Source organism: Phodopus roborovskii, unplaced genomic scaffold, assembly GCF_943737965.1.
Source record: "Phodopus roborovskii unplaced genomic scaffold, PHOROB, whole genome shotgun sequence".
Taxonomy (NCBI): domain Eukaryota; kingdom Metazoa; phylum Chordata; class Mammalia; order Rodentia; family Cricetidae; genus Phodopus; species Phodopus roborovskii.
In genome coordinates this window covers 6,861,539-7,005,717 of record NW_026125397.1, presented here as the reverse complement: position 1 = coordinate 7,005,717, position 144,179 = coordinate 6,861,539, and the positions used below count along the sequence as shown (strand labels likewise).

General features: G+C 40.9%; 2 protein-coding genes across 3 annotated transcripts; one reads left to right on the top strand and one right to left on the bottom strand.

Annotated features, from left to right (window-relative positions):
- The first annotated feature begins 82,771 nt into the window (after positions 1 to 82,771).
- Arg1 (arginase 1) lies at positions 82,772 to 94,850 on the top strand. Its single transcript, XM_051175401.1, has 8 exons — positions 82,772 to 82,847; positions 87,944 to 88,016; positions 89,881 to 90,055; positions 91,539 to 91,698; positions 93,204 to 93,298; positions 93,602 to 93,706; positions 93,897 to 94,033; positions 94,272 to 94,850. The coding sequence occupies exons 1-8, from the start codon at positions 82,791 to 82,793 to the stop codon at positions 94,439 to 94,441; spliced, it is 972 nt and encodes a 323-aa protein (XP_051031358.1). The 5' UTR covers positions 82,772 to 82,790; the 3' UTR covers positions 94,442 to 94,850.
- Positions 94,851 to 96,950: 2,100 nt separating this feature from the next.
- Med23 (mediator complex subunit 23) lies at positions 96,951 to 142,425 on the bottom strand. 2 transcript variants are annotated; one of them, XM_051175396.1, is made up of 30 exons: positions 142,304 to 142,425; positions 141,963 to 141,994; positions 141,722 to 141,809; positions 139,944 to 140,068; positions 138,719 to 138,830; positions 137,621 to 137,719; positions 136,229 to 136,330; positions 134,684 to 134,753; positions 133,196 to 133,308; positions 130,825 to 130,920; positions 130,222 to 130,239; positions 125,061 to 125,261; positions 121,606 to 121,749; positions 119,498 to 119,643; positions 118,355 to 118,600; positions 116,467 to 116,609; positions 114,816 to 114,990; positions 114,042 to 114,205; positions 111,911 to 112,035; positions 110,781 to 110,986; positions 110,513 to 110,693; positions 109,112 to 109,282; positions 108,383 to 108,599; positions 105,936 to 106,172; positions 104,099 to 104,264; positions 103,382 to 103,454; positions 102,056 to 102,270; positions 101,073 to 101,193; positions 100,082 to 100,213; positions 96,951 to 97,772 (listed from the first exon to the last, which is right to left on the bottom strand). In XM_051175396.1, the coding sequence occupies exons 1-30, from the start codon at positions 142,349 to 142,351 to the stop codon at positions 97,608 to 97,610; spliced, it is 4,131 nt and encodes a 1,376-aa protein (XP_051031353.1). In that variant the 5' UTR covers positions 142,352 to 142,425; the 3' UTR covers positions 96,951 to 97,607. The 2 variants fall into 2 exon arrangements, with proteins under 2 accessions (XP_051031353.1, XP_051031354.1); XM_051175397.1 differs by lacking the exon at positions 130,222 to 130,239 and having other exon boundaries at positions 142,304 to 142,416.
- Between the last annotated feature and the right edge of the window lie 1,754 nt (positions 142,426 to 144,179).

Here is a 144,179-nt window from a genome sequence, read left to right as displayed (position 1 = left end):
TGACACAGAGAGGAGTTGCTTTGGGAAATCCTCAGACCTACAATTTAAATTAGCCTTGGCTAATAAGTTAAAGAAATTACATGAGAGAAAATTTCAGTAGGCTAAAAGCCTGAAAGTCTGAAACTGAAAAGTTTAATAGCGGAAGTTAAGGAATCGATATATAGACTCAACAGTATATCAGCTTCTCTAAATCTTTGGGCTTTGTCAAAACATCATTTATCTCCTACTATTCCTTCAAATGTCATATCTTTGAGTCTTCCTTTCTCATTTAGAGTGAGTTCTATGACTTCTCTGATCAAATCCAGATGATGAAGACAGTATCAAAATTCAGTAACAGAATGGTACCCTTGCTTGAACTTCAAGGTTCAGTTGCTCCCTTTGCTGAGCCTGGGGGCTGACTGTGAACGGAGCTGTCTTCTGCTGCCTTCATTCTGACTGATTCTTCGAGAATGAGAACTTCAAGGATGTCTATGTTACTGTTCTATTGCTATAAAAAAAAAAAAAAAAAAAAAAGCCACCACGGCTAAGGCAAATTATAAAAGACAGTATTTAGTGGAGGCTGGCTTACAGGTTTAGATGGTCAGTCCGTGATCATCATGTCAGGGGGCATGGAAACAGACGGGCAGACACTGCAGCACTGGATGAGAGCTTACATCTCATTCACCAGCAGCAAGCAGAGAGAAAGAGATAGAGACAGACAGACAGAGAGGTAGATAGATATATGAGAAAGAGAACGAGCATACTAACTGGAAATGGTGTGAGCTCGCTCTTAGTGATACACCTCTAACGAGGCCATCCTCCAATAAGGCCGTGACAACTTCTATTCCTTCCCAAACAATCACCAACTAGAAGCCAAAGATTAAAATATATCAGCTTATAGAGTCCATTCTCATTCCACCCCTCACATGAAGGAAGAGAAAGAGAAAGGGGAAAGAGAAATCCTCCACTCCAGAGATTTTCTCTGGGCTTGAAAGGCATTTGAAGTTGTCTGTCTCTAAAGACCAAGTGCAGAATTTAGCTTTTTTTTTCCTCTTTACACCACTGTTCATCACTGGAGGTGTGCTGGCTACAATTCTTACAGGGACGTTGTATTTCCTCTCATTGTGCATTTAGCCTCTGTACATATGGTGGCCCACTACCTTGTTAGGGTCACTTTAGCTTGCATGTTCTGTACCTGATCATATCTGTGACTGCAAGTTACCCAGTGTAACAGTCTCTCTATTCCAGTGTCAGAGCAGGTGTCCAGCCCTCTTCTGCCCCTTAGATTCATCTGTCACTCCCAGACACTAGTGCTTAGCTGACTCATTGAGCCTTCCAACACGTCTCTGTTGTCAAATAATTCTCACCCCTCAAGTAGGTTCAAGTAGGGTTTCTTTGGTTTTTGTTGGCTGGACTAAGAATAGAATCCTACACAACTCACTGGCTTGTACCTGACCAGTGTAGACATTCTTACTAAATATTTATTGAATTAGGAGTAATTGTGCTCAAACCGACTCTGTTGGTAGATGATATGTGGAAATGGTTATGATGGGAGAGGAGAGCTTTTCTCTCTGAGGCCTTTCAAATTGGGTTAAATTACTGTGTTAGAAAGGTCTGGCCATCTTGATGGAAACTGGCGGTGGGAGGAAGGAGCCCAGTGTTGGCATTTTAATACTGCACCATTGGAGCAGCTAAAATGTGGAAAGAACCAGAAGTCACTTTGAGAAAGCACCTCTCTATCTTGTTTTCCAAAAAGGAATCAGCCATTTGTTCAGGGAGTTTTAGGCTTTGAGAAAATGGATGTGAAACTCCAGTCTCCATTTGGACCTGCCTCCTGGCTGCTAAATAACTCTCTAATCAGTATATGGAAGAGAAATTTCACTCTACCATCAGACTTCAGACCCCCGCTGGAAGAAACCGGGCCCTTGCCTGTGTTTTAGTGGATCCAGAGAGTGACTCAGGCCAGCCCAACCTCATAGCTGAAGTTTCTTCTACAGTCAGAGGGAAAGACAGCTACCGGTAAAATGAGGTGGTGGGGTGGGAGTTGGGGTGATGAATCCAGGAGAACCCTTCCTGAGACGGCTAGAACGACTCAGCTGACTGCTCTGTGGGATGGATTGTTCCTTCATCTCTCCCCATGTGTCGTGTGAGATGTTTGAGATGTTACCCTGCTCTGGCAGCCTCCAATCCGCTACCAGGACTCAAACCATGAAGGGGACAGAAAGTTGTAAGTTCATAATGGAAAGCAAGGGAGGAGGGGCCAGCTTCGAGCTTTATTTATATTTCTGGAGAAAAGGACACATGAGTTAGAGCTGGGTGTCACCAGTGGGTGGTTAAATTAAGACCCTATTAATACCAAAGGCTCCAATGTGGAGTGTCCTTCATATTAAGTACATCTTTCATATTTAGTGTCCTATGTGGTAAGTGTGCAGGAACGTCATACATATTAGAGACTCTTGATGTTTCCATCTGTCTTTATGTCTAATGTATACACAGTCCAGTTTTACTCTGTAACTAATTCATCTGTTTCAGGCCTCTTATAATTATCTTCCAAGTCTTATCAGGAATACAGGATGGCTATAGCCTGATCCATCACAGCTAACCAAGTTAGGACTCTACCCTTGCTACTTGACCAGAGAATCCTTCTTCAATGGACCCCAAACTACTCCCTCTTACAAAGATCCCCCCTGCAGAAAACAGCTATAATACCCCTGACCAACATGTTTATATCTTCTTAGAGTCAGGAATGGTAGTTTCCTGTTGGAGGGAGGACTACACTTCCCAGGTTCCCTTGTGCACTACAGAAGTCAGTGCTGCCCATTTCTTCCACTGTAAGGGGGTCACAGCCTATCATCTCCATAGGCATGTTGAACATCCTTACATGTAGATGAGGATGATGTTTGCTCATTATGAATAGACATGGTCCTGGCTGAGGTCAGACCAAGTTCTTTTTCTGCCTCTTCCTTTCTCTCTATTCCTTTCTCTCTATAACGCTTTAAACAAAACAAAAACAAACAAAGAAACAATGATCTAAGCCAGGCATTGGTGGCGCACACCTTTAATCCCAGCACTCTGGAGGCAGAGGCAGGCAGATCTCTGTGAGTTAGAGTCCAGCCTAGTCTACAGAGCTAGTTCCAGGACAGGCTCCAAAGCAAAACAGAGAAATCTTGTGTCAACGCCCCCCCCAACAAATGATTTAACATATGATACCAAACTTGCTATTTTATATAACACATCTCATCAATTCTTCTAATTCCCATCTTATCTTAAAATATTAAAAAAAAATACTGCTTACTTTACAAACAACAAACTTACTTGTCAAACAAAACTAGTCTCAAGAATATATTATGACTTTAGTATCTTTAATAATGATTTTCACATCTTTAATTATGAAAAATGGGTAATTTTGTGTATGTCTAGTACCAACATATCATACTCAATATATGATACTTTAAGTAAAAAAAGGAACGTGATGGGAGATGTCATTCTGTAAATATGTTTCTCATTGGTTAAGGAATAAAGCACTGTTGGCCAATAGGAAAGCAAAATAGGCAGGGCTAGGAGACAAGGGGGGAGGAGAGGGAAGTAGTAAGGAGGAGTCAGCACGTAGAGAAGAGACAGGAGAGAGCAGACGTCAGCCCCTCTTTTTGGTAAGATGAGACCAAGTGGAAATACTTAGATTAATAGAAATGGGTTAATAATTAAGACTGAGCTAGCCGATAAGAAATTAGTACCTGGCCAACAGAATTATATCTAATACATGGTCTCTGTGTGTTAATTGGGGCTGGTGCCATGGTGGGACCAGACCCGTGGGAAAACCTTACTTCTTACATATGGCGTCACAACGTGGCTAATAAAAACTTCCACTTAAAATTTAACAAAAGCTTAAAAAAAAAAAGGGCAGCTCACAGCTGTTGGTGGTAACTCTAGTTCAAGGATTCGACATCCTTATACAGGTATTCATTCAGGCAAAATATCAATGCATGTAAAAAAATAAAATGAAAAAAAGAGAGAGACTCCCTCTCCTTATATAGTGTGTGTTAGTGAGCTATCTAGTGATATAGAACAGCATCTACTAGAACTTTCCATGATCCTGTGAGTATGCTTTGTGGGTTTGCTCCCTTACTCCTGTTGTATCTTGTCCTGCAGTCAGCTGGCTGGTCAATAGGACTGTGGATGCTTTAGGAAGGGAACCCAGGGAGAGAAAAGATGTAAATCTTGGAGCTAGGCATTAGTGGTGCTTACCTGTAATCCCAGCACTGGTGAGGCTAAGGAAGGAGAATCATGAGTTTGAGGAGAGTCTGGGGTACATAACAAGACCCTGTGAAGAAATAAAGATGAGGTAGGCAATGGAGGGGTGTGGAAAGAGGGGAGGGAGGGAAAGGAGGAGGGAAGGAGGGGAGGAGAGAGGGAGGGTGAGGGGTGACTGTGCCAGTCTTGGGCTACTTTTTTTCCATGGAAATGCACAGTCAAATCATGTTATCTGAAGGTACGTTATGTAGTGAAAGAGGTTTTCAGAAGTGTTTTGTTTTTGTAGTAGTTGGGGCTAGAATTTTGATCTATATACTTGGCACTTTTTTACTCTGTTTTCAGTCAGAGTCTCTAAAGCTGCTTACAGTCCCTGAAGAAGTTTGATCATCTTGTCTCAACCTCATGAGGAGCTGAGATTCCAGGCTTGGGCCTGGCAAAAAAAAAAAAAAAAAAAAAACAAATTATGCTGATAAATTATACTTAATTTCAATTTCAAATGCTTTTGGAGAGGAGCAGCCCGTGCCAAGGGTGGAAACAGCGCTCATACTATCTTTGTATCTTTCCTATTTGTGGGAGAGATTTTACTGCTTACCTCCGGAAGCGCCACATGAACAGATGAACAGAATGAAACCAGGTCATGCCTCCTCTCTTTGGAGCCAGCTGACACTGAGCTCTGGAGAAAATCATTGATGTCTAATCTTCCCTGGGGTTGTGGGAAGTGCAGAGTAAAAGAAGCTTCAGGAGATAAGGGTGACCTCATTTCACTGCAGGGAGTTTTGTCACAAATTTGCTTAGTGAACTCCCTTCTTACATTTAAAGAATATGTTTCAGTTTCCCCAGTAGTGGCCTGAAACTACACACAGCATCAAATTGTTTTTTTTTGTTTTGTTTTGTTTTGTGTGTGTGTGTGTGTGTGTGTGTGTGTGTGTGTGTGTGCGTGCGTGCGCGCGTGCGTGTGCAAACATGGCCATGATAAATCTTGATTAATAAATTAGGTATAGTAAGAGATTAACAAAATCTAATAATAACATAGAGCAATCATAACAATATGCTGTAATATGTTTTATTTTCAATTATTAAACAACCAATTTAATTACAAAATAATTATGGGTAACAACAAACCTCTGAAAGAGAAACTGAACAAGGGGCACTAGCTCTATTATCTGCCTCAGCATCTGGTTGTAGGCTTGACCTAATTTGTTTGATACCCTGTGGTAGCTGGTCACATCTGGCCCAGTTAAAATGTGTCTGCGTGGCTATTTGTAATATAGCTCATTTGTGCCTCATCCTACTAACTAAAACCCATCACAACTCAGCAACTAGTCTCAGTGTCATCATGAGAGCCATGAAAATAAGTTTCTTCCATCTTTTCTTGGAGGAAGACAGTCTAACACCTAAGGGGTAACATACACCTTGTTAAAAAGATGGTCCCCATTTCAATTTTCATGTATTGGCTACTCTTCCTCCATATTTCTGGTCATCTCTCCATCGGCATCACTGATCTCTCAGGGAACAGTAAGTAATAAGATTCTTCTGTTCCATGCCTTTTGGCCTCATCTTTTGAGTCCTTGCATGACCACATCCAAACCTGGCCCCCCATCCCTTGTCACCCTCTTCTATGGAGCTAAGTTGCTTGGTGGCCTCTCCTGAGACTCTCATGACCACATTAGGAAAACCCATAGGACTGGAGAAGTGACCTAGTGGGTAAGAGCATTAACAGTGCAGACAGACACCTGAATTTGTTGTGGGAACCCATGTACGAAAGCCAGAGGAAACGGCCCATGTCTGTAATTCCGGCATTTCTATGATTTGACGAGAGACAGAAGGAGACAAACTCGTGGGTCAGGTAGACTGCAGTACACTGTGCAGTAGCAGACTCAACAAGAATGATTCTGTCTCAGTAGATGGAGGCAAAGAAATGATTCCCTAGAGTTGTCCTTTGACCCCTCCATAAGCTCTGTCACACATATGCACACACACACACACACACACACACTCCACCCCTCCATACAAAATTTATAAAGAACACAAACAAAAGCCCATAATGGAAGTCACAGCAAATGATAACTGGTTTTAGGTCAAGTGTCCTTCATCATCCTAAGGAAGAGCAAACTGGCTGTAATTTGTGTTTTTAGTATACATAGGTCTTAAATTTAATCATTGCTTTTTGAATTCACCAAATAATTTACTGATTATTTACTCCCTTTACCCTGCTATTTTGTTAAATAACTTTTAATAGATTTTTTTTTCTCTAATGCTAAATGCTCAGTGTTTCCTTGGGGTCTGCCATACTCGTTCACGATTTATTATTTTCTAAAGAACAGGGACAATTAGCTTTCTATTTCATTGGGGTTTTTAGATCTATGTCAGCCAGGAAAATTAAACTATCGTTCTTTAAGAAAAAGACATATAAGAGAAGTGGAAGACAGGAGTGGGGGAAGAGGCAGAGAAGGAGAAGGGGAAATTACAAAGAACATGTCACAGTGGGCAGTGCCAGCATGGGAGGTTCAACAGCGTGTCCTCAGATGCATGTGGTCTGCTGCCTGGCCCTCTACATGGCTTCTGAAGCTACCTGAGAAGGTTGCGTAGTTTGCTAGGATGCATCTGCATGGCTGAGCACTGCCCACTGTGTTTGTGCCAAAGCTCCTATCCCTAAACTGGGTGCATCCCAGAAAGTCCAAGTGAGACCCATCAGCTGCCAACTACAGTAGGGCAATAGGGCAAACAAGCACAGCAGTCAAGGCTGCCTGCCTGTCACTCTCCTAATGAGGGTCTACTACTGACCATATGCCAAATGACTTATGAGGCCAAATGACTTTTTCCTGAAAGGCAGAGGCTGGAAGCCTACTAGAGTGGGCTGTCATGGAGATGCAAGGCTGGTCCAGGCTTAGCAGGTGAACAGAAGCTGGTATCCTCCCATTGAGTGTGTGCTGCAGTGCCTATGGGAGGTCCCTAGATGCCCTGCCTGACAAGAAAAGGGCTTCTTTGTTGCAGATAATGATGCTCTGTAGAAAGATGTGGCCAAGGCTCTGAGCCTTACATTGCTGCTTTCCCTTGATCCTGTCCCACTTTGTTCCTGTCCCTAATGAGAATGACTGGGGCATCTCAGAGATGGAGGTAGCTGCAGACTAGGGACCGCAGAGGAGGACCTCAGGAAATATTCAGGATGGGGAGGGGAAAATGTAGCTTTCTAAAGTCTTCCTACAGATTGTACTTTAAAAAGTGGAAGAGTTTGGGAAGAAGGCCATCATCTTATGGAAGGAGAGGATATCAGAGAATAGCTGACTTTTACTTCCCCTCTTGTGGGTGAAAGATGGAAACCAAAGCAAAGGGAACCAGCAGAGCAAACAAACAGAAAAGGAAAACACTCCCAACATGGCCACCAAGTAACTTCAAGTCCAAGAAAATACAGCATAAAGAACTTTTATCCTTCACTACTCTGCAAATGTCTGGCCTCACAAACTATGCTAGTTTTTGATTACTCACTAATTTAAAATATGTTTCTCTTATTGGTTAATGAATAAAACACCGTTGGCCAATAGGAAAGCAAGATAGGCGGGACTAGGAGACAAGGAGGAGAGAGGAAGTAGGAGGGAGGAGTCAGCATGTAGAGATGGGAAAGAGCAGAACCAACAGCCCCCTCTCTCCGGTAAGATGAGACCACGTGGAAGTACTTAGATTAATAGAAATGGGTTAATATTTAAGACAGAGCTAGCAGATAAGAAACAACAGACCAACAGAATTACATCAAATACAAAGTCTCTGTGTATTATTTTGGGCTGGTGCGGCTCCTAACCTTACTCCTAACATAAATCCCTGGACTATGGGGAGGGATATAATTAAATAAATTATATACACTTTATCTTAGATTTAATTATTAATTTGATATAGTCTCTTGAGTCATCTGAGAGGAAATCCTCAACTGATGAATTAGCTAGATCACATTGGCTTGTGAGAATGTCTGTAGAGGACTGTCTCAATTATTAATTGATATGGGAGGTTCCATTCAACTGTGGGTGGTACCATTTCTAAGCAGAAGGTCATAGGTTGTATAACATGGCTAACTAAGCCTGAACCTGTGAGGAAGCCAGCAAGCAGTGTCTCTCCATAGTTTCTGCTTGAGTTCCTTCTCTGACTTCCCTCAATAACAGACTGTAATTTGTCAGCTGAAATGAACTCCTTCTTCCTCTAAGTCCAGTTGCTTTTGGACAGAATATTTTATCACAGCAATTGAAAGGAAACTAGGACATATTTACTTGGATATTGTTTCAATATAAGTGTGAAATAAGTAGATCATTTGAGTATGCACATATAACACATAACTAAATAAAAATGGATTTCTGTAACTTGATCCAAAATAAGAAATACAAAATGTATATAGTACAGAGCTTGAGTGCAGTCCCAGCTACTCAGGTGGCTGCCACAGGAAGGTCTCTTAAGCTCTGCAATTCAAGAACTGGATAGGCTACATAGCAAACTTTCATCTATCTCAAGGACAGAGAGATGGAGGAAAGAGGAGAGAGGACAGAAGGGAGCAGAGAGTAGAAGAATAGAGACATTGGTTGCTTCTGTGTCTCTACAACACGGATGGTATCTTAAATTTAACAATTACTGATATGTGCCAACTGACAAATGTTCACGGACCTAGTCACTGATGATGTTTGAATTGTTACACTTGGAGACCCTACTAAGTTTGAATATGGCTTACCAGAAGCTAATATTCCAGGTACTTTTCCAATTTCTTTGTATATTTATATACTTACAAAGACTCTGCATCTTCACAGGACTCTAACTTCATTATAATATTGACATCGTGGCTTTAAATCTCCTTTCTGTGGCCTTTCTAGAGGATCATGGGTACAAGGTGAAAGGAGATCCTGTCTACCAAGCTTTGGGTCTCGGGGAGGGAAACTTATCCCACAATTATGCTTATTTACTTAGCGCTTATGTACGCCATAAGCAATTGTAAAAATGTATTTAAAATCCACAATGCAGAAGCCACTGGGCTTCTCTTTCTGGACCTACTCCAGTCTCTATGCTTTGCTTTGTTAAATAAACATTTGGTTAAACAGTCTGTGTCTCTCAACTGATTTATTTCCTTTGAAATGGCAAGAACTGGGAGGTCCTGGCCTGCAAGTCTCAATACTAGATGCCATTATCTTTCTACACTGGAGCCTCTATTATCCTAGACATGACTGTAGGCCTGCATCTAATGTTACCATGACTAACTCTTCCTATGATGCAAAATAGACAGGTTACATGCTTGCTTCTCTTCTTGAACTCACTCTCTGCTGGGCCTGTGGTCCTGGTCTAGCCTTTGCCCTGCATTCAAATGTGCAACTCTACACTTTTATACAAAATAGTTACTCTGTGGTTAAAAACTCAAATAAGAGGAGATCGTTGCTCTCAGGTAGGTATCTGACCCATGTCACTTAACCCCTTGATTCCCTGAAAATGTTAGGGACCTTGGCTTTTGAAGTTTGTTACTAAGCAACATTGAAGAGTTTGAGGATGCTTGCAACCCAGAAGGAGGTAGACATTTTATCCCAACTCTCCTCTCTTTCTTCTTTGAGGAAGTAGCAGATATTTGTGTGAGGACCAGATTAGATGGTACATGTGGAACTGAATCAGTCTGGCACTGACTGCAATTGGCCAACTTCTTGTGATGGCATTCTCTTACCTCAAGGGAAAGATGCCCCTGCTTTGTATCACTCTTGTGATCAGCAGTTGTTATCTGGGTCATCTCAGAAGCAAAGGGGAGACCAGAAGAATGTGAGGAGGAAGGCACTGTCTGTGAATAAGGAAAGGAACAGAAGTAGGTCAAAAACTTTGCCAGAGAGCAGTTTTAACCCGTGTGGTGGCTTGAATCAGAGGTGTCATCTATGGTGAAGCTAGTGAGAGACAATAATGAATTGTTCATCTACATGACCTCCTACATCTGTGACTTTTAGAGTCAACTAAAGATAAGTTAAACTACAGGATTTACTGGGGTAAACCAAGGGCTGCATTAGAGGCCAACACTTCCAACTGAACTGAATCCTCAGCCTTAATATTCTTATACCCAAAGTTAGAAAATCAGAATTGATGTTACAAGGACAGAGCCTCTGCCTGCCGCCTCAGTGATACAGAAGGAAATGGCCCTGTGCTGATTCCTTAATCGTGTCTCAGCAAAATACCAGGCACTGTGTATGTCTCGAAGCATCAGCAACTTACTCTCTCTGCATTTGGGGGCTTTACTTCCTCTGGAGCTGCATTGAGAGAAAGAGAGAGAGAGAGAGAGAGAGAGAGAGAGAGAGAGAGAGAGAGAGAGAGAGGTTCATGTTGCTTCTTCCAGCTTCTGGAGGTTGTTGACATTCTATGAGTGGGATCTCTGCCTCCATCCTTGTATTGTTTTTTACTTCTGGGCCAGAGTCTCTTCCCCCATGGGGTTACTTGATGTTGGATTTACGGCCCATATGGATGGTATAGATGATTATCTTGGTTTGAGATACTAAATGTAATTACATCTGTTAACACATAGCCCCACTCACCAAAATAAGGCAACATTGACAGGTTCTAGGAACTAAAGCACAAACACAGCTTTTTTTGGGGGGGGGGACATGACAGCCTTCTGTAGCCTGCTGCACACAATAAAGCTAAAATTCGATCTCTCTGTCCGATTTACAGTTAACTTCATGAAGCTTGTGACTTTCATTTATCTACAACTTGCTTTTGGAAGGAACTACAAAGTGGCTTTATTTAAAGCACATGCCACACATATAATTTGACATTTGTCCAATCGAGGATAAATTTAAACTGACTTTTCACTACATATAGTAAAAACCATCCCAACCTTCCCTGTGTGGAGAACTGAGGTAAATAAGCATGTTCTGTTTCCTGCCTTCTCTTTTATTATCCTCTTTGTCTTTTTGAACGAGACCTCCTCTAATCTACACTAGTCTATCTGCCTTAGTGTGCTCATGTCCTTCCTTTAGGGACAGCCAAGCTGTGCTTGATCAAGATTACCATCTGGTAATGAGGGCTGCAAACTCCTTCCCAAAGGGTGTTCACCACTCCCTTGTTCACATTGGACAACAAAACTGACCCCACAACAAGCTCTTTCTCCTTGTGGCATCCATGATAAAGGGGGAAAATCCTAACTATTCCTTCTCTAATGGTCAGTGACTTCAGTTTCTTATAAATATACAAAAATTTGTGTAGTGATACTTTGTGTGTGATCTAACAAATAAAGCTTGCCTGAAGATCAGAGTGAAGAGCTAGACACACCAGTTAGCCATAGACACCAGGCAGTAGTGACTTACACCGCACTTGGGAAGCAGAGGCAGATGGATCTCTGTGAGTTCAAGGCCACCCTGGGCTACATGAGATTGATCCAATGTAAAAGAGAAACAGAGCCGGGGGTGGTGGCTCACACCTTTAATCTCAGTACTTGGGAGTCACAGCCCTTTAATCCCAGGAGGTGGAGACAGGAGTGATATGGCTGGGGGGAGAAAGGAATATAAGGAGGGAGGAGATAAAAGCTCATGCATTCAGTCTGAGTATTCTTAGAGACAGCATTGCCCCTTTGATCTGAGGATTCAGTAGCGGTAAAAGGTCTCTCTTGTGTCTGGATCCTTTATTTGTCTGACTTTTCAGCATTGACCCCGATATCTGACTCTGGGTTTTTATTATTAAGACCTATTAGAACTCGTGCTACAAATTTGATTAGATGAAATATTGGAAAGCTAGCCTTAATATCATTCTCTGTAATTTACTTAGCTCCAAATCATTGAATTATTTTTAGAATCTTATATCTTCAGCCTTCTGGTAACATAGCATCATACACACATACATGAGCACACACATATTTGTTTTGTGAATAAGGTTGAAAGCTATACTGTTTCTGATCCACCTTGCTGTAAGCTAATTTAGTCTCCTTCATTATCTCCTCTTCCCCCCAGTTCTCTGTGGTTATCCAAATATTTGGGGAGTCTCCTAGAAAGGGTGCTGGGCATTTGGTCATTGTGGTTATTATCAACTGTAGTGGCTGCATGGGAAAGGCAGGTGTCTCTAGCATGGAGGACTTGCCATCTGTGTCCTTCCTAGTGTCTAGCCAATAGAGGAGCACAGACATTCCTTTCTGGGGATGCTGCCATCCCCCACAACACCAAGGCAAGCATGTGCCCCTTAACCCCCTCCTGCCTAAATAGCACCTGCCAGTAATGAGGGTCACTGTTCTGCCCACAGGCCACCGTCTGACTCCCGGTCAGACCTCACTCTCTCAGGTCAGTAGCTCTGATGCTACTCTTATTCACACAGATCCTCATTTCTCAGCCCTCATCCCAAGTGAGACAGATTGTTTTCAAAATCTTTTCTCTGTTCTCAGTGCCACAGGTCATTAAGATTCAATTCTTGGTTGTCACCAAGGTTGGATTGTGGGACAACTTATCATTACTTCTTGTTTTTCATACCAACCAAAAACAATTGGAGGAGAATAACCAACAATGAATAATAGTTTAAAAAAATAACATCTTAATCAATTTTCCTCCATTATCTGCATATTTCTAAATCTTGCATTTCACAACTGATGAAGTTTTGTTGCTGAATCTTTGAATAATAAAAAAGTACTGCATTTTGTATAACTCTTAAGTTATACAAAGGTGTGTGCATGTCTGTGTGTGTACTCACGTGCACCTTCATAGCACTAGGATTAGCATAGGTTCTTGTGTGTGCAAGGTGACATGTGAAGGCAGGTTAAAAAAGTCTACGAACATCTGAATAAAGAACAACAGATATTTATTTGGGGATCACTCACACAGTGATGGTAAATAGCCACTATGGTCTTCTGCCTCTGGAGGCACAGGACCTGAAATGTAGGGCGCTCAGAACACAACCCAAGAGAAAGCCCTTATTTATAAGGGGCCACACCCTAAGGCCATCATCACATCTATTGGCAGAGCAAGATGCTACTACAGACAGGTTCTTGTGTGAGCTGGGGACAGGTTTTGTGTGTGCTCTATTACAACAACACCAGGCTCAAGATTTTGACTTTTAATTGTGAAGTGCACTTCATGTGAAAACATTTAAAGGGATATTTCAGATCAGGAGGGAAAGTTTAGGGACAGTGGCAGTGCTCACCTTGTGGATCCAGTAGGAAGGGAGAGGGTCACTGACATTTCTTCTTTGCTGGGTCTTCCCAATGCCCCAAGCATGACCTGAAGATCCAAAGCCCACCCAGGACTGAACCTATTACATTTCTTCCGTCAAGAAAAATTATTTTGGAAAAAGATATGAGAACAAGAAAGCATATTTAAGAACTCATTGGGATTTTTGAGTTCCCTTTCCTCTTTAAAAGGCACTTGAGTTTTCTCAGGAAAATGTAGAATCCCCACAGAGCTGGTGATGAAATCAGCCAATAGCCACATTCGCCTGTGTTGGATTTGGCAATGCAGTTTCCTCTTCTATTTTATTTTTTTTAAGCTATTTTAGGGAACTGAGGATCTAGGAGTGGAGTTGAGAGCTCATTTCAATCTCACCCTTTATAAAGATCCAGCCCCAAATAGTGTTGCTTTGTGTCGGTTGAATAATTCACAAATGGACAGATGGAAGCGTGCTTAGGGAAACTGAAATCCGTCCCCCACCCATTTGTCGAGCATTCCTTATTCATTTCCAGTGTGGCTAAAGCGGTGCAGGGGAAGATTTAACAAAATCAGTTTACCAATAGACCTTTTCCATGTGGCTTTATTAAAACCCTTTTTAGTGAAGTATTAAGACTCTAGGATTGTATGGAACAAGCAAAGAGTAAATTAGAATCCAGGCGTTGTGGTAATATAAAATAAGCATCCTGTCAACAGTTTGTGGTCCTAGTTCTGTTTCTTTCTTCTTTTTTTAAAAATTATAAAAATGCACTGATTGTTTTGCTCATTCAAAACCACAAACCAGAGAATAGAACTAAAGCCACCAGCTAGTGTTCCTGGGTCTGTCAGCAACCCTCCCGAGGAGCAGCAGGAGCTGTGTGACTCAGGAAATTAAACATGATGCTAGCTCCCTGGGTCTCCATCTAATTTTCAGTGACCTTGTGAAAATGTCTTCAAGTTTTGAGGTTGTGCTTGCTTTTAAGGTGTGGAAAATAATATCAGCCTCCTACCAAGAAGGGTCGGGAGTGAACAGCAAATTAGTATAATTGAAAATGCATTGCTCCCAATGTGTGAAGGCCTGACTCGGTGTAGCGTGACTGGAAGGTGAGAAATGTAACACACACATGCGCGCGCGCACACACACACACACACACACACACACACACACACAGAGAGAGAGAGAGAGAGAGAGAGAGAGAGAGAGAGAGAGAGAGATGAGGACTGTTCTATTATCAGACTTATCAGGTCTACGGTTGGCTTATCAGTCTGGGAGGCACTGATAGCTCTGCTGTGGCCTAACAACATAAGTAACTCACATTAGCCAGACATTTTGCCAAGATTCTGGAAGGAATACAGCAACGTTTAGTTTAGCTTAAGCTATTCTGTGCACCCCTCCCCCCACCCTCAGCTGCCGTAACGGTGTTGGACACATCCCTGAGCTGGGTCATTTCCCCGTGGGGGCTACTCCGCTTCCAGGTGAGCATGCCGGGCAGTCCTCCCTGGCTCTGAGCTGAAATCTCAACCCTTGTCCAGTCTGCACATGGCTTGTCCTTCCCTCTGCTTCTGCAGGCCAATCTGTTCATTTTTCTGTGAGACAGACTTTGCAAATCTGAAGCCAGAACTCAAGAAACATTTCCACTGTCAATCATAATATGGCCCGGTACAGGCTTATAGTGTCTCACTACCAATGTCATCTTCTCGTAATTCAATTTTTCTTGTTATTGTTTCTCTTAAGATGCCATTTTCAAAATGAGTCACTGCCCAGAGAGACGGGTCAAATAATTCAAAGTACAATGAAGTCTCTTCTATTTAAATTTTCATAAAGCAAAGTTTTGAGTGTCTCCGAAGATACTTACACTATGGCTACAAGGATGAACAAATAGATGCAATTGTTAGTCATATGAAGTGAATGCTTGGAGGTGGCACAACACTGGTGCGATAAAACACTTCCAACAAAAGCCATTGCAGGCATAGAGATGGGTTGTGGTGAGTTTGGCTAGGCCACACTCTCTGTTTATTCTGGAGCTAAAACTACATTTCCCAGACTGCTTTGCTGTGGATAAGATTCTGGGTAGGAATTATATTCTGTCACATAAATACAACTCAAAAAAGTCCTAGCTACAGAATTTTTATTTAAATTCAATAAAAACGCCTTTAGAGGATTTTCAGCAGCTTTCTGGCTATAAAGACAGGGTTTCAACAGCCGATAAGGCTAACTTCTTTTACCTGTTTTAATTTTTCCCTTTAAAGCTGTTTCTACTCAGTTTTCAATGAGGTGAATCTTAGAATCATTTTGTCATTAAAAAAGCCTTCTATGGCAAATGGGCTGGGTCAACTAAAAAAATAAGAAATACTACTTTTAACCTTTCATCTTGGATATTCATATGTGTTTTATATTTTTCAATAGATTGAATGATACAGAAAATGTGGTGGCTAATCTTAATCCTTAACCCGATTGGGCTGATCAATGCTCAAGAAATCAGTAAGGCACTTGTCATGTCTATGAGGGCATTTCTGGAGAGGATCGGTATGCGGGACAATGTCTGGAGGAGAAAGAGACACCCTGAATGTGGGCAGCGTTCCCCAAAGGGTAGGAGCCCACGTGGAATGTAAGTACAGGGGGTAGGAACCTTCTGGTGTGCCTGACCTTTCTCTCCTCTCTTAGCTTCTAGGATGCCACAGTCTGCTCTCTCACTAGGCCCTTTCTCTCTGTCAGACCCCTCTCAGCCCGAACTTCCTTATAGTTTGTTGGTTTTACAAATTCACCATACAGCACAGGCTAGCCTAGAACTCTCAGCAGCTCTACTGACTGAAATCTCCAAATGCTGGGATTGTAGGCATGAGCCACAACCCCTAGCTTGCCCTAGTCTTCAAATCAAGGGCACTTATGTGGATCTCTGATTTCCATGCTCTATTGGTTCAGGCTCAGGCTACAAAGTTCCCTGTGCCCATGGGTTCCATATCTATGTATTCAAACAAGTACACATGGGAAGTGTATCAAAAACGTCCCAATTTTTCCAAAATAAAATCTTGAAAAGTCTTGAATTTCACACACACACACACACACACACACACACACTTCTTCAGAAAAAAAAGTGAGACTCAAGATCATCTTAGGTATTATGGGCAATCTAGAGGTGACTTAGGGTATCTAGGACATGTGCAGAAGTTACATGCAAATACTACGCCCTTTTTATAATAGACTTATATGTCCACAGATTTTGGTACCTGCAGGGGGCAATGGATAAATCCCCTGCAGACACTCAGGAATGGCTGTGTTTCTTTTACAACTTTGTACAGGTAGCAATGCCTTAAAGTGAACACTGACCCAGACCCTTAGAGAGTGTAGGGTTGCAGAGGGAGAAGCCATTGGATCCTCTGTTCAAAAAGAAAGCTTGAGACAGCTGAAGCCTCACCTTCAAAGTCACGTGAAAACAGCAAGAGAGACTACAAGCCTCATGCTAAATTCTTCTTACAGTTGGTTCGGCAACAACTTTTCAACTTTATGTACAATTAACAATTGTACATAAAGGCATAAGGCTAAGTGAGTAAAGTTTCTTACTGACCCTGACCACCTGAGTTTAATCCCCAGAAGCCAGATAGTGGAAGAGGAGAACCAAATTGTCATTTGATTCCACGGGTAAGCTTGTGCACACGCGAGTGCGCGCACACATGCACGCGCGCGTGCACACACACACACACACACACACACACACACACACACACACCACACACACAAACAAAATAGTTTTAAAAATTAATCCTAGAAATCCTATATATTCAAGATATGCAATGTGATATTTAGGTGTGTGTGTGTGTGTGTGTGTGTGTGTGATGTCACAATCAAATTAACTAACACAAATCTATCACCTTCTACAGCTAACTTTTGGTATGTATACATGTTAACATAGTCAAACTCTACTCTTTATACACATTTCAAGTATTGGCATACATTATTATCACCATAGTACACATTAGTTTTTCAGAACTCATTTTTTAATGGAAAGTCCTCTTTGACCCACAGCTGCCTTTTCAGAAGAGAGGAGACAGAAAGTCAACTTGCAATATCAATAGAAAATGACTCCCACTTATAAAACCCTGATGGGGTCAGCAAAGCACAAATTAGCAACAGCACAATGAATGAAACCGGGCCAGGGGTCTGTTATTTCAGGCCACTTGAGTGTGCTTCCCTTAGGCAAATGGGCAAGCTGTCGGGATGCTTCCAAACATGCCCGAAAAGGAGGGCTGTCCTGTGATTTTGTGTGAAGATGCTGTGCAAGGAAGCTTCCACTTCCCTCAATACTGAGTCCGCTAAATCTGTGCTCTGCACATCCTCGTCTCTCGGGGAATTGGGCTGATGCCAGAGGGTTAGCTCTTCTCCAGATCATCAAAGGACATTTACTCCATGCTTTGTTCCTTCTAGTTAAGTGACATTTTCCTGCCTCAGAACTCAAAGTAGCAAGATACTATTTTTGGATGTCCTTTCCTCTTTAAAACATATGTTTTTGTTGTGGTGGGGATCCAACGCAGGGCTTGCTGCATGCTAGGAAAATGCTAAACCACTCGTCTGCTCTCCCAGCCACTCTTTAGGAACGTTCTTAGCCCATGTTACCTTGTTTATATAATTTTGTAATTTCTTCATTGAAACAGCTAAAATGTCTGGTCCTCTTTTTTGCTGGAGGCAAAAAGGCAGGATTAACTTGGAAATGTTAGTCTTTGCTTTCGAAATTAAGAACCCTAAATTGAGGAGAAAATGTCGGTTCCAGGTAAGGTGACTATTACAACCCTGGTAGGCAAAGGACGGCACATGCTAAGAAATAGTCTCCAGGATTCAGGGCTGCAGAGCTTCAAGCTCTCATGTCTCGCTGCCTGGTAGAGACAATAGAAAGACTAATAGGAGGGACTAAGGCTTGGCCTCCATAGCACCATGTGGACACTCTAGCCAGGAGGGAGGACATGTCATTTTATGTGCCAGGGCTCTTGGCACATAAAACAATGTGAGAATCAGGTTTGGAGCAGCATAAAGGAGATTAGAAGTGTGGGTGTGCAGCTTTAATGTACATGCTCTGCCTTAAAATAATCTAATTAAGCATTGAAAATTGAAGAGCTGGGTATGGTTGTGTAGGCCTGGAATCCCAACACTTGGGAGGTGGAGTGGGAGTTCAAGGTCAGTTTAGCTAACATAGTATGTTTAATGCCAGCCTGGATGGCATAAGACCCCCATCTCAACACAATTAATAAAACAATCAAAAGCTCATTTGAGAAACCTATCAGATTTTTGACTTAGGCTTTAGAACTGGCCAATACTATCATAATAGTATTTAGTGTGAACATATTCCTAAGGTTCAGAGACAACCCCCCCCCACACACACACACACACAAATTCTGGAAGCTGCCAAATATTGTTAGTCCAAAGATGAAAAGAAATAGTAAAAAGAAAATCTTGGACGATTCAGCATAGATTTTTAAAACTAGAGAATAAGTTGAGTTCTAAACATCTTTGAAAGTCCTTCAGACAACTCACCCTATGGGTACTAAGGCCATGTCTAGAAGGTTCTTCAGGGTCATAGGCTGGTGCTACTATAACTTAGGGGTCCTTCCTGAAACTACTCAACGTCTCATGCTCAGTATTTCCTCTACTAAAGGGGACCAACCAGCCCTCTCTTGAATGCTAGTGGCTTACTTGAGTCTACTTAAGGCATAAGGCAGTTTGAACTCTTGTCAAAGTAGTACTGATTCCACATGTTCATAAAGAATGTGTGAAAGAAGAATGGGTAATCTTTGTGTGGGTATCCAAGCTGTCATGTGTAGATGCTTCAGTGCCTTAAGATGAAACTGTTTTTCCGTCTATGTGATTCCCTAATGCTGATGGGAAAAGCATACCTAGATTCTGCCCCTCCAGACCTACTCAGAGCCAACCATATCTTAGAAATCTTATGTTTGACACAGCTCGGCTTCTATACAAACTGCTATGTGGTTGAGTTTCAGTCTTAAACTGGAAATGACTGAAGACATAACTACAGGAGGCTGAGTGTCTAATGTCACATGTAGTACTTTTTAAACCCTAAATGGATTAAACTAGATGTTAGACAATTCACTGGTGTGGAAGAATACTCTCCATATCCTAATATTTATCTGTCACTTGTCTTGGGTGGTTTGGAGTTGCTAAGAACACTTACTTCAGAAATGCTGAGCTTAGCTTTCTATTTACACCTTTTTCATTTACAGAGAAAATCTCATGGCTTGCTGAGCCTTGGTCTCTTATTCTGAATTTCTCCTTCCAGTTGTCTTTTGTAGCATCTGCAGAGGCCATTAAAACCACAGATTTGATGCCCTACCTCACACCTAATAGATTATCTTAGTTTCTTTCTCTGGATTCTTCTCTGTGCCCCCCACAGTAGCCACCCTCCTCCCCTAAGCCCTCAGCCCCTCCCTTTCATGGCCCCTCCTCCTGTAAGCAGGGACACAGAACAAAAGTCAATCAGTTAGTAGACCTCAGTTTGTTCCAATCCACCTCTGTGTCCTACTATTTCCTTTCATCTTGGCCATTTGCCCCTCCACAGGAGTATACTATGGGAGGCCTCTTGCATCCCCAGAGAAATTGTTCCTCCCTACAAATCCAGTGGTAAAATTGAGTAGTCATCTCCATTCAGAAGTATCTTTGATGCTGCTGATCTTTGGCTCCCCTCTTACCCTCCTGGCTGCTCTTTTTTAATCTCTTCTGAGATTCCTTCTTGTCCAGCTGGTGTCCTTCAACTTTCCATTGAGAGCCTATGCTCTCAATCTTTATTCTCTTGAGTAGCCAGTCTTAAACCTGCGGTTAACGTTTCAACCTAGTACGGCTGGAATTACTGTCCTTCTACATTCTTAGCTAATATCCAGCCTCCAAGTCACCCCTTGGTCTTTAAAACTTATGTGTCTTCTTCATTGCCATTGCCCTAGCCATATTCAGGGTTTTGACATTTCTCACTAAGACTTGAATCAGCTTTGGTGGGATTTCCTGACTCTAACCTTGGCTCCTTCTATTCATTCAGACTGATCCTTCTAAAACAGATGTGGGCCAACTTTTTTTCTGTAAAGGGTCAGTGATGGGAGATGTCATTCTGTAAATATGTTTCTCTTATTTGTTAATGAATAAAGCACTGTTGGCCAATAGGAAAGCAAGATAGGCGGGACTAGGAGACAAGGAGGAGAGAGGAAGTAGTAGGGAGGAGTCAACATTATAAGATTGGAGAGAGCAGAACCGCTGGCCCCCACTCTCTAGTAAGATAAGACCACGTGGAAGTACTTAGATTAATAGAAATGGGTTAATAATTAAGACAGAGATAGCTGATAAGAAACAAGTAACAGGCCAACAGAATTATATCAAATATAGAGTCTCTGTGTGTTAATTGGGGCTGGCATGGCAGTGGGACCAGACTGGCAGGAAAAACCTTACTGGTAACAGGTCAGATAGCAGTTATTTATGCAAGCCCTACTAACTCAGTTGCAAGTCCTGGTGTAGCACAAGATTGGCCACAGGCAACATTAAGTAAATGAGCATAAGATTAAACAAACAGACACAGGTGTGATCCAATAAAGCAAGGTAAAAGACACAAACTTGATCATATCCTTTCCATTGCCTTTAGGATAAACTTCATAATCTTGGAGATAATTTATAATTTCACTCACCACAATTCATCTAGCATGGCAGCCATACTGGAAGGCTCGCACTACTGCTTTGCGTTTTGATGTGCAGCTTAGTAGACCTGTTTGAGGCTGACCAGGATAAACAGTATTTTGGAGGACTATGATGTAGTGTTGAGTTATAGCTCTACCCTTAAGAAAGCTGGGGGTGGAGGGAGGAAATGGGGAAGTGGGAGGAGAGGAGGGAGGAGGAATTGGGATTGGAGTGTAAACAATAAATTGATAAATTAAAAAAAATGTTCAAAAAAAGCTGTGGTCTTAGGCAGGCCTCAATTTCTTCACTTATGAAAATACATGGGAATAATAACATTGTGAAAAGAAATGCTATCAATCCCTTGAACAATTCAGTTGCATGAAAGAATAAATACACAAAGAGGAAGGAAGAACAAATGTTCATTTTGTCTATGTAGACTTGGCTGGTCCCTATTTCTCTCTTCCCTTCTGGGCTATGATCTCGACTGGTGTACACTCTGTTCTTGCTCTCCATGTCTGTCTTTTATTGACAGGATATCAGGAACAGCTCAGAGGAGCACTAGAGAATTCAGGTCACCCGTGTCCTCTTCAATCTGGCCCACACATCCTTTTGTGATGGAAGTCAAGTCTTGAGTGGGAACTTTGTCTCTTAACCCATTTCTGGAGCAATTCATTCCTCTCACAAACGTAGCTAGAGATGACATCAGGGTGTGTAAGAACATGAGTGATTGGATGCAAAAATGTGACTTTGAGTATGTAGGTGTATGGGTGTGAAAGTGTGGAGTGTGTCATTGTGAGTATACAAGTGTGTGCATATCCGGCTTAACCTTGGATTCCTTGTTCTTCCAAGGATGGTATAGTGCAATATCCCATGTAAGAATGTTGGAGCGGATGTAGTAAGTAAGAGCAATCCATAGTTTATAGATCGTATATTCTCTTTGTGACCACAGGCCTTATTCCTACCTATGCACAGTACCATAATATGGGTCTGGGCTTAAACATCAGGTAGGGCATCTTATTCATATATTTGCTCATTTCTTTTTTGTTTGCATTTGCTAATTGTGAAGTGCTTCTTCAGCAGCTTTGGTTGTCTCACGACTTGAAGAATGTGATTCATTTAGGTTGTTATAATACACTTTAATGAAATTTTCTGATAAGCACCAAACACACTAGGAAGTAATCATCCATGTTCTTACAGGGACAGTGCCTCTAACATCCACTATACAGAAGGACCCTAGAAAGTGAGTGCAAAGGCTCAGAGCATGGTTGGGTTTTTTTTTTTCCCCTTTGCTGTCTGGAACTAGACAAAAGAAAAGAAAAGAAAAGAAAAGAAAAGAAAAGAAAAAAGGCATTGTTTTTAATGAGAGATACTTAGAGAATGCATTAAAACACTTTATCCAAAATTCATCTTTTGGGTTACAAAATTAAATTCAATTACTGTGAGTGGCACCTCTTACAAAGCGTCCTTTGTGTATGCATAAACTGCACACTGCATCACTTCCACAGAGGAGGACGTTCTGCAAGGTGTCCTTTAAATGTCTGCCATCTCAGCTTAGAAATCCATCTCAGTTTCTTAATTACGCTTTTTCTCCTGTTTAAATTTTTCTGTTGTTTTTATGCAAATTAATTAACTACACTGGAGCTTTTAGACTATAATATAAATCATGACAACTATAATATAAATGTCAAATGCTATGTTAAATATTAATGTGTAAAACATGTCCAATCTATTCAAAGATTTTCTGGGCATTTCAGATAAAAGCCTCATGGTTCGTCTCCCAGTTTGCCTCAGCTTGTATTTGAGTGTCCAGAATTTTCCGAGAACATGCATGCTGGGGTATTATTGTCTCAATAAGATTAACCTATGGGCAGGTCTGTGCCAGATTTTCTTGATTGCTAATCAATGCAGTGGGGTATAGTCCACTATCGGTGTTACCATCCCTAAGTGGTAAGTGGTTTTGAGCTGTATAAGGTTAGCTGAGCAGAAGCCAGGGAACAAGGCAGTGAACAGCATTCCACTGTGGTTTCTGCTCTAGCTCTTGCCTTGATTTCCTGCCCCAACTTCCATCAAGATGAAAGTGTAAGATGACATTAACCATTTCCTTCCCAAGCTTTTTTTTTGGGGGGGGGGCTTTATGGTGTTTGTCATAGCAACTCTCTGAATAAAATCAGTCTTCCTTATTAAGTAGGTAAGATGAATCTATACTCAATTACCAGAAAGACCCCCAAATATTTGTGACAAAATATGATAGAACTGAAGGAATAAATAAATCCCAGTGATAGCTTGGATACATCCCCATCTCATTTTCTACAGTTGACAGAAATTATACAGAACAGGAAGGAAATTGAAGATTAGAGTGCTATGAATAAACAAAACCTTAAAAAAAAGCTATTTTAAAAATCTACCCTAAATAAACAAACAAAAAATACACATTTTCCTCAAGTACACATAGGACATACTCATGGGATATGAGACAGATGGAAGGGAACATATGCTAAAGCATAAAACAACCTTCAATAAATTTGACAAGTTTGCAATCACCAGCAAAAATCAATAATGGAGAAAAATTGGAAAATCTACAAATTGGAAAAAACTAAAGAACACATTCTAAAAACAATTCAGTCCACGACAGGAAGAAGTGTTGGTCTTTCTCAGTACATGGGGAGTGACTGTTGTGGCCTGACTGGGATGTCTTCAAGGCCAGTCAACTTCAGTAAGTCAGTATCTCTATAAGATGGCAAATCCTGTTCCTATTACACACGGGGTCTGGGCAATTTCCCAAAATAGGAGGCAAATCTGATCAAGAAATACAGATATACCGCATAAACAGTGCTTCAAACAAAGCCATAAAAATTCTGACGAAATGGAAGATGAACTAGAAAAAAAATGAGGGAGAGGAATCACCCAGTTGTCAAGATGCTTGCCATACAAACATGCAAACCTAAGTTAGGTCACAAAAAGCAAAGCACAACAGTCCTTGCCTGCCATCCCAGTGCTAGGGAGGGAGGGTGTCTGGGGCTTGACCAGTTTAGGTGAGAGACCCTGTCAAAAATCATAGGGTAGATAGTGCTTGAAAACAAAAAATGGCTGGTGTCAACCTCTGGTCTCTGTATACACCTGTGCAAGAAACCCCACACATAAAGGGAGACCAAATGAATAAGATTCTCATGGAGAAAAAGTAAATGGTAAGGAGTGGGTGATTTAGCAAGAGATTTTGTCAGCAGAAGCGATTGCTCTGTCCTCTTCTGAGAGTGAAAAAACCTGCCCAAATGTATCGAGAGTCACATGGCCTGACCTAAGTAGTGCACCGAAACATGGATCAAAATGAGTTGGTTTGTGGGAAGAGGAAAGAGTCATTTTAAAATATAAATAACAGAGACTGGGTTGGTGCTCACAGCAGAACATGTGTAAGTTTATAGAGGCATATGGGGAGAATGGGCTAAGTCCAATAAAAGACCTAAAATAGGAGTGAACACCAGGGAAGGAATGAGAAAGAGTATCATCCTAAAAGTCCAGGGAACCAAGAGTCTCAATGGAACGTGGTATCCAATGATAGGAGAAAGACCAAATCCTATGGCAGTGGAGGCTACTGTTAGCACTTTTAAATAAGAGGGAGTTAGAGTGGCAGAAAAAGAGCCAAGAAATAAATTGAAGAAGATTGGAGAAAAATGGACAGAGAGGTAGCCAGCGTGGGGGATTCTGTTAAGATGTTTGACAGGGACTTGAAGCGACAGGAGCAAACTTCACTCTGTGTTTCTCCCTCTATAAAAAGAGAACAAGCAAAGCCTCCTTCCCATGGCTGTGGAGATGAAAGAGAACTAGATTTGTGGAATGCTTATCATGGTGCCTGGAACAAAGTTAGAACCCATTAGAAAGAAACCCCATTACTATTGTTGCGCTGTCATTTCCTAGTAACAGACCCGAGGACGTCAACGGTAACCCGAAGGTGACCTAAGTGCTCATTCAGCAAAGTCCCCAGCAGGCTAAAGATCAAGCAAGACAAGATGGCGTATCTCTGAAGAAGTCCCTGCACTTACCAAACAAAAGGAATCCTATAAGTGAGAAATGTCCTGCGGTCACAACCTTATTCAAAGAAATATGGGTAACTGAGGAATGGGGAGAGCAGAGGAATTGTCTTCCCCAGGGGTGAACCCCTTAACTGGTTATCAATACAAAGTTATGAATACAAATTACAACCCTGAAATCATATGCATACAAGCAACTTTGAGCTGACTCAAAAGGTTCTCTCTGTCTCTCTGCCTCTGTTTCTCTCTCTCTCTCTCTCTCTCTCTCTCTCTCTCTCTCTCTCTCTCTCTGTGTGTATGTGTGTGTGTGTGTGTTTGAGTGTGTGTAGCAATAACAAAGAAAAGGAGGCAATGAATTTGAGAAGGACCAATGGGAGTGGATGTAGGAGGAATTGCATGGAGGAAACAGAAGGGGGTGATGATGCAGTTATATTTTAATTTAAGAAAAGAAACAATATAAAAAGAAAAAAGTGAAAACATCTTAGGAAGTGATACATCTAGGTTTTCCTTGTGCCAGGCTTTGGTTTCCCATGCTCTGATCATGACAACAGCATCTTTATTTCCCAGTGCCCCCTCTTGCTTTTTTCTCCCTTCTTTCTTGTCTTCCTTTAGGAGGCATCCCTTCCAGGGTCACATGCTCATAGCCCCAGAAACAAGACATTGAAGGCATGAATGCAAGGACATGTGGGCAACAGCCTCACCACCCAGCCCAGCGCTGACAGGTGCTCCATGGCCTTTCAGGTAGAATGCACCTCCACCTGGAAACTGCTGAGTTTGCTTCTGCTTTTGGCAATTTGCAGACTTGTGCTCACCTTTCTTCAGGGGGGAATCATTGCCCACCCCATTTTTTCATGCCCCTGGCTGTGACCAGTCATAGCTCTTAAAGATAGCTCAGTTAAATTCCCTGGAGAGAAAGCATAAGAATAGTTCATAGTCAATTAAGGCAAGAGAAACTCTTGTAAGGAATTTAAATTATGACACATAATAGGTTTAAATGGTGTTTAGGCTCATTTTGGAAACACAGTGGAATGTTATTAAATATTTTCAATTCATACTTACATGTATATGTGTATATATATGTAACTATTTATGTACATAAGAAATTTCTTTTAAGTATATAAGCTTTTTGGTTTAACTAAGAAAACTTGATACTTGGACAATATATGAACTGACAATTATATCATTGGAGAAAAGAATTTTGTTAACTATACTGGAAGTATTAACTTAGATTTGACTTTGAAATCATGTTTAAATTAATTGAAAACTTAAAATTAGAATGGCAAGGCTTCTCCAGTCCAGCCAATTTCTTAGAAATTTAACAAGTTACATAATTTTAAAAAACCGTAGTAGTAATACAAATATCAATACTGTGGTTAATATTTAGCTTCCTATGGCCATAGCTTTGTTCAGTTCCAAATCTTTAGAATGGGAGATACTTAAATGTCAAGGAAATAGACACACCTTCCTGCTGTCATAGCACAAGCAGACAACAAATGCTGAAGAGGATGTGGGTAAAAGGAACTTCCTCTACAATGCTGGTAGCAATGTCAACAAGTCTAGCAATGAAAATCAATATACAGCATCCTCAAAAACATATATTTACATATATGTGTGTGTGTGTCTGTCTGTCTGTCTGTCTGTCTACCATACAACTCAGCTGTACACCTCCAGGAATTCTGAAAGACTCCAGGTCAACATATCACAGAGATAACTGCTCACCCATGTTTACTGCAACAGTGTTCATGACAGTTAAATTATGGAACCAACCTAAGTTTCCAGCAACAGAAGCTAAAGAAAATATACCCATCCCCCTTCTGCCATAAAGAATAAGTTATGTTGTTGGAAGCCAAATAGAAATGAATCAGACCCGTTTCAGGAAGACAAATCCTGTGTTTCTTCTCATTGCTGGTTCTTTGTAGATTTTATGTAGATCCATGAAACTAGAAGAACAAGGGAACCAGTGGTGGAGGGGCGAGAAAGAGGACTGTGAGCCAATGGAGGGGATATCCTCAGCAGATTTTACAGGCTTGCACGAAAACAGCTTTTATTGTTAGGTCCAAAGCAGGCCCCAGAGCGGCATCGCTACTGACAATGCCCTAAATGTCAGCTTGCGCTTAGCTCAGGCTGGACCCTGGTGGGGGAAACAGAAGGACTGCTGTCAGGTGAACAAAAACCTAAACTCAGGCTCCTCATAATTCTCATGAAGCTGCCTTTGTTTGTCAGGATTAAACCTCTGAAACTGTAAGCCAGCCCCAATTAAATGCTTTCCTTATGAGCAGTGCACTGATTGTGGTGTCTCTTCCCAGAAACAGAACAGACTAAGATACTCGCCAAGGATGATCTTGAGTTTCTATTTCTCCTGCTTTCATTTCCTGACTGTCCAAAATGTCACTATGCCTATTTTTATGTGGTACTGGTGCTTGAACCCTCAGCTTTGTAAATACCAGACAAGCAGTATACCAACTGAGCTATACCTTTAGATCCCAGATTGGATTCCTATTGACAGCTGCCTGAAATATATATTGTCTTATTGGTTTGTATTCTTAAAATAAGATGCTGTGGTGGGTTTTCTTTTTGTATTAATGTTACATGCTACTAATTTTTCTATCTCCTTAATGAATGTAACCTCAAAAGTACATGGGTAGAAGGTTCAATTCCGTTGGCATTGTTGACCCACAAAACTGTGAAATATAATATAATAGATGGAAAGACCTAAGCATGCTACTGCCACTTCTTGTCTCTTTAGAGCTTCTATAGAAGGCTGGGCTTAACTGCTAGAGTGACCACGCATGGCCTCTCTTACAATGGGGCCTCAAGGTCATCATATTTCTTCCCTGGCTGCTCAGGCCACTGAGAGAACATATTTCTCCAAACCCATGTCCTGTGAGGATGTTTTTACCTAACCTCACAAGGCCCTCCTAGACTTTGACATTGACCTAAAGGATCATTTGACATAAATCATAAACCTAGCCTTTCTATACCAGCAACACTGATGACTATAAGATCATGTTTTAAGATTGTCTTAGTCAGTATTCTATCACTGTGAACATAACCAAGGCAACTCTTACAAAGAACTGTAATTGGGACTCATAGTTTCAGAGGCTTAGTTTTTTTTTTTTTTTTTTTTTTTTTTTTTTTTTTTATCGTCATGGCAGGAAGTATGATGGCATGCAGGCAGGCATGGTTCTGGGGGAGCTCAGAATTCTACATCCGGACCTGAGGGAGCAGCAGAAGAAAGACAAGGGGCTTGGCTTGCACATTTGAAATCCCAAAGTGTACTCCCAGAGGCACCCTTTATCCAACAAGAGCACACCTCCTAATCAAGTAGTACCTACTTCCTAAAAGTCAAGCATTCAATTACATGAGCCTACGGGGGCCACTCCTATCCAAGCCACCACAAAGATTATTGTGTATGTCTTAAGATACTGAATTTAATTTAGAAGACCTTTTTAAATTTGATGTGGCTTCCTTTCTATTGTAAGGAAATGGAGAAGAATACGCTGAGGAGTAAAGTCTTGCTTGGTTTCAGTAAAATGCATTGAGGAAGCTGCCATGTTTGCTGTGAATAAAGGAGAGATAACACCACGGAATTGTAGCATTCAGAATCTGACCACTCTTGTGCTTACTCAGCCAGATTCTGTAGCATGGATCTCCACAGGGATTTTCATGAGTGGCCAATGATCCTATGAAGTCACTAGCTTATCCTATCTTTCATATTTCCTTCCAAGCACTGTGTTCTAGTGCTATGCTGGAATTTCTTGTGTCATTAAGGAGACCCCAGAGGCAAACTATACTCATGATTTACAGTGATGATGTCTATTCTCAAATGGCCTCTAAATATAGCACCTACTTGCTTGAAAAGAACAAGGCAGGTTTCTAGCTTTCAAGAATGTGAAGGGAGGGCTGAATGGAGGAAATGTAAGTCAAGCTGGCTGTACCTGGTGACAACAATGCAGGGGTAGAGTCATGGAGGTGGATGCTTGCTATCTTGAGTGGCCAGAGCATTCCTCTATTGTTTACAAGCAAGTGTTGCCTGTTGGAGGGTCTCTAGCCTTCCCCTCCTCCCTCTAGTTTTCAGACACTAAATTTAACAAAAAGATGAAGTAGGAAGGGGCAGGGGCAGACATCTTTTTAGAACAAAGGAAGTCCAGGTTTCCTGTATGAGAAACATCAAACTCGTTGGTATCTTCTAGCTCCTGAATCTCATTACTGTCCAGTTCAATTGCCCAGTCATCTAAGATATTGTCCAAGGATGGTGGGAGATGTGTAGATAGCTCGTTTAAAAAAGTGCTTTGCTCCATAAGTTTGAGTATTTGAACTGAATCCCTAGAATTTGCTTAAAAAGCTGGGTGCCAGACCTGGTGCTTGCTGGATAGATAGTCTAGCCTGATTGGTTGGCCCAGTGAGAGAGCTTGTCTCAAAAATAAATAAGTAAAAAAATAAAATTTTAATTAAAAAAAGAGTGCATTTGTTAGGTCCCAAACTCCAATGTCCAAAAATGAGTCTAGGCTCAGCTCCAGGTGGACTATAGAAGGATTTCTGGTGTTCAGACAAAAGCTTGCGATCAGCATTGCTCAGGAGCCTGTGAAACATGTTTCCATCTTCCAAAATGATGCACTCATAATCTTCCCTCAACTCTGACAAAGGGGGCATTTGGCTCTCCATGGACATCTGCCCATGGGTACAGATGAAACCCCACAGGTAGGCCTCCATCATTATTAATTGATACAGGGACCATTTGGTTTATACTCACTTATCCTTCTCAGATCTCTATGATGGCGTTGATGGTGGGCCCCTCCTGGTCCCAGGCCCCAGCTTTAACAGCCTAGCGGTCTAACTGCTGCAGCTGCTTGATCATAGCCAGGAAGTCTTTCACCTTCGAAACACTCAGGCTTTCCAGTAACTTTGGGTACAGAAGATGGACCTGCTGCTTGCTGAAGACTCAGATTTAAAGACTTTAAACTTGAAATTGCCCCTGTCTCTCCAGTGAAAGAAGGCTTCTAAAATGAGGCAGTAAATTGGTTTCACGTGTAGAAATTAGGCTTTGCTTTGGGTGGAGCTACTAGGTATCCCACCAAGAGAGGCAATCCAAACAGGTTTTGCCTTGATGACAGGCTTTGGGTTGACAAAGGCAAACTCACAAAACCGGTTTCAGTGAAAAAACAGAGCAGAACAAAACAAAACAAAAGCAAAAAACAAACCAACCAACAAACAAACAAAGAAAAAACCCCTCAAATTACTATGATGTTGTTACTAATTTTTTTTTTTTGTTTTGCTTTTACTATCCCTTCATTTAAAAACAAAACAAATAAATGTGCTTTTTGATGACTGCTCTTGTCATCAAGCACTGATATCTAATGGTAAATGACCAGATGTTTCCAGAAGTAAGGAAAAGAAACCTTTCAAGTTCATGTAAGTTGCAAAAGTCTAAGGAAGTGATTTGAGGTATGTGAAAAAGCTGAGAGAGGTAATTCATGATGTTAAGACTTCAAAAGTTCAAAGTTTTAACATATAAATAATGGAGTTCTGCTAAGTTCTTAGTCTAGCCTTGGTAAAGCACTGGCTGGATCCTGGGGTTGCCCAAATAATGAAGCAAACTTTATACCTAACATCAAGGGGTTCCAAAACTTCTAGCTGTGGCTAGGGCCACAGACAGAGTCAGGATTCTGACACTGTGACATTGAGAAGGTCAACCAGCCTGTTGTTACAGCAAAAAACCTTATGCCAGGTGGTGAGCCAAAGAAATTTACAACCCTGAGATTAGGCCTTAGGGAGAGTCAGAGGAATTTTTATAATCTTGAGTTTAGGCCTTAAGTCACCACAATACACTCCAAGATTTACAATTTTTGATTACAGGGTGTTAGTTCAAGATGTTTGCCAAAGTCTAAAGCTGTCCCACACCCCAAGCTGAATGTTAAACGTTTATCCTTGTCCACAGTAGCTGTCAGCTTCAACTTTCCTAGAATAAGTATATAGATAGACTATGAACATACAATTTTTAATATTGCTGGGCTTTTCAGCTTCTAAACCCGTTTTTTAAAATTATCATAGTCACACACTAAAAATTTTACATTTCTTTGGTCATGTTCTAAATATTGACTTAAAACTAATCCTCATTGTGCTAAAAACATCTCTATGCAATCTATCTAATATTCTGGTCAGAAGAAAACATGTTCCTACCTTCGTCCCAGAGTCATCCTTTGGGTCCTCAAGACTTTCCTTTTTTTTTTCTTTTTCCTGGCAGGGAATTTGTCTTACTACTGATGAATGTTCATACTTCCACCTGTTAATAACTCTCCAGGCTTTATTTTTGCTATGGCTCAAAGATGCAGCTACTCAAGTTGCTTACAGACACTTGTTAACTGATTTTTCTATCCTGAGAATTCCAGTGCAGATTATAGACAGTGGTTACTCCAACACACCTAAAACATTTATCTCTTTTGTCAGCTTTAAAGATTTACACAAGCTTTAGGGAGCTTGTGACTTGGATCCATCAAATGGTCTACTTCATCAATGGTCAATGAACTCCTTCCTCCCTGACTGCTGGATGTGTATTCTTTTTGTCTTTCAGACCTCCCAGTTAAAAAGAGATACCTGCAGTAGCATGTGAAGATTCTCCTAACTCCTTAACTTCACCTTCTATTCCCAGTCTGTATCTGTCCCAGCAGATTTCCACTTAGCTCGAAAACACCATCAAGCTGCACCCTGCAACTGCCCTAAAATGAGCTCATCTCTCTGGTCTCATTTTGATGGCCCCTCAAAACCAGAGAGCCCTGGACTTGCTGAAAACTGATTCAAATGCAATTGCTCCCTGGTCTCTTCAGTTTCTTTCAGGCAAAATTACTTGATTCTCTCTCAAAAAAAAAAAAAAAGAAAAGAAAGAATCGGGGAACGAAACTCTAGGTGGGTAGTTCCAGAAGAACAATGTCCCAGTTTGGCCCTCACCTTCCTTCGGTTATTTCCTGTATTTGAGTCTGAATGCAGACCTCAGGAACAGGACATGGACATGGGGGAGACTTTGCCTTGTAATTTGCTGTCTCCACAGCTGTTTATTTGCCTCAGAATTCACAGGGATGCCTTTCTGCCCACAGCTTCACAAACTGGCCATGGGAATTTAGGAAAACCACCTTACCTGAAGAGATTATATTTGGAAACCGAGGATGCCTGATGCCTGAAATGCTTTAAAAAATAGTAACCAGGGCTCTAGTTTCCAGGGTTCCCATGCTGACATGGCCTGCTTGGTCACTTAATATGACTGAATCTGATTCAGCTCACTTTGTCACACAGGCTCTACTCTGGGACACGGCAAACTTATTTTACTATACCTCACTGGCTAATGTCCCTCTCTGTCTGTTACAATGCTGTGACCTGCTACTGCTCCCCTCTGGTCTCGTTTCTGATTTCGTTGGAAATTGATTTTAGCATCCTTCCATTTGAATTGTTACTTTATTTAGGGAAAGTGGATTAGATTAGATAATCACCTAGGTTTCCTCTCCTGCACCTCACTCTTGCTATGAAGTTACACCTGCTTCTGTTGTCATAGAGGGTGAAATATACTGCTCTGATTGGCTGACATTTTTGATTGATTTTGTAATATTGTGTGGTCATTGGAATGTCAATATATATGATTTTTAAAAAGTTCTTAGCTTTTAATTATCACAAAAAGAGCACACTGCAGGTGCCTGGAACTCTTTCATAAAGGACTGGAGAAGAAAATATGTGTAAAGAAAATGAATCCGACCAGAAATAGATTTTACTTAGCAAAGCCAAGCCAACTCTAAATCAGCCAAACCTCAGAAACATACAGACCTGTGAAGATGAAAAGAAATGTTTACTGCAAGCTCTTCAAATCTTGATTTTTATAACATAACAACAGTAGACTTACTCAGACAGTGAAACTAGATGTTGTATACCACTTACGTGTGTGTACAAATGCACACATATACATAATCCACAATACTACTAATAAAACAAAATGGAAATTAGCCTATTATCAAGTGGTATATTCTAGGAGACAGAGAGAACATCAGATGAACTTGTGTCATCATAAGATGTCAAAGCAGGATTTTGGTAACAATGAGCATGTTTTAAGAAAGAAATGGGCTCAGAAAAGGTCAGGACAGTTTGAAACAGAAAGGAAATGATGACAGCTAAGACCATACAGTACTGAAGAGTGAAATTGCCTCTTGCTAAATCACAGCTGTGGCAATGTAGAAGTAGGAAAACAGCCACATCAAAGCTCACATGTATAGCATCAAGACCTATAGCATCATGAAAAAAAAAGAAAGAAAGAAAAGAAAAACCATGAAAAACTATGGCTGTCAGGATTGTTCAGTGGGCAACCCACCATTAAGGCCAATGATTTCAGAGATCCACATGGTGGAAAGAGATAAGTGGTCCCCATTAGTTTTCCCCTGACCTCTACATATTCTACATGGCATGCATGTGTATACAGGCACATGTGAGTGCACACACACAATGTATTTCCTCGATAATTCTCTCATTTTTAGTATAAAAGACTGTTTTCTTTTGGAAAAATTACTTCTAGGTATTTTCTGGTTTTAAATTGTTGTAATGGAGTATTTTAAGTTTGATATATGCATATAAATGAAAATGTCATTTACATTTTTTATTGATTTATATTTGGTGACTTTGCTAAATTCATGTACAGGAACTAAGAGCATGTAAATTAGTTTGGATATCTTCTGTATACAATCAAATCATCCACAAGTGATGTAGACATATTTGTATCTTCGCAATATTTATAAATTATATGGCTTTATCATATTTTCTGTGAGTTATGAGTGCAGATCCTTGCCTTTCTCTTGATCTTATTATACAGTACATTAGTTGCAGGTGTTTTTTGGTAGATGTGTTTTATCAGCTGGAGAAAGCTTTATTCTTGACCTAGATTGTTGAGGGCTTCTGTATTCACTGTGGAGGTGTTGATTTTTTAGTTCTGATTTGATGGTTATTATTGTGGTAAATTACAGACTGTGATGTTCTCCTGGAAATGTCACCAAATTTATCAATTTTCTAAAGTTAAGCTAATTTTGATTTTCTTTGGCAAATGCCATTAGGTTATAGCAGAATATTTCTTTTTATGAGTCACTGCATTCTAAAAATAGCTATTTATGAGAGATAATAGTCTAATGTTCTTTGAAAATAATATATTTGGGGGATGGCTTTGTGCTGCTCTTATAACTCAAACTCTTCATGGAATATTCTACTTTTCTTTGGTCTTTGTAAGAGTTTATTTGGAATTGAATATATTTCTTCCTTAAATGTTGGATTTTTTTTTTTAAATTATGGGAGGAATAGCATCTGAACCTTCACTTTTTCTAAACAATGTACAACTCCTAAGCTGCTTTTATTTATTCTTTTCAATTTTGGAGAGTTGCTTTTTTCAAAAATGTCTTTCTTTTACCTAAATTTTCAACAATATTGGCAAAAACTTGTGCACAAAACATTACACATCATTACATGAGCACCCATGCACTATATCCTAGTATTTACCATGGGTGATTTATGTGTTCACATTCTAATGTGGGTAACTTATTGTTTTCCTTAATATTTTTGATCAAACTTTCCAATACTCTGAAGCCCTTGTTGACTTTCTTTACTGTTCTTGATTTTACAGATTCCTGTATTGATTTTATTTTTCTTCATTCTTTTGTCTTTTCTAATTTCTTTCAGTTTGTCTTTTTTAAGATACTGAATATTAACATTTGCATAAATAACTTTTTTTTATAACCACAGACATTTTAAAAGTCTTATTTTAGTTGCAGCTCACAATTTTAAATGTTACATATTAATTTCCATTCAGTTGAAGACATTTTCTACATTTTGTTTTCACATATGTTGTTTGTTTTTTATTAGTGTATATTAAATTGTCTTTATTAGTTTATTTGTAAAGTAACTGGTTTCATTACCTTCTCCTTTGCTCTCTAGATTTCATGTATGAGAGATAATGTGATTGTTTTCTTTCAGAGACCAGCTCCAGTCCATTTTCCTGCCTTGAGGCAATGTGTGACTAACCAGACTGGAGGCCCTGTAGATGGATTTTAAAAACATAATGTTTGAAAAAGATAAAACATTCATTATTTAATTCAAGTCAGCCATTCTCCCTCACTCAAATCCATCCTAGAAGGTTCTTCTTTCTATTCAGTCTAATAGAAGAGATTAGTTCTTGAGTTACAAGGCTAGAAAACTGAGTACTCCTGATGTCTTTTGTATTCTTTCCTCTATTTCCTGGTAAATCTGCTTACATGGATATGTTTTTAGCACACAGGACACATTTCTAAATAGCTGTAGTTGGCATGTTCATCTGTGCATGGTTTAAATCAGTAATAATGTGTTATTTCTTTGGTTATCCATGTTGTTTTCCTGCATTATAAGGTAGGGTTCCAGCATGTCAGGAATGGCTCAAATTGCTTTATTCACACTGCTGACTACTGATGAGAGCTTTCATCTGGGAGCTTAGCTGGGGTTGCTGATTGGTGACCTTGGTTTCCTTCTCAGGAAACTTCTCCAAATACTCTCTGGGTTTCCTTCCTGTATGGCAGCAGGGCTTCAAGTAGAAACATTACAATTTAGTCCTAGAATTTCACTCCAGCCGAGTTCAAGTGATTAAAATTAGCTCAGATCTTACTCTGGCTTGGAAATCTCTTAGTATTATGGGAAGCAGAGTGAAAAGCACATGGTAATCTATTACAGCACATTTGCAACTCCTCTGTAGTTTCAGCTATCATAGAGTAAAAAGTTAAACAGAAGCATGCCACAGGGTCCAGCTAGATTTAAGGGCAGAGGACAGAGAGTTCTAAGAGAGTGTGGGTTGGGCCCAGGGAGCACAACCCCAGCACTTTGGAGTGGGAGGAAGGAAGATCAGGAGTTACAGTGATGTTGTTGGATGCATAGAAAGCTCAAGGCCTTCTTGGGCTAAATTGAGTCTTTAAACAACAACAAAGATCATATGGGATAAGACAGTTTGTCACCTGCTCAGTGGGCTTCTAAGTATGTTTTGACATTGTAACCATGACATGATTTGGTGTGTGTGCGTCTGTGTCTGTGTCTGTGTGTGTGTGTGTGTGTGTGTGTGTGTGTGTGTGTGTTTGGCATATCTGTCAATCTGCCTGTCTACTACTTGATCAGTCTATGACACTTCTGATCTTGGGTAATTTTCCTTATGAACTTGAAAAATTTTCCGTTTCCCCATTTGAAGCAATTCTGCTCTGTTTCATCTGAACTTTTGTAAATCACATTTTCTGAAACTGATTACAAATAGGTTGCGTCAGACCACAGAGCAGTCACTGACTTGAACACTGTGTCATGCTGACCCAGGGACAGAATTGTCCAGAGTGAAAACCATAAATGACCTCCAGAGAACAGTGTTCCAAACAACTAGGTCTCTAGATAACACACTGGACACAAACTGTAATCACCTGGGTTGACTCTGGAGGGAGTGAGCATGTCACAAAGCACCTTTGTGTAGAAGGCTTGCCTGAGGTTATCTGTGACTCCTTAGTTAACATCTCAGCAGTTAACTCTACAGTTGCTTTTTACCTTTTGCTTAAGCCTTCCATCCGATAGTAGTTCAAAGCAAAGTTCCAAATCCATTTTCTGTACTTTTGACTTTCTTTCACGCTCCATGGTAATATAGAATTTGTGAGGACAGAGCAAGGCACCTGGGATTATTTGGCATGGTAATTCTGTTTCATAGCTTAAGGAAGCACCAAACTCATTGATGAAATCTGTGTTTTATTTCTTTGATGCTATCTGTATCAGTTTTGGTGTAAGAAATTTTCAAAAATGAATTGGAGGTGTGAGAAAAATAATGAGTCAAGAATGCGTCCCTCTTTCCACTTTCAGCAATCATTTCAATAACGCAGGAATCATCGATCCTTTGAAAGTCAAACGGAAGCGACTTGTGTATAAAATCACCTGGGAACGGCAAAATCCTCAGAAGCAGAACTTCAGTAGTTTTCTTAAACTTTTCTTCAGTGATTACCATTCTATTCAACTTTCCCACTGCAGTTGATGTCTCATATTCCTATCGCCCAGAAAATCAGCCATTTTACCTTGCTTGGTAAAATGCTGGCCACTCTGAGTGCTTCCTCTATGCTGTAATGAATAATTTAATAATGCTTAGAGTAAGTCAAATGTGAAGGACAGGGGGGATAAAATGAATGCACATTAATGGCACTTAGGCACACAGAACCTGCCCTGACTGCTGGTCAAATTGTTTTAAAGCAATTTTGAGCTTTCTGACTTCTAGGGAAAAATTACACGGAAGGTCAGATCTTAAAAAATCTAGTTTGTGAAGTGTCTTGTTATGCAATGATCCCGGCGCTCTGCACTTCACCTTCTGAAATGCACTCTCCTTTGGCCTGAAATAAAGGCAGATTCCTGATGGGCAGAAAGATGGTTCTTGTCACTGGGGAAGCCACTCATCTGCAATTGTGTTTACAATTCAGGGAGAATAAGCAGGATTGAATTTAGACGCCTAGAGTTCTGTTTTAGTCCTCAACGGTTTTCTTGGTTTCAGATTCCTCTGGGAGCATAACATCTCTATGAACATGAACTTGGACAAAATAAAACTTTTCTGGTATTTCATATCGGACAGGTAATGATTTATTTGCAGGCATGGCTCTTGCTTGGTTATACTGATTCATGCTATAATCCCCTGTTCCCAGCGCCCGCCCATGGCAGTCTTCTGAGTTTATTCACGTGATTGTTTGCCACTCTGCTAGTGTGTTTCTCAGGAGACCACCTACTTCCTGGGCAGCCCCAGTTTTGCCCTCTCTGGGCCTCACCATCTTTCACTAAAGATGGAAACACTAAGATCCATAGAGAATAACGTGCTAGACACCAGCAGACTTTGCAGCCTCCTCATAGCTGTTCATGTTAATATGCTGAGATTGCCTTAATAAAGAACCAGAGACTTGGGGGGTTGGGGGGTGGCCAGTGCTTACACAGTACATATGTATTTTCTCACAGTCCCACTGATTACTCTGCTGAGGCTGTTTGCTGCTGCCTTCCATGACAGACCTCTCACTGCGGACTCTTCTGAAAGCAGCATGGGTTATCTCCATCCCCTTCCCACTTCCCAACAATGCCTTCCGTCATATGCCTTTCCATGATGATGCATGGCTACAATGACCTCTGTCATGCACCTTTTGTGATTCATGACTACATCAACCATGACATCTCCTGCTCAAGCCTCACCAGCCACTGTTGCATTCCTCACACTGGACTGGAGATCAGCCTTCTGGGGTTTTCTAAGATGAGGCTCATAGACACAGGTGCAGAAGCCACACATCCTGCCTGATGTGTCTGGCCCTGCAGTTTGTTTCTTCAGTTGAATCGGCACACCCTCTTCCTTGTCATCAGAGGAACTCTGCGTGCTCTGTTCTAGGAGAACAAAGAGGTACAGGACCATGGGCTTGTAGTGAGGAAAGCTTGACATGTTTCTGTGGAGTACTGAGCTCCTCTTAGACAATGAGGGTCAGAGCTCTTTCTGGACTGAATTTCTTGTGTGTAAGATCTCCTCGGGGCTCCTTATTGAAGTGGACATGAAAGGGAAGGTGCCCCAGTGCCATTCTTTAAGATGGACCAAATGTTAGACCAGGAAAAGTCCCAATAACATTTCTTAAATCTTGAAATCATGTAATGGATCTTTTCAAATGACAATAGAGCACCATTTAAGATCAATATGAAAAGCAACTTCAGAGGTTGTACAATTAGGACCAGCAAGATGGTTCATTAGGTAACTCTGAACTCAATTCCTGTGTTACACATAGCAGAAGGCGAGAACTGACTACTATAAGTTAACCTCTGACCTTCCATACACTCACAATACACAATAAATAAATAAATAGCAAAAACAGTGCAACCACATTTAAATTAAACAACGCCCACCTGTAGGGAGCCGTCCTGGCATTCTGCATTACAAGATGGCGCCTGCATCCTGCTGGCATTGAGAGTAAACAAGTCAGTGCGCAGGTGCAGGGTGATTTTCCCTCCCTTGGCCTCTGCCTCTCCCGTGGCGTTATATGGGCCGATGGGCTGCAGCCAGTCAGGAGGTGACACGTCCGAGGCGAAGGTTGTAAACCTATATAAGGGTTGGGTTTTGGATGTTTGGGGTCTCCGCTCTGTAAGCTTATGCTCTCCCTCTCAAGATGCATTAAAGCTTTACTGCAGAAGGATCCTGAGTGTGCCGCGTCGTTCTTGCTGGTGAGACGGTAGCACGGGACACCCACCTAAAACTCCAAGTGGGTCAATAAAAATAAAATAAAATAAAGTGTCCTGAAACAAATAAAAAATTGAATCATATAAAACTTATGGCATATAGCAAATCAATTCTTAGAAAGTAGTTTGTAATAATAATAGATTACACTTTAAAATTAGGAAGATTTCAAGTAACCTACTAATGTAATGTACAGAGATATAAAATCATCTACATATCACACTTCAAGTTGGTAGAAGAAAGTATAAATATCAAAGCAGAAATAAGTAAAATTGAAATTTAAAACATTTACAAAAGATCAATGAAATTATAACTTGTCCTTTGGAAAATAAAATCAACAGACCTTTTCCTAGACCAAGAAAAGGAGACCATCCAAGCAAATAACATCACAAGAGATAACAGTCATTACAGCGGATCCCATAGAAGCATTGAGGATCATTTGTGCTCATTAGCAGAAACTATTTTCTGATGATTTAGAAACCCTAGAATAATTTTCTGAGCACATATAACCTATCAAAAATTGAGTTATAAGAAAATGTAAAACCTTTACTGGTCAGTAGTGAGTAAAGAGTTTATATCAGAATTAAGTTTCTCCCAAAAAGAAAAACCTAGAACAAGATAGTTTCAGTGCTGTATTTTAATCAACTTTTAAAAAATTCCAATCCCACACATTCCCAAACTATCATTAAAAAATTAAGGAAAATAATTCTTCCACATTTATCCTATGTGGCCATCGTTATCCAAATACTCAAAGCTGGTAATGGCACAAAGACAGGAGGAGTTGGGGAGGTTGCTGCTCATGTTCCCTATTAAGATACATTTAAAAAAAAATTCTCAATGAGAAACAATCCAGTCTAATAGCTAATTACAAACACAATACATCATGATGAAGTGAGACTTTTCCTAGGGATTTAAGGGTGGTTCAAACTATGCAATTCAATAAATGTGTCATATTTCATCTGCATAGTGAAGGACAAAAGTTACAATTATCTCAACAGATGAAGAAGGTATTCAATAGAAGTCAATACATTTCCATGATGAAACTCAATAAAATAGCTACAGAAGTAGTAGGCTTCAACATGATAAAGGAGGTCTATTCAAAACATAACCAACATTATAATGAATGAGGAACCCTGAAAGCATTTTCTTAAAAATTTGGAGCTGATGTCTTCTTTCACAGTTATTGAGGAGAATCCTGGAATCCTAGCCATATCAATTCAGAAAGAGAAATAAGTAATAAATAAACAAATATCATTTGACCGTGAGACACAAGCTTACAGTTTAGGACTGGAGGGGGAAGATCATCCAAGATTTAAACCAAGTCTGTTTTACATAGTGTCAGGCCATCCCTGTCTACTTAGTGAGAACCTGTCTAAAATAAAGACAGATGAAGAAACAATACATATCATCCAGATCTGAAGGAAAGAAGTAAGATTGTTCTTGTTTGCAGATGACATGATTGGTACTTAGAAAAGCTTAGGGCAACTGTTAGATTTGATAATGAATTCATTAGGACGTAAGCCCATATGTATGAAAGTATTGTTGGTCCTTTCCCCTTGCTGGTAGCACAGAGATCACACAATGCCTACAGTTACTGTGCAAGACATAAAGCAGCAGGAGTTAATCCTAGTTCTGGCAGACTTCCTCACAAACTCCAGAGAGCTGAGAGTCCTTGAGTGGGTAAACAGAGTCAGGCTGGTCAAACATAAGAACTCGCTCTCTAAGATGAGAACTGGTTCTCCACATGAGAACTAGATAACAAAATGGGCCCAAAGAGCACTTTGCATGGGATTTCCCTGGGAAGGGGAAATAGAAGAGATCTGCTAGGTAAACTAGAGGAGGGGGAGGATGGGAACCTGAAGGAGCAGGTTGGGCAGGCTGGATGCAGGAGGAGGTTTGGGTACAGGACAGAGGGTTCGGGAGAAACCTAGTGCCAGGGAAACTCCCAGGGATCCCAAGGGCGACCTCAGCTAAAACTCCTAGCAATAGTGGAGAGGGTGTTTGAACTGACCTTCTATTGTAATCAGATTGTGACTACCCTAATTATCATCAGAGAGTCTTTATCTAGTAACTGATGGAATCAGATGCAGAGATCTACAGTCAAGCAGTGGGCCAAGCTCCAGAAGTCCTCCGGAAGAAAGGGAGGAAGGATTGTATGAGTCAGGGGTGTCAAGGTCATGATGGAAAAACCCACAGAGATAGTTGATCTAAACTTGTAAGAGTACATAGACTCTGGACCAACAGTTAGGGAGCCTGAATGGGATCAACCTAGGCCCTCTGCATGTGTAACAGTTGTGTAACTTGGTCTGTTCATAAGGCTCCTAGTAGTGACATCAGGACAGGTCCCTGGTGCTAAGCTGGTTTTTGGGAACCTGTTCCCCATGCTGAGTTACCTTGCCCAACCTTTATACAGGGGGATGAGCTTGGTCCTACTTCAACTTGATGTGCCGTGCTATGTTCAGGCCCATGGGAGGCCTGGCCCCTTTCTGAATGGAGATGGATGAGGAGTGGATGGATGGGGAGGAGGGTAGGTGGGAGCCAGGGTGAAGGGAATGAAGGGAGGGGAAACTGGTTGGTATGTAAAATACAAGGAAAAAGCTCATACGTCAAAGAGTGTATGCACGCTAAGATTTATTACAGCACAAGTCAGAGTAGCCAGAATCATCCTAGGTGCTCACTGGGGGCTGAATGGATTAAAAGAAAAAGACATGGTATATATTTTTTCATGGAATATCAAATCATAAAAATGAAGGAAATTCTGTCACTGTTGTCACTTGAAGCAACATGAATGGAATAAAGGAAATTATGTTAACTAAAACAAGCCAGGCAAAGAAAAGACAAATGCTGTGTTTCTGTATTTATAAGTGGAAGTTAAAAACAAAACAAAAACCTTGATCTCATAAAAGTAGGGAATGGAATAGTGGCCAGTAGAAGTTTGGAAGGACGAAGGGAAAAGGAATAGAGAGATTGATTAGGTAGTGGGCACCCAAACACAATCCCAAACACAATTAGATTAGGCATACGTTCTGGGATGTGAGAGCATGGGTGCTTGAAAAGAGTTTCCAAAAAAAAAAAAATTGTTCAGTATTTCTAGTTAATAAGATGATTAAAAGTTTGTCATTGCAATGAACTGTATGAGGATCTGGGAGTATTTAGAATCTTCATTTGGTCATCGCTTACTATGCACATGATTAATTAATATACTATAAACCATATGTATGCATACTATAATTATTATGCTTCATTTTGAAATGAAAAAAATATGCTATCAGGAGAGACAAGCTAGAGCTAAATATTCAATGGTGACCATTGAAGTTTCTTTTCAGATTTATTTATTTTTAAATTTTATGAATAAGGGTGTGTTATGTGTATTTATGTATACCACATGCAAGCAGTGTCTATGGAGTCTAGAAGCAGGTATCAGGGACCCTGAAATTGGAGGTACTCCATATGTGTGCTTGGAACCGAGCCTAGGGCCTCTGTAAGAGCAGCAAGTACTCTTAACCACTGAGCCATCTCTCTAGCCTCCCTTTGTGTGTGTGTGTGTGTGTGTGTGTGTGTGTGTGTGTACATTTGTGTGTGTGTGCATGCGTGAGGATTCAGATGCCATGGAGCTCGAGTTACAGGCAGTTGTGAGGACTCCTATGGGTACTAAGATCTGAACTTGGGTCCTTTGGAAGAGTAGGAAGTGATGCTGAGCCATTTCTCCAGCTCCACCATGTGAAGTTTTAAGACTATAAGATCACCAGAGTATAGATATAAGAGACCATAATGTAGATATAAATGACCATGGTGTCATTCAATCACCATTAGTTTCTGTGTGTCCACAGTGAAGAAAGGATGAGGATACCTTGCAAGAATGCTTTGTAGTTCTTTTTTTTTTTTTTTAAATAGAGTCGCAAGTATGATTCATAAAATATTTCTTTCAGAGTTGAAAAGAGTTTAGGATCTGAGCTGCTTCATAAAATGAAACAAGAGACAACTAAAGAACTTGAAAGCACATTTCCAGATCTCAGCCTGCTGCAGTATTACAGGGTTCATCTGACCCAGAGGCTACACCACTCTTCCCCAGCAGTAAAGGCTGAACAGAGGTCAGGCTTAGGGCAGTCTGGTCAAGGGAAAGCAAGCTCCAGTGCTCCTGAAATGTAGCAAGTTCACAGAAGACAGTGGGAAGGAAGTTCATTTTACTGAAGGTCCTCAAATTATGAAAATAATTGTAGCCAACCATGGAGAAAGACTGACATCATAGGTGTCACAGGAGAGACCTGGATCTTGTTTGGTATCCCTGAGATGTGATGTTAACTAACACAGAAAACCATCCTGCTATGGGAGCTAAATAAACATCCTTGTTTTGTTCTCAGTTCTTGCACTCAATGGATGCATAATGAGTATGGTGTCTAGTGGGCTGTTTTTGGCCTTTGTCTTATGAGGCAGGGCCATGAACTCACAGAGATCTGCCTGCCTCTGTCCCCCTCCCCAGTGTGCTGGGATAAAAGTGTGCACCACCACCACCTGGCAGTCCTTGACCTTTTAAAGACTATAGGGGGAGTGTTGCATCTAAGTTTAAACTAATTACAATATTAGTAAGAGGCTGTGACAGCATGCTCAAAAAAATGATTGATTTTGCTTGACTTCAGAACACATTCATAAACCATCAACTTAGGTTAAATTCAAAGTGGAAAAAGCTGCATAGAATTTTCCAGAATTCAAACACTTACATATGATAAATAACAAAGGACAAAAAGCAAAAAGAAAATGCTTCCAACATAAAGTAGATAATAAATGCTATGGAGTAGCTTAGTCAAAGTAGACAGCTGTAACATCTGGCCATGACCTTATCAGACTCCTATTGTCCATAGACTCTGTCTGCTTTTCATTTAGCTCGTTTTGTGTATTTGAGCATTCAGTATCATATTCACAAAGCCATGTGTGCTTACGAATTCTTACCATGTGTTCCTTCTTACCATGTTTCCTGTTGTAGGTATAATTATATGACAGATGAGGAGATCAAGGGTCAAAGAAGCCAGATAGCATTCCAGTGTTAACTCTAGCCTATAAATAAGGAACTTTATATTTAGTAGTAAATCCTAGCTATTTTTGTCCCAAATGTATAAAGTGCCTAGCTCAAACAGTTATTCATCAAATACTTATTGAGGGGGTAACTGGGTCCTCTTCAGTTCTACTGTAGAGCCACACATAGAGACCCATATTTAAATTCTAGGCCAATTCAACACACTGTCATCAACTGTGATGATGGTTATTAGGGCATATGTACAAAAGGAGAGGAACAGCATATTTCTCCATATAATCTCTAATATACTTTGTGCATAATAACCCTGGATATTGTCACCATGACAACACACTGTCCTTAGTCCTATTCAGACCATTAGGCATATGTTATAAATAGAATATTCAGTCTCGTTCGATCCAACTGTGTCTTTACTTTTATTATAATAAGAGAAATAATAAATGACATATTAATTTTTTGCTCCGAAACTCACGAATTTCATGAAGTTCTTATTTAATAAGTAACATAGCCACAAGAGGCATATGTGATTATTTCATATTTTTCCTTAACAATTTCAAACATCTATATAATGTGTTTTGATTGTATTTACTATTCGTCACTTTCTTTTACTCTGCCCCCTCCCCAAATCTCTTCTCAACAAGTCCTCTCCTACTCTCATTAGTTTCTTTTGGTGTCTCGCTGAGTTTAATTGCACTTCCTTGCATGATTGTGAGTGAGAATCTATTTACTGGGACATAAGTAGCTTACCAGTGGCTACACTACTGAAGAAAATGGCTCCCAGCATCCATTAACTGCCAGCAGCTCTTCTGGGAGAGGCATGGCCTCATAAGCCCCTCCCTGTCCCAGGGTGGAATGCTGCTAGACTCAGTCTTTGGCAGGTCCCCTGCAAATAACCACTGCCTGTGTAAATCCTTGTGTATAGCTCCCACTTCATGCAGAGAGGCTGCACAGCACTCCTCCCCATGTCCCAGCTCTTACATTCTTTCTGCCCCCCTTCCCCCGCCCCAAACACAGCGTTCCTGAGTCTCAGAGGGAGATTATTTCTCACTTAAAACTTTTCTCAGTCCCTTAATGAATACATAATCCATTATCTAGTAAGTAAAAAAGTATTTGCCAAAAATACAAAGATAAGCACAGATGCCTTTCTAGCCATCAGGGTATTGACAACACGCAAGCCTATGTTCCTATGTACGGACTGTGAATCCGTAAACTTAAAATTAGAGATCATGTGGTCGCATAGCATTACAGCTGTTCTCTGTAATGCCGACACAACCAAGTATTGGCATCTCTTTACATTCGTGGTTTAAAATCTCATTCAGAGAATCTCAGCCTGTCATGATAGTGAGGAGTTTGTAATGTATCAAATGACAAGCAGGTGAATTTAGGTGGGAGGAGCAGTCTTAGTCAGGGTTTCTATGGCTGTGAAGAGACACCATGACCATAGCCACTCTTACAAAGGAAAGACACTTAATTGAGGTGGGTTACATTTTTACAGGTTTAGGCCATTGCCATCATGGCAGGTAGCATGGTGGCATGCAGGCAGACATGGTGCTGGCTACATCTTGAAATGCAGGCAACAGGAAGTACACTGTGACTCTGGGAGTAGCTTGAACATAGGGGACCTCAAAGCCCACCCTGACAGCTTCCTCCAACAAGACCACACCTATTCCAACAAGCCTCGTCTCCTAATAGTAATACTCCCTTTGGGGGGCCATTTTCTTTCAAGCCACCAAAAGCACATTAACCCTAACCAGTAGGTTGTCTTTCTGTCATATTTCAAAAATGAATTTGATAGGGAGGCATCTTTATTCTTTTAATGAGATGTGCTCTAGGGGGATGTTTGTGGGATTTATTTTTAATTTTAATTATGTGTATGGCTGTGGGTCTGTGTTAGGAACTAGAGTGCTTGTGAACCATGCAATGTGGATGTTGGGAACCTAACTGTAGTCCTCTGCAAAAGCAATGTACCTTCTTAACCTTGAACCATCTCTCTAGCTCCTAGGAAAGACTTAAGAGAACAAAAAAAGCTGGATTACTTAATTATATCTTCTATTTAGTATTGATAATCACTTTTCTAATTTTTCTAGGAATATCAAAGATGAGAGCTGGGTAGAAGTGGTGAATAACAACAATTGCTGAAAAATTGGCATATGTTAGGCATGATTATCTGTCTGTTTATACTCATCAATCCTTGTAATTGTCTACTGAGGAATGCATCAACACCTGATTCATCTTGACTATGAAGAATCCAGAGTTAAAAAAAGATTCAGTCATTTGGCTGGTTCCTAAGTGAAGAGGCAAAACAGAAAATTCTGGACTTTACTGATACTCATCCTCATTGATTTAAAAGTCCATTTATATTCAATTTCAAGATACAGACCATTTCTAAAAAAATGTTTACAGGTGAATAGTAAACAAAGACATTTTGAATTCTTTGTCGGATGCCTTGGATCATTTGCTTGTATCCTGGCAAGAGTAAAGCCTGTTCCTCTCATTCTGTAGAACCAATTGTCTGTGCCAGCCTCCGTGTGGGAACCAGAGGTCACTATGTTTCAGCTCAAATTCCCTGGATCCCTGCTCTGCACATGTCACCATGTGCTAATGGCTCCAGGTGGCAGGGATGCAGTGGGCTTTGCTTAATGAGCCCATTAGCAGTCAGTGCTGCTGTGGTGGATGCAAAAACAGCTCTCAGTTTGGGATTGAATCAAGATGCTCATTGTGCATGAAGGCAATGGAAAGAATCAAGACTATAACTCTAAAAGGCACCATTAAATTCCCTTAGAGACTCCCTACTGTAGAAAGCTCATTAAAATACTCAATTCTCAACTTTCCGTGACTGTGGAACACTTCTTAATGTTAAAATCTGAATAATAATAATAATAATAAACCCAAATCTAACCTGACAACTAATGGAAAGGAGTCCCAATCAGAGCCTTGCAGATAGGGAAAGAAGAAAAATTAGTTAAAGATTAAAAAAACAAACTGAAAAACAGAGGTCTTTAGGATTTCAGAGGGAAGGGTGAACTGCTGGAGTCTTGATCACTGGAGAGTGACTATGATGACCATGGATACAGGCAAGACCAAGCGTTCTGATCCATGATGATGTTGGGAGGGGCAGAGAGCAGACTGTATAACAGCAGTCTTGTCTTCCAGGGGTGGTTAAAACTGGTGCTCACCCCACCGGTAGCTATACTGCCTAAACCAGGATTTCTCAACCATGGTCCAATGAGACTATAGCCAAATAACCCTTGGGGATGTGAATTCCACTTTTGCATATATATGTATGTGTATGTATATATGCATCCATATATGTTTGCCCATATCAACCTTGGGTATCATTCCTAGGAAACATCATCCACCTTGATTTTGAGACAGCTCCACCCACACACAAAGTGCGTCTTCCCTCCTCAGTAAAACCTCTCAACAATAACTGTCTGAGACATGCTCTGAGGCATGTATGTGTCTGTGTCTTTGTGTGTGTCAGAGTTGATTCTAAGTACAATGTGTTGACTGTGAATATTAACCATCACAACCCATCATTGTCCTGCCAGACCACGGCAGATGGCCTTCATCCTTACAGCACAGATGTTACCTCCCACCACAGCCCTCTCCTCACAGCTGCTTGATGGAAGTTCTGCTAAGCATCCCCACACTACCTGTCCTGAGAAGGTGACAGCCCTCCCCTCCCAGGCACGGTCACCAGCTTTTGATTGCTGTTCTAGTTTGTATTGATTCTTGACTCCCGGTCCACACCTCTGAGAAACGTTCCTTTGGTTCACTGTCCTCAACTCATTAATTTGTGCTTTTACTTTGTCTGGGAACCTGACCAAGGCAGAAGTATATAAATTATCCATGCCATCTTGCTATAACCTGGATATGGATGGCAATAGCTTTAAATCAAGAATTTGTGCTCAGTGGAACATCTAGTCACTGTCCTAAGTGATTGAAATGATTGGGTTAATAACTACAATTACTGTCTCTAATGGTATCAGAACTGTTTGTTCTGTTTCAATTTTTGGATGGCTTGCAGGGTCCAAGTGGGCTCTAAATATGCAGCATACATAAGAACCTCGAATGATGCGGGGGGGGGGCTACAAAGGTTCTGTAATATTTGCTTTGTTTAAGAGGGAAAATGAAAGAAAGGGTCAGGAAATGATTTCCAAGTTGTTTTTTTTTTTTTTTTTTTTTTTTTTTTTTTTTTGCTACCTCAATAATTCTCCAGCCTGCTGTGCTTTGCAAACCCAATATTACCTCCAATCTGTTATATTGTGATGGAAATTACACTGCAGAAGCCAGATCTGGTCAGCAAAGATACGGGAAATTATTTAATGCATAGAAAGGAGCGCCTGCCCTCTGTAACGTCCCTCATAGTTACTTCAACAGTCTCAGGAAAAATGCCTTTCCCGAGTTTTGTGAAGGCTCATAGGCTGGGCTAGAGATGAAGCTTAGCAGTTGCCGGTTTCCTGGCACACACAAGGCCTGGGCTGGATCCCAGAGACTACCATGGTGCCCCCAGAGAGGGTAAGTAGGAACTGGAGATGTGCTCATCAGCTCAGTGAGGAAACAAAGGTAATCGTTCATTCAGTGACTCTCCTGCTTCTGGTACCTCATAGAAGAAGAATTCTCTGCAGATTTTCAAGTCCAAAATTCCAGACGCTGGTTTATCAGGTCTATCTCAGGAGCCAAAGTTCTCTGGGGAAGAGGTTAGATGAAGATAATGACCATAAAATACTCCCTTACTGTTTAAAATTCTGCTTTTAATTGGCAAATAGTGTAATATAGAATCTAGTTCAGAGAAATAATAGCATATCATCAAATTTGGTCATTTGCAAAGTATTCAAGACAGATTCAAAATAGACAGAAAATAGTTTCACAATAGTCAAATTCACAGTTTTAAAACAGTCATACTCAATTTGATCTCTGCTTGGTCCACCTTCCTGACCATTGTTGTTAGCTAAGTACATGGAGAGTCTGATGAGCACATCAAAATAAACCAAACAGGAAAAATAGGTAGAGATTCTCTGGATGGCTTATTAAAAATTACTTCGGGGCCAGCAGAGATGGCTCAGCAGTTATTAAGCACTGGCTGATCTTCCAGAGGACCCAAGTTCAATCCTCAGCACCCTCCTGGAGGCTCACCATTATCTGTATCTTCAGTTCCAAGGGATCTAGTTCCCTCTTCTGGCCTCCAAAAGCACCAGGCATGCAAGTGGTGCACAGACAACTCTGCCTAAAAAAAACCCAATAGTGTTACATTGCACTCTCTGCAGGGATGTGCAACAGATTGTAATGTGACATTGACATTGCGCCCTCAGCAGAGCCCAAATGAACACGAACAGGAAATGAATATGTCTTTGAAAGGTACCTTTATGAATAGTCAGTACACCTACTGTGCACCATGTTTAACTGCTCCAAATGCCGCTGTCATAGAACAGCTCAAAGGGGTTGGAAAAAATAAGTTCAGGGAGTGGGGAGGTCAAGGGAGACACCAAGAGGAGTTGACAGAGTGAAAACAGCTTGATATTAAGTAGAACTGGAAGAAGACACTTTAGAAAACCAACTAAAGAGGACGTAAAGCGATGGAGAGAAGCTTAAAAAAAATGAAAGACTAAAAAACTGACATTTAATCCTTTATAAATATTATTTGATTGGTAAAAAGTACAAACATTGTCTCATCAAATAGGAATATTGATCCTACTATAGAGGGGAGATAGTTTTGGTGTCAGGGCTTGGAATTTAGGCTCATGTCCACCTAGTTCACTGTCCACACAGTGTAACAAAGGAGAAGAGCTAGTATAAATCCTGGTTGTTGGGTTGATAAGACAGCGCTTCAGTGATAAGTGCTAGGTGCTAAGTCTGATGACTTGAGTTCAATCCCCAGGAACCTTGTAGTGCAAGGAGAAAACTGACTCCCACAACCTGCTACCTTTTTTAAAAAAAGTAATTAATTATGTAGGCATCATTCCTCCTGCACGTATCCCTGAAGGCCAGAAGGGGGCACCAGATTTCATTATGGGTAGTTGTGAGCCACCATGTGAGAGCTGGGAATTGAACTCAGGACCTCTGGAAGAGAATAGCCAGTGCTCTTAATCTCTGTGCTGTGGCATGCACATACCTCACACACACACACACACACACACACACACACACACACACACACAGAGAGAGAGAGAGAGAGAGAGAGAGAGACAGAGAGAGAAAGAAAAAGAAGATATATACACACATACCACCACACCACACATACACACACATCACATATACCATCTCACATCATACACATACAACAGCACATGACACACCCCCACACATCTACTTTAAAAATAAATAAACAGATAAATTCTGTGTTGTCTTTGAAAAGTTGTTCATTAATTAACCAATAAAAGATATGACTACAGTAAAGAGATTTATCATTGTGACTGTGTTTTCCTCTTAGGCTTTATTTACAGTTTATGAATTTTTTTCTTTACATAAATGCAAATCTTTATATTTTGAGTGCTTAAACTAGGCAAATTTGAAAAGAAAGCTGCCATGGATGTTTCCATACATTCACTCTGATTCCTAAAATTTTTGCTAATTTCTTTTGCTTCAAAGTACCTATAAATATCTCAGCAGAATGAGGTGTTAGGATGAGCCTTCCAAGAGGCAGTGTGTATTACCCATAATTCCCATCCAGATTTAAACTGAGCCACCATGGAAATGAATAACCTTTTTAAGGACATGCTGCACCACCGGTAAAGTTTACTTGATTTATTTTGACAACTGCCTCTAATTGCTTAATAGCACACATTACATGGGTAATAAAATGCTTAATAACTTGAGACCTTATTGCTATTTCAGATGAAGTGATAAGAGTATGTTTGCCAGGCATTTATGGGTTGCTCTGTGTGTGTGTGTGTGTGTGTGTGAGAGAGAGAGAGAGAGAGAGAGAGAGAGAGAGAGAGATGACCTCTCTGGCCTCCATTTGCATGCATACATACATGCACATGTATCCATGCAAACATACAAAACTGCATACAAAATAAATTCAGTGGGTTTCAATAAACTAGAATTCACATATACAAATTTTATCAGTTGTTTCTCTAGAGAGCCCTGATTGATACGGAGGACATTTGTGAAGATAAAGACCGGATTGGTGTGATTGATGCTTCTATAAATTAAGATGCCCCAAAGCCTTCAGCACACCCCCCAGAAGCTAAGAGAAATACTGAAGAATCTCTACAATCTTCAAAGACAGCATCTCTGCCGACACACTTTCAACTTGTGTGTATGTTGGGGATTTATTCAAAGACACTGGAATTTTCAGATGTGAAGAGGTTATATGAGGACTCTGTGAAAGATTGTCCAGCAAGCAAATATTTCCAATTCTCAGCTGTGAAACAAACCATGACTAAAATGTATTTTAGACTAGTCTTAATTTGTGCATTGGTTTTTTGGTGGGGCTGTCTTATTATATGTTAATCTAGCGCCCTCTTGTGCAATAGGTTTTAATAATAAAGTTTGAAAAGTTACATACTGTTTCTACATCCAGTTACTAGAAGAGCATAATCATTAGACAATATTGTTTTATCTTCTTTTTAATTTTCAACATTGTCATAACAAAAATACAAAAGAAAGACCAAAGTTTACCAAGTTACTTTCCTAAAATTGAGACTAAAAGCCACTTTTCAGAACTAAGACATTTTCCTCTTTTTAAAAATATTTGTTTTATATTTAATATAATTACATCAGTTTTCCCTTCCCTTTATGCTTTCCAGCCCCTCCCACATGCCCTGCCCCACCCTTCAGGGAAAGTTCTCTTGGCAACCGGCAGAGACCATTATAGAAAACCACAACCAATCCAAACGCAGAGTTGTGGAGCCCAGTCCCGAGGGATGCATCAAGACATTTCTTAAAATCTAACCCACTCTCAAGAGAAAAAAGAAGAGTTTATTTTTTTAATAGTACAATATAATTAGTTCTGATGGATTCTTGGAATTTCAGGGCAAAATGAAAATGAAAGGCAAGAAATGATTGGCACTTGTCTGTCCTGTGTGCAGTTGCTGGGTGGGGCCAGAACCAGCTACATTACCCTGTTACCGCTTCCTGATTCCTATAGCATAGCGTCTAACCAGCGTACCAGTTTCAGGAAATGTGATAAGCAATGGGAGGAGTGAGGTAGCCATAATCAAAGTCAGGGTAGAGCTCCTGTGTGCAGCATCCTCCTCTGGGTAGTGACTGGGTAGTGACGGAGGACCGTGAGTTTCGTGAACCCTGGGGCTCTTCCCGATGTTACAACTTTAGCTTTTCCCTCCCATACTACCATGGGTTGACTATGCAGAAGCCTAACATGGAGTGTGATCCTTTATTTTGTTTTGTGTTGAGACAAAGTCATACTGTCTAACCCAAGCGACCTCAAACTCTTTGTCATCCTGCCTTAGCTTGCTAGAACTGCAGGCAATTATTTGAAGACAGGGTGTTTATGGGTAGTTAAAACAAGGTCATTTGGATGTGCTCCAATCCAATACTATTTATAAATAGGAGAAATATGATCTGAGTATGGCCAAGCATGCCTGTAATCCCAGCACCTGGGAGGGAGCAGAGGCAGAAAAGAGCAAGAGTTAAGGTCATCCTTTAAGGTCAGCCTGAATTATATGAGATCCCTTGTTGTGGGGTATTTACCAGAGAACACTGCTCACACATGGGGTTAAGCCAATGAAACGTTTGTATTAGATGGCTAAAGACTACACCGGGTATTCAGGATCCCAGTGCAGCCCCGAGCCTTTCACAGGATGAAGTTTTAAGCACAAAAACTGTGTTCTGGGTTGACATACTGACATACTGACAAGAACAGTTAGCCAGAAGAGGAACTACAAAGGCTAAAGAGCAAGGTTAGTATGCTTTGAGACTTTCCCATAACAATGGTCTTTGATGGGTTAGCTCTTTGTTTTCATTTTGGCAGGTGGTGCAATGTGCTGAGTTTTACAGCCTGAATAGTACTTCCATCATGGAGTCAGGTGTGGTAAAGTCTGGGAGCCTACTAAGGTATGGGTTCCTGTTAAACCTGCCCCACAAAAAGGAGTAGGGGGGTGTGATGGCTTTTCTTGGTTGTCAACTTGACTATATCTGGAATTAATTCAAGCCCAGGTGACTGGGCAGACTTGTGAGGAATGTTTCTTGACTGGATCATTTGTGGGCAGAAATCCACCTTTAATCTGGCTGAGCCTTCGCTGGCAGCTCATATAGGGGACACGGGAGAAGGAAGCGTTTGCTCTTTGCCCTTTTGCTTATACTTTCACTGGCAAATTCATTTCTTCCCCGGTATTAGGTATTAGCACCTACTTCTTTGGAATTCTGACTTGTGTTGAAGACCAGATGAGACATCCAGCCACGAGGACTTAACAACTACTGACGTCTTGAACTTTCTGTTGGGAGACAGAGATTGTTAGACTAGCTGAACCATAGACTGTAAGCCACTCTAATAAATCTCTCTATCCCCCCCCCAGTTGTTTCTCTAGAGGACCCTGATACAGGGGCATCCATGAAGATAAAGGCAGGACTGGTGTGACTTCTATAAACTAAGGTACCCCGAAGTCACCAACACTCCCAATAGTGTCCAGCTGCTGCTGAAGGAAGCTTCGTTGCCAACCCTCGCTCTTGAACTCAAGCCTGCAGAACTGTGAGAGGGTGCCTCTCTGCTGCTCCGGCTTTCTCAGTGTGTGGTACTGAGGGCGGGAATGGAATGAAGTGATGCTATGAAGAGCTCATCAAAAACTCACTTCAAAAATATTGTTACACAAAAGTAAGATTTAGCGAAGGAGCGTTGTCTCTGTTGGTTTAGAGCCGTCAATTCGGGCTGACAGCCACTAATTAAACCTGCACCCTCTTATCAGGGAGAGCATAGTTCTGCCATGAGGGCAGGGTGACCCTGGATAATAGCTGCCCTGGGAAAATCGGTATGTCTCAGAGGTAGCTTTGTCAGTATTTTTACATCGTAAACCTCCCCAATTGTCAAAGGACCAAGCTGCGGAACTACTGTCTCTGGAAAACACATTTGATTCCTGTGAAACTACATACACTGACAGGGGTTTCTGTTCCAGGTGGGTTCCCTTCCATGCATTAGCCAATGGTGCGACATTATTAAAGAGATTTTCCTTTATGAATCTCGGAGTGCTTGGAGTGATTCACTGCGAAGGAACAATAACACCTAGCAGCACTTAGTTAAATAAATACACGACTTTGCCATTAGTGGCATAGTGTTTCCTCACTGCTAGGTGGAATAGCACAGCCATCTCAGAGTTAGGGTGAGCAATGAAAAGTCCCCCATATGGGGAGACTGTGGGGATACTGGGGTGTCTTTCAGAATGAGAGAGACTTTCTTGGCTCTTGCTGTGCATTGCTTGGGGAACTAGGGACTGAGGACTAGCAAACTAGACAGTGTTGAAAGCCACCCCAAGCTTGTGAGTTCTTATCTCTTGAATCTGAAAAATGAAATTCACGGAGCACAGAGCGAGATCGAGCAGAGTGAGCAGCACCTGCACCTTCTCCCACATATCAGGTGGGAAAATAGGGTGCAGTTGAGTCGCTTGGTCTGGCGGCTTCTTAAAGGACTTGTAGAAACTTGGCAGAGGCCGGGGAAAGGAGATGAGCTGGTCGACCCAGCTGGCCCAATCATGAGGGGTCCCCTGCCTTGCTCGGTTTCAGTCACGTCTTCCCGTGCAGCCTCCAGGCAGAGGTGCTCACACAGGACACGGCACAGCAACTGGAATGGAAACAATGCATTGCCATGCCTGGCCACCAGCAAGGACATACTCACTTGGAACTGTTTCTCTGGGACCCCTGCCCTCCCTGACCAGTTCCTATCTCAATTTCTCATAAGCATGGAAGCTTTCCAAATACAATGCAAAAATAACTCACTGGGAAAATTTTGTTTTTTTTCTAATTGCCTACTAGATTTCTAAAATGTACTTGTGTAACACATTGTTCTAAAGGAACATCTAGCCATTAATGCATTCCACCATTAATGTTTTGGTTATCTCTTCTTAAAATGAAAGTGTTTCACCTATGTATAGGTAAAGCAATATTTTCCTCTAATTTTAAATGAGTTAGTTTAATAATCAATCCAGTGTCTTCCAAATTCTGCATACTTGGCGTGTTCTAAAGTGTATCTGTTTTGAGACTACACATTGCACCTGTTTGCTGAGACCCTTTGACGTGGCTGGCACTGCCTTATTAAGAGAATTGGGTCCCATGAAGAAAATGTCACCCCTCGAATTTTGAATCCCACCATTTCATCCCAGCATTGTTCAGCTTATTTCTGTAAACGAGGCAGAAAGTCTGTGTTCTGTTCACATGTTTGAGGCTAATATGTACCCTGCCTTGTGCACTTCACTTCAGTGTCAGATGCCATCTGCCAACCTGGAGATGCCACTGTGATGGGGCGACATGACATGTTGTTCCCTTCATTGGAACCAGAAACCAGTCTTGGGTTACCGTGGCCCCAAACAGATGCCCAATTCTCCAGAAGACACTTGTCTAAGTGTCACCATTAGTTCATTGGTCATTAATTTAGGCAAGTACAAAGTGATGGCAAGATGGTCTGACTGGGGGCCAAGCCGAGCCCTGTGAGTTGGGCCCGATGAACAGCCTTTCTCGATAGCTGATTGAAGGTTTCTCTTTTCTCCTTACTCCAAGGCTAGTTGTTAGTTTAGTAATTACTTCAATTAGCGAACAGTGAGGCCTCCCCTAAACCCTACGACATTCATTCTCAATACTATCATTAAGGACTCATGAGTTCTTAACACACATTCTTTGAACTTCAGAGGTTAGGGAAATAGGCCTGTTGGTAAAGCACTTGCCATACAAGCACAAGTCACTGAATTCCATTCCCCATACTCCTATGGGGAGAAAAAGCCCAAAAAGGAATCTTTGAGACTTGCTGGTAAGCCATCAAGGCTAGCCTAATCTATGATACATTAGCTCCAAACCAGTGATAGACAAGTCACGTGGCTCCTGAGGAATGACCTCTTCCCTCCACTTGAGTGCATACACATATGCACATGGGTACATGCACATTTACATCAACCCATACAAAATAAAATCAATGGGTTTCAATAAACTAGAGCCACAATTGCCTCCAATTGTCTCCAATGGGAGATTTATTAAATTGTCTCCTTCCTAAACTCTTTCTATACAATCCCATTAAATTTTGGAAGTTTACTTTTGGTGCACAAGATCCAGATGTTTTTCACAAGGAATATTACCAAAGACTAGAGTTCAAATTCTAAGATTGTTAATGTGGTGACAATATTATCTTAGATGATTGGATGTACAAAATCAGAAAAATACATGTATGTCATAAAAGTGTGAGTTCATATCAATATGACTTCTAATTCACATTTATCATTACAATATTGTTTTTGAGACAGGGTCTTATTATATAGCCTTGGATGGCCTGGAGCTCGCTACGTAGACCAGGTTGGCTTTGCATTCACAGAGCTCCCCTTGCCTCTGTCACTTGAGTGCAAGGACTAAAAGTGTGTAGCATCACATCTGATATTTTTAGTTTCTTACTAAATTTTATACATTAGCACTAATTCCTTGCACATTTGCTCATTTAAAAAAAAAAACTTATCAGGGCCTATCGAAATGGCATGGGATTTACATATGAGTTGAACACATCATGTATGCTTTACATCACCTCTTGATTACAACTGCTTGAAGGACCTAACACAATGTGATGTCAATGGATGGTACATTGGGTTGTTTGGCCAACAGTGATAAAAACAAAGGATGGATGCTCAGTACAGACGAAGATTTTTCCCAAGTGTTTTTTCTCTATAGCAGGCTGCATCCGAAGATGCAGAACCCGTGGAGATGCAAGGCGAGTACAGCATTCATTTCTTTGGTTGATCCAAATGCTTTCAGCCGGAAGTGAAGCATGTACTTGGGTCAGGAAGAAGGCTCTGTCTGATTCTGCTTTATCCGGTGTTGGTGGCAGTGGGGATGTTTGGCTTTTGATCTGATCAGGTCTACTTCCTGGCAACAAAGTAAACAGCAGCATCTGGTCCTCTGTGGGCAGTGATTGCAGAGAGCACCTCCTACTCAAACTCCAGAGTGACATTTGGGCCCGTGAACTTGATTTTCCAGTCCGCCTACTATTTCTCTGAGCTTCCCATGATCCCTCAAGTAAATTCTTTTTCCTGCTTTACTAAGTGTAGAACTCTGACCTAAATACTCTTTATGAAAAAGTAATTAGTGGCTCAACAATGCTAAAACTAGAGAGTGAGGAAGCAAGTTGAGCACCTGTCCTTTCTTTTTTGGTAATAAATTAACTCTGAGCCACACTTGGTCTTCCCCTGACATTTCTTTTGTCCTCATTCTTCTGCTTAAAAACAAAGAAACAAAACCCTAAACCACCAAGGGCTTGAGTTTCTTGACTCTTTTCTGTACATGAGAGTTGCAGTTGAAGATGGAAGAGGAGCTTTGGGCCTCTCTGCCTCTGCGTGTGTGCACCGATCAGGTCCCATGTGTCTCCCCTGTTGAGGAGCAGAGATGGCTTTGCAAGGTGCTGCTCTCAAGAGAGGGCATGCGTGGACAAGAATTGTATTTTTGAGTTAGTGTTTCTAAGACAGTCTTACAAATCTTCTTCAGTAACTGATAATTCTGATAATTCAGTCTTTAAAACAAGATTTTTTTTTTTTTTTTGGTTTCCTAAGCTAGATAATTGAGGGTACCTAGAATGTTGCTTGGCTAATTTCATAATTAAAAGTTTGAAGCAAAGCTAGGAGAACTCCCAGACTTAATGATGCTCAGTTAATATGTTGTGAGGACTGGGGGATGCTATAAGAAGGTGTTGGGTTTCCTTTGACTTCTAAAGGAGACCTAGCCAATGAGCTGGTGGCCTGGCTGCTTCACAACATGTGGAAGGACAGAGAAGTTTGTACGCCTGATGCCCAAGGCCAAAACAGAAACAATCATCAACAGATTAAAGAAAGATGGTAGCTGCTCCCAGTCCACCATATTTGTTATGGTTCACTCAGGCCATTTCCTGGCCTGACAGAGCTTTGTGAAACTTCCTTTCTTTGGTATTATAACTATCATTATTATGAAAAGTCAGGACCAAGACATGGCCAGCACTGAAATTAAGTATTAGCCTAATTAGGCTTCTGGAAAGACCAGTCATTAACTCCACAGACAGCATCAGTGCACAGTGTCCTAGACAAATTCAGATGTGTTGTGAGGGGCAAAGATTGAAATGAAGTAGGACTTGGATTCTGGAGACCAAGACCTCCATACCTTACTAGTGATTCTAACAGTCTCTGGTGCTGAAGGAAGTTTGGCTAGACTGGATCTGTTCAAGAAGGGAGAACAGTAAAGAAATCCCACGATGCTTGTGATACAGAGATCAGGCATTTCTGAACCCCAGGTTCAGACCTGGGTAAAGCCTGATGTAACTTCAACAAGAATAAACAGAGTCTTCGTTTTCTCCACCTGCTTTGTTTCTCTCCCATACCACATGGGTTATGTAGGATGCCTGTTAATGTTTCCACTCTCTATCCACTCACTCTTCCCTTGGGTTTAGGAACCCCCAAATCTGGGGTCCTCTGATTTGTACCTTGAACCTCAACTATGAGTTTTCATCTCTTGATTCATTAATCTGTAGAGACTCAACCACATTCGGGGATCAGCATATGTGTTTATGAATAACAATGGCTGGGAACTTGTACTCTTCATGAAGGATTGTAGGTCTCATGAGATGGGAATCCTCCACCTATGACACACCTTATACTTCATATTACACAAATGGGCACTCTTTAAATGTTAGCTGCCTGACGTCTATGCCTTTTAGTTCTGATACTCTGCTCTCAGCGTCAAAGGTGGAAAAATCAAATAGCACTAGATGTTCCAAATCTGTTTGTTTTGCTTTCCCAAGAGAATCACCTTGCACTTCCACGGCAGTTTCGCTGGTTGGTTCAGCAAATCATAACCCGATCCAACAAAGTTTTCTGGCAAGTGACATTCTAGAGCTGAAGTTAATAACCGTTAGGACAAACCCGGGGCTCTGATTTCATCTACTAGGTCAAAGATTCAAGAACGCTTGTTCACATTTTCTTGTCTTTTCCCCACACTTCACTTCTTGACAGACTTTACATTGATTGATGAAGTGGTAAGGCTTAACCGACATACGCATAAAATAACGAGCATAGCTTTAGTGGTGAGCAGGAACACTCAGTGTGAACGAGTCATACTGTTTGATCCTGGAGAGGGCATTCTATTCATTGTAATCCTACCCTTCTCTATTGGAGAAAAGAGAAATTGTTGCATATACCATGATTAGGATTTTGATATGTTCCCCTCTGTTTCTCCTGCAGTACTTATATTTTAACACAATTGAAAATATTAACTCAGTAAGATCTGCATGAGAAGTCGACACATTCTCTATGCATTATTCACAGCCTCCATTACCCGGAAGAGCTGGCCTAGTTTCTCTCTTCCTTGGGGACAGTCTGCACAGCTCTGTTCAGTTTGACTGATAGCAACTATGGCAGGTAGTATGTTTTTTAGCCAAACCCACATAACCGTAATTTAGTGAGCAAGGAGGAGGCTCTTGGGAACTGCTTTGTAAGAAATGAACCATCTGTTTGAGAAAACTGACATCGGAAGATGACTCTCTAAGGAGCCTGTGATTCAAAGCAGGAAAATGTTCAGGGCACACTTCCTTGTATCATATGTGTTTATCCTTTAGTCAAGTAGGAAATGGTACTTTCCTCACTAAAGAACTTTGAATGAGAATGGACCAATCCAGTGACACTTAATTTCCATCTGCACCAAAACCATTGGAGAAGTTTGGGAATACACATCATCCAGTCTTCTCGGGTAAAGAAGATTCACTGGGTAGGGGAGATGAAGGTCCCAGGAATCTGCCTTTTAAACCAGCGCATCAGGCCATTCATGATGAGTGGTCCACAAGCCCAGTCACTGTGAGACACACTGGCCAGCTACAGCCACAGTGTTCCACTTAGTGAGCATCACTGAGTGTCTAGGAGACAGTGACACCATGGGTAGCAAACAGTGTGAGCAGACACAAATAGAAAACACCAACAGTAATACCATCTTGCATTTGTTCACCATGGAGTAGTTTTCAAAGCATCTTCACTCATGTGAGAGGCAAGGGGTTGACTGACATTCCATGTGGTGTAAAAAGAGAAAGGGAGGGGAGAAAGGGAGAGGAAAGACAGTGAGGGAAAGCAAGAGGGAGAGAAATTGAAGGAGAAAGAGGGAGAGAGGGAGGGTGAACAAGAGGGAGGATGACAGGAAGAGAAGGAGAGGAAGAGAGGGAAGAGACAGAGAGCGTCACTTCCTCTAGTTCCTATGTCTGCTAGATAAAAAACGTGAGCTGTATGCAGACCTCTCAAAGCTCCTGCTGGAAGGAAACTACAATGTTAAGTTGTACACAAATGGCCCAAAAGCTGTCCTTGGGGGACATTTATTGCTGTCTTTATCATACAGAAAAACTGGGGACACTGGATACATATATGTTCATTCACAGGGCCCTGACTAAAGAAGAAGAAACAAAGTGACCGTCACGCATCTGAAAGTTCTGAAAGGGAAACGTCAGCTTGGCTTGTTTGTTTGTTTCTTTTTGGCACCAAGAGAGAAGAAAAAGACTAGAATGAGATACAGAGAGAGGAGGGCGGAGAAAAAAAAAACAGGAGGGAAGGAGAGAGGGAATGGAGGTTACTGTTATTTGCTGTTTTCTTGGTACTGTTGTGGATAAGTACTTTTGAACTAACATCCTTTAATAGAACCTTCACTGGATCCTAAATAGAGCATGAAATCTGGAAGAGGATGTCTCCAAACCAAATCGTATGTGAATTTGAGACACACCAGTTTAGAAAAGGAAAGACAATCCCTCAATGTTTTTGTGAACATCCCAGTGCTGCCTTACCTATAATTGTACCTCTTATTATATCCCATTTCATGTATATATCTAACAATAGTATAGCAAGGTATTGGTTTATATGAGTTTTGTGTTACATTGTATAAATATAAAATATATGAGTTTTATATTATATATAGTATTATGTTATAAAAATAAAATACAATTTAAAATGATAATTATTCTACATTATACATGATATCTTGAGATATGATACATTTAGAGAAAAGATTTTTGTCTCATAAAAGTTGAATCTTTGAGTTTTGAAACAGGATTTAGAGCAGAAGGAAGGAAATGCACAACACATATTTCCTCGGTGAAAAATCCGGAAAACGTTTCTAACTGATCACTACCATGCACAATGATGTTGAATGTTATTGATATTTACTGTATGATTTCTCAAAACTGAGTAGCATTCAACTTTCAACCAAGCATTGTGTACCTGTCCTGGGTAAGCCATGGAGGTTCAATGGTAAGAAAGAGAGGTCTCCATCCAGGGGGAGCTGGCAGACTTAGCCTTTACTTTTCAAACTGTAATCAATTCTGTTCAAACTAAAACAAGTGTAGAAGCCCTCCTCAAACTGTGCGACATCATTTGAAGAGAGGCTCTGAGGTGACAAGGCTGGTGTCTGTAGAGGCTCATTCATCAATATCATCATCGTCGTCATCATCATCGTCATCATTTGTTTTGGGGACAAGGTCTCATGTATCTCAGACTGGTCTCAGACTCACTGTGTAGCCGAGAATGACCTTCAGTCACAGGTGTGCAACACCAACCTTGACCCATTTATTATTTTTGGCAAAAATGAAAGCTGGGAGTGGTGGTATATGCCTGTCCACCCTGCACTTTGGAGGTAGATGCAGAAGAGTCAGGATTCACACATGGTTGAGGCTAGCCTAGGCTTCATGAGATCCTATCTTAGAAAACACAGACCAAGCCAAAACACAAAATGAAGTGTTCTCTGTGAAAGATTGTCATTGCTCATTTTTTTTGAGAGGGGGTTGACAGCCAAAAAGGTCCTATCTTACCCTCATTTATTTAATGTAAATGAAACCAGGAGAAAAATGGCAATCTAAGTCTGCATAGGTGACCGTTTCTTAGTCATAGAGTTCGCTTAGGAAGCTGATGAAGATGAGGGGAGTCCTTTGGAAGCATCTGCCAGTGGAGTGGTGTTTTCAGGAGCTCCTGAACCACCAACTGCATCAGTGGCCATCAGTAAATTAACCTTGTTCTAGAAGTTTGTTCTTGTCAAATGCAGATGTGGCAATATTTACTCAGCAAATATTTTTAGATCACCTACCCTGCCCAAAAGCTCTATGTTAGAAAACACTTGCGTGTTTCAATCAACCCTCCAGGCAATTCTGCCTGCATGCACACATGGGTTTAACAACACACTGGCTTAAGCAAAAAATGTGCTACTCTCAGTCTCTGTCCCCAGAAGTTCTGATTTATTTCATCAAATGTGGAAGTTCAAACAGGAGTGCATTGCAAACTTCTCTTAGAAGTTCTTATTGATAGTCCTCGTGGGGTCCCTGTGGTTTGAAGACAGGAGATGTATGGTTTGGGATAAACATTTCCAATCATACAGCATGCATGATGTACTAGAATAGGAGCTTTAAATGTGTGCAGTACACGGCAACTTCACCCCAGTCGCTAAGGTACTGTGGAAATAGGTTCCAGGCTATATAATCCAATTAATTTACTGAATAATAGAAGGAATTCCAAATTGTTGTTATTAATGTCTTCTTTATAGTTGTGGGGGTTTTAATGGAAAAAATTAAAACACAATCTCTGAATGCTTTTAATGAAATTACAGGATAGGAAATCCATGTTTGGGGTGGCGTCTTCTAACTTCCAATTGCTGCCCTGAGTGGAGACAGATCAATTTTTTTGTTACTAATCAGCCACTCTGCTAACAATTTCTTTGAGACACATTTATTTCACAACTAGTAGAGAAATCTTTGTTCTGAAGGGTCTCTAGGCTTTGGATTCACATGAGAAGCAGTTTTTTGCAAGTCACTGCTATCTGGAATATCTATCTGCATGGAACCACTAAGTCAGCCATCACACACACACACACACACACACACACACACTTTAAAATAGCAGTCATCATTTTATTGAATATTCATCATAGATGGGTACTGGATTGTACACATTAACCAGTATATTCTTCACAAGAATCAAATTATTGTTACCCCTATCATTTTATAGGCAACTGCCTCAAGTTACAAATCTAACTTTCACTACATGATAAAGCCCTCTAACCTATGCTGGCGCTCAGAGTCCAGAGATTAATATTCTACTCCTGCAATTGCTGTGGCAGAACTTGATACTCCATACTCCTGCAAGTGAGCAAATCTTCATCCTCTCTATATCTGGACCCTGTGGAGGCAGCCTCTGCTTTAAACCAGCAATTTACTATCATTGAACAGCCTTTGAACCAGAGCCTGTAGAGTGGATTGATGCATGTATGTGTGGTACACTACTGGATTCAAGTAACATAATGCTTGTTTAAGGGTCCTACGCTACCCTTGGCAAGTTGAAGGGAAGTAATCATATTTATAAAGAAACTACCCATTAAGGCCTGATAAATGTGATATGTCTTCACATTATCTCTACAAGGTATCCTTTAGGAACTGGGAATTTAACTCATAAATGGTAATTTACAAACTTTCAATCTTATAGTGTTTAATAATACAGGTTCTTTTTATTCATTACAGGAAAAAATATACAAAGTAATTAAGTGACCAATTTCTGGGATAAGAAAAGTATCAAGCAAAAATGATAACATAATTTTCATCCAGGGTCCTTCCTTCTTTCTTCTCCTCCATCCTTCCTTCCCTTCTCTTCTGAGACAAAGTCTTACTGATGAGTCCTGGCTGCCCTAGAACTTGCTATGTAGATCATGTTGGCCTCAAACTCAATGAGTCTCCTGCCTCTGCTCCAAGTTCTGGGATTAAAGGCGTGCACCTCCACACCTAGCCTGTGGTCCCTTTGTCTTGCACCTCAAACAGGCTTGGAAATGCCAAATGCTTGGGAAGAGATGATGTTATCATTGTTAGCAACATTGCTTTTCATTTATTTCACAAATAAGTATCTATTTCTTACCTCAATGTATCTTTTCAGAAAATTAGAACTTCAATCCATTCAGTATTGCTTAAGCTACTAAGCATTTTTTGATTGAAATTGCAAATATTTAGTCATAATTTTCTCTAAGCCATCTCTCAGAAGATTGCCCCCATAAGCTTAAGACAACAATGAGTTCACTGTTATTAAAAATTAATGATGGTGTTGACTTACTTTTTTTTCCAGTCAATAGAAATTATTACATCTTGAATTTGTACAAAATTTTTTGAAAACATAAAAAAGAATCTCTTCTCCAAACACAAGCCTTTCCTGATAGTTGTCATCATTTGGCAGCCAAATTCATGAACGTTACATAATAGAAAAATATTCAATTACGTGCTCAGAAGCAAGATCTCACTGAAATATTAGACAATGGATACTCTTAAATCTAGGAAAAGTAAGGTGACTAAGTCACCTGTTTAGAACATCATTTCTCTGTCTTTCACAGCAGTTACAGCTTTACCCATTTGGTTCATATTTGGGGTGTTAACTTCTTTCCCCAAATCTCTTTCTCCCCTGGAAAGGTAGTCCTTTCCAATAGATGCAAGCTAATTAGTTTGTTATCTCAAAATAAGAGGTATCATTTAAACACTTAATACTTGTTATTTGAGGTTTTTTTCTTGCATGTTTTTAACCTAAGAAGAATTTGAGACTAATTTTAGGCAAATGTAAGTATAATAAATAAAACCAGAACCAGTTTAAATCTCAAAGTAAAATCTATACACATGTCACATGTGCACACATATAAACACACACACACACACACACACACACAACACCCTTTACACACATAAATAACTACACACACACACACACACACACACACACATACACACACACGCCAATCCAACAAATATATAAGCAATGTTGCTTATTGCCTAATTGGCTACATATAAAAATTAATACAAACATTGGGTTTCCTGGAAAATATGGCCAGAAGAACAGTTTGTTCCATAGCATTTACTGTCCAAAAAAGAGAATGTGAAGAGTCTCCAAAGCCTGCAATCTTGACTGAAATCACTCAGTGAACCCCAGCCGGGAGCAGTGATGTTGGCTGTGTATGGCCTCAGTATTATTATACAGAGGATGCACAAGGCTGCCTCCAAACAAATCCATTTTATGATACTTAAAAGTAACCTGGTGATATCAGTATTTGCTGAATCAATAGTCCAAGGGTGTAAGTTTTTAGATTTGGGCATAAACCACAACTGCATTAAACAACACAAAGATGGAGTATATTTCGTTGTTGGTTATCCATCTAACAATAGGTACTGAAATGAAAAGGGTTTTTTTTCTTGTTTTGTTTTGTTTTTATGAAAGGAGATTCCAGATACATACCACAAAATCAGTCAAGCAGTTGGTCTGACATTTTTTACTTAGGCAATGCTCCATGAAAACTATTGGCTAACTTGCTTTTGGCGAATTTCTCTAAGGGTCATGGTTATACAGGGTTACCTACAACTTAATGGGTATTTTGAAAATATCTAGAAAATAACATTTGAAGTAAAAGTAACACTAGTCAAGCTGCACTCCAGTTAAAATCAGGTGCGGGAGAGTTAACCAGTGTCACTGCGTTTAGAGAAATGATATGTGATTGGATATCAAATGACATCCTTTATTTGAAGGGCATTTTAAAACCCACAAAACTCTAAGCAAGGACCAAGGATTGTGATCACACTTGTTAATGTTTTTCAAGATGATCATAGAACTTTGTTTACCTCCAGTGATGGATAATTCATGCATGTGTCAACTTGATTGACAAAAGCAGTGGATTGTTAAGGAAGAGAGGGTGAAGAAAGACCTGACCCATGTGGATGGACATCATTAGGTCTCTTGTGAGCAAGAGCAGAGCTGAAAAGATGGAGAGGTCAAGTTACTTCACAAGTCCATCTTCTCTGCCCTTGGACTTTGTGTTTCAGAGTCTTAGGCCTTTAGGCTTGGACTGGGTCTTAAGTCATCACTTCCATCATCCTCAGATTTTGAGTTTGGCTGTGAACTATGCTGTTTTTCCCAGCTTGCAGAGCAGATGGAGAAGCACTGGTCTTCTCAGTATCTAGTCTCATCCAATCTTTGTAATAAATATTTTCCATATGTATGTGAGTATGAGTACACATAGACACATACACACATATACACTATTGGCCCTATTTCGCTGGAAAATTCTGATTAACATATGCATTCATTTTTATATTATTGGATAAACTACAAAATATTTTCAGTAAGCTAAAAGAAAGGGAAAAATCAAATGTTCAATATAGAACAGGTAAGATGCAACTTCCAGAACAGTGGTTCTCAACCTGTGGGTCACGACCCCCTTGTGGGAGTCTAATGATCTTTTCACAGGGGTTTCTTAAAATGATCAGGAAAACACAGACATTTATATTGAGATTCATTACAGTAGCAAAATTACAGTTATGAAGTAGCAATGAAAATAATTTCATGGTTAGGGGTATTACAACATGAGGAACTATATTAAAGGGCCCCAGCATCACGAAGGTTGAGAACCACTGGTTTAGAGAGTTTATTATTGAAATCAGGATAGATAGCAAATGTCCTCAATGTTAAATTATTTAATTATTTATTTACTTATTTCTTTATTTGGGTTTTCAAGACAGAGTTTCTTTGTGTAGCTCTGGTTATCCTGGAACTAGCTCTTTGACCAGGCTGGACTCGAACATACAGAGTTCCAATTGCCTCTGCCTACTCAGTGCTAGGATTAAAGGTGTGTGCTTCCACTGCCCAACAAATCTTATATTTATGTAGAATATGATATGGTCTAAAAAGTGCCAAAAAGGCAAAGATATTAAGAAGAAAAATAAACATAAATGCTTATTTTAAAATTCAATCAGAAAATACTATCCATTGACTTCAAACTAACAGTCAGTATTGGAAGATTATTTTAACAGACGTATTTATCTTATTTTATGTGTATGGATATTTGGCCTGCATGCATGCTTTGAACCACATGTATGCCTGGTGTCCACAAAGGCTCGAAAGTCAGCTGGATTCCCTGGAACTGGAGTTATGGATGGTTGTGAACAAGATGTGGGTGCTGGGAATCAGATCACGACCCTCTAGGAGAGTACCCAGGGCTCCTAACTGCTGTGCCATCTCTTCAGCCCATTAGGAAAGTTTTAAAATTTTGCTTAGATTCAAATGTAATTCAAGATATTATTTTCTGAATTCCAAAAGGTAATTTATGAAAGGCAGAATCTTCAGAAGTAAACCCTAAGGCTATGTCCTAGGTCTAACAGAGACTCTTATTCAAAAAACTCATATCTGTATCTGAGTGTGTGTGTGTGTGTGTGTGTGTGTGTGTGTGTGTGTGTGTGTACACATGTGCAAGCACTGTGTTGAGGCCAGAGGAGGATGCCTATTACTTTCTACCATGTGCCCTTGAGACAAGATCTCTCCCTAAACCCTGAGCTCACCCTTTTGGCTGGGCTGGCTGCCTAGTGCATTTCTGAGAGCAGGCCTGACTGGCCTTATGGTCATGGCCTAGCTTTTAAGTGGGGTTTGAACTCAGGTCTTCATGCTTGCCTGGAAATAGCTGTTATTTACTGAGCTATTTGCACAGCCCCACAAAAAAGTCCTAACAGCCCCTCCTATGGGACATTTACATATTTTTGTTTGTAAAGTTTACTCCTGGCTGGGAAGATGGTCTGGTCAATAATGGGCTTGCCTCAAAAGCCAAAATTCCTGAGTTCCGGATGTATCCCTAGTACACGAATGGACTTTGGGAGCACATTCCCCATGGAGGGATACTCCCTTAGGTTAGAGACATAGGGGACAGCCTAGACCCTACCCCAAATGACTTGACAGATTTTGGGGATCCCTCCTGGAAGGCCTCACCCTCCCTATGGAATGAATGGGGGGGTGGGAAGGGGGACCATGGGGGGCATGGGAGGGTGGGAGGTAGAGGGAACTGGGATTAATATGTAAAATAAGAAAACATTAAATAATAATAATAAAACAAAACAAAAACAAAACAAAATTCCTGAGTTCCAATTCCCAGAAAATATGCACAAAGCTGGGTTTGGTGGTGTGTACTTGTATCCCCAGGTGGGGATGCTTATTTTAAAATTCAATCAGAAAATACTATCCATTGACCTCAAAGTAACAGTCAGTACTGGAAGATTATTTTAACAGATGTATTTATCTTATTTTATGTGTATGGCTATTTGGCCTGCATGCATGCTTTGTACCACATGAGAGAGGAGGTGAAGACAGGTAACCCCCTGGAAGCTTTCAGGCTAGCCAGCCCGACTGACATGGCAGAGTTCCAGGCCGTCGAGAGACTCTGCCTCAAAAGATGGAAGGCTCCTGAGGTAATTACTGGAGGCAACCTCCTGACCTGCATATGCACCATACACATACATCTGCACCCACGTGTGCAACCCCCACACAATAGCACATCCTCCATAGTATCTCCTTGTGTCCTCTCCAGACAAAATTTCCCTGTCTCTTACTCTTAGTTGAGGCTTTGATTTTGAGAAACAGGGCATGGAAGAGCTTCAGTAATTGCCTAGGATTCCCCAGAATTGTACTTTTTTTTCTGTAAAATCAAGACATTTTAGTAAATGGTTTTATTTAAAGAACACAAATAGTATTGCAGTTCACCTCTATCAAGTTTATAAAAATAGTATTTATTTTATTAAAGCCTCCTAAAATTCTGTGTCACAACCCTTTACTGGCAGCCAAGAGAGATTCTCAATCATTTACAGTTTTTGTTGGCTACACAAAGCTTGCCCCAGGCTAGTTGTCATTGAGAGTGGTCGTCTATCTGCTTCTTGGTCCACACTAGTTACCATTGTGCTGTCTGAATCAATGTGAGAGTTGGCTGTGGGCTCAGAAGTTTTCATCTGTTGCCAATCAGTGCTGGGAAGAAATTTTTCTGCCTTCATCTGTGCCAAAAACACCTGTCCTTGCCTTGTCTCTGGGATCTTGCCAGGAGACGCTAGGAAGAGAAAAGAACTGGTTGTCCAAGAAGCAAGACATCACTATCTCCACCCCATGCGGCAAAGCCCCGCCCTCCTGGTCCCCAGGTCCCTAGAGGAGTTTTTAGGTTTTTGTTTTGTTTTCTTGAAAAATTATTTTCACTTCCTATTTCTGGGCCAAAACTCTTTGTCTTCACTCATATCCTTATTTCAACTACACTGTTCCTAAACCCACTCTCCCTCCAGGCTTTTAGGAAAGGTTTTTACATACAAAAGTTCTCTGAGCAGCCACCTCCCTCTGATTCTTACAAAAAGAGAAAAATGCAATATCTCAAAATGCAATTCTCCCTTATCTGTGCTCAATTTTGCAGAAACTTCCTGGTTTGTTCTATTTCTCTTTTTGTTCTATCAAAAACGTTGAAAGTGTTGGACCTGAGATCCGGTACTTTGTGCCATTCAAAGGTGATCCTTTTAAAGGGTTGCTAAAGCTATCCTGCACAGACAGCATAGGTTATTTTAAGCATCCCTTGGTTTTTTCCTCTTTCTCCAGCAGAACATTGATGTCTGTCATCCTGATAATGCACAGGGCTACTTGAACCAGTAGTTTAGGATATTAATTTTAAACGACTTAATACTAATAAGTTATAAGTTACTTGATGTTGATTTATGCATATCTGTAATCAGCCATTAACAGTGAGCATTAACTGAGATGTTAGAGTTGCATCAAAGTCTGACTGAAAGCATTGCTTTTTCTTTCCCATTTTTCCAACAAGCTTTTCTTGAACAACACTGATAGACTAAAACTCTTAACTAACAAGGACTAGATGACAATTATAGTTACTTTTTATATAAAAATCACACATATGATAGGCAATGACTAACTAAAATAAAAACTGATGGTCCGTAAGCTACTTCAAAAATTCTAAGCATTTGGACTAAATACACTGATCACCAATAAGCACATATAATCAATAAATACTTTAAAAATTATTTCTCATTTAATAGCTTTTTTCTGTGTGCATTAACAATTGAACAATTGGTAGTGAAAAGATAACCTTGCTGTTAGAAATTTAGAAATTGTGGGAAATGTGATCTACATTGGACATGGCTATCATCATTTTGGGTCACAAGTTGTCAGGATGACCAACAAGCCATCCTGCTCCATGGCCAAGACCAGACTGTGAATAGAATTGTATATCAAGCTGCTGGATATGGACACGAAGACTTAACCTTCCTCTGGGGCAAAGGGGCATGCTCACTTTAAGCAAGGACCTTCCTCCCTGGAGAGATGATAATCTTTAGTCTCTGTTTGCTAGATGCCCCTTTCTTACCTGCTGCCAGTAGGTGAGAAAAAAAAAAATATACAAACAGAATATCTTAGGTGGAACACCTGCCCAGTGTCACCCACTGCTCTTCTAGAAACCACCGAGCAAACTGGAGCTGACAGAGTCATTCTCTGGGCTGTTGGGTCATCCATCTACATCTACAAGAAAATCCCTCTTTTACATCTCTCTGGGAAAATCACACTTCTGAAATAATCACCACGTGAAAAGGGACTTGATCCTAGGACACTTGTGCAATGCCTGCTTGCTCCCCAGGTCAGCCTGCACCCTCACCTCAGCACCCTAACCTCCAGCACCCTCACCTCAGCATCTCAGAACGAGCGTGGAGTACTTGATTTCACCCTAGCTCAGAAGCCATGCCTATAGAAAAACTATAGATACCACTATTTGGGACAGATTAACTTAGGTGGTTAAACTTAGCTATTTGTATGATTATGCCTATTGAGTCTACACAGGCAAAATGGAACAAGCATCTGTTTACATGGGTAGATGGGGTGGCTACTTTGAAAGCTACACTAGAGTGTTACAGGTATGGGGAAATGCATAAGTGAACAAAACATTTTTTTTTTTCACACAGGGGTTTCTGTCTCCCTACATGGCAGATTGATCACATAGATTTCATTGTGGCCATGCCTTCTATTTGACTGTACTGGAAGACGCGCTCTTGGCTGCCTTTCCAGCCAGCTGAACTTTTCCACACTACCGGCCAACTCCTTGTTAATCTTTCAGCATCCAAGAACCACTTCCAAGAAGCCCATCTTGGGAGGAATGCACATTCATTTTATTCTGTCCCCAAGTGAGAACTGTAGATACACTAATGCAAATAGAAGTACTGGCTGGCTTTATTGACAACTCTCTAAACCAGACATGTACGAGTATATTTATATTAAGCCAAAAGATCATATAGCTTTTTTTTTTAAGGTAGTGCTGTAAGATCAAGTGAGTCTAGATTTGCTCACACTATGCCTGTGAATATTTAGCACTTGGCACTGCTTACTGTGTGTATATAGCCAACAAGACAAACATAATGAATGCTAAACCATTTAAGTGTATATGGTCCACCAACTCAAGCCACTTCCCCACAACCAAACTTTTCAAATCACATTTATGTCATTTTAGAAATAAGTGGTTGTTGCTGCAATCTATACTGTTATGACACCTCAGCTAAATGCTTGCCTCTTAACACAAAAAATAGCCTTAAAGTCTTCATATAAGATCCCATAAAGCCCTCACATAATACCTCATAGAGGGCCAAAAAAGAAAATCTGCATACACCAACTCCAAAGAGTGTAAGAGCTACGTGACAGGGTGGAATGTAGGAAATTGGCCTTGAGACTTTAACATGTTTGTCTGTCACCATTTGGATGCCATCATCATAACCAACAAGAGACCAACCATGACCCACAGGCAAGGCTAGGACATAAGCAAAACTGTATGTGTGTGATAAGCTCTCGGCAATGAGCTTATTAACATCTGCAACTCTGAAGGGGTGTGGCTACTTAGAAACATGATTCTGGAGGAGACAGAAACCACCTCTCCCTGCCACCTACTGCTGCAAGGTGAACACACACACAGAAAGGAGCAAGGGATGGTGATGTGCCAATGCCACACTGCTCTGAAAGGGACATGCTAGAAACTCACTCACTGGGCAGCCTGGGTTTGCTGGGCTCAGTCTGTGAGCTCTTGGCACCCTCCCTGTAGAAGATATTTGCATGTCTCCCCAGGAATCTACATTTACACAGCAGGAAGACAGCCAGCATGATGCATATGAAGGCCATTTAGTCCAGTTAAGGTGACGTAAGAGGTGTCACCAAAATGTATATGTTGAATATGTGCATTTAATATATAATAGCATATTAATAAACTTCCAATTTCTTAATTTTGCCTATAAGTTTTCAACGTATTGAGTTCCTTAAACTAAGTATAAACGGTGGAAAGAGGTGTCCATGCACACTGACAAGTTGCACCTGTGCCTCAATCAGGAGTGGTCATTGACTTTAACTGCATTCCACCATCCCTGTGAGCCCAGTGTCTCTCTTCAATTAGGAGGAAGGGTCCTCTCATAACTGGAGAAAGTTTAGAAAGAGAAAGCTTACTTATTGACACTACTGTAGAGGGAGGATAGTCTGAGCGTGATGTCTGAGGCATGAACTCATTCACGAAAATGCTGCTTTTTGTTCTTCAAATAAAGTAGCAGCTGATGGGCACACGTTGTGAAAACCGTAGAGCCTGTCATACCAAACATAAGCAAAATGATGCTACAGTGGTACACCCTTATATCACCCTAACTGTACTAAATGGCCTTCATATGCATCATGCTGCCTGTCTTTCTGCTATGTAAATGTAAATTCCTGGGAAGATATGAAAAAATGTCTTCTAAAGGGAGGGTGCCAAGAGCTCACAGACTGAGCCCAGCAAACCGAGGCTGCTCAGTGAGTTTCAAGCAGCATATGCTTTGGATCTGTGACTTCACCCCAGTCAGGAGAGTAAAGTCTTGGGATACAGCTCAGTAGTAGAGCAGCTGCTGGGCATGAGCAGGAACCTGGGTTGGATCCCCAGTACCATGCCTACAAAAGATTATAAAGGTAGTAAATGCATCTACCACTCCTACAGAGAGAATGTTTTTAACTACTGTAAGCAAAAACAAAACAAAGGAAAATATTTACAACACAATCAAGCAACAGAGTGTGTATATCTTTAATGTGAAAGGAAGTTTTATTTTATTATTTCTATTATTTTCCTATGTGTATGTGTGTGCTCATACGTGTGAAAGAGTGGGCACATACCATTTCCTGAATTAGGAAGTAAAAGACATCCTTGAGTATCCTCTCTTCCCACCTTGTTTGAGGCAGTGTCTCTCTTGTTTGCTGCTTCCTAGCTGGCTCAAAAGTTCTGGAAGTTCTTTGTCTCAGCTTAACATCTCCTAGAGGAAGGGGTACCCTGTGATCACAAACGTGTGCACACCTGCACTGGCTTCCATATGAGTCCCGGGAATGTAAACACCAATCATCCACCTTGTCTCACAAATGCTTACCCACTGAGCCAGGCAAGGAGCTTTTAAATAGTTAATTAAAAGTGCAGGGAAACAAAAGGTGAAAAAAAGGCTAGATAAAAATTTTGAAGACAGAATGCACATGTCAAATAAATTACTAATCATAGAAGTCCAACTTCTGATAACCAGAAAAGGAGTTAAAGTAAGTAAAAGCAAAGATCAGGATGAATTCACAGATTTAATATATTTGCGGATCAACAGATACAGAAATAGGAATGGTGTGTGTGTGTGTGTGTGTGTGTGTGTGTGTGTGTATACACTTGCACAGGAGGGGTCATACATACATTTCTTAGTTTTATGTTCTGAAAGAGCCCAGAAACAATGATTTCCTAGGTACTCTGGCACACAGATTTGGCTTGTGCACATGTTTTTCAAATGAAAGAGAGGAGTCAGCCTTCCTTGAAGAAATGGATGCTCAGACAAATGTCTGGAAGAGCAACGCTGTAGGTAAATTTGGATGCCTCATAGTACTTACTGGAAAGCAAACAATTAGCAGCTATATGTGCTGTAATATAAGAAAAGCAGCATGAGAGAAAGATGCTATTTGACAGGGTTCAAGCAGAGAAGATTTTTTATTAGGGAAAGAGATTATGAAAAGAGGAAGGGGGAAACAAGCCTCTGGGGACAGGAGTAGCAAGAGAGAGGAAAATGGAGCAAATGGGAGGGGGGAGGACAGATAGGGAGAGAAAGAAAGAGAGGAGGATGGGAGGTGCGCAGAACCCTTTAAATGGAAACATAGTGAATGTGCACAGGTGGTGCTCTTAGTGGCTGCAGCTGAGGGTGTATCCTGTTAGAACCCCAAGGACAGGCCAGTACAGATGCCTGGATACTAACAGTATGTAAATCATGTAAAAAAAAAAAGATAGCTTAAAATATTGGTGAGGGGGCTGGAGACATTGTTCAGCCATTAAGAGCCAACTCTGCTCTTGCATGGAAGCCAGGTTCAGTTCCCATCACCCACATCACAATGAAAGACACCACCTTCACTCCAGCCTCAGAGGGGAAGTGACATCTCTGGCTTCTGTGGGCAAATGTATTCATGTGCCCTTCCCCTACTCCCAGCACACCAAACATAACAAGTAATCATAATTTAAAAATAACGAACACTTTAAGAATTGATAAAATCTGGAACAATAGAAAAAGCAAAGGAACGAGAGTAATTATGACTCATGCAGTGAAACGAGCATGTACTAGTTCATAGCGATATAAATCATTGAATAGGTAAACAAATGAAAGAAAAAAACAGGAACTCTTCTTACTGTAGAATTCCAAGCAATCTATGTAAAAAAATGATTAAAACAGGCAACTAGCATTTGGCAAACCCAGTAGTCATCATTAGAGTTGAGAATTGTCAACAGATGCTGAGCCCAGGAGGTCAAACAGTAATGAGAACCAGAATAATCACACACATTAAATCATCGGTCTGACACATACTAATCACTAAGATAAATATAGTAAATGTGAAGTAAAGAAACTTGTCAGGTCCTACTTTAGCCAAGCGACGAAAGCTGAAGTCAACATTAGCTGGCCTAATCCACACCTCACACTGAATGTGCTACAGTGAAGTCGCCATGCTGCTTTTCTCGTGTCCTCTACTACATGGCAAAAGCCCCTTTCAATCAAAGGAAATATCAGCGGCACCTTTGTTGGGAGATTCTGCAAAAGTTTGAAATACATATACACAGAAAACACAAAACAAGGCAAAACCAAAAAATAAAATGAGCAAACTTTTCCAGATTAAAAGGGACTAAAGGAACATGACAATTTAGTACGAAGTGAGTTAAAGGCATTGGGCATATGCCAAAGGTCACAGAGGCAATAGTTTACTGTAGAGCGATGGTTTACATGCTATCATGTTAAAAAATAAATAAAGAAGGCTAGGGAGATGGCTTTGGTGGGTAAGATACTTGCTATGAAAGGAAGAGGGACTGAGTTCAAATCCCTGGCACCCACATAAAGGCCAAGCATGGTCATGACTAGCTGTAACACCAACATTGTGTGGATGGTGGGGGTGGGGGTGGGGATGGGGGTTGGGGGTGGGGGTGGGGATGGGGATGGGGGTTGGGGGTTGGGGTGGGGGGTGGGGTGTTTCTGTGGAGAAAAGCAGATCCCAGGAGCTCACCTGCCATCTAGCCTATCAGTGAGAGACCCTGTCTCAAAAAAAAAAAAAAAAAATTAGTTAAGGTAGAACTAATGAAAAATTAGTTAATGGATTCTGTGTGCCTAAGGATGAGTATGTGTATCTTCCCCATACAACCCTACATACCTGTCACACACCACACACACACACACACAGTGGGAAAGAAAGACAAATGTAATAACTACTGGGAGAAAGAAACATACAAGGGTATAAACAATAATCAAAATAAAGAATTCATCAAACAGGCTTAACTGAAGAAAAATTAGTGAACTGGGAAACAAGTTATGAAATGTTATTCAGGATATGACATTAAATGACAAAGGGATTTTAAAAAGTAAATTAGATGTAGGAATAAATATAGAGGGTCTAACTTGTATTTATTAATGTCTATTTTAAATGTATATTTATATTATTTTAAACATTTATTTATATTATTTTAAAGATATATTTTATTTAAATTATTTAAATAACTTATTTTAAATACATGTTTATATATTCATATGGAGAACACAACAAATAGAACATACTTTTGGTTTCCTTTAGCAATTATAAAAAATTTATGTCAAGCACCAGTCAATATACAGATAAACTGATAATCCTCATCAAAAGCAAAGCTTGCATTTAACTTGTTCAATATTCCCCCCAAAAGAGAGGGGGGAATAATTTGTAAAAACAGCATACACACATACACACACAGATTGTCTCTCTTGGTTTGGGAAGAAAAAAATGATTACTTTTTCTGTATAACATATAACCCACTACTCATCAGTTTTTATTTCTGAAAGATTCTTAGGATCCCTTTAATCTTTCAAAGCTGCAAAATTAACTTATAAGACTTTAGTCTTGTAAGTGTGGGAAAAGTAGACATGAGAAAATAAAAACTACAGAAGCCCAAACTATGTTTCCCGTGATCAGTTCTGGGCTCAGCTGGCTTGTGTGGTGTGGTCAGGCCATCCTGCCTCAGTAACCATAGCTATTTCCTGCCTTTGATTCTATGTCCCAGGCTGCATTTAATGATGGAGTAAATCTGGCTACCAGTAAAGGTCATATGCAAAAGTCTTATAGCTCCAGTCTACCCAAATGTGCAAGGCACAGAGTACTCTTGTCATTTCTGGGAACAAGCTGAGGCCACTCCATATACCCTAGCGCTTTTAGTTGCCTTTCTCCATCTTCCTATTGCCCATCCCTGCTGAGGATCTGGAGCTGGAACCTCCAAAATGAGAAAATATTGTATGCTGATACCAAGGCTGTGTTTCAGGGTCTTGCTGGGCACGGGCTGTCATGTTTGCAGACCTCTGTCACCTGCTCCTAAGTGGCTCTCCCTGGGATAGCTTGGCTCACAGAGATACAGGGGTGTTGATCTTCCATGTCCTGTTTCTTGCAGCCTCCACCCTGCTGTGAACTTTGCTCCCCATGTGGGTGAGTCTGGAAAGAAGGCAAGAGGAGTCTTCAGTCACATGGTTATGAAACCACCATGAGTCAGACATCCAGAGCAAGCCTTCTTGTATCCACTCTGCTCTGGATGCTGCTATGCCTCATGATTGGGAGAGTTTTTACCAGATACAATGAGTTCTGAACATTCCCACCAACTCACTGTTTCAGGGACTGCCTGTCCTTGCTGCATTGAGTCTTAGGAGTCCACACACCGAGTAGAACATCCCTGAAATCACCCCATTGCCATATTTTCCAGCTCTTAGGGCTTCCTCTTTGAAAGGTCTCATCTGCCAGCTGCCTGAAAAAATACCCTGCCGCTATGGGCCACAGTTCGGAGCATCAGAGAGAAGCATGTAGACTGCAAGGAATGTTTCTCTTTTAGTCACTCTCATCACGAAACTTTAAAAATCCACTTTCTTTGTTATTTGAAGATGCATTCTGACTGATGTCCTTATGAGATGATAAGGTGAAAAGACAGAAATAGATGCAGGGACAATGCCAGTGAATGTGGAGGGTTACAATGGTGTACTTGTAAGCCACCCAGCACTGACTACTGCAGAAAAACACCAGAAACTGAGGATAGGCAGAAGACTCCGCTAGGAGCGTACAGGAAGCACGTCTCTGGCTTCACAAGTCAACAATTTTTAAATACCCATTTGTGGTACAGAGCAGGGGAGTGGATATGAGGTCTGTGTTCTTAGGTAATGAGCTTTTAAAGCCCAGTGTACATTCTCTACACTACAGCAAGTAGGGTCTGATAGGAGGACACAAGCAGATGACCCTGTCTTCTTCCTTACAGTGTGGTTCTCAACCTTCTTAATGCTGCCACCCTTTAATTCAGTTCCTCGTGTTGTGGTGACCCTCTCCTCAAAAAGAACAAAACAAACCCCCCAAAAAACATCAAATTATTTTTGTTGCTACTTCACAACTGTGATTTTACTACTGCTATGAATAGTAATGTAAATATCTGTGTTTTCTGATGGTCTTAGTTGACCCCTGTGAAAGGGCCATTCGACTCCAAACCACACAGGTTGAGAACCACTGCTGTAGATGCTCTGGGAACACAGTTTTGGAGAATGAAGATAGCTCTTCATGGAGGGTAGAGGATCTTAGGTAGAGGTGCTGGTTGCCAAGACAACATGAATCTGATTCCCTGAACCCATATGGTGGAACAGAACCTCCACAGGGACACCATGGCATGTGTTTACCAACACACACACACTCACATCACACATACACACCACACACACACCACACTACACACCACACACACATACACACCACACACTCACATCACACATACACACCACACACACATACACACCACACACACACACACTCACATCACACATACACACCACACACACCCACACTACACAACACACACACATACACACCACACACACACACACTCACATCACACATACACACCACACACACCCACACTACACACCACACACACATACACACCACACACACACACTCACATCACACAATACATGCATACCCCCACACTACACACACACACACACACACACACACACACACACACCCCACATACCTCTACACACACCAAACACCACACACTATACACACACAAGTAAATGAATATAAAAGTTGTGAAATTAAACAAACAAACAAAAAACCAGTTTGTGTTTATGACAGGAAGGAAACGGTAATCATTGCATGTCTGTAAGAGGTCACCCAGGGCAGGACCTGTCAGCGCCAGCTCATCTTGGATAAGGAAGTCAGAGGACAAAATGTAGCTGACAAAGCCCAGCGAGACTATTGTGAGGAAATCAGACACTTCCAGACTTCCTTCTGTTGCTGTATTAGTCAACAAGCCTGTCTGTAGATGGATGACTGTTTGAGGAGCTGGGCCACTGCAGGCTGAGGGTTCCGGTGGAGTGATATGGCTCTTATTTAAGTACTTCGTTGCCCTTGGATTCCTCCATGGCCTACAAAAGACAAGCAATGTCAAATTTACATTTGATGGACTAAATGGCTTCTTCTACAACTGGACCTATGCACTGAGTTCTGGATGGTCTACTTAAGGAGAACACAGGAGGCCAGGGGATGTTTGAAAGGGAGTGATTATGACAGTAAATTGTGTAATATGTGAAACTGGTGATCTTTAGGGAGATACCCGAAACAATAAAGACCCAAGAAAAACAGGGTAGCCAAGAAATCATGAGTTTTTCTTTACCAGAAGGTAAGTGTCAATCAATGAATCAGGTGATTAAAAGATTCCCTCCATCTGCTTGAGGAAAACTTCCAAGAAAAGCCCCTGTGATGAGACTTGACAGCAAATCCCTATGAATTAATGTATGAAGCTAGCAAAAACATACACACCAACTTCTACAAAAACCAGATATAAATAAACATACAGTCAAGCAATTTTGAAAAGGAAGAGCACATGTTCCTTTTGTTCAACTCTACTATCCATGAAGCTAACTGACAAGGCTTTATGCATTGGTGTAGCCACGATGAGCAACCCCGTGGCAATGAGGAAACTGGATGGTGGAGTAGTGTTGACTTTTCAACTGACCGGTACAGATCTTGCTGGACCTGGGATCTGCGGACGGACTACAGTGTGATGCTCCAAACAGCGTTACTTCGGTCCCAGTGTACTTTTGCACACTAATGAAACAAAGAAAGCAATAATACAGGGATGGTTATTGGAGTTCAGAAAAAGCATGTAATAAACATTAATAAGCACACACTAAACTTTATCAGAGCAGGTCAACTGAAACACAATTGCCTGGCAAGCACTATAGATTATGTCTGAGAAAGCACAAAAGGAAGGCAGAAGGCCATACCCAGATTCAGGCCTCAATGGGTTCTATAGCTGTACTCTGACTCCCAGTAAGAACAAACATGTCTTATAAATTGAAAGTAAATGTTTAACACAGGAGGCACCACACCACATCCAAGAACAATCGCAGGAACAAAATGCACCTGAGGTAAAAGGCCTTTTGCCTTTCCCCTGGAACCTCTCTCTCAGTTCCCCAAGGCATTGTGTACCATGCATCAATTCTTTTGACCGTGTTCTGACAGAGCAGAGCACCACTGATGACAGAGAACTTGGCATATGATGGAGATAGTTCAGTGGTAGCATGCAGCTGTCCTGAGGGAACCAGTAGAGCTGATTGGAAGATTTAAACATATAGAAAAGTGGAGGTGGATAAAAGAAGTCGATTCGAGCACTAAACTCTTTGTGCTCAAGGTTCAAACCTAGCATATTTCTGGTAGGAAAACAATCTATCACCGAACAGTTTCTACCCCCCCCCCATTTTCTTTTAACTTTGGGGAAGGTTCTAAATTAGCCATGCTGGCTTTGCCTTTGGACTAGCTCTATGGCCCAGGCAGGCTTTGAACCTGTGGTCCTCCTGCCTTATCCTCCCAAATAGCTGGAATTGCAGGCCAACCCCAAGAGGCCCCCAAAGAGAAAATTTAAATCAAACAGAAGAAAATGTAGAACACACTTGTGATCTGGGGAGCGGGTGAAACTTGAACTTCCAAAGCTTATTGTGAAAATTACCCAGCTGCCCACTTGTAAATTAAGAATTTTGAATGATAGCACACACAAAGCTATCTGATTTCTTGACAAATTAAGAAAAGTTGCTGGATGGTGATGGCACATGCTTTTAATCCCAGGTGGATTCCTGTGAGTTCCAGGGCAGCCAGAGCCACTGTTAACATAGAGAAACCTTGTCTTGTCTTGAAAAACTGAGAGGGGGGAGAGAAAGAGAGAAAGAAAGAAGGAGGAGGAGGAAAAGGAAGAGGAGGAAGAGGAGATGAAAAGAAGAAAGAATGAAGGAAAGAATGGAAAGAAAGATATGTGATTTCCAATGTCAGCATCAGTAGAGGCTAACACCTAGGCCATACAATACAAATGATGCCGTGTCCAGGTGGAGTGCTAACACCAGGATTGAAGATCCTTGACAGGAGGACCAGGAGTGCAAGGCCAGCCTGGAGTAGATACCAAGATTCCACCTCACATAAATAATTGTTTTAAAAAACCCTGTAACTGTATATTTAGATTATATCAGCAAAACATAGTAAGTATAGAAAATATGTTTGGAAAAGAGCCATCAAAATGGTTCCGAGAGACTTTGGCTTCTTGATTTATTCATTCAATATCAATAAATATAATACATTTATCCAACCAATAAAATCAGTGTTTATTTCATATTGGGCTATTCTAAGTATTGAAGGTAGAGGGAGAAAGAATCTCTGCCTTGAGATATAAGAATTCTCCTGGATGTTTTTGTCTTCAGAAGTATAAAAAAATTTACTTCTGCTATATGGGTTTCCTTTTGAAAATTATAACCATGTAATTTTGTAGCTGGGAGAACACTTAGTTGTATTCTGGATTCACACTTTTCAAAATATTTATTTTGCATTGGGGGTGGGTAATGCATGCACTAAACCGTGTGGAGGTCAGAGGTCAGCTTGCAGGAGTCGATTCTCTCCTACCGTATGGGCGCTGAGGGTCAAACTCGGGTCACCAGGCTAGGTGTCCAGCTGGCTATCTCATCTGGCCTACATCCGTGCTCAATTCGAAAGAATTGATAAACAGCATCTCGGGGAGCCACTGACGCTGCTGGTGCGTCTGTCAGAAGCCCAGCACTGGACCCCTATTCTCCTTCTGCAACCTGCATGTGGCTGGCAACCTCCCACGCTGCAGTTTCTCCCTCAGTAAAGCCGCAGGAAGAATGATGCTCAGCCTAAAGTTGGTTTTGGTTTAAAGATGGAATGAAGTAACATTATCTGAACAGCACTTGGCACATGACAAAAAGGCAAGCTAGCTGTTCTGTTTTCTCCATTCTGGTTATAACATGATTGCAAAAAATGAGATTTTTCCTGGACACTGTATTTCAAAAATGGAACTGCTTTGGGTTATTAGGAAAATAACTGATGCCTTCCAGTAAATAAGGATACTAGTAATACTAGTAATAATAATAATAATAATAATAATAATAATAATAATAATAATGCCACATGCTTTCCCAGACGGTGTGACCTGGTACACATGAAATGTGCCCGCCAGCACTTGAAGTCTTGACGCAGGATGCTCAGTGAAGGGCAGTAAGAGACCCCGTTGTGTTCTTGCCTCACCTTGCAATCCTCAGTGGACTTAAATCCTGGAAAGGTGAGCGCCCTGCTCTGAGGTTGTACAGGCTAGGAATCTAGTACTTCACATGCAGTTATGAAACCACACATAATTGTCAACTGTCTGAGGAGTGATTAATGTCATCCAGCTGGCTTTTTCAAAAGGGCGTGAACTGGACAGATGAATAATGCTCACTAAACTAGAGACCTGAGAGGCTCAGAGGAACGGGGCGATTCTACCGATGGGGAGTTTCTGTTGACTCTTGTCATTCTTCCACTCAGGAGGCGGAGCCACCTGCTGGATAAACAGATCCAACCCGCTTATAAGGGGGGGAAAAAGATGTGCCCTCTGTCTTTTAGAGTTACAGCTGGTGGCGAGCAGCTGGACAGTACCGGTGCAGCAGAAGGAATCCAGCATGAGCTCCAAGCCAAAGCCCATAGGGATTATCGGGGCTCCTTTCTCCAAGGGACAGGTGAGTGCGAGCCTGCCTTTGAATGCCTGGAACTTACTGGCAAATGTTTCATTTTAACACTTGCTGGGCATTGCCATCTGGCTGTAAGTTTCCCAGTACCATCTGGTCCCTGGCTGTGTGCACTCAAGTCTTCTCGCCACTGGGTAGCAAGGCGTACCTGAAACCCACTTCCTCTTCTGGCTCCTGACATTTCAGTCTGAGTCATGACTGTGCTAGAGCAAATTCATCTGGGTGGAGATCACCCGCGTCTGCACTGTAGCTTCTTGGCTTGTTGCTGTGGTCCTCGATGTTTTCATTGTCTTCTGAGTACAGAGACTGTGAGAACACACATTGGTCTGTTTACACCGTTAATGCCTCGAGAAACGTAATGGGCTGGTGGCAGACCTTCAGACTTTTTAAAATTTGGATAGCTTAAATAATAGCTTTTGCCAGTTTGTGAAGAATTTATGCTATTTGGAGCTTTGATAATCTTAAGTTAGGGAGCCTTTACATGGCTCTTCAAAGAGAGAGGACAAGTACAGAATACTTCAAGGTGGCACCCCTGTCAGGATGACTGGCTCTATTAATGTCCAGTTGCGTAGACCACCTAAGTGTGAATCATACAAGTACCGGTGCCTAAATGAGCCCTGCCCCACCCCCACCCTGCCCCCAGCTTGGATACACTCATTCTGCTCATTGTAGTGAGACAACGGAACGCCTTAGACTCAACATGGCCTGTGTTTAAAAGGAAGGAGGAAAAAAGTGCAGGTCAAACAAGAGACTCGGTGGGTTCTAACTCCCGCAGTCCCCTTGTTTGTAAATGGGTCTTCCTCCTGCTTTTAGAATCTAGACAGCCTTTTAAATTGTGAAGCCTCAAGGTGAAGGTGCACACTGGCTCTCTGTCAAACCCCAATACAAATGGTGGGAGGTTAGAGGGTGGAGGCCCAGGGGGAGGCTGTCAGTAAACAGCCCTTCACCCTCCCTGGAAACCCCGCCCAAGAACACTCCCAGAGCACCAGAACATGGGGGTATTCCATTGATATATATTCCACATGGGTCTGGGGAAATGGCTCAGTGGTTAAGTACCACTTGCTACTACTCTTCAGAAAGACCAGGGTTCAGTTCCCAGCACCTGCAGCTGCTGTGGTTCACAGCTGCCGACAACTCAAGCTCCAGGAGAGCCATACTCTCTTCTGACCTGTGTGAGCACCCTCCACCCCCTACCCACCCATCCCACACAAAAAACGAAGAAAACCTTTTTTAAAATCCATAGTATGCTCACCTGTTCTTTAGGTTTTAAGGATTTTACTATTCTTTTTAATTGTGTGTATATTCATCTCTGCAAGAACAGCATGCGTTCTAAATGGCCCAGCCATGTCTCCAGCCCTACAGCTACTGTTGGAATGGTTTGTAACACAGACTTGAAAAAGACAAAGAAAAAAAGGAGGGGTGGGGAGAAGGAGGCACACAGAAGAGGAAGGACAGAAGGAAGGAAGGAAGGGAGGGAGGGAGGGAGGGAGGGAGGGAGGGAGGGAGGGAGGGAGGGACTGGGCATAGTAGCTTATGCACTAGGGAGGTAGTGAGTTCAAAGCCAAATTGGATTTCATGGAAACCTTTCTTGGGAAGGAAGAAAGGGAGGGAAGTAGGAAGGGAAGGAGGGAGGGAGGAAGGGAGGGAGGGAGGAAGGGAGGAAGGGAGGAAGGGAGGAAGGGAGGAAGGGAGGAAGGGAGACATACCTTGGCCTCTGGGTTTGAGAGCTGATCGCCACGGTCAAGGCCCTCCTAGGGGATAATATGGAAAAATGCCATGTGCTGCACTGTCCCATTCTTAGAAACTTCCTCTGTCAGAGATTCTCCTTCAACGTGGGTGCGAGTCTGCAGCTCATTGTCTTAAGACTGTAAGGGTAGAAATAGAGTGCCCGGTTGTAAGCCATGTGTCGGAGGGTGGAGCTGCCAGCATGTATGTGCATTTGGCATTCCTAAATGCAGTAGAAGTTTGACATGCTGGAAAAAAGGAGAAGGTCAGAGGGAAGTGGTTAGAAGTTTAGAAAGAGCCCCATTCTCTGCCTCGCCTCATTCCAAGACAGTGAATAAAGATGAGGTAGCAAGCTATTGTTTTCATCGTATGACTGAGTTAATTAAGGCTTGCAATGATTCTCAACGTTCCTAATGCTGTGACCCTTTAATGTGGTTCCTTATGTTGTGGCGACACCCAGCAACAAAATTATTTTGTTGCTACTTCCTAACTTTAATTTTGCTACTGTTAGGAATTGTAGTGTAAATATCTAATATGCGACCCACAAGTAGAAGGCATAGAGTAATCTGCTACTTTACTCATAGCCATGGAACCTTCACTGTGCACTTTCAGACAGGAATGTTGCTTTCAAAGCTTGTGCCCCTGGTCTGCACTGATGCTGATTTAGAAGGCTCAGCTCTATAGCAAATCTTTGCCTTGTGGCCAGTTAGGGGCTAGACATGACCCATTCAATAGTCAGTCTTGCTGATGAAGCAATTTCCAAAGTGGGCAAAGAAATGAAACTATGAGCATACAGCAATTATGAGAAGTTGTTTGTTTTAATCAAAGAAATACAATGGAATGTTAGAAAATGTCATTGTGAGGGGATATGGATGTGGTTGGCAGAAGGGTCACAAGCTTGATGGTACAAAATCCTAAAATCCTAGGTTAGACGCCCCCCCCCCTCCATTAACTGAATATGGTGACACACCCTTGTAATCCCCACACTGAGGAGTTAGAGGGATGAGGATCTGAAGTTCAAGGTCATCTTTAGATATGTAGTGAGTTTGAGGCTAGCCTGGGCTAAATGAGAACATGTATTAACAAGACAAAAAGAAACCCCAATCATTCCACGGAGAAACTTACTAATGGTCATAGCAAATACAGCATCAATTGAGAGGTCTATATAGGGATGCTCTGAAGCCTGGAGAGGAGAATGGGAAAGACCTGTGAGTCATATTAATTGTAGTTTGGGTACCACGATATGTCAGTCCTCCACTGCAACACACAATGCTCCACTGGTAAAAACATTTAGGTTGAAATCTGACAGTAAGACCAAAGGATATGAAACTATAAGTCAATAGAACCCATGATGAGTATAGTTAGGAATCAGGCATAAGAACTTAAGTCCCCAAATCTGTCTTAACAAAATAAAAACAAACAAACAAAAAAACCAAAAACAAAATACCTGGATCTGGTGATGTATGTCTTCCCAGGGCTGGGAAGGTAGAGACAGTTGAAACTCTGGCTCACGGGCTAGCCAGGCCAGCCCACTTGGTTATTCCAGGCTAGTGAGAGAGAGAACCACCACACACACTTGGGGCATTTATTAAAGGGCTAGACAGAGTCTGCCCTATGGATTTTTTTTTTTTTGAGATGGAGTTTCACTATGTAGCATTGGATGGCTTTGAGCTAATACTCTTTGTTCCTCTCTCTTTCTTTATATATATATATATATATATATATATATATATATATATATATATGTATATATATATATATATATATATGGAGCTAAAATCAGGATGGCCTAGATCACATCTGTCTCACCCTTCAAAATGGTGAGATTAAAAGTGTGCACCATTATGCCTGATGGAATGACATCTTGAGTTTGTCTTCTGGTCTGCACACACACAAATATGCATGGTTCACCTACACATTCACACACACACACACACACACACACACAGAGACAGAGACAGAGAGAGACAGGGAGAGGGAGAGAGGAGAGAGAGAGAGAGAACACTGCACTCTGCAACACCAAAACAGAGACGATTTTTAATATTCTTATTACAAAGAAATTATAAGCGTTTAAAGTGCTGGGTATATTACCAGTGTCTACATGGATCTAGACATCATTCTAAACCTCATGAAAATATACACATAGTACACCTCAATTGAAAAATGAGATTTAAAACAATTTATGAGATGTAAAGGAACAGAACCATGTTAGACAAAGTGTTCAAGCGGTAGAAATTTGACACCAGGGTTTGCCTAGCATCCGGGGAGGATCATCTGTCATTTGACCAGAGAAGAAGTATTTGCTTAGTTTAGGGTTACAGTCCCAATCCTTACCATAAACACATATGACTTTTGACACCAATCTCCTGGCCAAGATCAGTTCCTGTGAGTCTTTAAAAAAAATTGTGTGTGTCTTACCGTGTTTGAAATGAAGATCAGAAAGACACAAAAAGTGTTATTTCTTTAGACTTCTATCAGCCACAAGGCTGAAGAATTTTTTTCAGAGAAAGATAGCTAGCTCCCTGGATGTTATCTGAGCAAGGCATGGTTCCTCACATCAGCTTTAAACAGGTCAGAATTTGAAATTACTATGCTGGTCTTCATGGTTTCATGTCTCGGCTGACAATTTTTTGCCTGGTTTCTCCTAAGAGTCCTAAACTAACCTCCTTTTACCAGATAGGGTACTTTATTGTTTTGTTTTTTCTTATTATAAATACTGCTGTTACTCATTCAGATACAGGTCAAGTAGGTTGATTTGCATGGAGGTCTTTTCAGGCCATACTCTTAGCTTGATGATGCCTTTGCCCTAGATTTTCCCTAATAGCAACGTTTCTCCATCACCCGGTCACCTTTCCTGACCATCTACTGGTGTTGCAAGACCCAGCCCAAAGATCATATGTTGTAGCCAGCATTTATGGCGCACCCTGTTCCAGACTCAATTAAAAGCATCCTGTTTTCGTATCAGTATTGAAACAATCACCTGTGTTCAAAAGTTGTGACTGAATGTTCAAATTTAACCGTTTTACACAGAACTTGTGTTTATTCTGTGGACAGCATAGCATGCTGGGAAGAGGCAAGCATGGTTTGGAATTCCAAGACCAATTTACAAAGCTAGTTCCATCACTCGTTTGCTATTTGCCAGGATTAAAATGACTCTGGTCCTAGTCCCTTGTGTTTGGCATAGGTGCAATTCTTTCCACAATAGCGTGAAGATTAGGTGGGAAAATGGAAGGTCCTGGATGTGTGGGAGCTGAAAAACTGATGGTTAATGATTCAGTCGATAAAATAAGGCGGGATTTTCTCTTGTGGACACTGGGTAGTTGAAGTCATGACTGAAGTGCTGTTCTTTTTGCATTGTCCAGCCTCGAGGAGGGGTAGAGAAAGGCCCCAAGGCACTGAGGAATGCTGGTCTGGTGGAGAAACTTAAAGAGACAGGTAATTTTAAGGTTGAAAGATGATCAGGTAACATCCCCCTCACCCTGAAGGAAGGAGAGGCTTCTAAGGAAGGATGGTATATCCACAGTGACACTACTGAATCAGGTTTTTTTTTTTTTTTTTTTTTTTTTTTAATCATTAGAACCATGTTCAATGGAAGTAGGGCCTGGCAAGTATGCCCATTTCCTTACTTGGTTTGATTTTTCTGGCCAAAGTATTGTACAAAAAGATGTATGATACAAGAAAAAGGTTTGGGTGGATAATAAGGGAGCTGGGGGGATTGAAAATGAAAAATAAAAGCTGCAAGAAATACATCTTAAAATATATTGCAAGAGGATCCCTACTTGTGAAAGTAAAACGAAACAGTAATAATAACAGAAACAATAACTGCAGCTAGTGTGCATGCGTGTGGACATGCATGTGGCGAAGCGCTGGTGAGGTGGGGACAACTAGAACCTGCATGCATTTCCATCGAAAAGTAAAACGACACAATCAATTTAGAAAGCATCTGATAGTTTGGTCAACATACAAGACCTGCACTTGAACAAGTAACAGCAGCATAATAATAAACGATGGAAACAAAGAAGTACGCCAACTGATTAACGGGTAAAATAAAGTGGTGTATCCACGCAGGGGCAACGCAAGGATCAGACTGCAGCACAGACAACGTCACTGATGGGTCTCAGCAATAGCATGCTAAGTGAGAGAGGCTGGACACGGATGACCACATGACTCAGTTTGTGCGAGGTTCTAGGAAGACCGAAACATAAATAAATAATCAACAGTCGTTGGGGGTTGGGACAGGCATTGCCTATGGAGGAACGGAAGTGTTTACTTGATGGTGTAAACAAGATTGTAGCTATTTCCCATACTTGATGGCCTGTACATTCAGAATGATGAGTTTTAATGGATAAACATTGCTTCATCAAGCTGGAAAGGAAGTGAGGACGTGAATGGAGCTAGGGCATGAAGGGGTATGGAAGGAGGCGGGGAGGAAGAAGAGGAAGGGAGAAGGGAGGGAGGCAGGGATGGAGGGAAGACGTAGGAGGGCTCACTCATTGGAGAACAGAAAGCCCAAGGATGTTGCCTTGTCCTTAGTAACTAGAATAAATGATTACATATTGTAACAGGTGAAAGGTCTTGAATGTGCTGCTAAATTTTAAGTACACAGAGATATAATGAATACTTCGGCAATGGCTAGTTCAGAACACTGAGCAGGTCCTGTATCACAGAGCTACGGGATGCTCTGCCGTTTAGAAACTCATGTCAGGGTTTTTACAACATTAGATTTCCTGCACTTTTTTTAAATGTGAAAAAGGGTAACAGCAAAGCTTGCATTTCCTGGACTCTCTGATCTGGGAGGTTTGGTGCTAATCACACACAGCATTTACATTTTCAGCACACACGGTGGGTAAGGTATGGGAAGTGGGTGTGGGTTCCAGCGCGTGACAAAGTGGGTGGAAACCAGGACACTTGAAGTGGGGTCAGGACCTTAGAAAATGCTAGCTAGTGCATCTCATTGCTGAATGTTAATAATTCCGACGTATTTTATTTGAGATATATAAAATACTTATTTAAAAACCAAACATGCTTATTACAGAAAGACCAAAAGCATTTAACATACATGTATACACACACATGCATGGGGGGGGTTGGGGCTGAGGGGCAGAGCATGGAACAAGATGCTGTTCCCTATTGGATCAAGACCACAAAGTTCTCCTTGTTGTTTTTCAGCATCCATCTCCATGGATCGATTCAGGAAATAGGGAGGCCCTGGTACTTGGCAAACACCAGAGTGAGATGATAGCTAGAGGGCCGTTTTGCAATCTGTTTCCATTTAGTAACATCAAATTTTTAATTGCAGAGTATGATGTGAAAGACTATGGGGACCTGGCCTTTGCTGATGTCCCTAATGACAGCTCCTTTCAAATTGTGAAGAACCCAAGATCTGTGGGAAAAGCCAATGAGCAGCTGGCTGCTGTGGTGGCAGAGGCCCAGAAGGACGGAAGAGTGACTGTGGTGTTGGGTGGAGACCACAGGTCTTGTGAATGTCTACATTCCTGGGGGTTGGGCACAAAAGACATAAAGAGACCCAAGAAAAGGGAAATGCAGACAAGAAAGCATTGAAGGACATTTTGTATGTTTTGCCTTTAGAGATGCTGTACGGGTTAGTCTATTATGGAAACACAGACCAAGCTCTACTTGAAGTCTTTAAATATCTTTATCCATTATGCCACCTGTGCATTTAAGCATAGCCTTAAGTTTTATATTGATTAGCCACTGGGCAAAGCCATAGTTTATTTGACTTGATTCCTGGCGATACAGGTGAACAATTTAGAAATGTGTGCTTTCCATTATAAAAGTACTCTAAAACTTCTAAAAGAACATGCATGGACACGTGGCCAGTTTAACAATTATTTTTGTGCCATTTCTCAAGTTCTGTTCTACACCAAGTTTAGATTTCCTTATGTGTCTACCTAGGATGTACAAAAGTATTATTTTTGCCTCCTGAACAATTTTCATCATGGAATGATGCTACTGTGTGTACCTACACCCATACCCACACCCATTATCCATTATCTATATGCATATTCATATTGCAGACATTAGTGTTACATTTTCCAAAACAAAGAGCAGTTTTGTGCCTGGAGCCAGTTGACTGTTGTCGTGCCCTGATGAGCTGGAGTGAGTGAGGACAGTCCCCTCCTGCACTCATCACCTCACTGGCACCTGGGAACTGGGCTTCTATGACAAAGCTGCAGTTTCAACTGGGCTTGCTTCCCCCCCTTAGAGTTCTAAGTGGAGACCCTGGAAGTCGGGATGTTAAGAGTACAGTAACAGCAGACTGAATAAGCCAAATGAATAAGCAATACTTGGGCATGAGGGCATGGATCCTTTTCACTTTTAGAATATGGATGCTCATGGCACTGAGTGGTATTTACATGTTTACAAGTGTGATGGCATAGGCATCCTATGTCTGCCCTAGTAAAGCCTTCTGTGCAAGGTATCACTTAGCTCTCCCATGCTGGCCTAATGGCGAGTCACGAGGAGTTGGGGATGGGTTTTTGTCTCTTGAGCTGATGAGAAAGGGGCCTTGAGCGGAGAGAGGAGTAGGCAGCTAAAGTAGAGGAGCTGAGGACTGATCGGACAGACAGACACTGGCTGTAGGGAACAAATGAACTTCCTAGCGATTCTCCCTGATTATAAGAGTGCTGACTTTTGACAAAGAGATGAAAGACTGTTATAATTGAACACAAAGAGCACTTCACACGAGAGCCCCAAAAAGGAGCCAGTTCAACCCTAAGGACTAAAGAGAGTCCGTATCTCTCTTAGTGACGCCATCAAGGTAACTAACTGGTGACAGCTACCCCTTCTCTATTGTTTCAGTGGTTTAATCAACACCCTTAAGGTCTATGCAGAGGCTAAATGGACTTAAAGGCACAGTATATGAGCTAACAATATGATGTGTGTGACGACATTGTAAGCTTGATGTTAACACAGACTTTCCTCCCTCGCCTGCAGTATGGCAGTTGGAAGCATCTCTGGCCATGCCAGGGTCCACCCTGACCTATGTGTCATTTGGGTGGATGCTCACACCGATATCAACACTCCACTGACAACCAACTCTGGGAATTTGCATGGACAACCTGTGTCTTTTCTCCTGAAGGAACTGAAAGGAAAGGTAAGATGCTCCTTAGCTGATATGAAAGAACTCTGTAGTAGTTTAGGAGGTAGAAAGCAAACAGGAGTGCCTTCCTGCCTTTTATTCAAGCTATCCTCTCTGTAGTAAATAAACAAAAGGCAAGTTGATAAAGGTAGGAAGGCTCTCACTAGACAGATTGCAAACCAATTCCATCTGGAGTTATCCCTCTGTATCCATGAGTGGTTGCTGACTTCACAGATAACAAACAATAACACATGTTGCACATAACGTATGTGGGTCCTCTCAAATACTTCAGACCAGCTCTAGATCATTTATATTACCAAATGCAATATAAATGTTATGGAAACAGAGTTCCAATGGTATTGTCTAGGGGGAAAGCTTGTATATGTTCAATGCAGACCAAACCAGTGCAGGCTTAAATACATCCTCAATCCATGGCTGGTCAATCTGTGGCTGGTCAATCTGTGACTGGTCAATCCGTGGCTGGTCAATCTGTGACTGGTCAATCCGTGGCTGGTGGAAACATGTATGTAAAGGGCTAACTGCTATTTGGATTCGTTCTTTTTTGGGGGGGTGGAGGTGGGGGATTCCAAGACAGGGTTTCTCTATGTAACATACCTGGAACTTGCTTTGTGGACTAGGCTGGCCTCAAACTCCCCAGTGCTGGGATTAAAGGAGTGCTCCACCATACCTTGTCTCTTTGGCTTCTTAAACTACCTTTCTGAGGAGATGGGCAAACTAACGCTTTCTAAACAGGTCTGCAGAGATTCAGAGGATAGACAACTTGCCCAGAATCATGCCCAGTTATTATAACGCAAGGCAAACAGGTCTCCTAGCTCGTACCTCTATCTGCATGTTACAGGTTTTTCCTTTTTTACTAAATGATTCCTTCACATCAGAGCCTAGTCAGAAGAGCATGCAGAAGCCATGCAGCATGCAGATTACTTTTTTTTTTTTTTTTTTTTTTTTTGGCAATAGAGTCTTGCTAGGTGGTTGAGGCTAGGCTTGAACTTGAACTTTCTGCCTGCCTTCTGTGTGCTAAGACAGGAATGTGCCAGTATGCCTGGGTTTCGGTGGCTTCAGATCTCTACTTTGAGAAGCATTCATCTGAGCCTCAAAAGAAAGAACCCCTCCCCATTCCTGAGAAACTTCTTTAAAATTCCGGATTAGGTCCTTTTGAGAAAGGGAAGGAAAGATGGGAGCTACTAAAGTGGAAGAAGCACACATTCCTTGGTCTTAGAGTCCTGGGAAAGAATCTGAGCACTGCAGAAATGGGGCGCGGGGCATGACACTACCGACAAGAGCCCACAGTGAAGCTAGGCTACAGGGCAAAGCTGTTGAGGCCAAAGCAATCAAGAGTATACAAAGGGAGGCAGGTACCCTTCCTAATTTCACACTATTTTAAAGTCACTTCTAAATCTATCCTCTAAATGTTAGATATATTCAACCAAGGGTGCTCAACATTAAATGCAAATCTCTACAAGAGAAATATATTTGTCTAAAAGGAAATGCTGTTGTCTTAGTTCCCTGATGTACCAGGATTCTCCTGGGTGACTCCCTGCATATCTGCCAAGGATATAGTGTACATCGGCTTGCGAGATGTGGACCCCGGGGAACAGTAAGTTTAATTCATGTTCTTTTTTATATGCTAGGTATACTTTACTGGTCAAATCTTAAGAGGGTATTTTAAATTGTCACTATGTATACATGTATATGTATACAACTACATAAGCACATGCATGTATTTCCACTTATACACATAGGTATTACTCAGGCAATTTATAAAGATTTAGACTTAAAATACAACTATGTGCATATATAACAGTTCACAGGACTTATTATAGTAATCTTTCCACCAAAGAGAACATAAGAAAAATCAGCCTTATTAACTGGAGATTAACTTAAATCTGTTCTTTTATAGCTATATTATAAAAACTCTGGGAATTAAGTATTTCTCAATGACTGAAGTGGATAAACTGGGAATTGGCAAGGTGATGGAAGAGACATTCAGCTATCTACTAGGAAGGTATGGAGCTTTTGTGTGCATGTGTGTAGCCAAGGCCTCCTACTGAGTCTTATCTGCACATGTGGTTAAAAAAGTTTAGGGCTAAAGGGATTTTCATGAGTTGTTTTTATAAAGCAGGATAAGACCTATCTTTGCTTACTGACTCCTAAACTAGCACTCTTAACAGAAAGCCTTTCTTATTTCTTAAAAGAAAGAAAAGGTCCATCCACCTGAGTTTTGATGTTGATGGACTGGACCCAGCGTTCACACCAGCTACTGGCACACCTGTCGTTGGAGGCCTATCTTATAGAGAAGGTCTCTACATCACAGAAGAAGTTTACAGGACAGGTAGGGAAAAGAGACAGTGAAGACACAGCTGTACACTTGGCTACTGTGTAAGTGGGCCTCTCTGACCTAAAAGCAAGCTTGTTGGTACTTCCAGGATGCCCATCACGTGATGTAATACATGTGTTTTCTGTTGGTTCCCATCTCTTCTCCACTAGATATATATTTTGGAACCAGTTGTCACAGATTTTAAAATGTCACTTACTTTCATCAACTATATCAACTCTATTTTTTGTTGTAGGGCTACTCTCGGGACTGGATATCATGGAAGTAAACCCAACTCTGGGGAAGACACCAGAAGAGGTGACTCGTACAGTGAACACAGCTGTAGCATTGACCTTGTCTTGCTTTGGGACTTCTCGGGAGGGTAATCACAAGCCAGGGGTTGACTACCTTAACCCACCTAAGTAAATGTGGATGTGTCACATGAAAGCTGATACATGAAAGCAAATCCAGTAGACCAAAGCAAGTTCTCCAAGAGCTCCTTCTTTCAGGAATTTTCCCCCAGTAAGGATTCCACCAATACCTTTATGGTATGAAACTCAGGGTGTAGAAATTTGAACAGCTATGAAATTAGGACATACAGAAATTAGGACATATGTATTCCTACTTTAAGCAGAAGTTTACCCTTAAAAAGCAGTATAAATTAATTCCCAATTAAAGATGCTCCAGCATTTAAAATACACATCGATGTAAGTGCCAATTCACTAGAGTGGGCCTTAGGACAGTTGTGAACAAAGATGTCCAAAGGGAGTTAGGTAACTGTGTACATGTTGTTCAAAAGATGTGATTTTTTTGTAATAAATTCATTATAAAATTCTGTTGTCTACATCTTTCCAAATACATGCACCATATTTACTCATGTTTATAATGTACCACACATGTACATAACACACACACACACACACACACACACACACACACACACACCCTTCTTAAAATCATTGTAAAGATTCCTACAAGGCATAGAGATAATCATCCCTAAAATAGCGTTAAGTCTTTGAAACCACTGGAAGTTGGTTTTTGGGACTGGCGCGATGGCTCAGGGGTTGAACACTGACTGTTCTTCCAGAGTACCCAGGTTCAATTCCCAGCACCCACATGGCCATTCACAATGGTCTGTAAGTCCAGTTCCAGGGGACCTAACACCCTTGGCAAAACACCAATGCACTTAAAATTAAGAAAAAAAAAAAAAAAAAAAGCAAGAAAATAAAAAATGAAAAGAGTTGGTTTATCTTACCTGTAAAATGGATAACCACGGGCTTAGGCAATTTCCAAGCTCACTGGTAGTAGACACTTTCTTTTTCTAAGCAAATACAACATTGATATTTTAATACCTGTTGTGCAGGTACCAGCAAAGAAGGGATTCACAAACATCTACGCAGGACCCAGAGAAATCACTGGTTGTTTTTGTTTTTCCAAGAGCTACTACTACATATTGGGAGTGCCACTGACATCGCCTAGGCTTTGAGAAGAAAAGACCAGCCTCTCAACTCTGCAACGGCAGCATGCCTGATTAGCTAAAACTCTCAGGCATTCTAGAAACTCACCTTGGCTTTTACATAAGCTGAGCAAAGAGGGAACACAAATGAAAATGTAGTGTCATAGTCAGAACATGTGCAGCCATGTCTGTTTGCCTTCACTTACATGCACGTAGCAACTGCAGGGAACTCTGTAATGCAATCAGCTACACAAAGGGACTTTTATTGTTTTAGCAGCTATGGGTTAGTAAGGCATGACCATCTATTTTTCACATGTACTCCTAGAGTTTAAGCCTAATTATTGCTTCTATGGCCTTCAAAATAAGTTTTACTGACTTAATTGTAGATAATTACAAGGCACCTTTAAAGTATCGTGTACAATATAGTAGACCCATACAGTTATTTACACTAAAGCTTAAGAAAAATTTAAAATTCAGTTCCACATGCAGCTATTAACCATACAGCAGAGGAGTTGTTTCCATCACTGGAGTGGTGCTGGGCGGTCAGTTATCCCTTGAAAATGAGCACCCAAGCCATATTTTAAGATATAATCATGTAGTTATTTCCTTTCCCCAGTTATACATCCAAAATGTCTGCTCCTATTAATGTCTCTAATAAATCTAAAACTCCTGAGAAAAAGTCATATTTTTAAGCTAGACAGGGAAAAACTGAATTTTTAACTAATTTAATAGTATGTGTACACCCTTGAGAAAGTGGTAAGATTGCATTTCGTTCTTCTGTTCAATATCAAATATATACAGTAATATAAATGCCAGGGTCAAATGTTCCCACCCTAGGATCTCCTTGAGGTACAAAGAATATACTGAGGCCATGTTAAGAAAAACATTTCGAATCATTCCTACTATAAAATTTCTGAAGATTAAGAATATTTATTAGCCTAGAAACATTAATGGCACTGTTATGTATTTTAAGATAGCCACACATGGCAAATAAAGATTTAGTGATTGCAAGGACATAAATTACAAAAATAAAGGTCTAGGAGGGACATACTTCATAGTAAGGATCTGAAGTGTAGCTAATCTACCATCATAATTTATTTATTTTTTAAAGAAAGAATACTCAAGATTGCCAGGTGAACATGCTACAGCACTCTGAGTGCAGACACGAAGGGCAGCCCAGGAGTTCCCAGCAGGTGCTCACACTATGTCATTACAGAGATCACACAGTTTGTTCATTCCACTTTACTGGCTTTCAAGGTTTTCAAAATGCCATTTCCCTTTAAACTAGTACCTGAAAAAAAAAAAAAAAAAATCACACAAACCTTAAAGAGCTAAAATGTATACTAGTTTTAAAACTTGGGAGGCTATTTATTAAAACCCAGAGAAGCTGAAGAGTCCTATCTTCTGCCAGGTGAGTATGAACCTGAAAAAGCAGCCACAAACAGACCAGGGAATCAAACATTTGAGAATGGCTTTATTGAAACTGGTACAACTCAGGTGTTATTTTCTTGCATGGTTTCTGAGTCATTTTACACAAAAAGTTCAGAGCAAGGGCAAAACCCTCATCTACTTTGGTAGAAACTTTACATCATTTATTTGGAAATACTTGCAAATTGAAAATTTACAATAAAAATTTACAGCCACTTACAAAACAATATAAAACCTCATTTGTTCTTGTGAATATAAGGCCCTTTCACTAATAAAAGGCTCTATTCTGAAGACACAGCAAAGGACACTTGCATAAAAAAGGGTTTGTAATGTCCATTTTACATTTGCTGTGTCTTTAAGTTAATGTACATGAAATGTGAAGATGTCACGTACAATAATTTAAAAAAATGGCTGAAACAAGAAATCTGAGTGTCTGGTAAAAGCCACTTAGAGAGGCCCCTTTTTCCTAGGGCCTCCAAATAAATTGTTTTGAATATGACCAACATGTAGCTTATTTAGTCTCTTAGAGACAAAAATAACAACAGGGAGAAGGAAATTATAAGGTGTCAAGAGATCCAATATTTGAATCAAAGTAAACCAATCTGAACTTGGTGGCTGCTCTTGTCACATCAGCACAGTGCACTGTGTTCAGATTTAGGAGTCACTTTTGCAGGCGATGCGTTCTTCCGCACCACGGCATCTCCGGCCTCACTGAGTTACGGGTAGAGACGTTGGCACCTGACTAGACTGAGGTGCTGGAGAGCCACTATTGAGGGCTTGGGGAGGCACTGCTGGCTCCATCTTGCTAATATGTGTGATGAATCGAAGACGAAGCTTTAAAGCTGGCTTTAAATTACAGATAATCTTCTCCACCTGAGAAATGAGAATACAATTAAGAAAAAGAAATGGAACAGTTTCACTTTTACAGAAGTGACTTCCAGTTTTCAACAGCACACCATACATAGAGGGGGGTTGGCAGATGGGAAGAAAAAACCAAGGAAATGTATCAGTTCAGGCTTCCCAAGGCCAAGTTCTCAGCACAAAGGAGATTCATTTGCCCCAGAGGGACAGAGGGCAGGGAACAAGGGACAAAGACAAGAGACAGACGGTGAGAGAGAAGAAGGGGACAAGGAAGAGGGAGCAGGAGTTATTTGTCTCAGAGGACAAAGGACTGCCTCTGGATAGAGAGGAGACAGACATAGCACGTAGGAAAATGACAGTTTGTAAAGATACAAGGGGAAACCCTGGGTTAGGATGTGGTGTTTAATTTTAATTGGGCATGTTAATTAGGTGAACCAAAGAGAACTTGTGGTTGCTGGACTTCAATTCTTTGATAGCTGGACTTTAGAAGTCAGCCTCGGGAGGAGTATGAAGACAAGTAAGAAACAGACCTTGGTGGCCAGCATTAGGAATGTATCTAATGGTTTTTAGCAAGGCAGAGGGAATGGGGGAGAAGGGCAAGGCCTGACTGAGCCACTCCTGCCACGCTCTAGCTGGCCAGAGACCCTTCAGGAACGTTTACAAAAAACAGATACAAGTTTTCTTACGCAGGTAGGCATATGTATTCTCCCTCCCATGTGCAATGTATATGTACATGTGGTGTGTACACATCTGTCTATGCATGAACTTCAAGAACTTACCATCCATCTACCCACCCAGTTATCCTGCTAGCCACAATTAGAACTGTTCCCATTGGAAGCTGTAAACATCTAACAACTCCGCCATCCTTCCCAAATGCTATGCTAGCACAAGCAGGAAGAACACGTAGATCTTAACATTTACGACATTTATCTCAAAGCCGCTTTCTTGACTGCACACTTGGGTTCATCACACACATTACACAGAACCAGCGGCGCCTGCACAGTATCAGGTGCTTCTAGAGTTTTTTAGATGAGCGCAAGGTCTCCCAGCTGTCTTAGCTTTTCTGTTCTTTGATCTTAGGAGGAAGAATCATGCTGCAAGCAATGTTTTCTTCTGCTTTAAACCCCTGTCAAAGTTTAGGCCCAAATACGAAGAACACATCTTGGTTTTAAAAAGCATTCATCAGTCCTCCCATTTTTTGTGACTTAACAGAAGCAGACACTAAAAAAAAAAGCCTGCTTCCCTCCCTCCCTCCCTCCCTCCCTCCCTCCCTCCCTCCCTCCCTCCCTCCCTCCCTCCCTCCCTCCCTCCCTCCCTCCCAGGGAAACTCTTATCCCCAACATTGTTGTGAAGGCATAAAGTCGCCCATGCTATTGCAGTCTCAGCTCCAAAGAGTGAGCCCTGCAGAGCAGCGTGCATAAGCCGACACAGCAATTACCATCCTCCCCGACAGAGGGCTGTATGTGCTCAGAGAACCACAAACTCAAGTGTGGAAAGGGTACAAGGAAACCCGTGGCTCTCTACTGCTCATAGAGCTGATTACAAGAAAAATACAACAGAACTAACCCTGACAACTGCTCCGCCCGAAGGGAGGGCACAGCAGTCGAGCACTGAGAAGGGGCTGTGCTCTTTACCTGTCTGCCACACTGACACCCCAAAACTACTCAGATGGTTTCCCGCACATGGGGAGCACATGTATGACCAAGGGGATCTTTCCCACTTTCAGCCAGCTCTAGCAGGAAGTGCCTCTTCATACGTTGAGTTGAGTTTGTGTGCATCCCTTCCAATTAAACAAAGACCTCATCTGTGTCATGTGATTCCACGTGGAACCCTCCAAATGGTGGGGAACACTTCCCTGGGGTTTTGTTCTTCAGACTGAGAACCCTCATGCTCTACAGAAACTCCGCACGACAATCTTTTGACCAGCCCGGCTTGACTTCTAGCGGTGCCACTGTGTTCAAAGTCCCACAGTGTGTGCGCCCTAATCAGCAGGGAAGGCAGCCCCTTCACTGAGAACACACGCCCTCTTGTAAACACACCACACTGTTTCCTCACACGAGACCACTCTTGAATGCCTTAAGGTTTTTCAGATGTTTTGTTTCAAACATCACAGTGGAAAGCCAAAGAGATTCTTTTTATTATTATTATTATTACTGCTATTTCTAGAATAGTGTTCTCTTCTGGTCTTAGGTTAGATTAACAGATACCTCACAAAAATAAACCCAAACTGAAATATTCATTCAAACAAAAATGTTTATCACCATGCCTTTTAAGTCTGACAGGTCAAACATCATTAAAAAGTTAAATAAAAAATGACTTACTTGCTCTTTCACACTGTCCCCAGTAAACATGTACTTCATATGATAGAGGAAGTCGCAGATAGGGTCCATGTAATGTAAGTGTGTGCTGCACTGGTCTACATTCAACAGCATGTCATAAAATGCCACACCGATCTGTGGAGAAATAGTGTCAGGTTATTTAAATGACCAATGACTCAACAGAACGCCTCTGCTCTCACACTGGCACACAGGATGGCACGCATGCACAGAGCAGCCACAGGTCATGTATCTGCATGTACACAGGAACTAACACAAAGCCTGCACTCGGGGTGTGATCACAACGCTATAGGATGGCCTACCAAGAATTCCTCTTTACAATTTAGTGTCCTCTTAGAACTTAGATGTGTGATCTCCTTTCTAGATGGTGTCTCTGGAATAAATGCACTCCAGGGATGCACAGGCTTCCAGTGTAGCTTCCTAGCTCCATTTGCTAGCTAACTTAAAAAAAAAAAAAAAAAAATTGTCTAGTTCATGTGTATGTATTTGCATCATGTGCATACCTGGTACCCAAGATGCCAGAGGAGGAAGTCAGATCCCCTGGACTGGAATTACAGGTTGTGAGCTGCCATGTAGGTTTTGGGAACTGAACCTAGGTCCTCAGCAGGAGCATTAAGTGCTCTTAACCGCTGAGCTATCTCTGTAGCCCCTGAGATTTAAGTAACTCTCTTCTTGCTCATTTTGTCAGAATGCTTGACTTCACCCAGTCTCATGACTGGGTGAATAATGTCACTGAATTCTCAAATGCATGGCTGTGCCCTAACTCTGACTTCCTCCTTGATGATAGCTAATTGCCCCTGCCATCTGGAGCTCAATGGACTGGACACAAAACTACTGACAGGTACATTAAACCCCAGAAAGTGGCTCCCAGGCCCTATGAAACTGATGTCACCACTCATGGCTAACCTCCACCGTGACAAACACTTGTCCAGAACACACATCTTTCAGACTTACGCAAAGCCAGACGACACTTTACCTCAATCATGCAACGGGTCCTCTCCTGTTGGAATCTTTGTAAAAATGGCCCTACAAGATGATACACATACAGCAACTGGAACTCAGTCTTCACCACAGGAAGAAGCACTTCAGTGAGAAACCTGAAGGTGGAGATAAAAATAAAAATCTTTTACGAAGTTCAATCAGTTGAATTCTTTGAATTATGTTAAAAAAAAATATTTAAGATGTTCTTAAAAGTTCCACTGAATTGTGGTGACATCATCATCTCTTTTTGTGTACGTATACGTAGGTGTGGTATCTGTAGTCTGTGGGTACATGCCTGTATGTGCAGAGGCCAGAGGAGGACATGGGGTGTCTGCTCGTCTCGTCATGCTACTTATTCCTGAGGCTGGAGCTGTGCTGGCAACCAGTGACCCACTGCTTCCCATGCCACCCCAGCCCTGGGGCTGCAGGCATACGTGTAGCCATGCCTGCGTTTGTTTGTGTGTGCTCCGGGAATGTGAACTCAGGTCTTCATGTCTGCAAAGCACATACTCTTACAGTCTGGGCCTTCTCCCCATCCTGGTAACAATAATACTCATAATTAATCCTGCATATCTGACTGGCTCTTATTTTCAGTTAACAGATTACTGAAAGAAATTACTTTAGATTTAAAAGTAATTCTTAAAGTACAGGTATTACATGACAGGTGAATTATCTAAAAGGTAAAAAGAATTTATGAAAATGCCATTCTCATAAAATTTAGATCTAATTGATAGCATTTTATAGTTCACAAAAAGAATCTGAAAACAGACAGGCTAGTTTCCCAGTTCCAAGGGCAAATTTTGTGGTTCACTCTGGGGAAAGCATAGGTCTGACTAAGCCTCTTGAAACCACTCTGGAAAGAAAATGAGACAGCAGATATTCTCACTCACACTCCTGAAATAAAAGAGGTTTTCTGATTAACCAAGGCCTCCACTGTCTGGAACCCTTGCTCTGCACTTCAGGGACCCCAGCTCTTACTTTGGGATGAGTGAAAGCTGCCCAATGCTGGAATGGTGCCACACAGCGTGCGCAAGTGCTAAGGTATAGCTGCAGCTCATCTCTGAGTAGGACTGATGACAAGCGGTGAAGTCAAAGAGGCGGAACGGATAGCCGACCCACTCTGTCTCTGACGTCAGGCTAGGGCTGCTAATGACACTCACAATTCGGTCATGGAGGACAATCCAGTACGGTTCCTTTAAAATAACAGAGGGAACTCTGGTTAAGGAAAAATACCACGTATCCAGTATTTGACCTCAAAGCTTACATGCTACTAAGCTTTCCCATCCACTGAATGTTTCCTTTTCTCTGGCTTGTGTCTGTCACGGGACATTCTGAAACATAGCTGAGTGGCTTTGCATTGATCAGCCTGACCTGGGAACTAGACTGACTTGCACCTCTCCAGCATATTACTTAGTGCCTGATATTTTACCATGCAATAAACTGACCTTACCAATATTAACTACACAGACATTCTGGTACACAGAAACAAACATCTGTATTATATTTTGAAAGCATGTAACAAACCAGTAACAAACCATAGATTCACAGGGCTACTCAAAAGTAGAGAGCATGGTGCTAATCAACATTATTTAAAGCCCTAGAGACAATGAGGAGGTCAGAGAAGGGAGTCTTTACATGCTTAGAGTTGCTAGATGACAGATAGGGGAAGAACTCTGGCTCAATGTCTTATTTACTAACATACTAGACTAAAACATTTCTCAGTGAGCAGTGTGCAGGAGGGATGGCTGGATATATAACATGTTAATTGGCCAAAAATAGATCAGAGTATGAGAAAGAAATGAAGGCTGGCTAGGTGAGTTGGTAGTGGCAGAGATTGGTAAGTCTAGTAAATACATTGAGAACTGAACTAGAGTAGCAAAAGAATAGTCGTCGTGATCATAACTGTGTATAGGGGTCGAGAAAGGGTCTTGGGTAGCACAGGCTGGCCTCAAACTGATGTTGTAGCTGAGGATGACCTGGGAACTTCAATCTTCCTGCCTCTGGGATTAAAGGTGTGTGTCACTATACCGAGTTCACGTGCTGCTGGTTCTCAAACCTGACACGCCGGGCTCCCTGAGTGTTAGGCAAGCACGCTACCAGCTGAGCTACATCTCCAGCTCAGCATAACTTTACAAAGAAATGGTATGGAAGACTGGAGAATGAAACTGTTTATTATCTCGCATGATGTCCCAGTGTAGGCTCACTCTGTGTATATCTATTTGTCTGGGTTGACAGAGAACAGTGAATTAATGGCATCACTATGTGGTGTACAGTAGGATATACAGACCACAGCTAGGAACTCACTGGGAGGGCAGTGATGATCAAACCAATTGCGTTCATCCATGCTGTAATATTCTCTCTTGGCACCAAGGGCTGACTACAAGCAGACAGAAAAACAGAACAAAACAAAAGTAAAATTATTAAAATATTTTATATGATTAACCAAGGATCTTGTTTTGAAAACAAATGTGATTAAGAAGGTTCACAATTGATCAACTTCAAACAACCATGGACATTTAATTGAAAAAAAAAAAAATACAAAAAAATAAGTCCTGTGTGTGTGTCCTCTTTAACAATAGTTGTGGGGCTGAAAAAACTTATCTGAACTTATTTCTACTTTCTCCGAATCGTTATTCCCCACTTTTTGCTGATCTTCTAAGACGACTTTTTTGTGGGGGTTGGGGTGTAGTTGGGGACTTAACCCGCTGTCTAGCACTTACTAGACAAGTGCTCTAAAACCAAATTATATCCCCGGCCCCGGGGATCTGTAGAGACTTATTAGCGACAAGTTAACATTAGTCCTAAATGAATTATCAAGCTGGTAATTCGAGGCATCAACGTGAACAAACCTCGCTCTTCCTAATCTGAGCAGTATTCATCCTCTTACATTTACATCATGGAGATGAGACTGGGAACCAAAAGATGGATTTATGCACAGTGCTCGATTTGGGGCACAGGTCTGTCTGACAGTAACAGCTTCAGAAATAAACAGACTCTTGCTACATGAAAAAGGACACAGACCTTTTCAGGACGACATTTAGAAGGGCATTCCCAACATCTTTGCCTGGAACTGCCAAGGCCATGAGTTCCACACAAGTGACATGCAGAGCATGGGCAGCAGGGTTGGGGAACTCATTGAATCTCCAGTCACAGTTTGGGAAGGGTCCAGGAGACTTGCCAGCCATGGGTACAAACGATTAAGGCAAAAACAATTAGAATATTCTGAGATTAATGACACAATTATATAATGTTTACAGATCTTATGTTTTAAATGAAGGCATCTCATTTGATTATCAACTTATCTGATTATGGATGGTCAAGAAGGAATTTAACTGCAATTAATACTTAACAGGATAAACAGCATAAGCTAAACACAAGATAAGTATGACATGACTGAAGTACATTGAGCAATACCCATAAAACACAAGTGGTCACTCATACAGATGGCTCTTAAAACAGACACTATATTAGCAGGGGACAGGATCACATTGTCCCCAGGCTTCTTCAGGCTATTTCTTTTACATCTATAGAACAATGTCACATGAAAATTACTTTTAAATGTGTAATTCTTTTATCTTAGGAAATATATTCCTGTTTAGGAAAACAACACTGGTATGGTATAGACACAGTATAGACGTGCTGATAACTATACACATGAAATCAAACCAAAGAAATAAAAACATCAAAACTACAGTTAGTAAGTTCAAAGTTTAACTACTGTCTATTAACGGCAGCATGTTTTGAAAGTACTCAAAGATTTATTATTTACTTAATTCATTAATTGGGGGAGGGTCTTGCTATGTAACCTGGGCTAGCCTTTAACTTTTATAAATCTTCCCCAGTGCCAGTATTAGGGGCATGTGCTACTACACCTGGTTCTAAAGGATTTTTTTTTTTTTTTAAACTACACAACTAATGATCTCCAGGAGTAAATAACACTTGTGCTATGGAATAATCTTTTTGTACAACTGAATATGTATTGTTCTCTTAGGTTAATAAAGAGCTGATATGCTAATAGCTAGGCATGATTTTTGGGGCAGAGGAATGCTGGGAAGGAGGGCAGAGTCTGGAGAGTCTCGAGCCAAATGTGAAAGCAACAACATGGGAAGTTCATAGATGAGATAAACGAGCCTTGGGATAGCCCACAGATTAATAGAAATAGGCTAATTTAGTTGTAAGAGTTGGCTGGAGACAAGCCTAAGCTATAGGCCAAGCATTTATAATTAATAAGTCTCCGTGTGTTTATTTGGGAGCTATTGCCAGGACACAGAAAAACTCCACCTACATACCTGCACTGTAAGACATAGTTTAGGAAACAGAAGTAGGACTTCCTACTTTGGAACAAATGTCTACAAAGTCTGTTCTTTAGTGTGAGTAGAAACAGAGAATTCCCACCTAGTATGATGATGCAATTTAAGATTTCAAAATTTTTACAGAGGTAACAATCATCAAGGCTACTTTTAATTCCAGCACATAGGAGGCAGATCTGTGAGTCCAAGGCCAGCCTGGTTCACACAGCAAGTTCCAAGCCAGCTGTGATTACAGAGTTAGACTCTGTCTCAAAACACACACACACACACACACACACACACACACACACACACACACACACACACACGAACTGAAGGTTGAGTGTAGTGATGTTCACTCGCAGTTGTAGTTCTTGAGGGAGCTGAAGCAGGAAGATTGCTCAAGGCAAGGAGTTTGAGTCAGCCTGAGCAACACAGAGGCTCTGTTCAAAGAAAAAAATCAAAAATGTGGTTTTGAAATACATAAAACATTACCTTAAAAACATGTCTCACAAGCTAAAATACTACTATTTCTAAAGAAAGAAGAAACATGACAGAAGAAAGGATATTGTCTACCAGTCGGCCAATCAGCTTGCAATAGTAGGAATCCTCTGGAACCCATGGGTTGTCCTCACGTGCATTCATAGCATGCTTCAGGTAAGTATCACTGAGACACCAGCCCTGTGGCCGGTTATCTTTGAGGGAGCCGATGATTGCATGGACAAGTTTTCGTTTGAGATGGTCACGGTTTCTCAGGCACATTTCATAATAGTGCAAAGTATTATACAGATAAGTCACTGGTCGGTCTGCCAAGAAGAAAACAGGTCACTATGATCATCAGGTTATTGACCAGTTTAAAAGAGAACTGGGTGCTTTCAAGACTACATGAAAACAACTAAGAAGATTGAAGATTGAGACATTATTTCATGTGCTGGACACCTACACACAATGAGTACTTTAATCCCAGTCAGCCAGAAGAGTCCTACTAATATACACAGTATTTAAAGATGTTCGCTATTCTGAGTGAACAATTTCACCTCTGTAAACTTATTGTGCAAAAAATGACGTCAACTACAGCCCTGTTCCCCCTTGCAAAAGGTTAAAACAGTAAAAAAAAAAAAAAAACAAAAAAAAAAAAAAAAAAAACAGAGGACTGGAAGATGATTACAGTAAGAGGCAGAGGCAGGTCTTTATGTACTGACATTAAGAGTCAACCTTAACACAGGCAAGAGGAGAAAGAACCTGGTACAGACTAATACCCTGCATTCGTAATAAAAGAAAGAACAAGAAACCAGAGCAGAACCTAAGGACGGGGACCTAGGCAACTGCAACAATGCTTGCTCTGAGACTAGAGCCAGCTCTGGACATGGTGGGACTTTCGCTGAACACCTATTGCACACCCCATTCCGGGACCCAAAGAGCAGTTCTTACAGGCAATTCTTCCTTGAACCGGGCACTGACTCTGAGCAGTTATACATTCACTTTCAAGGAAGACACTGTAGATCAACGGGACACTTTTTCTCTACTGTGGTTACTGCATCATGCTCCAGTGTCCAGCTGTAAGGCCATAGTTTCAGTGGTTTCGTGAGCAAGCACCAGCCAAGTGAGTCCTGATCCTGACTCCTCTGTTCTCAGTCACAGCCGTGGCTGTCTGAGAGGCTAGTGCACACCAGCACTGTGAGGCTGTGAGAGGCTGTCCAGACCAGCGCTGTGAGGCTGTGAGAGGCTGTCCAGACCAGCGCTGTGAGGCTGTGAGAGGCTATTCACACCAGCGCTGTGAGGCTGTGAGAGGCTATTCACACCAGCGCTGTGAGGCTGTGAGAGGCTATTCACACCAGCGCTGTGAGGCTGTGAGAGGCTATTCACACCAGCGCTGTGAGAGGCTATTCACACCAGCGCTGTGAGGCAGTGAGAGGCTATTCACACCAGCGCTGTGAGGCTGTGAGAGGCTATTCACACCAGCGCTGTGAGGCTGAGAGGCTGTCCAGACCAGCGCTGTGAGGCTGTGAGAGGCTATTCACACTAGCGCTGTGAGGCTGTGAGAGGCTATTCACACCAGCGCTGTGAGGCTGTGAGAGGCTATCCACACTAGCGCTGTGAGGCTGAGAGAGGCTATTCACACCAGCGCTGTGAGGCTGTGAGAGGCTATTCACACCAGCGCTGTGAGGCTGTGAGAGGCTATCCACACCAGCGCTGTGAGGCTGTGAGAGGCTATCCACACCAGCGCTGTGAGGCTGTGAGAGGCTATTCACACCAGCGCTGTGAGGCTGTGAGAGGCTATTCACACCAGCGCTGTGAGGCTGTGAGAGGCTATTCACACCAGCGCTGTGAGGCTGTGAGAGGCTATCCACACTAGCGCTGTGAGGCTGTGAGAGGCTATTCACACCAGCGCTGTGAGGCTGTGAGAGGCTATTCACACCAGCGCTGTGAGGCTGTGAGAGGCTATTCACACCAGCGCTGTGAGGAAGCCTGAAAGGGCATCCTCCTAAGATGTGCTATGCACACCTGACGTCACCTTTCTAAAACCCTGGTTCCCACACTCCCACCTGGCTACCACCTTCAGGCTTTAAAACCCAAACTGGCATTTAATGTGATCATGCAGTCAAGTATATTTTCCTTTTCCAGCCTTATTTTGAAACTCCCAGGTAAACATTCTTAATTCAGTCCAATGAAGCAATTTTCCTTCCAATATGCCTTTTTCCCCTATCACCAGGGTTTCCCCAAAAGCCCCTTATGACTCATATTTTCTTTTATCCCTCCTGCTCATACAAATCGTTTACATCAAAAGGTCAAGTTGTAACTCAGAAGCCTGCCAAGACACATCTCGTTTATATAAACTCACCCTGATCTGAACTCACATTTTCATGCTGTGTGTCTTATACTGTATCTTTGCCATCATGTCACAGCGCCTATCTTTGAGCACTTTAAAACCTGCATAACACTGTTACCACACAGCAGTGCCCAGACTCTCTGCTCATAAAAGTATCAGATGGAATTAAAACGTGAACAAACTCACCATGGAATTTATATAAGCCTCCTAGGTGATCCAGTAGGGTCTCCAGTGACTTGGACACTGGAAGCAACTCTAAAAATCTGTGGATTACTATGTCAAATACCGGAAGGAACCGGAGACACACATTTCCAAAGTAGATGGGTAGATAGGGGGACTGGATTGGTACAGGAGGGTCAACCTGTTCTGCCAGACCTTCAAAATACAGCTTCTCTGGATATTTCTGTGGGTGAGGGAATAAACATTTAGAATATCCTGGAAAAAGCTTGCTTAAAGAACTACAGCAAAACTGAAAATATTAATCTTTCTGTTTTGTTTTTGAAGACAGAGTTTCTCTGTAGCTTTGGAGCCTGTCCTGGATCTTGCTCTTTAGACCAGGTTGGCCTCAAACTCAAGAGATCCTCCTGTCTCTGACTCCCAAGTGATGTGTGTCACTACCACTTGGCTATAAAATCAAAATATTAATTAAAAAAAAATACAGGAACCTTTGATTTTTTGATGCTGGGAACTGGCATGGGCTAAGCATATGCTCCCCAAATCAGTGAAACCCTAGCTTCCTCTAGAGACATACTGTATTAATTTTATTATAGCTTTTTTCAATTTATATGCAACTAAGTACAGTTACAATTTATTCCTATTCATTAGCATAACTTTACAGCTAACTGAGTAGCCAGCCCACCCACACCCCCCCATAGCTGCTTTGCAGGGCATGGTAACACCGGTTAGAGCCAGTACCTTGTGGTAGTTCATATGTTTCGTGTGCCAGTCATTCTGGAGCCAGTGCTCTGGTGAATTCTCCTTCACAAAATCACTTACTCGATTTCTGAAGTCATTTGGTTTGAGCAGCAGCAACTGAATTATGAAGTAACAAACCTGGGCTTCATTTCCTTCATGACTACGCATGGCCTTTGGAAATGAACAGAAAAATTAAGAGAAATTGTCCTATCTATCCAAAAGTATGGTCCTGCCACCTGGCAGGCTAAATTTTAAGACAGCAAATCTCAATAGTATTACAATTTTCTTTAATGTCTAGTCTACCCCAAACCAATTTCCCAGCAATTCTAAAGATGACTGGACCCGTTCTGGACTGTTTGTGGTTCACTATGCCTGTGGCTAGGAATGTCACCTTATAGTAAACCTTCTCTTGATGCGTCATTGAGGGTAATGTGACACCCATTGTTTTCTGACAATATTTTCCCTCCATCACACCTTACCTCAGGCCTCCCACTACATTACAGCTACCTATATGTTTATGGTCCACAGAAAGAGGTCAATGTTAATGAACGAAGCCACTGCATATTATTACCACCATGTCCTGGCTGGCCTTGAACTCGTGACAATTCCCCTGCATCTGCTGGTATTATGAGCATGTGCCAATGTACCCAGCCACTACTGTATTTTTTAAAAGTGTATATATAATTTTCCAGACTAATTCAGTCTTTTCTTAAAATTTTCCTTGAAGATCTGGAGATCTGGCTACTCGTCTAGAGGATGTGGGTTCAATCTCCAGCAACTAAATGGCTTCTTACAACTTCTTGTTGCTCAAGTTCCAGGGAATCTGACACCCTCTTCTGGCCTCCATGAGCACTGCATACATGTGGTACTTGAGCACAAATGCAGGCAGAACACTCATACACATAAAACATAAAAATAAACTAAAAAAAAAAAAAAAAAACAAACAAAACAAAACAAAAAAACCCTTTGCTTGAAATACACTAATAGGTAAAAGCAAAGGAGCAATTGGAACATGGTGGGTATAAACAGGAAACAGTCTGAATTCTGGCTACTGAAGTGAATGGTTACATTAGCTAGCATGCTACAGAAAAATGCAATGTTTTTTTTACTCTTTCCTGACCCCAGTGAGAGCCTCTGAGAATCAGCCATTCATATTTCAAAGCATCACAAGACCAGAAAAATCTGTTTTATTCACTTTTGTACCTTTGTGAATATAATACTAAATATTGGATATATACTGAGTGAAGAATTCAGTAATTTCTTTTTCTTTAAAGAATCCCGAGTGCAGGAAAAATCCATTAAATTCTTTGAAGCCAAATAGAGGAAATCAGCATGTGGTCTCCCCTTCACACAGATTGATCAAAGAGTGATGAGAAGGCTTAGAAATGTGTTTATTCTTACCAGGCAGAGAATTAATCTGTCCAATGTAACAATGTTATACTTCCATACCATGTCATTAAGAATTTCAATGCACTTATTGAGTTGCTGACCTCCTGCTGATGTAGAGAACTCATACACCAAGAAATCTGCAAATGTTCTCACGTGGGCTACCAGGGCCCTGGCCCCAATTCTCTCCAATACTCTACAAGACAAAGAGTGAGAATTAAACTCTCTTCATATTTGGATGACACGTTTGTCAAGCAGACTGACAGCCTAGACTTCAGCTTACCTATAGCCAATCTGGCTTATGTGATCTGTTTCCAGGAGCATCTTCCAGAGCAGACAGAGGAACAAGGGAGGGAAGCCTTGCACAGAGAACTGGGTGATAATTTCATTTTCATCAGTCATTGACTTCCACTTCCTATATTCTTCTTCTACATTTTTTTTCAGATTAAAGCGACTTTCCTGGGGGACATTATTTTGCTTGAAGAATGCCTAAAAGGAAGAGCACAAGTTTCTGACACTGACTATAGGTAGGAAAAGCAACAGTAGACAAATGGAGGTGAGAAATCTGGTCTGCATTTGGTTGTGGCATAAAACTAAATACCCTTGAGTAAGTCAGTAATGAAGGCCTGAATATCTATACTAGGAAATGTACAGGCTGGCCTACTGGCAACTCAAACATTTCTTTTTCTGTACTTCCTAAACAGACATTCCAAGCAAGCTTGAGTTCAAAGTTACTTCAAGCATACTTTGCTAATCTTTGAGAGGGGGGAAAAGAGGGGAGAAAAAGAAACGTGTCTACTTCTCGGAACACCCATTTTAGTGTCTCTGCAGGGAAAACTGATTACAAGAACCCAGCAGTCCTCAGGCTCTATCCCAGATCCAGCCAACCAGAGGCTCTAAGCCTGTGATCCAGAAGTCTGCAGCTTGGAAAGCTTTGCAGAGCCATCCACGTGAGAACCACCACCATAGCTTCATTACAAGTCATGGAGAAACCATTGTCTATCATGTCATACATTTTCTCTGAGAAGCGTAAGACACGTGAGGTTTGCCTTTCTCTTTATTATGAAGCCACAGCTATGATTTTGTTACATGGCTAAAAAAAATCCCAACACAGTCAATTTTAATATATATCTATATATTTTATGAAGTTCATAAAAGTATATTTTTCTCCTTTTAAACTCGTGAGATTCTAAAACTTTTAAAAATGAAACTATAATAATTATGTTTTCAGAAACACATGTAGTGTTCAGTAGGATGAGAAGCAACTCAAGAGATTTTGGAAGTAAAAGCATTTTCAAAAAGGAAATGAAAGCCAATTTTCTTTACCTGTTACCAAGACTAATTCCCGAGAAGTCACTGTGATTGGAAGAAAGATTCAGTGTGTAATTAATATGTAATTCAGAACCAAATTACCTGCAGAGGGGCTGGAAAACAGCTAAGGGTGTGTGAAGCCCAGTTATGAGGAGTAAAATTCATGATGGTCTGAAGGATGTCTTTACACCAAGTTCCCTGTATTGAGTCTGATCCTGTAAAAAAATCTAAACAAAGAGATGTGAGTCAGCTCTCTATGACCAAAATACAAAATGCCAAGAAAGCAGAAAGCAGCTGCGTACGTGGAGGGTTTCAGGGCACTGCAGTCATTGTTATTTACCTGTGTTAACGCAGGACCTAAACTTGCTTACCCTGAAAATAACCAGCAGTGGCTTAAACTTTTTATTAAAAAACATGAACACAATTAGTGGAGAGACAACAAAATACTTTGGATTCTTTTTTACTTTTAACATGGTCTTTACTAGGCCAAGAGAATGGAACTGAGGAAGTAGATGTCGTTTGGTGCCTGAAAACAATGTTATGTTCTGCCTGTCCCGGGTGTAAATCTCTAAATTAGAGATGCTTGCTTATGCAAAGTAACAGTTTACAAAAATGTAGCTGAAATCAATGCATCTGGTGTCGTTTTCTTTCCTTTTTTTAAACAATAGCCCTCAGAGTGTGATCTGCTTGCTGGTCAGTAGTTGCCAGTGTCTGCCCATCAGTCCGTCCTTCCTTCCTTTGTTCAGATAGGCTCTTGAAATAAAGTCTAGATTGACCTCACCTTTGCAGCCCTCCTGCCTCAACCCTTTAAGTGCTAGGATCACAGGCTTGTGCTACTATACCTGCCCCTGTTGTCCTTTCAAGGATTTGATGTACTCAAAGCTACTGAAGTAACAATACCTAGATATCCTTAGCATGTTCTCAGAGGTATGGAGGTGTAATGCCTGGCTCTCTGCACAATTCAAAGAAGGCACCAGACTATATTTGCAGTTGCACTATTCTATACCACCTGATTTCAACAAGGACAGATAGTACTAGTCTCTGCTAGGATTATTGTTAATGAACTATAACTTAAAAATATTAGCGTTACCAGAAAGGACTCTAGAATGTTTAAGTGCAGGGAGTCTGAAGGGAAAGAGTTCGCATGAATGAGTCCTGCTTTTTTAAATGGAATTTCAAATTCAGGTAAAGAGCATCTGACAAAAACCCATAGTTATGGAGATAAACACTTATCAGATACTTTCTTGAAAATTAATAGTCAGCCTGTTGCTTAAAGCGAAACAAGTGGTGGGATCTTTTAGAAATTATAAAGCTGATGCTTCAGGTGAAAATTAGGAACTGGAAAATTTCATGTCCCCATGAATGTGATTCTTTTCGAAGATGTAAAGATTGTCTTTTGAAATTTATAGTGACATCAACAAATACAATGTTATGAAACTATAATGAGATGTGTTGACATTTGCTAGAACTACTTAATTCAGGAAATATTTTCCAAATGACCAATTCATAAAGGAACACTGCAAACATACATTAAAAATGTCCTCAATGTGAAAAATCATGAGAGGATCACAGTGTGGTGAAGTACGTAAGGTCAGGGACAGGGTAGGGATTTCACTGTGCCTCATCCTCAAGCAACTTTCCAACTTTAGACAAAGGACACTCGTGATTATCTGAAAAGTCAGCTAACATAACCCCTTTCATGTCGGTGAGAGGCCGCACTTTCTTCATTGACTTTAAGTAAAGCAACACCACCATTTTGCAATAGATAAATATGACCAGAAATAAACTGCAGAAGACACCTATATTCCTTCACACCAGGTACTGAAGGGCAATGAAACACCAAAACAAAAGCACTTCTCAATCAAGTTTTGTTGTAGGAAATACTTTTTCCCTTATTATGTTACTTATGTTAATGTCACACGCTACATTAGTTTTAAATGAATTACTTTTAAAAATCTCTCCAATTTAATCACTAATATACTTTATGTATAGATAGAAATCTATAAAAAGAAAATCTTTGGGAATTTCAAATTATTTTTAAAGCAGTTATGAAACAAAACCCTTAGTTAGAATGATGGTGCCATGAGCCTCCAATATTAACAGATCTTATGGAGCGGCAGAACTGGCACCTCCTGAGTACACTCTGCCACTGTGGCCTGAGAGGAGCAGCACGCTTCATCTGTTAACGTGACTCACACAGTCTCTACTTGTGACATGGGATCATGGTCTCTACCTGTGACATGGGTTGCTCTGGCTAAGGTCAGGATCAAGGCTCGATTCAGTTCTTCAGACTCTGCTGACAGCACGGTTTTGGGATCACTGAGGAAGCGTGTGAACTGGGGCTGGACCTCCGAGCTCCCTAGCGCTGTGATGAGCCTCAACGCTGTGCTCTCCACACTGAAAGCAGCAGGAAACACAGCTCAGATTCATGCACTTAGGTCCAACTGTACAGTTATTAAAATGTGAAAGCACAGAGATTACACATTTCCTTTCTTTGGTATAAAAAGCCTCCCTTTTTGATGCTAAATTTTACAGTGAGAAGTGGCTGACCTTTACACACCTGACAAAAGACAGCTTACACATTAGATGAAACCCCTCATAGACAAACAGCATGTCAGTAACTGCACTTTACTGGGTAAGTAGCACACACCCGCTAGGTCAGCATTTAGGAAGCTCAGGCAGGATGATCGGGAGTTTAAAACTTGCCTTGGCTACAAAAATGAGTTCAAGGTCAGCTTATGATATACAAGACCCTGTCTTACCTCCCCCATCAAATTACAGATTTCCATCTGAAACATATTTTCATTTAAATCAAAATTAAAATGACACTTTAACCATGACTTGAAGCTTAACTTCTATTAAAAACTTGGATTCCACTACCGTTTTAGAGCTAGAAACAGAACTTTAATTTTACAGCAAATGAAAAAAAGAAGGTGGGGGAGTAAGCCCCCACTTCAAAGCACAGGCTGACTAAATCCTTCAAGGAAGGGCAGTCCGCAGCACTCACCACAGGTGGAGTTGGTTCTGGTTGGTTTGTGCAACCGCAGCCAGCGTGTGCAGATGGCTCAGGAGCTGAACTCTATAATGAGGCTGAATGTGATGCATGCGGTAGCTGAACATCTCCAGGAGCGTGTGCAGAATGCCCCAGGCATGGGACTTGAAGACAGTAGGTAAGAGCTGACCTAGAAGAACAAGAATTCCAGGCACCAGTTACTAAAAGGGACATACTTGGATATATTTGAAGAATGTCACACGCAGGATGTATGCAAAAATATGACCATAAAAACATATACACACAAGTACATGCATAGTTCTACTGGTAGAGGTGAAAAATTCAGAGCCTACCTACACATTGAATTTATCTTTCCTTTCTAGAGTTTGATAAGTCAAGCTCAAGTTAATATGGGAAAATTAAATGAAAACAACCACACACAAAAAACAAAACCAAACAAAATCATAAAAGCCCATCAAACTTCCAACTTGCCTCACTTCTTAGTTATCTTTTATAATATTTTCATAGAGAGTCACGGCTTCCAACTTTTAAGTATGAGAGTCATTCCTCTCTCTTTTTTTATAATGCTGGCCGCAATTAAACCCAAGGGCTCCATTACCTAGGCTGGCAGTGAACTTTTACACTCAAGAAATTTTTCTGTCTCAATCTCCTCAGCAGAGACTACAAGTATATACCATTATAAATAGCACAATTTTAACAGTAGCTTGCTTGCTTTCTCTCTCTCTCTTTCTTTCTTTTGGAGACAGGGTTTCTCTTCATACCTCTGGCTGTCCTAGAATTCACTATGTAGATCAGGCTGGCCTTGAACTCAGAGATCTACCTACCTCTGCCTCCCAAGTACTGGGATTAAAGGTATATATGCCATCCCCCTGCCTGGCCAGACTCAATTTTTAATTAAAGGAAAAAAAAAAAAAAAAAAAAAAAAAAAGGCAAGGTGTGGTGGCAAGTACTTTTAATCCCAGCATTGTGGAGGCAAGAATCAGAAGTTCAGAGTCAAGTTCACCAACATAAAAAGTGAGAGGCCAGCTTGTACTAGACTATGTAGGAGACACTGTCTCAAAAAAGCCAAAACCAAACAAAACAAAAAAGCTAATGCCTTTCCTTGTTCACTCTTTCTTCCCTGCAAAGAAAGTTGGATTCCCGTCTGAGGTAGAAAGAGTCTCGGTGGTTAAAATTCAGACTCCCGGTGAAATGAATCCCAAGCATGCTTCCAGTTAGAGAGTAGCTATTATGCAGAACTGCTCAGCATTAGCTCTGTCACCTGCGTGTCTGAAAGTCCTCCACTGCCGGCCTCAGCACTCACCTCACGCAGCACTGAGGCCCCTAAGAACTCATTTGCATGGGAGAGAGACCCTAAGCTGCTTAGCCAATCTGAGCACCTAGCATACTGCCATCTTCCTGCCAAGCTGCTTCCAAACAAGCTTCCGTCCTGACAGGCATTAGGGAGCACCCTTGATGGCACAGTTTTGCCTTCCTCTCCAGCACTCATTGTTTGCCAGTGTATCTCTCGTTGGCTTGCTTTACTCCCTGGCTCCTGCCTGTCCTCAGCAGAGGGCCTCATGACTGCTTCATCCTCAGTACTTGGAGCACTCCTTGAATTACAGAACATGTTAATCATCAGAAACTGCAGAAAAGCTTGTCTTACTGATAAATCCTTTGATGCCCAAAGACTCTATTTCCATGTAGACCAGTAAACGACTGTACGTTTCCACCAGAGCTGGAGCTAAGGCAACACTGGATTTTGCATGAGCAAGTTTTATCACTCTGGTTGCAATGCTGTGAATAAGGCTGAGGAGGGAAAAAAAAAAAAAAAAAAGAACAAAATGAAAAATTGTGTCTATATAAACACGGAGTACTCTAGTCAGTGGCAACTTATAAACAAACTTATGATTCTGAAATGAAATGGTTCCACTGGACTTGGCTCACTTAACATGTTTAAACTCTGTAGGACATTTGGTCGTGATGGCCTGAACTACTGGAAATGAATGGAGGTTTCCATGGTGCCTTAGGACTGGGGGTATAGTAGTTTCAATACAGAGGGATCCCTCTGCTCTGGGAAGAGCAACCTTTCTGTATAAGACCTGTTTCTCCTCTCAAATAGGTAACTAAGCATTGTTGAGGAGTAAGAAAACATTTTCTCAAAATTGTTTAATAAATTATTGCAAAGACCCAAGTGCTTGGCTTTAGTGGGGCTTTGCTCAAATTTGTCACATGTTCAAGTAATACAAAATACGGTCTGTTACAATGTTCTCCATTTGAGAGGAAAAAGCATGGCTTTTGTAGAACTGACATACAGACATGTTTTCTTTGGCCTATACAGTGTTGTTTTAGGTTTGCACCAATATTTGAAAATTGAGAGAACAGACATTTCTGGATTCCCTAGTCCTTCTCAAAAAAACACTTTGAAAACCGAGACCACGCAGCCTTCTACTACCCATGCTAGTTAAGCTGTAGCTCAAGTGAAACGCCAGTTGTCTTGCTTGCCTCCACACACCACTGCTTCTGTGTGCACCGACACACACTTGTTTCTCACCATATTGTGCCAGGCTTCACTGCAGCCCCAGCCTAGCTACGCTGGGCACTTGAGTTCTAGTGCAACAGAGGCTTTTCTGCCTCTGTCCTACCTGTATTTCTAGGAAACAAACACAACTCTAAAAGTGTCCCTGTGTATAAATCAATAAGGTATAAGCTTAACATTTTAAATTCCAGGACTCAGCTGGGCGGTGGTGGTACACACCTTTAATCACAGCACTCAGGAGGCAGAGGCAGGCAGATGGATCTCTGTGAGTTCAAGGCCTATCTGGTCTACAGGTCGAGTTCCAAGCCAGCCTCCAAAACTACAGAGAAACCCTGTCTCAAAAAACCAAAAATAAATAAATCAACAAAATAAAAATAAAGATTAAAAAATAAAAAAGATTCCAGAACTCAGCAACTGTCCTTTCAGAAAACTGTTCAATTAAAAAAAAAAAAAAAGTAAAAAAAACCTGAAAGCAAATATACCTATAGACAGTACAATGATTGTTATAAAGGTCATCTCCATCAATATCTTCTTGATAAGATGACACTACCAAAACCTCAATGCCCAGCAACATAGAGTGGTTACTTATAACCTCATAAGAAACTTGTAGCAATCTAAGTGTTTGGGGGTGGGTGGGTGGGGAAATCATGTGAAAAGGTGTTTATTATAAGAAAAAAAAAAGATAAACAACATTTTTGAGAAAAACACATAAATAAATTCACAATTTACTTATTAAAAAGAAGGTGGAAAGATGTTTGCCATGGTCATCTCTTATGAAAAAGGAAAGGTCATTATCTACTTCACGTTCCTCTGTATAGTCTATAATTTCTATAGCTAATAACACTCATTTTTATGAAGAAATTATTTCTTAAATGCATTGACCACACACATATATGTACGTACACACACACACACACACACACACACACACACACACCTATAATTAAAAAAAAAAGTTAATACCAGATTTTTATCAATTCCCAGATATGGAATTAAATAAATAAAAAGAACACACCTCATCTTGGCATGGACTGTCAGTGAATCCAGGAGGTTCATTGGTAAAGGGGTTATAGATGCTGACGCCAAGCAGCTTGTTCCGGGGAGGGGTACTCTCATAATTCCATTGCCATAGATAGTTTCCACCAGCGCCCCCATTGGCAGTGTAAAACACTCCGAATTTGTGGAATACGCATTACACAGCAGGGCAATCTTATAGTCATTCATCTGCAAACTTTTATTTCTCAGACTCTGCTGTAGGAATCTGAAATATCACATTCATTAAACAGAAAAACGCAAATAACATCCATGAACTTGTATTTTAAAAATTTTAATCATATGAAGTTACTAATACTATCTTTATTCTTACACATACTACAGTTTCTAGTGAGATAAAGAGCAATTATGCATATTAAAGTTTGGGTAATATTGCAGATGAAACTTTGTCCTAAGTTAACAATTAATGGATATTTATCAAGACATTATGCATAATGTACTATATTCGGCTAAGTTCCAGAGAATAAAGAAGTAACTCACAAATTAATGAAAAAGATTTCTATTTTACTATCTGCTTAAATATAACATGTACTTTTACTATTGGTTTCACTATGAAACCAATGGGAATTTCATAAAATAAAAGCCAAATGAAACATGGACCTGAGCTCGGAACAGACTCCTATAGAGATCTGGCAGTCCCGGGAAGGAAGTTCAGCCATTCCTAACACTCCTTGACTGAAGCACAATCCTGTCCAAGCAGGGCACTCCCTCAAGTCATCACAGCTTTGGGACACATCAGCTCACCCACCTTGGCCATCTCAGGGAAGGAGAGACGCCCAAATCAGACCATGTTCATTCAAGTCTCGAGCACTTGGGAAATCACATTTTTATATTGATAAAAGATAATTTAAGTTACAATTTTAAAGTGTAACATATAACCAAACTCCTCAGGTTGCTTTCTGATGCTGCCTTGGCCAGTTTCTTTACTGTGGCACACATACTAAGTATCAGCCTTCTGGGTGGTGTGAAAAAATATCAACGTCACATAAACATTAAGTAAATACTGGTCTACAAGCCATTATTAATGGATACTGGAATCAATACTTGTCTACAAGCCACTACTAATGAAATACGGAAATGAAGCTGCAAGTAACAGGTAACTTACTCATGGTGAAGCCTCAGGGAATGGGGTATTGGGATCTGGAGGTTAGAGTCGTCATTTTGAGCTTTTCTATTAAGATGAATCCAAATACAAGTCATTGCAAAGGCATGCGTTGACTGGGGTTTGTTAATATCAGGAACTGGAATACACTGGAAAATATTAATTAGCTTCCATATTAATGAGAATTAAATGGTCACATGTATCTTAGACTCTTTTACAGTATAACTCTTCAAAGCGCCTATCTTAGTTTATCCCCAGTACCTCTCTGACTATTCAACATTACAATGAGTGTTAACCTTGGTGGCACATGCCTTCCACGTTACAATGAGACCTTACAGTGTAAGATTTTTAAAAAGATGGTCTAGCTGGCAAGTTTCTACTTGTCAACCAAAAGTAAAAGATGCTTAGCTAAGCTTTCCCTATCACAGAACTATTGAACAAAAATTGTTTAAATTTTAATTCTGAAAAATTAAACAAATCCCAAAATCACAATAAATTGAGATAACTATATTAAAAATAATATTTCACAAGAGTGTTTTAATTTTAACACACATAAAAACACACAACTGTATGGGTTAATGTGGTATCACATAATGTACACATTGTGTAATGAGGTTAAACACACCTACTCCTCCAACATTTATTATTTATTATGGAAAAATCCTCAAACACCTCCTTGTAGCTTTTGACATACAGCACACAATGCTATTGGTAGACATTCTACTGTGCATCAGCACACTAAGTCTTTTTCCTGTCCAAGTGCAACTTAGTCCCCACCTTCAATCTCTTAATCTCCTCAAAGAATATTTCCCAAGATATAAAATAAAATTAAAAAAAAAAAAGACGAGCATAGTCACACAATCCTGAAATCCCAGCACTTAGATGGATGAAGCAGGCAGAAGAAACACTGACTATAGCCTGAGCTATACAGAGACACTGTTTTATAACAAAACAAGACAAATACACAATTTCAAGGACTATCAAAAAGATGTCTCAGTTGGTAACAGATACCTGCCACCAAGCCTGACAACCTGAGTGGACCCTGAGATCCACACAGTGGAAGGAGAAAACTGATTCCAACAGATAGTCCTAAACTTCTACATGTGAGTTGTGGCATGTGTGTGGCCCCACCTCCAACAATTATATAATTATAATTATTCTTGAAGATTAAAAAGGAAATGAGGACAGAAGACATGCCTCAGAGATTAAGGGTACTTACTGCTCATAAAGAGGACCCAATAAGCTGGGTTCCCAGCATCCATACTAGCAACTCAAAACTACCTACATTCAGCTCTAGGGGATCTGATGCTTTCTTTGGGCTTCTGAAGTTATCAGAATTCATATGTACATGACTCCTCCAGCCCCCAGAAACATGTGATTAAAAAATAAAATCTTGAAGACAATGAAACACTAGGAAAATATGAGCATCGTGAAGTTGAGGACTCTCTGGAGTACACAGCAAGGTCCAGATTATATAGTGAGACTCTACCTCAAAAAAACAAACTAAAAACAAGATCAAAATATGTTGGATATTGAAAACAATACAGATAGCTGGAATCTATTTTAAAATTAAAATTAGCCAGCATTAACAATAACAACAAACAACACAAAACCAATAAAAGAAAGAGGCATGATGACAGGTACATAAATGTTTACTGTTCTGTTTATTCTACTTTATGTTTAAGATTTCCATTAAGTGCTTCTAGGAAATGGCAACCATCTAAATAAACAACGTCTTCCTCAAGCACTCTAACAGAAAACTAGGGAATCCTGAGACCTAGGCAACAACAAACACTAGACACTAACACACATGGGTGTCACCATTCAGTGATGTGTGCAGATTAAAAGATTGTGGCATTTTAAAACTATACAGATAACTTAGAATGCATAGGAAGAGCTTTCTACACCAGATAGATATTCAACTGTTATTTAGGACAAATGTCAGAAATAACCTTGTACAAATTCTTTTATTTTACAAACAAAAACAAATGTCAGGAGACTGCCCAGACCAGAGAACTGGGAAACAAAGTTACGGTGACCCAGTCGGCTTTCCACAAATGCACATCAATTGGCTAAGCTTAATCGCTCTATTACATGCTCAGTAAACTTACTTCCTTTTCTGGATACAGCAGATCAAAGAGCTTCATGACAGGAAGAAAATCAGCAAGTGCATTTTTCTGAATACTCCCAGAGATGAACTGGAGCAGAACCCACATCAGATGGTCTCTGCCTTTTATCAGTCCTCGCCCTGCTAACTGTAAACAAATGTTAAAGTACAAATGCGCACACAGCTACAAAAGACAGACTCGGATGCGGAAAGCTGCGGTTTGTTTGACAGAGCGCCTTGGCATTAGAGCTAGATCTCAAAGGACCCACACTGGCATGCATGCAAAGGCCTGGCTCTCAGCTGAAAAGGAGACACTGCACAAGTGGGGGGCGGGGGGAGGGGCTAGTGGAAGGAAGTGGGAGCGCCCCGCGGAAGGGGCTCTCTGGACAGGGGTCCTCCCTCTTTCTTTGCTTCTTGGCTGTTATGAGGTAAATACATGTCTTCAGTCACATGCTCCCTCACCATGATGTCCTGTCTCACCGCAGCTCAAAAGCAACTTGGCTAAACTACCACAGATAGAAACCTCAAAAATTGTGAGGCCAAACAAACCTTTCTTCACTCTGAGTTCCTCACCTAAAGCACAGTCAAGCTCACTGACGAGCAAAGGGGACTAACCCAGATAAGCTGGTTCTGCTCTCAGAAAGTCAGTATCTTAACTTTAGTGCTTAGTAACAGTCTCAACTCAGGACATACAAGGCACAGACTGCTGTATTTTTTTTTTCCTGCTCCTTCAAAGCACACATTATTTAAAAATCAGTTTTAGTACATAATTAAATTGACTGTGTATACATGAGAAGCAAGATCAATATTATGTATTTTTATAAAAAAAAATCCATCAAAACACAAATACTTTCCAAAAATTACCTTTAACTTAAAATCCCTCATTTACAGTAGAGTCTAACAGAAACCACTGAGTTAGGAAGGGAAACGGCAGCTCCCCCTTGAACAAAAAGTTAGAATTCTCTATTCTCTAGCAAATAGCCCACCCTGCCCTGGTGCACACCTCCACCAGCCAGCCAGCGCCCAGAGCATGCAGGTGAAGGGTATGCAGATAACTCTGCCTCCGACAACACGTGCCAGAGCCTAGCAGACAGGTGGGCTCAGGACCCTCCTCCTCCATCCCTGAACCCTCTGCTGCAGCACACTTCCTCAGTCTCCCCAACAATGGGCCCAGGCTGCTGGACGTCCCACTCTTGAACATACTTCTGCTGAGGCCCCAGACAGATAACAGATCCCTATCTCCTGTCTCCAAAGAAAAATGCTGGTACTCAGGGTGCTTGCTCACCGCAACCAGGAAAGGTAGACATACCTGGACCTTCTATGCTGTCTGTATGTATGTTGTATGCTATGCTGTCTGTGTGTATACTGTGTGCTATGCTGTCTGTGTGTATACTGTGTGCTGTGCTCTCTATATGTATGTTGTATGCTAAGCTCTCTGTATGTATGTTATATGTTATGTTGTAACTTCCTTCCGAGTATACCTTGGCTGACTAAGACAGAAATGATTCCCCCACCACATGCGCACACGCACACAATTCTACTGCTGCATTATCTTCCAGACCAGGGAGGCTAGACGATGTGATCCACTCACACTTGACACACACACAATGCTCACACATACCCCAGCTTGTGAAGGTAGAGGTTCTGGAATCCCCAGCTTCAATGCACTCTGACACCTTATGAAGCTCAGCGCTACAGATCAGAGGACACACCAAACTGCTGCTTCCAGCACCCTCCTCCCCAGCACACACTGCACTGGCTCTGGCATACTACAAGTATAGGAGGGCAATACTAGAGGGTGGGGTTGTGAGCAAACAGAACATACTATATGCATATACAAAATCATCAAAGAACAAACTTAATCAGTGTGTGCATGCGCGCGTGTGTGAAAGAACCCATAACGTAGTGATGTTACGGGTATTTATTTCCACTCAATGCACCTAAAATCTTACAGCAGAAACCAGCTTATCCCACACTTGCCTTCCCTTTCTTGAATTCACTGTCCTGTTCATTATCAAGCAGAAAGCAGTGAGCACGTGACCAATGCTTGCCTCTTGTTAAACTCTCTATTACCTGCCAGTTCCCCAGTGTTACACAACTCATCTATCTATCTAGTTTCTGGCTCTTTCTTTATATTGGTTCAGACCTTCAACATCCTTCACCTAACCGACTGCAATATGCCTTTTACTGTTCTGGTCTTACTTATCTCTATACTCTAAACTTACTCCATAGTGCCATTAGCAGTAATTTTTCCAGCTTGATTAGGCCATTCCACTCTTCACTACTGCCCCCCCCCAAAAAAAATCCAAGTTCCTGTGGTCACACAAAGTGTTCATGCCTGTCTTTGCTTTCATCATATCATCATCCTGAACATATTTTTCTTTCCAGTTTTCATTCAACTTCCAATCTTTCCAAGTACTAATAGTATGGTCAGGAAAGTAATTTGCTATGTTTTTCTCTTGGGAAATTTCTATTCATCTTTGAAGCATGCAAGCTAGTTATGATGTCTTTATTTAGAGACTGTACCCTTTCACTCACACTGTAGGGAAACATGCTTCCAAGGTGTGTTGGCTGTTTCCTGTCAATTTGACACAAGCCAGAGTCATCTGGGAAGAGGGACTTAAACTGACAAAATGCCTCCACCATTTAACAAAACACCTGCAGGTAACTCTGGGATACTGTCTTGACTGAAGACTGATATGGGATGTCCCAGCCTACTAGGGACAACACCCGGGACAAACGGCTGAGAAAGGCATGGGAAGTAACCCTGTAAGTTGCACACATTCATGGACTCTGCATCGGTTTCTAGCTCCAGTTCCCTGACCTGAGTTCCCTTCATGGTAGACTATAAACTGTGAGATGAAATAAACCCTTTCCTTCCCAAGTTATTTTTGGTCACGGTGTTTTATCATAGCAATAGTTACCTAACTAGGACACATGGTAACAACTATAAAACTATGATAATAAAGTTGTGTGTGTGTGTGTGTGTGTGTGTGTGTGTATACACACATATATATTCCCCTCTATTGTGATACTATATAGTATCACCTCTATAGGTGATACTATAGTGTCTTTTCATTTTGTATCATCTGGTTCTGGCATTGTGACTATGTAGAATTAATGATAAATCAGTATTTTATAGTTGGAAAGAAAACTGAAAAGTTAAGAAACTATAAAAGTTCTAAACAGAAACCAGGCATAGGGGTTCACGCCTTTAATCCCAGCACTTGGGAGTCAGAGGCAGGTGGATCTCTGTGAGTTTCTGGCCAATCCGGTCTACATAGTGAGTTCTAGAGCAGTCAGGCAACATGTGAGAACCTGCCTTAAAAAAGCTAAACAAAACCAAAATCTGGGCCGTGACCTATGTCCAGTCGGAAGCCAGTATACTGGCACTGCTCAAAGCAGTCTAGGCCAATCGGCAGGTGAAGAGGCTCTGAGCAAGTGCGCTTTGGTACGTACCTTCTGATGGAGAGAAAGGACCATATGTGGGAAACTGGCAAACTGGAAAAGCACAAAGAAAATGAGCTGACTGGAGAGATGCTGCCACAGGAGTTGGCTTGTTCCCCCATCGTCAAACTTCTCCTCGGTCTCAGACCTCTCCATGGCATATACCACCAGGTCCACCAACTGGTCCTCCAGTACGGGGCAGCGCTGCTTGTGCTGTAGGGCAGAGATTAAATACAGTATTCCAAAAGCCTCCTGGTTAGTTTCTGAAGTTACCAGTTAATGGATATTAATCATAACAAGGCCGAGAAGCATGGAATGGAGTTGAAGGTAAGGTTAGAGCTAGTCTATTAAAGCTGCATCATGTCATATTCCCACACAGGATGAATGATTTTCATGTCAAATATTTTTCACATCTCCTGCTTCCAATTAATTTTGATTTTGACTATTTTGACTAATTATGATTATTTCAATTTGACCAAAGGCTATCAAAGCACAGTTACTACTTTGTTAAGATAACAGATAAAAGTGGACAAGATAGGGAGATACCATCATTTTTGCAATCTAACTTGAAAAATGAAAGGCCTAAATTTCCAGAGATTAAATATTTAGAAAAAAAAATAACGCAATATATATAAACCTGTGGGTCTTAAAGTGACAACTCCAAGTTTACAAGAGTAAACCAGCTATCAGAGTATCTGTTCTTTACCATGCAGCAATAATCCTGAAATGGCTACTGAAATGGAAACCTCTTTCATAACCTCTGCTCTCGCTAAACATAATGCAGCTTTAATTTTAAAGTAGACCACTTTCAAATCTAAAACAAGAAAAAGAGCTGATTTAAACACTAACAATGAAAATGCAACTTCCCTTTCTAGAGGCAAAAAGATCGGTGCTTTTAAATGTGATTTAGAATGTACTTTTACCAGAAGAATTAAGCCATATTTTAAAAGCAACTTTTTATTTTTTTATAAATATTTTTCTTTATAAATGTATTATGTAGTAGCAGGCAGTTGAAAGCCTTTCTAATGAACACAATTACTAAAATATAGATGATTTTCCCTCTATTTAGATTTAATAATCGATGTCTTTTGCCATGAAAAAGGGATATGATTTCTTGAATTTATAGAAAAATGCAAAATGGGGACAAATTTGGAAAGAAACCAAACAATGCACTGCATCCCGTCCTTGCATGCTCGCCAGCTCCACAACGTAAAGCGCCAATACGGCTGCACTTTCTTGATGCATGCAAATAAAACAAACATCTACCCCAAACAGGAAGCATCAATGGTTGGTTCATATTATATTTTTCCAAAGACACAAGGCCATGATCACAGTTCGACCACGTTACAGGTTTACAAATAGCACTAGTAACAAACACCACCAGTTGAGACCGGAGTCCTCCTCCTCCGGATGTGGTTATCAGTGTGAAGCAGAGCAAGTGCAACAGACAACACTACAGACTAATTCTCAAGTCAGCATGCAACTACTGTGTACAGGGCTTGAAATTCACTAGTTCTGCCAACCACCAACAACCTAGGAAATGTGTCAGACAACACGGATTTAGAACGAGGTCATTCAAAGTTTACAAGAGTCAGAAAAATTTGTGAAAAGAAGGAAAGCCAGGATTTCCAGTAGGAATTCTTATTTACTAGTGAGGAGAATTTGCTTATACTTTGGAGACTAGCCAATTGGTCAACTATTCCTCCCTCGGGGGTGGTCTGCCATCAGTCCACTTCAGGAAAAAAGAACAGACTAAATAAAATTGGCATCGAGCACCTGAGCCACTCTGGAGTTTCCCTTTCTTGTGTTAACTATTTGCGTTTTTAAAGACTGGATGTTTACCTACAAGTCTTCAGGCATGTTGTGATACTCACACAGCTAATGGTTTAGAGAGGAATGCCAAAAACATTAGAATTTTGACAAAATAAAAGTAACAGGGAAATTCATAGTTAAAGCTGATAGTCTTTTTAGCACATGGCATGTCTCATGCTTACACCCCAGCCTCTCAGTTAAGAATCAAATCCCCTGGATTCTTTCTGCCACCTCAGGCCCTGTTATCTGACCGAAGCAAAGTTATGTGTTAGATTAATTATGTTGGATAAAGTAGCATTAAGCACATTGCTTTATTTGCCAATTTGACAGTATAAAAAAAGAAATGCCTGAGCAATAAAATGACCTGTACGTCTACTTTTATGAAACTTTCGTGCTGGGCTAGCATTCAGGAGGCAGGGCAGCCCAACTGTCAAGAGCATGACGGTGTGGATGTGGTGAAGGCGGCCCAGTGTAGGGTGTTCCAGGCCAGCCAAAGGTACCTATGCAAGACCCTATGTCAAAACACAAAGCATAATCAAACAGGCTTTAGTTTTCTGCTTTGTAGCTCTGGCTGACCTGGTTGGTATTCACTATGAAGTCTAGGCTGAACTCAAACTTGAGGCAATCTTCCTGCCTCAACCTCTGGAGCACTGGGATTACAGGTATGACACAATTAGTTTGCTTCAGTTTTCAATTACTATAAAATAGGTACATTAAAACAAAAAGTCTTCATCATATATCAGATTGTCTCATAAGGTGAACCACGTAAACATTTTAAAGGTATTTTGATAAGTTTATTTATAAATCTCTATAGTGGCATAAATGTTGAACTTTTAGTTTATGGTGTATCTATATGCATACTTACTTTAACCCTCTTTTCAACAATGAGAATAATAGTTCAAACTGTACTAGACCCTATTTTAAACCGCAATCCCAGAGTGCCCTGCTTCCGTCCTGCCACTAGGTACTGCTTTTCAACCTTCACTCACGTTCACTACTGAGTGGCATGTGACACTTTTTATGTAACAGCTCCCTTTTGCATTAAACATTTTGGAAATTTTACTTATAAGGGTTCAAACAAATTCTAGATAGTAATTTATTTAGAACAAGTTGGGAGGAGTAAATCTCTCTCAAGACTATCAATACCCTACTCTAACCCAGGAGGCTGCCAATCAGAACCAGATCACTGTGTTAGTAAGTAGTTCCCAGAGGCCTTTCAGAGAGATGGTAGCCAGAGCCTACACACAGCGTACAAAAGCTTAAGAAGTGTAAGTGATCTGTGATGCTTTTAATTGTAAGAAAAAAGAGAGAAACTCTGACATAAACACAGAACACAACATTTCTTTTTTCTACCATGTATTTGGAGCTCAACATTCCACCTCGCTGTAGCTGTGGGACTGGGCTATTTATGACCCGTCTGTGACCAATTCTAGGATTAACCATAGCCCAATTCCTACTGGAAAATGCAATGTGGACAGGTCATAAAGTCTTCAAGCTTTAATTATTGCACTGTTAGAGAAAGAACAAGAAAGTACAGCACAGGGTATATAGTTCTGTAATGATAAAAGATGCAGTAAGATGATTTGATCTGTTTTATTCATATGAATTTATCATGTGTGTTCTCCTTTTATGCCCTATTCTCCATATGTAAAATAATATACCAAGGCACTTCGGCATATTATCTTGCATCTGTAGATCCCTTCACTACAGAGTTGCCTATGACAACAATTACTGATGAATTGTGAATTTCTGACAATGTTTACACTACGGTGGGACCAAAACTAATAATGTTCTGTCAGCATTTCCATTATAAACTTTATTTTTAATGGATCTATGTCTTAGTCATAAACTTTTTATAGGTTGAAACTTATTATTAAAACGATCAGATCATAAATACTCTTCTTGGAATTATTTTGTCAATTTATATTTTGAGGATAGCTGCCTCCTTCCTCCAAAGGAGTGGAGGGTGGGAAGCCACAGATAGTTAAAGATATCTGGGGGTTTACTTGCAGCTCCAATGACATTTAGCCACCAAATTATAAAAAAATTGAGTCAAGTATGACTTAACTTTCACTGCAAAATTAGTTTTTTAGACAAAGTGTGACACATTCTTGCAAACTTAGCTAATACTTACCTCTAGCTCAAGTGCAAGTGGATCAGAGTTAATGACTTGTATTTAAAATGTTACTGTGACAGATTATAGGAGGTAACTGTCAGGTACTTGAATGGTCAAGGAGTTTCAGTTTCAAATGTACAAAGGCTCTTCCAAGCAAGGAGACTTGGTAAATTCTTTAGAAGGAGAAAAACTGAAAATAATAAAGGAGGCACTACTACTGGCGTGAGTTTGGCATGCAGTTTCAACACTGAGCAAGTTTTATGGCCAAGCCGTATGTCCGTAAAAATAGGGCTTTATCAATGGAAGCACTGATACAACCTTCACTATGGTATTGCAAACAGCAACGCTACTTTACAGAGCCTAGACAAGAGCGTCTTTTTAAAATCAAAAATCTGGTCTATTTTAATATGCTGGGCTCAAAATTTGTTAGCAAAAATAATTGGAGCCTCTATTTTGCTTAAAATGTCAAAGGTGCAAAGACCTGGAGCAGACAGGGACTGTGTAAAAGTTTGGCTTGCCAAATGCAGCCACAGGGGTTTCCTCCTGCCGCAGGTGGCCTTCGGCTGAGGCGCCCACGCTAAGAGAAGGAATGACAAAGAAGGGTGTTTGTCAAGAGTTGTGGAGTCACCTAAGAGTGTGACATTTCTTAGTCAATCCCCATATTTCCAAAAAAGCCTTCCCTGGTTAAAGCTCACCACTCCAACTTTTAAAAGCAATGTATCTCTATGAAAATGGTTTTCTTTCCTTTTTAAAATTGTTTTGGTTTTAAGGCAAATCAACACAGTATTTTTGTTGTTGCGATTTGTTTTTCTTAATAGCCTGGAAAGATTACCGCCAATCTTTCCAAATCTGAAAATTCCAACAGGCTAACTTTAGCCCTAAAATGAAAACAGTAAACTGGAGTGGGGGTAAAATCCCATCAAAAAATGACAGGCTTTACTGAGTGCCAAGTGTTGTCTCTTTCTTAAAAAACAACCAAAAAACAAAAAAAACAAAAAACAAAAAACAAAAAAAAAAAAAAAAACAAGAAACCAAAAAAAGAATATATATTATAAAAAACAAAAACAAAAACCATCCACCAAAAAGAACTCTCACATCCCAAGAAGGTTTTTCAGTGGCCTTGGTCTCAGCATGGTCCCGCCAATTTCAAGCCCCGACCATACACGTACTGTCTAAATGAATCAGTGGCTACAAAGCGGCCAGCGTATCGTTAGTCACAATACAACAGTAAGGTTGTGAACATACCTGAGCAATGTTCAAGGTCTAGAGCATTGGAGGATGGGCAGGACAAGACAGGACAGAACAAAAATAAAGGAAGAAAAAAAGAAAAGACAAAACAGTGACTATGAGGCCAGCCTCAAGAAACCCAGAGTCAGCACAAACCCGCCCACAAGTCAAACCACCAAAACCAAGCAAAGACACACCAAAAAAAAAAAAAAAAAAGAAAGAAAGAAAGAAAAAGAAAGACAAAAGGAAAGAAAGAAAAAGTCAGCAAGGCGGCCACTTTGAAGATATCAAGGGTTATAAAAAGACACCCAAACAACAACAAAAAGGTCAAAAAAAAAATATGGTTAAGTCATGTGTAGGTTTCTCTGGCAATAGGTAACTTGAAACTGGCCTTATAGGAAAAAAGCAATGCAAAACAAACCAACTTTAAAAATACCTCCCTTTAAATTTAAACATTCTTAATGCAATATATAAATGATAGAAGAAAACATTGTTGAGTAAGCTATATAATAAAACGGTCATCGAAGAGTTCTTAACTGTTTTGCTCAGTTAACTACAGCAAAGAAAATAGAAAGGAGTGCAGATCTACAGATTTTATTGGCTTCTAGCATAGTACAGTACCTGCTTATTTAAACCTAGCATATTGCAGACCATATCCCTGGAATAAGGCTGCTCCAATACATATCTCAACAAAGCAGTCTGTGGTTCAAACAGATCCTTTAAAGGAAATAAAAAAGAAATTACTGATTCAAGATTAACAAATGTGAATTCCAATTGTTTGGAATTAAGAGTAAAACCTCCCAAGGCACTTATTACCTTTCCAGTACATGAAATCTAGTGTGGAAAAAAAATTAAATTTAGTGCTTATAGGTTATGTGTCCCCACCTCTTATTTGAAAATCAGGGTGAAAGTCTTGTGTGAGATCTTTTAAGGGTTAAAAGTCAAGACAGTGCTAGAATCAGATCTTTTCATTTCCCTCTTTTCCTGAAAACAAAATATTTACAATTTTCGGGTTTGAGTCTACTTAAAACATCAATTTCATAATTTCAATTTAGATAGGCTTTGTCCTTGGTGATACTTTTTAGACATGCTGAAGAAGCATCACTAAGATGGTTGCTTCCTTTCTGTGCAAAACTGACAATTTTCCAGAAGTTTCAAGTACCTAAACATACAATTTCTTATAACTAAATCCAGTTTATACAACTACCACTATGAAGGTACATTCAAAACTAGAACCTTGTTCTGAGTTTATAGCAATTTTCTAAATTTAAACAATCATCTGGCAGCTCTAGTAGTCCCTCAAGAGTCCCTGCTGGGTCCTGTATCCCTAGTACCCTTAGCGCTTAAATATATTCCGTTTTAGGAAATGAGCAGGTTTATGCCTGTGTCACATAGTGAACCTGACTCACAATACACTAGTTCTAATAGAGCCAGTACTTGTTAAACACATAGAGAAAGATGCGGTTTTCTAGCACATGTGGCATTTCAATTCTGTCTGTGCTGTCACCATCATTGTGATCATCACTGCAATGTTTACTTCAAATACTATTTGCCTAATGATTGCTCAATTGTATTTTTTTTTAAAAATAGATCTCTTCAGTGGTATTCTGAAATGAATGGGAGGCAATTTACAACTGATTTTTAAGATATGTGAGGTAAAACTGAAGAACTGTTACTGCCTCAATGAATATTTTCCTTTTTAAATGTATCCACCCTTCAGTTCACTCCTGCTCCTCACTGGCTTGCTGCTCCTTTCTTCACTAACGCTGTATCTGTGACAGTGATAGGAGACATCCATACCCTTCAATTGGTCATTTTGAGGGCTCCTTGTGAGGCTGGAGGGATGGCTTGGCTGGTAAGGGCAGTGGCTGCTCTTTCAGAGGACCAGGGTTCGATTCCTAGAGCCCACAGTGTAGCTCACAACCACCTACAACTCCAGTTCTGATGCCCCCTGATGACCTCCACAGGCACTGCATTCACATGGCATATGGACACACGTGCAAAACATAAAATAAAAACAAAAATCTCAAAAAAAAAAAAAAAAAAAAGGAATTCCCTGGGCCATTTAAAAACAGAATAACCAATCAGTTTTACACAGAAATTTCTATAGTAAGGGTTGGTTTATAGACACAAGCTGTTTTTCGTTGGCTTGGTTTTGTTTTGAGACAGGGTCACTCTGGTCTAGAACTATGAAGCCCAGGATGGCCAGAACTTGTAGTATCCTCTTGCCACTGGTGTTACAGACATGATTAACAACAACTGGCTCTGTGGATACAGTTCTACGGACAACTAAACTATGGAGCTAGTGCAATCTGCAATACTACTCATTATTGCAGTTAGCATGACTGCTCTTCCTTAACAGAAAAGCCCCTAGTGATCACAAAACACACCCTCTTTACTTTGGTATTAAACATCTCTGTAAAGAAAAGAGTCTTCTGCTTAGAAATCTAACCAAAGAGAATGGACATAGTTTTCAAACATTTTCTTCAAGTTACTACTGCTTTGGCCGAATTTGAAAAGGGTGGATGCCAAAAAAGAAGAACAGTAATGTGTGTAGGTCCTCAGTTCAAAGCCCGTCTTTTAGTTTTTTAAATCTTGAGAGTTTTCTGTGTCTAAGTAGTACTAAAGGCAAATCCACAAACCACAAAGTACATCTGGGTAGCGGAATGACATAACACCCACAGCCAGATGTGGCAGTACACAGCTGCCATCTCAGCACTGGGAGGCAAAGGCAAAGGGACCACCGCAAGCTCAAGGCCAGACTACTGTACAGAGCTGCAGGCCAGCCAAGACTACACTGCAAGAACTTAGCAAAAGAATTGGAAACCAAAGACAAAATCAAAACACAGGTCATAAAATACAATAAGCCATAAGCTACCTGCCTTTAAAATATTTACTTTTCCAGACTATCAATAGGCATCTGGCATTGAACACCTGACAATATGGGATGTTGACTCTTAGATGGACAAGTTACACTGGATTCAATACATACCTTATCATATGGCAAAAGGCCTTTCAAAGGAAAGCGAAGAGTTGCAGGATCCAGTTTCCATGAGTTACAGATGGCTCCCGAGTTGTTCACAACTGGCAGAAGGCTGCAACGGCCTGTACACATTACACAAACATTTCTATGTAAATCTGACTGAGGCAATGCCAGGTTCTCCGTACCTCTTTAATAGTAATGAATATGCATGATGAATCAGACACTGGTTTAAATGCCTTTAAGAATGCTGTCAGGAGGCTAAAGTGTGAGACTTTTTATTACCTGTATTTCTTTCAAATGGCTAAACAATCAGTTTGTACAAGACTTCCAAATTCTAAACTGTTGTGTTTTGTTTTAGTGTCTAAGGCAGAGGTCAGCAAAGTACAGCTCATGAGGCAAATCTAGCTAGCCATCTACTTTTGCAGAGGGTTAATGGAACACAGTAACCTAGCAGTCTGTAGCAAAGCTGCTACAGACTGTACATCACAAAGCTTTTGATGTCTATGGGATGGACCTGCAGATACAGCCTGAGATCTTTCTCTAGGGTTAATGCTTGTTTTTTTTTTTGTTTTTTTGTTTGTTTCTGTAGGATGTCTCTAGAAGACTTTGATGTGGCATATGTTGACTGTCTAAACAATAGTGTCACTTAGCTATCCCATAGATACCCCAAGCTCAACTGATCTGAAATGAACTCAAGGTCATTGTTCTTAAGACATGCTTTCCTTCTGTAATTCATTTAAGTATATTATTATCCAATCAATTATTAAACCAGGAGTTCAGGATGTAGTTTATGTTTATATTCCCAGTGTCTAAAACTGCACTGATTCTTAAGAAATGCTCAATAGCTGATCATTTGAAAAAAGTCTGTATTCCAGACAGTTATGTGGGTGCCACAATTTCCAAAAATAATTTGGAAATATATTTGAGCTTTGCAAAAGCATATCAAATGAGAAAGAATCAAACCAAACATAAGAATGTAGATAGCTAAAATTTCCAATGAAGAGCTAAGGTGTGAATTATAATGGACTGGAAGAGTCTGGTATTCCCAATACTACTGCCACAACAGAAAAAGCCTGCTGGCATTTCTAGCTGCCTAGAGTTTAAGAAGCATTTCCCGGGGTTACAGGGGTATTCCATTTGGGTACTGTTGAGCAGGCATAAAGACCTGGCCTACATAGTATGAGGCCAGAGTGGATTACACAGACCTTGTTTTAAAAATCCAAAAATAAAACACAATAAAAGTTATGCCAAACTAATTAAAATATACAAAATAAAAAGTGTTCTAGTTACAAGGTAACACAACTTCTAGAATGGTCTTACATGAAAATTACACCACTCTATGATTTCTGTCTTTGCCTAGCCAAAGCACCTGAAAATAAACATTATTATTATTTTCCTAGAGTGTTACAAAGTGGCAAGCCATCTTTCAGCTTTATCCAACTAAGAATCAGATATTATGTAATTAATATATAAGCATTCTTTAAATTGTAATCTTACCGCAAATGGAGTTTATCCTTGCTGTGGGCCTAAAGGTGTCCACAAAGTCTGATACCAAGTTTCCTAGTAACTTTAAGAAAACAAATACAAAAGTAAGACCAAGATCATCTATTGACATTTAGATAATATACATAAAGAATTAGTACAAGCCTAGCACAGAGTAATTACTCAGAGGAATGCACTCTTTTTCTCTCAGATACTTGTCACTCAATGTGTCCCTAAATTAAGCCAAGCCTGGCATTGGTGGTGCACATCTTTAATCCCAGCACTCAGGAGGCAGAGGTAGGCAGATCTCTGTGAGTTCGAGACCAGCCTGGTCTACAGAGTAAGTTCCAGGACAGGCTCCAAAACAATACAGAGAAACCCTGTCTCAAAAAAACAAAAACAAACAAACAAACAAAAAAGAAAAAGAAAATTGAACTAAGTTAAACCAAGCCACTAGATCCTTACCTAGTCAATGAAGCTGTGTATTTTTTTTTATAAGTATTTAAGAACTGTTTCAATGGGTTAACAAAAATACGAAACAAATATATAATGCTAATAATATATTTACTAGGCCAGTGATAGGCTCAACAGGCGAAGATGCTTGACACCAAGCCCAATGGCATTAGTATGATCCCTGGGACACACAGATAAAAGAAAATGACTTGTGCAGGTTAGCCTATGGCCTCTAGTCACATGCATGGTGTACAAAGTCCATACAAACACAATTAAGTATTAAATATAAAAATATATACTATCCAAGCATAACATAACCATTTGAAAATATGCATATGGCACTATTCTTCCTTTGTAACCTCTCCCACTGTAGGGAATTGACCTTACTTTCCCTATGTTCACTCTGATATATAAATCTTTATCTTTTCAAAGGGGCCAGTGAGAGGAAATGGCTCAGCAGGTGAAATTACTTGCTGTGCAAACCTGATAACCTAACTTTGAATACTGGATCCCACTGACAAAGGAGCAAACCAACTCCCAAATCTGTCCTGACTCCATACGCATGGTACGTCACATGCACTGACATCATACTGGCTACTTTTACATCAGCTTAACAGAGGCTAGAGTCATCTAAGAGGAGGGAACCCCAACTGAGACAATGCCTCCATAAGATTAGACTACGGTGGTGCCATTCCTGGGCTGGTGGTCCTGGGTTCTGTAAGAAAGCAGACTGAGAAAGTCATGGGCAAGCAAGCCAGTAAGCAGCACCCCTCCATGGTCTCTGCATCAGCTCCTGCATCCAGGATCCTGCCGTGATTGAGTTCCTGTCCTGGCTTCCTTCAGTGATGAACAGCAAGAAGGAAGTGTAAGCCAAATAAACCCTTTCCTCCCAAGTTGCTTTGGTCATGGTGTTTCATCACATCAACAGTAACCCTAACTAATTCTCATATTCTCTCTCTCTCTCTCTTTCTCTCTCTCATACACACATACACACAGTGTATAATACACATATACACATGAGTACATATATGCATTCAAGCAATACAATTAATATAGATTTCATAAAGTTTTAATAAGAATTAAAAGATTTAGAAAATCAAAATTTACCCAGTGTGGAAGTTTTCCCTCAGGATATAGCTTCCTGATCTCTGTGACTGCAAAATAGGCTGGCAACAGGCAGGCATTTCGTTCTAAGATATAAGCTATAACCTAAAAGAAATAAAAAGGTAACATTACTCTTGACTAGCCTCATACATGAGACCTTTAAATACAACACTGGCAACAACAAAAAGCATTTAACTTATTAAAGCAGGGCTAGGAGAGAGCTCAGGTGGTCAAGTGCTTGCATCTGCAGACACCTGCAAATGCCGATAAAAAGACACCCTGCTGGTAATCAGACAGGAGGAATAAACTCATGAGGTCTGCTATACACCATGACTCCAGCTAGTCAGAACATACTCTACACTTGAAGTCAGCTAAGTAGTTCTTAACTGTTTTATCAAGAAGAAAGAGCGTAAGGCTGGCGTGTCTGAAATTCCAACAGTTGGGAGGTGGAAAGAGGAGATTCAGGAGTCTAGCCTATTCTCACCTCAGCTGCAGATTAGTTCAGAGTCAGTCCAGGTTACATAACACTACCTCAAAAAATAAGACGAGAGACTGTGAGGTAAACTATGCTGAATTTCTAGAATTAACCATTCCTACACATATACACACACATACTCAATTTAAAAAGAACTATTACTTTAAAATTTACTGCTAACAGAGGAATTCCCTTAAAACATTTATTTTAAAAAAAAGAAGGGTATTTTAGAATAGAATGGATTATTACACCTTAAAATATTTTAACTATTCATAGACACAAGACAGTAACAGAACAAATCTTATAGTATTATAAGTAGTTCAAAAAGCTGAAAGTGGCCACTGTCTTATATAATGGTTTAAAATACTTTAGTATCTATACTATAATCATAACTAGCTAGCAGAACTTGAATTTTCAAAATTTCCTTCTGAAATACAGTAGTAATGAAACAAAAATGACTTGGGCAAAGGATGTAGGTCAGTGTGGCAGAGCACTTGATCAAAAACAGAACTGATTTTATTTCAGTAGAAGGAACAGAATATTCTACAACTACTGCATTTCGCTTGTGTGAGTGCTGTGTGAGTTATATGCACACGTATGCAGTTGTCCCTGACTATGCTTGTGCATGCAGAGGCTAGAGATGAGTATCACATGTCTTCTTGCTGGCTTGCTAACCAGCAAGCTCTTAGGAATCTGTCTACCTCTGTCCCACAACAATGAGGCTACAGGCATGGGGGACAAATAACAAGCCTGGCTTGTTCACACAGGTACTGGGTACCTAAACCCCATTTCTCTGTTTAACATCAAGTGCTCTTTCCCAAAGAGCTGTCTCCCAGCTCCAACCTTAAAAGCACACAAGTAAACAAACTTAAGACTCGGAGGCTATACCCATGGATTTCAGTCCTGTTTAGACAAGTTACCTCTCGAGCTGCCAGAAGCTGTTGGACAACAGCGGAGCTTACTGTATTCGGAATCGTCAAGATTTTCTCCAAAATCACTTTCAGGAGGTCTCGAACACCCTAATAAGGAGAAAGAGGATGATATGCATTAATGTATACAGCCCTCTATGTAGACAAAACAGCCAAGCTGCTGGAGTGTACACTGCTTCAAGGCTACACACACTTTAATCAGAGGTAACACATTCCTAACACTAACCTAAGAAGAACAGAATAATGCTCCATAATAGGACAGAATTCTGAATGACACCTTGTAATGAAAAATGAAAATCACTTAAGAATAAAAATGGAGCTTTCTGTACTCTGCCAATCTTTTCTGGACATCAAAACAGTCCAAGGGTTTCTACTGTTGCAAAGGTTAAAAAGCACAGTTTTGCTATGAACAGGGATGCACATGGACAACACTCTGGAAACCCAGGTCACAATACTCAGTTTGAGTAGAGAAAATAATCAGAGATGTCTTCTGTGATTAACTTCAGGGTAAGCTATGATCTGACATTAACTATCTACCTGCTCATCACTGGGTCATTTCAGGTTGAAGAACATGTAGACATAAAGCCGAAGACCATGTACTGGCAGTGCCTTGACAAAGGATAGTAACACAAGTGAGTGAAGTGGCATGGCGGATGTAGCTGTGGCGCTGCTGAGCCAGACCGTGAAATAAGGAGACTGTTGCTTTTGGTCAGGAACAGAATCCTGACGACACGCGGTAAGGAAAGACACAATTCTAAAGAGGTCAGGGTAGAATGCTCAGTCCACAAACCCCTGCTCCATGTGATTTATTCCATGAAGCAATGACAGACTTCTAGCATCCAACATGGGTTCTGCTTTGTGATGTCTCATTTTACCATAAAAACATATCAATCCTGTATATGTTTTCAAATGTTGGGAGCAAAGAAACTGTAAAACAACTGAGTAGTTTTAAGTTTCTTCAGCACACATGCAAAAAAGTCAAATTATGAATATTCTCTTCTTTGTTTCTCTCACATGAAATAAGATATACATCCTGTAAAAAATAGCCATGTCTGAAAGCAATCACATTTTACAGTGAGGAAGCAATACCTTGTAATCCACTCCTCCAATGATTTTCCGAACCAGTTTAAATGTTAAGGACCAAAGCTGTGTTCTTTCCCATTCAAGAGTGTCAGAGTTTATCAAAGCCTCACAAACCATTCTAGGGGAAAAAAGAGTAGTTACAACAGAGAATCTTACAAATTCTCTAAGGCCTATGGTCTGTGGATACTGGTACTGTAAGCGCCAGGCAAGCATGCTTCCCAAGACTGCACTGTAAGTGTTCCAGGTATATGTAATACTTCCTGCTTTGTACATAGAAGAAAGCTCAAGCATTAAGTAGAACTAAATGATATTCACTATGCTATATTTTCATTAGAAAAAAAAAAAAATCTACCAAAAGCCTTTGGTTAAATATTTATCATCTATTAGGTAGCAAATTTTTTCAAGGTGACCACATTACATTCTCATTTCCATGATTCTGTGAAATATGACACTGATACATGCCCCTGGGAATATTAGAGGAATGGTCTGTGTTGTCTGGGCAGGTTTAGGGCTATGGCACAGATGCACAGTTACTTCTTTTTTTCCGAGACAGTGTTTCTCTGTATTGCTTTGGAGGCTGTCCTGGAACTTACTCTGTAGACCAGGCTGGCCTTGAACTCAGAGATTCACCCACCTCTGCCTCTCAAGTGCTGGGATTAAAGGCCACCAACACCCAGCCTAAGGTTACTTCTTGACTATATTGTTTTGCAAATGTTTGAACTCTACCAAGCTACGAGAAAGCCCACCTCACAGCAGACGTTACCTGCAGTCCTGGATGACAGCCCCAATACAGGTCCCAGTAGACGAATGAATATAAAGCTTTTATAAGGACTTTGGCCCTTGCTACACTGGACTGTAATTATGAAACACTATGAAAATTAAAAAGCTGGAGAGATGACTCAGCAGTTCAGAGCTCATACTCTCGAAGCCCTGAGTCCAGTTCTCAGAACCCATGCCAGGTGGCTCCCATCACCTGTTACCTACAGCTCTAATGGATCTGACACCCTCCTTGGCCTCCTCAGGCATTCCTATACACATAGCAAGTAGCAACACAGATACACACACATAAAAAACAAAATGAATTTAAAACCAAAAATGCCTGTCTCCTAAACTGACTTTCTTATGAACTCCATGCCCTGTTCCATCCCTTATCTCTGTACAACAACCTTAAATCAGTTCTGCCCTTTTACAATGAAAGGTCTTTGTATTGTTCATCCCCACCCAAACATACCTGGGTGGGAGGAGACCAGTCTCTACTGCCATCGCTAAGCAGTCATAAAGGAAAGAAATTCTTTTGGGGCTGTGTTGGCCGTGAATAAATTTAACAATCCACTGGATGCACTGTTCATGAGAATCCTAAAAATTAGAAAATGCTTTTATTTTAGGCCTGTAGTTACACTTTCTAAGTAACACAAATGGCTAACATCATACCTGGGAATGTGTCGGCACTATGAATGAAAGACTGCACTGTGAACATCAGTAAATTAAACTGTGGACATGGCAGTACACACCAGTAAACCTAGTACTTGAGGGGATGAGGCACATGTGAGGCCGTCATGGGCTGTACATAGAGATCAGAGTTCTATGTCAGCCTGACCTGAGCTACAGAGATCAGAGTTCTATGTCAGCCTGACCTGAGCTACATATATCTAGCAAGACCTTGTTCCCCACCCCACAAAAAAGATTTAATTTAGTATTTGTTGTATTAATTTTTAATCTTTCAATTATGTAGATTAAACTCCTACCATGAGACCTCCAAAAGTATTTACGATTATATTAACAAATTCATGGTCAACAGAAAACTCACCTAAATTACTCTAAGCAGCATCTTTACAGGGTGATATAAATATTCCACTCGCTGGAGGAAAAAACCTAACATGGGTGGATACCTTGACAAAATTTAAATAAATACAGTCCCCATGAATTCGAATCAGAGCCCGCCCCACAAATCCAATTTCTAGGTCTTCATAATTAAAATCTGACACTAAAAGTCATGCTCATATCAAGACTGTCTTCCAGGCATATACAAATGGTATATGGTGATTGTATAAAATAAAAATATAATTCTGAGGCTAGGGATGCTGTTCGGAGATGATTGTGAGGACACAGTTTGGGGATGAATATGTGCCTAGCACGCATGAAAAAGCCTCATATTCGATCCCTACCACTGTTAAGAGAGAAAAGTACAATGTGGCCGACAGATGACTCGAATCCCAGAACTCAGGAGACAAAGGCATAATGACAGAGAGACACACAGTCTTGTAAAGTTCAAGGAATACCAACAGTGACTCTGGCTTGAGACAGGAAGGGCGGGTGGCTAAGCTAGGAAAGTAAGAAACCAGCCTTTCCAGCTACTCTTATGCTTTATGCAGTTCACATCAAAGTACTACCTTTTGGGGGAAAAAATACTACCACCAGCTTACAGGCAAAGGGAGCTTAGTAGCTCATTTCCTTATCTTTAATGCACCATGAGAAGATAATGTACTATTCTAACAGGGACTCTATTACAGAATCTTTATGAAGGTATACTCATAAATTCTGGGTAATTTTTTTTTGAACAGTGACATTTTTCTTTTATAAGAAATCCTTAACAGTATGTGCTTCCATGTGGAAATAGAATGAAATGGTCTTATATAATCTAAAATGAAAGACATTTTTGAAAACATCTCCTACTGAGATCTTATTACATTTGAACTTTCAATGAAGGTTCTCCAGTAAAGATATGAATGTGGTGGTATATGACTTTATTCCCAACACTTGGCAAACAGAGGCAGATTGATCTCTGTGAGTTTGAGTCTAGTCTGGTCTACAAATCGAGTTCCAGGAAAGGCTCCAAAGCTACACAGAGAAACCCTGTGTCAGAAAAAAAAAAAAAAAAAAAAAAAAAAAAAAAAAGATATGAATCCTTCCCTTTCCTAAATGATCTTAAGGAAAAGGTCAATGTGGACGTAAAAAGTAAGAAGGAACCAAAAGGCATCAACTGGCTGTCACACATGTGATATCTCTCACCTGAGAAAGGCCGTTCCAAAACTGTCGGAAGGCTGCCAAACAACTAATTAGTTTTGTTTTTTCATCTTCGGGGGTATCCATAAACATGCTGAAAAACAAAAATCACATTACTTGGTACTAGTTTTAAAAGGGTACACAGACAGCGAGGCAGAGTTTCTAACTACTGAAAACCAACATACGTAAAATCTTACAAAGATACATCTCACCAAACCCCACAAAACCCTGCCTGCCACACACTCACCCTGGGAAAGCCTCTTCTATAACTTCTGTTTTCTGCAAACAAATAAAATATAGTAAAGGATCTGAATAAGAACGAGGGGGTGGGAGGTTCGTCAGGTGTCTCCTAGAGAAATAGTTTAGGGCAACATGGGACGAGTCACTTTTATCGGGAGCCTGCGGGAACTAACGTTGCTTTCTTTTGAATCTGACAGCAGCCTGGGCATCGCCAACCCCAGTATCGATTCCAATGTCAAAACAAAGGGGGCGGGAAGGCCTGCCCGGGCCGGCCCAGCGCCGCGGCCGCAGTGTGGCCCGCTCTCCCCGCACCCCCGCGCCCCCCGGGTTAGGGACGTTTGCACTCACCACCACCTCCTCGAAAATGCTCTGCAGCTGCGTCTCCATCGGGACCATCGAGCCCCGGGCTCCCGGGGTACCCGTCAAGGCGCGGGTAAGCCCCCAGCTCCGGGAAGAATGGAGCCAGCCGAGGGGTGGGACCTCAAGAAGGAAGTCCTGCTCTCTCTCTCTCTGTCGCTTCCGTCAGAGGTCCGCTACTAAACAGAGCCCGCCCGGAAGCTCGGAAGGGCCCGGTTTCAACCCGCCCCGCTCAGCATCTGTAGCCCTGCCCGATGGTTCCGCGCGCTGGGGTGGCCCGCAAGCTGACAAGCGCTTCTTGCGTGATACCAGACCTTAAACTTCAGGCCTCCACCTTCTGGCCTGAGACGGAGCTGCGTCATACTTTAAGTTTATTTGCAGCCATACCAAGTGCTGTCTGTCAAGGACTGCCCTTCTGAAAGAGTTGATACCACTTTATTCTTGCCCACGTGCACCGTATCTTCTCTATAGTAGCCTCAGTTACTAGCAGATGGGCACACCACCATCTTTCAATGAACGTTGAAAAAAAGGAATAAACGCATTGTAATTAATTTGCAAGTGATAGGGGATATTAAACAAGTGCTTAAAAAACACACTATTTTGCATCGCCCTGGAAATTTTCTGACATCCTATGCAGCCAGATGCTGGGCCACACTGCCCTTCAGAAAGCACTCTCTGTTTATACTACCATTAGTTTAGAATATTCTTGATATTTATGATCGGACTGTTTACATCTTTTGTCTACTACCAGTTTTTCCATAAGCTTATTTGTCGTTCTAATACATTCTGTATTCAAGTTTTTCATGTTATATAGCCAAAATTTTTCTTCGTCTTAGTTTGCTCTCTCAGATCACACTTCTCCCCTCCTCTTCTTCTCTTCTTCCTCCTCCTCCCTTAGTCTCTCCCCCTCCACTCCATTTTCACTTCCTTTCTTCTCACCTCTTCTCTCATCTCCTTCCGATGTTCAAGACATAGTACAAGATAGTCTAGGCTAATCAGACATCACTAAATAGCCCAGATTGGCCTTGAACTCACAATCCTACTGCCTCAACCACCCGAGTCCTGGCATGTTTTCTTATTTTATAAAACAGTTTTTTTTCATTGTAGATTAATTTTAATGAATACTTTTAATTTGTTGTTGTCGTCATGTTATCAAGAAATTATCATTTAGTCTAAGGCCGTGATGCTGTCAATGTTTTCTTCCAGAAACTTTATAATTTTAGCTTTGGCATTTAAGGCCATGATCTTTTAAAATTATATACCATGGTTGGTGATAACTTGTCTTGTGATTTTTTTTTTCCTGGGGGAGATGTAAGTGAATATTTACAAAGCCTAAATAAGGGGCATTGATAGATTAAAGAAAGGATTTCATCCAAGTCCAGCTTGGCAAACCAATGAGTTTATTATAGTTAATTTTAGCAGCATGTGACTTGGGCAGCCTCACTATTGGGAACATCCATGGATGCCTTATAAAAAAGATGAACCACTGGAGAATCACTAACTTTTAATACAATGTTGGAGGATAGAGCAGATTTCTGGGGGTATTGTAAAGACTGCCTTGAGTTTCCATGGTGTCTTTATTTTACTTTATAGTTTTGAGACAGGGCATTTTGTAGTCCAAGATGACCACGGACTCACTGTGTAGCAGAGAATGGCCTTGAATAATTAGTCCTTCTATTATCGTCAGATTCTCATGCAGAGAGATGGGGCATCACTGGGGGTTTCATGCCAGCGCTAGCTCAGAGGATTTACATCCAAAGGCTGAGCCCCTAGCACAGCACTGTGTAGTCTTATATAGGCTTCCTTAGTTCCCTTTTACATTCTTTTATTTATTTTTTTTATTTTACATATCGATCCTAGTTCCCTC

Coding starts and splice junctions, on each gene's coding strand:
- Med23 (XM_051175396.1), bottom strand. CDS start 142,351: ATGGTCCCGATGGAGACGCAGCTGCAGAGCATTTTCGAGGAGGTGGTG. Junction 134,754..136,228: donor AGGGAAAACTTCCACACTGG/GTAAATTTTGAT, acceptor GTTTTCTTAAAG/TTACTAGGAAACTTGGTATC. Junction 109,283..110,512: donor ACAGATTAATTCTCTGCCTG/GTAAGAATAAAC, acceptor TCATTTCCAAAG/GCCATGCGTAGTCATGAAGG.
- Arg1 (XM_051175401.1), top strand. CDS start 82,791: ATGAGCTCCAAGCCAAAGCCCATAGGGATTATCGGGGCTCCTTTCTCC. Junction 91,699..93,203: donor TGAAGGAACTGAAAGGAAAG/GTAAGATGCTCC, acceptor CTGTTGTCTTAG/TTCCCTGATGTACCAGGATT. Junction 94,034..94,271: donor AGAAGAAGTTTACAGGACAG/GTAGGGAAAAGA, acceptor TTTTTGTTGTAG/GGCTACTCTCGGGACTGGAT.